This window comes from Pituophis catenifer, unplaced genomic scaffold (assembly GCF_029215685.1).
Source record: "Pituophis catenifer annectens isolate HBS135680 unplaced genomic scaffold, rPitCat1.0.hap2 SCAF_6, whole genome shotgun sequence".
Taxonomy (NCBI): Eukaryota; Metazoa; Chordata; class Lepidosauria; order Squamata; family Colubridae; genus Pituophis; species Pituophis catenifer.
This window is the reverse complement of record NW_027256886.1, coordinates 41,515,204-41,638,939: the sequence shown is the minus strand read 5'-3', so window position 1 is coordinate 41,638,939 and position 123,736 is coordinate 41,515,204. Positions and strand designations below refer to the sequence as shown.

Here is a 123,736-nt window from a genome sequence, read left to right as displayed (position 1 = left end):
TCTGCGGAGGGCGAAAACAGCCTTTCCCACTCCCTTGGAGGCCCTCCAAAGGTCTGAAACGGCCCATTTCCCAACTCCCGGTGGGACATGAAGTGACGTTTTTTGCTGTCCCCAGTCTCCAGAGACTCCTAGAGAGGCTGGGGAACAGCAAAAAATGTCACTTCCGGTCCCACCGTGAGTTGGGAAATGGGCCGTTTCAGGCCTTTGGAGGGCCTCCGAGGGAGTGAGAAAGGTTGTTTTCACCCTTCCCGGATAAATAGAGTGGATTTGGATAAGGTAAGGAAGAAAAACAGACCTACCAGGCCATCGCATGCCAGGAGCAGAGGGGGGGGAGGGGGGGTTGCACGCGCATGCGCAGGGCAGGGTGCATAGAATTATCGGTGTGGGCATGCACGCACGTGACCCTCCCCTGTCCCCTCTCTCCTGGCACGTGATGGCAAAAAGGTTAGCCATCACTGAACTATATTCTGAGATGTGAAAGTAAAAAGTGAAATTTGAGAATTATGTAAATTGATGGAAGAGCACCCAGAGTTTTGGTGTGCATTGTGGCTCAAGATTTAATCACCAAATTACATATTAGATAACATGGCAATGTAAGTTTTTTTAAACATTGTCTAATGAAAGCAATAAAATCTTTATTATAAAATTTTCAATATCTTCAAAAATTGTAAATTGGATTGGAATTTTAACCTGTATTTTACTAACTGTTTTAGATGTTAGAAATTGATGAAAATAATTTACTTGATCTGCACTTTTTGTAAGCATTTTAATTAAAGTATTATTTTTTTAAAAAACTATACTGTCTTTTTATCATAACCCTCAAAATTATTACTTTTGTGTGAAGTCATTCTTTTTTATGTTAAAATTTTAAATTACAAAATTTAAAATGGTGCATTTTGCTAACTTAATACCATAGCATTAATAGCATTAATGCTGGTGAGAGTATATCCTTCCAGATACACAGTTTATCCTTAGTACAGTATATTCCTTCCCATCAAAAGTTAGCATTTATAGTAGCCAGAGTCAATGTTCTCACATTTAGTAAAAGTGTAGGAAAGCCATATTGGAATAGTAAGAGGAAATGCTTACAGATTTTATCACTTTCATCTTCAATTCCGTCGTACATTTAATTCTGAGCTTTGGTGGCGTAGCAGACTAAAGCACTGTTAAGTAACACCAGCTGCCTGCAATTACTGCAAGTTCAAATCTCACCAGGCTCAAGGTTGACTCAGCCTTCCATCCTTTCGAGGTAGGTAAAATGAGGACCCGGTTTGTGGGGGCAATAAGCTGACTTTGTATAAAAAAGAACACCACTGGGGGGGGGGGGCAAAATCCCTACTAAGCAGGTATATACAAAAGTATGAAGGCTATTGCTTAACGCATTGTAAGCCGCCCTGAGTCTCCGGAAAAGGGCAGTATATAAATCGAACCAATAAATAAATAAATAAACTCATTTTATCTTTGTATTGCATGCTGAATTGTTTCCTGGAGCAGATTTTCAGGAACATTTATGCAGAAATCCCTAGTCATGTTTAATCAGAAATCTTGTTTCAAAAATTTACTTCTAAATCATTATCCTTAAGAATGCACCTTAGCTATATTGTTTGTATGTATGGTTCACATATCTGAGAATTAGCTATTAAAGTGCATGTGATTCCCAATTGTAGAATGGATTTCTCCGATTGGGCTTTATAACATATTTTTGCTTAGCTACATAACATCATACAACAAAGTCCACTTTTGTTGACATTAGTTGTTTAAGCAGGCGGCCAACTCCCAAATGGGTAACTACTGAGTACAGCGTGTTTCCTGACCTGCCCCATGCCTCAAAATAATCTTGAATGTTGACTTCCCTTTTTTGTCTACTTACTTTTGTCTAAAAGTAAACCAATATTCTGATGGAGCAATAAGATAACATATTAATATTTGGTTTAGACCCAAGTTGTCACTTTGTGTTCTTAGTTGTGAGGCAGCTGCTGACTATTAGGTAGTCATTGCATACAATATATTTCCAATCCAGATAGTTTATATTTAACAGGGACTACCCCTTCCATTTGTTTTGAAATAACAGATTCCAAATGTGAGCATAGTCTGTTTTTTCAAAAGTGATAAAGAGGCACTGAATATAGCTTTATATTCAGCTGCATGACTTATCTGTGCTGAGCAAAGTGGAACAACAGTGAGCAAAACAAAATTTTTAAGTACTGCAACATTCAGATTCAATCAAACATTTTTAAAAGGGGCTCATGGGAAACTATAGTATGTTAAGGTACAGTCTCTAAGACCACAGGGGTATATCTGGTCTCTGAGTTTATTCAAAAGTTGCTGCCAAATCTTAATTTTAATTCAATTATCCCCAACAGGGATAATTGAATTAACTAAGATTTATTTTTTATAAATCATATGTAACTTGGGAAATAAACAGTCCCTGGCTTAAAAAGGGTTGTATCCTACTATATGTACTATATCTACATTTTACATTGTAAAATGTAAAACACATAAATAATGGGAGCACTCTTGGATAGTGGATTATGTCTCATGTGTTAGAGTAACAAGAAAGTTTTTATCCAAGTATATATCCCAGTGCTGGAAAACATTTATATATAAGGTTTTTTGTTTTTTGTTTTTTGCTTTAATTTATATGTCGCCCTTCTCCGGAGACTCAGGGCAGCTTACAATGCGTTAAGCAATAGCCTTCATACTTTTGTATATTTATACAAAGTCAGCTTATTGCCCCCACAATCTGGGTCCTCATTTCACCTACCTTTGAAAGGATGGAATGCTGAGTCAACCTTGAGCCTGGTGAGTTTTGAACTTGCAGTAATTGCAAGCAGCAGATGTTAATAACAGTACTTTAGTCCACTGTACTACAGGCTCTTCCTATATGTATGTATGTAAGGTATGTATCTACGCATGTGTGTGTATATGTATATGTATATAATACACACACAGCAAGCATAAACACACATTTATTGAATTTTGTGCCACACTACAATTAAAAAATACTTATCAGTTTACACATACACACTTCTTTCCAAAAAATTACCTGAAACATCCATAGTACAAATAAAAGCTTTGTAAATCAATATAATTTATTAAAATTACATTCCGTTGTGTCCTGAGTCAGTTGCAGCTTGCAAAACAATATATGTATTAAATCAATATACATCAATAGCTAATTCTAAATTCTAAATATTCTATGACACAACTATTTTTAGCATTTCTTAAACATTCCTCACAAGGAGCCATTCTGATTTCCAATCGAAAATGCCATAGTACCAAAGCTGCTACTGAGAAACAGCAGCTTGTTTTCAGCCCTACTGAAAACAGCCTTCAGCAGCTATTTTTCCTGGGGTGATTTTATAGCTTAGTCCAATTCCAGTTGGAATAAACAATCCTGAAGGTAATTAGGTGCTAAGCCATAAAGGGCTTTATAGATCATAATAAAACCACAGGAATGATGGGTGCACAAAATAATGTATGATATTGAATATAGTAACATTGACTTGGAAATGGAATTGTTACAGATTTTGAACATGATTGTTAAAATGTATAAACTTTTATTAAAATTTGAGAGAGAACAAGTGAAAGAATGTATAATAAAGTAAGATAAAATTTGGTCATAATATACAGATTGAACAATGGGAAAATATGTGTTGATAAGACTGAAATTTACACTATATTACAGTCTTAAAGAGAACAATGATGTACCATTGATATAACATCAGAAAAATTATCTACATCTTATAAAGATATTAGAAATGTGAACCAGAAAGATCATTTTATCTTTCTTAGCATGCAAAAAGCTACATTTACATTTATAGGTAGTCCTCAAATTACAACAGTTCATTTAGTGACCGAAGTTACAATGAAACTGAACAGTCACTAACAATCGTTTTTCACACTCATGACCATTGTGATGTCCACATAATCCTGTGATCAAAATTCAGATGCTTGGCAACTGTTTATTTATGAGCGTTGCTGTGTCCCAAGGTCATGTGATCACCTTTTGCGATCTTCTGATGAGCAGTCAATGGGGAAGCCATATTCACTTAACAACTGTGATACTTATCAATTGCAGTGATTCACTTCACAACTGTGGCAAGAAAGGTCGTAAAAGGGGGCAAAACTCACTTAACAAATGTTTCACTTAACAGAAATTTTGGGCTCAATTGTGGTTGTAAGTTGAGGGTTATCTGTACTAACTTTAACAACTGTGGTACTTCACTTAACAACTGTGGCAAGAAAATGAAGCAAAACTCACTTAAGAAATGTCTCACTTAGCAACAGAAATTTGGGACTATTGTAGTCGGAAGTCGACTACCTGAACTGCTGATTGGAAATCCCTTGTGAACTTTTTGGATAAAACAAAAAAAAAAAAGAACTTGGGATCTATGGTTTTGAAGTTTCAATAGGATAGATTATAGGAAGAAGAGTAACAATGTAACTTTAGAGAGGAGTAAATTCATAGCTGTACTTGTACCTGCAGTAAAGACTGAAAACTGCTTTTTTCCTTTTCTATTTTTCCATACCGTTTGTTTTGCACATTTTAACTTGTTTTTAAAACTTTTGCATTTTTAAAACTTAAAATCAAATTATATTAAAAATGAAAGAAATATTTGCGCTGCTCTAATTCTCCAGATTAGAACAGAAGTTAAGTCTACCCACAATAAAAGAAATGAAACCACGGGGTCATATTATCACTGACTCCCCCCCCCCATAGTCGTTCCAGCCTGCTAAAAAAAGAGCCCTGGGTGATTTGAAAATATTTTTGCTTGTTTCTGCCTAGAGCAGTGTTTCTCAACCTTGGGAACTTTTAAGATGTGTGGACTTCAATTCCCAGAATTCCCCAGCCAGCATGGGGCTGGGGAATTCTGGGAGTTGAAGCCCACATATCTTAAAGTTCCCAAGGTTGAGAAACACTGGCCTAGAGGGAAGTCCTCCTTTGGAATGGACAGGCTGAGAAGCCTGAAAAATGGGACGAAGCACAGTTGAGTTTGTCCCAGAACTGGCGCGCTTCATCGAGAACCCTCACAACGGGGGCTAATTCAAACGAAAGTTAGCAACTACCACAGGCCAGTAATCAATAGATCCACTGAGCCCTGCAGCTCGCCTTTAAGCTCATAATTCACAAGGCCAAGGAGGAAGCAGAAGGCAGCGACCGACACCTCGGAAACAAGCAAGAGGGCAAAACACAGGAGGAGGAAAAGGGATGCCACGAAGCAATCATTGGAGGGGGTGGGGCCTGAGGGGGCGGGCCATCGGCCGGAAGTCCCTCGGCTGACAAGTCTCTGCTGTCCGGCGGATCCGCTGGGCGCGTCGCGTGGCTTCGGCTGCTGGTTCAGAGGTTGGTTGAGCTGGCTGAGCTCGGTCGGGGGCTATCGGGGTCCGGTCGCGTTGTCTTTACGCTGGGCGGTGCTGCTGCTGCTGCTGGGGCTGGGCTCTCGGCTTCTGCTTCGGAGTGGGCGAGGGTCGACATAGCCTCTCGGTCTAGCGAGGAGGAAGACGCGTTCTTTTGCAGAGTGTCTGAATGCTTCCATCAATCTCCCTTTCCCAGTCGGGAGCCATCCGTATCTCTGGAGACCAGAGTCCCCAAGCCTCTGTGGGCGACGGCTACCTGGTTAAAACTTGGAGATTGAACTCTCAACACTACAGATTACTGTACCCCCCACCTCTAAATTGCATGTGGAGGGGCACAAGCTTTGTTAGTGATTGTGGGATGTAATACAAGAGAGCCTTCTGTAGCATTTTAAAGAGAGTGAAAGCACCACTAAGCGTACTCATTTGCCAGCCTGAAACATGTCTTACAAGAATTTTAGTAACTATGGCTAGCATTTTTGTCCCCAAACCAGGTTTTTAGTAAAAGCTTCATCCAGTGCCCTTCTGATGTATTGAATAATTAGCAAGGTTGATTACAGGGGTTGAAAAAATTCAGGGCACCAGATTGGAGAAGGTTGGTTGCTTTGAGAATGTGCATTGTCCTTGTAGTAGGATAATGCAACGATGGTGTAAGTTTATGTTAACAATTCATTTGACATCCAGTGTTTCATGTCAAAGATCGTTTTGCGAAGCAATTTTAATATCAGAGAAAAGTTCATCGCAACATTTTCAATATGAGAAAGCTGTAGTATCCTATTATAATCTCACCTTAGTTGGCTGTTTGGTTTGATAAAAGTTTATGTTAGACTTTCAGGAACTTTGAGATAAGATCCTTGTGCGTAGGTAGATTTCAGAAGTGCTATTTAAAAAAAGCAAAGACGTTATTGCTTAAGAGATGGAGGGAAAATGTGTGTTTGTTTTATATGCTGGCTGTTTGAGAAAAAAAGATATATATTTCCAGATTTCATGACTCAACTATGGCATCTTACATACAGTAATGGGAGCAGACTGACAATTTGTTAACCTTGTGCTATAATATAGCAGCACAGTTATACACATTTGCTGCTTAATTCACTATTACAGTAGGAAACCTTTTTGAAGCAGGCCTTGCTTGAATATTTAAAAATACATAGTTGGCTCCCTCAATATATCTCCATAATGCTTCCTGCCCATCAGTGATCCCAGCTTACCTTTGCCCTATTTCCAGTCACCTGGCATACTTTCAAGTAAATGGCATGTAGAATAGAATAAGCTGGAAGGGACCTTGGAGGTCTTCTAGTCCAGCCCCCTGCTCAAACAGGAGACCCTATACCATTTCAGACAAGAGACTGTCCAGTCTCTTCTTAAAAACCCCCAGTGATGAAGCACCTACAACTTCTGAAGGCAAGCTGTTCCACTGGTTAATTGTCCTCACTGTTAGGAAGTTCCTTCTTAATTCCAGGTTGCTTTTCTTGTTGATTAGTTTCCATCCATTGTTTCTTGTCCTGCCCCCTGGTGCTTTGAAGAATAAATTGACCCCCTCTTCTTTGTGGCAGCCCCTCAAATACTGGAATGTTTACAGGTAGTCCTCAACTTATGACCACAATTGAGCCCAAAATGTATGTTGCTAAGCAAGTCAGTTAAGTGAGTTTTTCCCCATTTAATGACATTTTTGCCACAGTTGTTAAGTTAGTAACACGGTTGTTAAATGAACATTGACTTTGCTGGTCAGAAGATCACGAAAGTGATTGCATGAACCAGGAACCCTGCAACCATCATAAATATGAACCAGTTGCCAAGTGTCTGAATTTTGATCATGTGACCATGGGGATGCTGTAACAGTTGAAAATGTAAAAAATAGTCACAAGTCACTTTTTTCAGTGCCACTGTAACTTTGAAAAGTCACTAATGAATGGTTATAAGTAAGGATTACCTGTATTTTCTAAGAATGCATTTAGGGCTTACATAGGGAAGAGAGATATTTTTGTAAATAAAGAAGTTAGAAGGAAATATGCTTTGCTCATGTCAGTTTAACTTAATCAGAATTATCTGAAAGCATGGCAGTGTTACAGAGCCTTGCTGGTACAGTGGTCTAAGCACCCTGTTATTAACACAGCTGCCTGCAATTTACTGCTGGTTTGAATCTCTCCAAGGCTCAAGGTTGACTCAGCCTTCCATTCTTTCTAAGGTAGGTGAAATGAGGACCCAGTTTGTGGGGGCAATAAGCTGACTTTGTATAAATATACAAAAGTATGAAGGCTATTGCTTAACGCATTGTAAGCCTCCCTGAGTCTCCAGAGAAGGGCGGCATATAAATCAAATTAAAAAAAAAAAAGGGGAGAAAACCTATGGTTTTATCACCATTTTTTGAAATAACTAGGTATAGACTGTTTTTAAGCTCATATAAGTACACATCTGAATAAAAATAAAATCTCAGATTATTTCCTGCATCTGTAGTCAGGCTTGGACATGTTAAACAGAAGTCAATATATATTTGATAAATAAATTCTGCTATTTTCTTCAAATAAGAAATAGGGAGGTGGGAAATTCCGTATCATAACAGTTTGGTGAACTAGACAAGAGTTGTTTATCAGATGCATCAGTTTTAGGGTGAGATGAAAGTTCCAAAGTGAGGGATTTTCCAGTTGGAGCCAGCAGGCAGATGTTGAACAGATAATAATACAGGTGTGAACTGCTGCAATGTAACAATTTTTTGAAGAATACTAATCACATTTCCATCTTATACCAGAGATGGAAAATTTGTGAATCTTTCAAATGTTGCTGGAGTGGTACTTCCAGCAATCCCAGTGATCATGTTCTAATGGTGAGAAATTCTGAAAGTTTAGCCCCAACTGGACAGATACACATATCTGAACTCTATTATAAATATAGCCAATTTTTAAATGACAGCAATTACATCTTACTTTATTTCTCCTGTTTACTCCTGCCTTTGATCTGGAATTTTCCTGTTGCTTTATGCTACTTGATTGGATCCACGTGTAATTAGTGGGTGGGGGCAGCAGTATTTTTCCTTTGAAATGTGAGGCACAAGCTACCACAGATTGCCAGACTGGACGAGTTGGATTTGTTATAGCTTGCTAAGTCCTGCACTAGAATTTTTCCAAAGAGAAATAAACCAATGCCATACAGGTAAGTCCTGTTTTGACATCAGATTAATTTTTGTCTCCTATATTAAATGTATGTTTTCATTTCGTCATATGTGGTTTTCATATAATTTAGCTTGAAATTACATTTTAAATATGTAATTAGCATATTGTACAACAAATTTTGAAAAACATCTTTGTGAAATGATTATCAATTTACACACTTTACTTTTTATAATTTATTTGCTCTGATTAAAGAAACAGTGACCTCTGTCTTCCACTAAAATAATTTATATCTTTAAAGAAGGTGTAGTAACAGTGAAGGACTAGAATTTGCAAAATAGAAACTGACATTTTGGGGGTAGGAGGGAAACAAGTTTATCAGTTTTCTATTTACTTCTCATTGGCTGAGATATAAAACAAGATAGCAGAAATCAGTTGCAATATAATTGTAATGTTGAGAGTGGAAATTGTATGCACATTATAGAATACTATGTAATAATAGAATCTGTAGACATTCAAGTGTTGCAGAGGTTTCCCCGAAAATAAGACCCAACAGGAAAATAAGTCGTAGCATGATTTTTCAGGATGCTTGTAATATAAGCCCTACCCCCAAAATAAGCCCCAGTTAAGATTGTCAGCCAGATGGATGCATTTAGTACCATATTTCCCCAAAAACAAGACCTAACCAGAAAATAAGCCCTAATGCGTCTTTTGGAGCAAAAATTAATATAAGACCCGGTCTTATTTTCGGGGAAACACGGTATAATTAATAATTTGGGTGAATTTAAATATAAATTGTTGATTATGGGCGTAAACTAGGTAAGTTTGAGGCTTGTACATTTTCATTCTATTCTTTATAATGAGAGATTTTGATTCTTTTGTTTTCAAATTCACTTAACCATAGTTTAGGATTGTGACTGAATCTTCATATGTTTTGGGGAAGCCATTTATAGGAGCCACAATTTGTCAGTATTTTATTATAATGTTTAACTATTATTCATCCAAACAAAGCTTCTTGTTCTTTCTTACAAAAGAGTTGAAGCATGGAGATTGTAGTTATATTTCTGAATGGATGAGCCAAAGTTTGCTATTGCATTTGGAAACAGCTGTTGTACTGCTCTGAATAAATTATTGAATGCTGTAAAACTAGGTTTAGTGGAAGCGATTTTCCTGCCCCAATTTTTTATTTATTTAGTTACCATCTTTTATTCAGTAAAGCTACGATTGTGCTTTTTCCCTTTTTTTCCTTCCTTTACTGAGAACAGCACACCTCCTTGCATTAAAATAAGTGTCACTTGTTCTCAGCAAGAAAGCATGAAGTCCCAAATCTTGTCTCATTTATGCCAATCTCCTTGTGGATAAGGTATTTGTGAACCTACACAGGTCCCACACAATTGATACAAGTCCTCAATGGCAGTCATGCTTCATAAATGGACTGACTACAAAAATCTGACGCCACAGTCCAGAAAACATTCTACAGATAGGACAAATAATTGTGTCAATTTCATTACATTTAGATGAATGTGTGCAAAGACAAAGTTAAGTATCTGTCAAGTAGAATGATTATAGTAGGGTTCATATTGCTAATAAATGTAGATGCCCCATGTTTACACTCACTAGTGTAAATGTATCTTTCCTGGGTATGATTCCCAGGGTCAAGAGAGCTGGGGAATAATTGAATGCTGTATTGATGATGTATCTTGAGCCCCATCATCATGTATAGCCAAATTTCTGGTATATATTTCCAGATGGGAGCTTTGGAGGGATCTTCTGTAGTTTCATGAGGAGGCATCGTATGAGATTAGTTATAAGGGAAGGGGACATGTAGTGACATAGCCAGCAAATCAAAGCAAATGTTCTGATGGAAAATCTCCAATCAAGCTCAGTAAGTTGTTGACTTCATGGACATGACTATAATTATCTTGACGACACAAAAAGTGGTTTGCTATTAACCATCCAACTCCCCAATTGAGCCTACAGGGGATATTTCTTCATCTTCCCTCCAATTATTCACCAGGTCTGGCTCTGTGGAGTTTTCAGGTTAGTTAGGTTTTGCTTCCTAGCTAGCAAAAAGTTCTGGATTCGTCATTAAAAATTTGAGAAAATGCTAAAAATTTTAGTTAGCGCCAAAAGCAGTTTTGGATAAAAACACTTATTGCCATCTTCTATAAGAAATAGAGTCCCATAGCAAAGCTGTTGTATGGCTCAGAATGCGAGCTAGATATCAGTTAGCCTTGCAAGTCTAAGTAATCTCAGAAGCAGTACAAAACTCAGTTGGGAAACACTGATCTTAAAAGTACCAAGTTCTAAAGTCATGCATCTAAAGTGCCAGGGCAGCAGGATCTGTATATCAGGAAACACACTTCCGTTCAAACTATCAGAAGTATATCAAAATTCAAAGGGAGCAAACCATTTCCTTGGGATTTAGGGATGCTTTTGTGAGCATACTAGTACAGGCCTTCAAACATTCTCTTTTGTCGTCTTTGTTATCTTGCAGGATGCAGAGAAATTAGCTTCTCACAATACCTTACTTAATCACTAGAAAATATACTTTTAACCAATGAACTCTGTCTAAAATCTTGATTAACCCCACGCTGAGGAGCTTTGTGTATCTCTAAATAGCAAAGAGCTGAATGCCATATTTCCAACATGATATTGTTGCTGAAGAACATGAAGCGCAGAGACCCTGTGTTTCCAGTTTATTTCACAGCATTGTTGCACCTAAGATAAGTTTGTTATGCTATATAAAAATAATTTTTAAAGAAAAGTTCTCAAAGCTAGTGAGACAGGAAAAAAAATACAGTCAATAAAGACTCAACATTTAAAAAAAAATAACTAGACTTTTAAAAAAAAATAGTTAATGATTTTATATCAGCACCCTGCTTTTAGTAAATAAAAGGTACCTAGGATTGCTAGTAGGTAATTGAATTCTCCATGGAAAGGAAATTATCAGCCCAGAATATTTAAGTTTCATTTTCACATCTTTTTCTTCTTTACTTTTCACCTTCACAGTCTTTGAAAATTGATCAATTAGAGAAAGATGCTTATGAATTTCTTAATATGGGTTTTGTGATTTGCATTCTACCATTTCTCCTGGATAGATATTCCACTTAAAAATTAACTTAGCTAGTTTGGCACTGGGAAAATGGAGCAAAAATAAGAATGAGAATAAAAGAAGTTTCCACATGTTTAGAGAAATCCAGCTTTTCTGGAAGTACAACATCCTTATCTAAAGCAAAACAAGAAGTTTGCACTGTATATTTAAGAAGTCGGAAAATAAGGGTGGGCACAACATTGTGGCAGATGGCTTGCTAGCTAGAACCCTCAGCAAGTGTGTTGGTTCAGAAGATTGATTTTGGTACAGAATTTACTTGTCTAGTTTCTGCTTAGTTTTATTGCATTAAGGATAGTTTCACATATGGTAACTTGTTTTCATGTCAATGAAGGTTAAGAAATTGTGTATATTCTGATGAAGAGAGGAGAGGAAGAAGAAAACTGCTATTCCTACATAAAATTAGACAATTGTTGCTTAGCTCATACCTAGAATTGTTATGGCAATAAGTCCTTTTCTTTATCAAGTCTTATGCTTTGGATATTACAGAATGTACATTTTTCTACATTGAGATAATTTTCATATAGAGAAAAGTTGATGAGGTAGGATTACAGCCTTGGTTCTACATATTATGCATTTTACTAGCAATCATTCTTCTCATTTCAAACCAGCTACCCATTTTTTCCTGCAGGCTACATACAGCAATACCTATACTAGTAGTTTTCTCCACTAGACTAAGTCTTAGGATGTCACCATGACTTCTTTTAGTACAGAAATTCCAGCCAAGCTTGGTCCTGACAATATACTTGGAACTGAACTTATGGAGTCATCCAGGGCACCATGAACTCTGGCTGAGAGGGGTCATCTTTGGTTGATGGGGCATAAGGATACAGACAAGATGTTTTGAACAGTTTGTTGATCTGATTGTATGCTTGATTCCTGTTCAGTAGAATTATTTACATGTGGCCTAAGGGAAGCAACAAATTGTGTCTAAGAGGTGACTGATCAGTGCATGTAAGAAGTAGCCAAGTTGGCAGAAAATAGACCATGGCTTACTTTTGATATTTCACCAACATGATAATGAGGGCCTTTGAGAACAGCCTCCCACCTGTACAAGTTTTAAAGTTGTTTCTGTTAAACAATATATACTCCACTTATATTAATGCATGCAGGATGACCGTGTCTGTTTAAGGAAATTTATAAGATTGGAAACTTCGATACATGTTTAATTTTGGGGCTCTTCTTGTTCATCAAAGGAAAAAAATCATATTTAGTAACAGGTACAATATGCATTTATTTGGTATAGTATGCATGCACTTTATTTTTCGTGATCGTACAAGTGTAATAATTAAGAGAGGACAAATGGGAAGCTATTAAATTGAGAAGAGTGGGTGTTTGTAGGAGAGTATGACTAGTAAGTGGCTGAGAGATGCATCTTAGTGGTGGGGAATAGCATTTGTTGACACTTCAATCTTTAACTTGGATTTTGCGCTGCAACGTGGAACTTTTTCATCAGCCACTCTAGTGTATGAGAGGCAAAGCCTTGTTGGGAGTCGGGTTGCATCAGCTACCGGCAGCTCTTCCTGGTGGAACTGATGTGGCTCATCCCGGCAACTCTAGGATTGGTGGCTAATATGCTTTTTTGGGGATTTCAGGAATTCAATGCCTTTTGACATTTCTCCTGCTGTGCCTGACAGAAATCTCCCTCTCCTTTCTGTCTTTTCTTTATGAAAAGTAGGTAACAATGCTAAACATTAGAAGCAATATGTAATTCTTGGATCTATTGCAAAAATTCTGTTTTGGATTAATTCTGTCAAACCAGTGCCAGGAAACTGAAGTTTTATGTACTTCTTTCTTGCTCTTAATAAAATAGTGATGCTTGGCTGCAAGGAATTTCATGTAAGAAATTTGGATGAAATGATATGAAGGCAGCTATGAACACCTTACTAATTCATGTTTTAAATATCTTTCAGGGAAAAACTTGTTTATAATATATGGTAGTGTATGGTTACTTTTGTATCGGCCCTAAATTTAACATTTTAAAAAATATGACATGTCTTATAATAGCATAAAACTAAAGCACTTGGTATATTTATGTATTTGTTGTAAAAAGTTAATTATTTTGCTTTTTAGATAATCGTTTAAAATGTTCCAGGGCAATGGGGTGGCAAGCCACTGTAAATTAATTCCAATATAACTTAATTTTACTTTGGGTGGGAGAATGAATGGGAGAATATGAAAAGAAATAAAGTGGAAGCAGTCAGAAGTTGCCACAGAAGTAAACAGACACAACTTCCAGTTTCTGCCAGTAGCTAGCATATTTTTGGTTCCTAGAAGGCAATATATCCCACTTACTAAGAATGCTGAGGGCAAGAGACCTTGTGATTACTGTAGATGGAGTATTTAGGATCCCTGAACTGTCTTTCCCCCAAATGCCTGTTGACATGGATCTGCAAAGCAGTCTATCTCCATCCATTGGCCAAAGGAACAAGAACAGTTAGGGTAATTGTCCTTAGTGAGGAAAGATTTAACCCAAATGAGGTATAAAAATGTGTGATTAGTTTACCATTTTGCTCTAACCTTAAAATATTATTTTTCTACCCCTTCTTCCTTCCCTTCCCATTCTTCTTTGTGTATCTTTATAATTTGACTAACCTCTTTTTGTTGCTCTGAGGGAAACCACTACAAGAGAGTATTGAAAAGCAGGATAACGCTTTCAAAATGAGAAACTTCAGTTCTGCAATAAATAGAGATTTATGATCTTACCTTGGAAATGTGTATATTAGTGTTAATATACCATGTTTCCCCGAAAATAAGACCCTGTCTTATATTTTTTTGAACCCTGAAATAAGCGCTTGGCCTTATTGCCATGCGTTCAAAAGCCCGATTGGGCTTATTTTCAGGGGATGTCTTATTTTGGGGGAAACAGGGTATTGTAGAAAATATTTATTTTTAAGGAACAGTTAAATATGAGACCTTTATCATTAGTAGTGCTTTTAGTTAATTCTACATCTTTACTCTAAACTTTTGTGATGCATGCATATCAGATTGATACTTTAAAGACCTACTTTGGTTTTTATTGGGGATTTGGGTTTATTTCTGTGATAAGCGCCTAAAAATGTCACGGGTACTTTCACTTTTAATTTTATGTACATAAAAATAAAAGGGTGTACTTTTGGCTTGCTTGGTGAAAAGCATTGGGTCAATCTGTGTATTTGAGGATGATTTGGTTATCTTCAATTTCTGAAGGTATTTTTCCAATATTAAGTGTGTGTGTGTGTGTGTGTGTGTGTGTGTGTGTGTGTTTGTCTAAAACCTTAAATAGCATAGCAATAGCACTTATACCGCTTCACAGTGCTTTATAGCCTCTCCAAGCAGTTTACAGAGCCAGCATATTGCCCCCAAGAAGCTGGGTTCTCATCTTACCGACTTCAGAAGGATAATGGAAGGCTGAGTTAACAGAATTAGCTGAATTAGCCTGCAGTATTGCATTTTAACCATTGCGCCATCACGGCTCATAAAGAAAAGCACAAAGAACTCTGTAATTGTTAACCTTACTGGATTTAAGAGATTTTCAACGATTTCGTTAATGTTAACAATATTATTTTCCAATCTACTTTGAAAAGAATTCCCATTGTTCTGCAAAAAGAACAATTTTTTTCATCTTTCCTCCCCATTTCAGTTAGTGCAAGGAGAAACCCATGCTTTATTTTGAAAATGACATTTTCCCATAATTTTTTTCTAGTTAGCTGTAGAAGTTCTCTGATATGCAGTGGGAAAAATTGTACCACACAAAATCATTCCGGTTTTCCTCTTTTTTCTCCTTGTAGGTGTTCTTGGCATCATCAAGATTTTGACCATGCTGCGCCGAGTGGCTCTTCTCCCTTCCCTGCGTTCCTCGGGTCGATTCTGGCAGGTGTCTGATGTGGCTGGATCCCATCCTTGTATGTATGAGAGTGAGAGGACTGGGAATGGTGATCCTCCTGTTAATAGGATGCATTTGGGCAGAATTCTAGACCTGGTATCTTAATTTCCAATTAGGTCGCTACCGGTGGCCAACAACAAGACCATTGTTTCGCTTATAGCCAGGGACAACTCTGCCCTCTTATGTCCTGCTGAAGCTTTGATCCTGAAAGCAGAAATTTTACTGGTTGCAAATATTCCATCCACTTTGAAGTTTATTCTGGAGGAAAAGTTCAACATTTTGATGAAACCGGAAAATTACTATAGGTTTTAGTTTGACTCCCTTATTTTCTTATCAGTGTCTATTTTCAGGTTTCATAAATACAAATGGATGTAGGTCAGTGACATATAGGAAGGAATGGAGAGTCTTACTGGAGTTCCTGCTTTTGCAATTAAAAGAAGATGCAATTGATTATTCAACAAATATTGCTTATTAAATTTTTGTTTATTAACATTTTTTTAAGATGAGGCAGCTTTATATTTCAAAATGTTTTTAAAATAGAGGAAAAATGTAATTTATTAATCAAATTTATATGGCTACCCATCTTAAAAAAACACTCTGGGCAACATACAACAATCAAATGGCAACAAATATGAAAACAGGCAATATAAAACCCAATTGCAGTAATTCACTTAACTGTAGCAAAAAAGGTCATAGAATGCCCTTTTGGGCTCAATTGTGGTTATAAGTCAAGGACTACCTGTATACCAACCATAAGGAAAGGGCATCAAGCAATGGAGCCTTCTGGGAATATCTCTGGAATTTAATTTAGTGTAATTTAAGTATTTGTTTTAAAAAGTTATAATGTCCTGATATACATGGATAATGAACGGATAATGATAATGAAATCCATGGAATGTTTATCTTCCTTGATGAATATTCTGTTTGTGCCCGAGAGGTTACTTTGACAAATGTTTTCTTTGTCAACTTGAAGTCAAACAGGAAATATGGAGAGGCTTCCATCTCAGACTTGAGACAGGGAGGAGGAATTGGGATAGGTAAGTCCAGCTGATGCTTTTGCTATGTTTCAACTGCAGGCTTACTGGCTCCTAACCTCGTCTTGAGAAATAAGTCTGCCCGAGGCTGGAGCAACATACCTTTTATCACAGTACCCCTCAGTCGCACCCATGGCAAGTCTTTCGCACATCGCAGCGAGCTAAAGCATGCCAAAAGAATTGTGGTGAAATTGGGGAGTGCTGTTGTCACCCGAGGTGATGAATGTGGCCTAGCCCTGGGGCGATTGGCATCCATCGTTGAGCAGGTAACTTAGCTTAGGTCTTTCATACCTAGCTGATTTATTGATCTAAATTCTAAATCCATACACCTGCTAAAGTTGGCAGTGTTGGGGTATAAAGGAGGATGCTACATAATATGCACCAAGAGCCTTGGTGGCGCAGTGGACTAAAGTGCTATTAAAGTAGTACTTAGCTGCCTGCAATTACTGCGAGTTCAATTCTCACCAGGCTCAAGGTTGACTCAGCCTTCCATCCTTCCGAGGTAGGTAAAATGAGGACCCGGATTGTGGGGGCAATAAGCTGACTTTGTATTAAAAAAAAAAGAACACCTTAGGGGCTTGCGGGGGCCGAAAGCTCTACTAAGCAGGCATATACAAAAGTATGAAGGCTATTGCTTAAATGCATTGTAAATCACCCTGAGTCTCCGGAAAAGGGCGGCATATAAATCGAACTAATAAATAAATAAATAAATAATAGATTAAATCCATCTTCAGTCAATTGATCAGACCCTGCTTTAGAACCTTCCTCTTGTATTCTCCTTGTTCTAGTTCTTGATTTGTTAACTATTTCTCTTTGCCGATTAAATAATGAGGAGTGAGAAGTACACAGGAATATGAACATTAATAAGTGTTCAAATAAGAGAGGTGGTATCTTAGAATCTTTTCAGGTACTTATTAATGGATAAATTACACTGTTTTGGGATTATTTCAATCCTTTTAGAGGCCAACTGCTGTAGAGGGACACTGCACTGTTTTATATACTAGTACTATGCAACATAAGCTTGACCTTGCTCCTTTGAAGAGTGTTTGCAATTGTGTTTGAAAACCGAAGCAGCCTAAAAAGACAGAGGACTTCTTCTTTTGGACCCATAGGTGTCAATGCTGCAAAACCAGGGCCGGGAGATGATGATTGTCACCAGTGGTGCAGTAGCATTTGGAAAGCAACGTCTCCGTCATGAGATCTTGCTTTCACAGAGTGTGAGGCAGGCTCTCCACTCGGGGCAGAACCAGCTCAAAGATATGGTGAGTAACGGGGGAGAGATGCCAAAGCATTTCTTGGAAATGCTACAGGTGCTGCCATAGCTGACTGATGTGTTCTCTGATCTCTCTAGGCCATTCCTGTGCTGGAGGCTCGAGCCTGTGCTGCTGCTGGTCAGAGTGGGCTGATGGCACTGTATGAGGCTATGTTCACACAATATAGCATCTGTGCAGCTCAGGTAAAACACTGCATACTTTTCACGAAGGCTCTGTAGGGTTGCTAGTGCCAATCTTTTGAAGACAATGAAATTTTTGCAATGGGTTCTTTTGTACTCTGTTCTAGGAGCTCCAGTTCATTCAAGCAATAGCACTGTGGCAAATTGCAGGGGGTGGGGCTTGCACCTCCAACACCAAAGTAGAACAGGCTGCCAAACTCTCCTTAGTCTAACCTGCCATACTGAGATGTATAACTATTAGTAAATCCAGCCTAAAGGTTTGACAATCTGACAATCCGTAGGGTTGCATTTTTTGAGAATGGCAGGCCCCTTTTTAATGTTTTTTTTTTTCTTTTCTCTTGTGAAGACCCGAGTGGGTACCTATGTATACCCAATAGTTAAGCATACGGCTAAGATCATTTACCAGTTAGGCAGTATGCTCCAGTTTCTAAATTCAGTAAAATTTTTAAACAACCTGGCAGAAAGAAATTAGAATTATTTTACTGCACTTTAAAACAGACCAGCAAAGACTTTTTAAAGTAAACTTACCACCAACCTTCATCTGTGATTATATCTTGAAGTCAGCTCTATAGGATTCTAAAGCAGAGTTAGGACTTTGCTTCTAGAAAAAAAAACAGGTTCATTCAGTATAAAGTTTGGGGATATGGAAATAGATTACTTCCAATCAGTGCCTTGGATGAGGTGCTTTCTAGGTGATTCTTGAAGTCCCTTTTTGTTATTGTCTCATGGGAAATTTACATAGGCTTTGATTAGATTATATTCCTAGATATATCTGGAATATTCTTTAGAAAAATGGTCTAGCAATTGGATAAAGGAGTCTGGATTCTCTAATTCAGGGCCTGACAACATCTTACTTGCATCCCTATTTCATATTCTTCTCCTGGATTCAGGTGTTAATAATTTTTACAGCAAAATAATAGTAATTTTATAACCTACTTTGGATCGTAATATCACTTTTTAATTTGTTTTGAACATAAGAATAGCTCTACTAGGTCAGATCAAGGCCTCTCTTAGTCCAGCTTTTGCTTCTCAAAGTAGCCAACCAGATGGCTCTAGGATTGGAGACAGGCAACTTTCCACTGCCCAGATAACATTGAGTCTTTAACCCTAGCCCTTTTTCTCCATGAATTAATCTAATACCCTCTTAAAGCCACATAAATGAGTAACCGTCACGTCTTACAAATATGAATTCCATAGGTTCCAAGTCATCTTTTAGCCACAATTTTCCAAACTAAAAAGTACTAAATATTTAGTCCTTTTAACCTAAGGTTTTAGTTGTCCTCTTCTGCATTTGTTCCAGTTCTATTCTTTTTTAGATACAGCAACCAGAGCTGTACACTTCAAATGCAAACATACCATAGGTTTGCATAAGGGCATTACAATGTTGTTCTTAATCTCTTTGTCTAAAAAAACTAGGACCATAGAATTCTAAAAAAACTAGGACCATAGAACAGTTGCCACGCCATTTGTGCTGCTATGATCATATTTTCCTGGAAAAGATACAGTTATATCAACCACTAGGGAATAGTACTTTTCAGAAGTAAGATGATGTTTCAGATGTTATTCTATGTATTCTCTGAGTTCAATTCCTGATAGAAGAGCTGGACACTATAATATCTGGCTATGCATTTTTTACAAATCTCAACCAAGATGAAATCAGAAGTATATGCATTGTACAGTATATGCATTGTATAGAGTCTAAATGTGCTTCCCCCTTTCTCCTTTTATCTTCATAATCCCTTTTATGAGTATCTTCATGTCTGAGATAATCATAAAAGAACAAGTCCTCATTTCCAAGACTTCTAAGTTTATACACAGAGCCTTTAGTGAAAATCCTCTCTCCCACATGTCTGTTGACATTCTTACAAAACTATAAAAAGTTATTAAGCCAGGATTTGCTTTTGGAGTGATTTCCATAGTGATTTTCATTTAACAAAGGATGTACTTCTATAAGGCTAGTTACTTTTTCTTTCATGAGTACTTCTCAAGGCTCAAGGTTGACTCAGCCTTCTATCCTTCCGAGGTTGGTAAAATGAGGACCCAGATTGTTGGGGACAATAGGCTGATTCTGTAAACCACTCAGAGAGTGCTACAAAACACTGTGGAGTATATATAGGTCTAAGTGCTATTGCTATTGTACAAGTAACTGAAACAGACTTTGTTTTGTTTTGTTTTGTTTTGTTTTGTTTTGTTTTGTTTTGTTTTGTTTTGTTTTGTTTTGTTTTGTTTGTTTTGTTTTGTTTTGTTTTGTTTTGTTTTGTTTTGTTTTGTTTTGTTTTGTTTTGTTTTGTTTTGTGGCATGTATTCCTTCCTGCATTCGTTATGATTGCCTTACATTTTTTTCTGACAGTTTCTGCTTCTTTTATTTACCTTGTTAGAAACAGGCTTTCCATTTATTGAAGGAAGACACTTTAAATTTTACAGCTTCCTGAATGCTGCTTGAATGCCATGCTGGCCTCTTTCAGGACTTGTTGACTCTTTCTTACATGGTGGAATACTCTCTATTTGAGCAGCAATTATTGTAATATTTTAAAACCTCCAGGCACAATGATGAGGCTTGGCTCTTCAGATGTTTCCTTTGACCCTCTTTTTCACTAGTCTCCTAAATTTTTTAAAAAAAAAATACGGAATTTTACCCTCTTGTAGTAAAATAGGACTGGGTTGTAGTCTCCTGTATGTTTCCTGTATGTTTGTATGCTTTTGGCCTAAGTCCTTGTTAAGAATTTGGAAATGTTGGTAGTACCTGTCTAATCTTGCACATCATACTAAAACAGATAGAGGATCATTTTTATTAGAATAGTTTTTCTTTTCTTTTTTCAGATCTTGGTTACTAATCTGGATTTCCATGATGAGCAGAAACGTAGAAATTTAAATGGGACTTTGCATGAGCTGCTACGGATGAATATTGTTCCTATCATCAATACCAATGATGCCGTGGTTCCTCCCCCAGAGCCTAACAGTGACCTGCAGGGGGTAAACGTGGGTAACATCTTTTAGTGGGTGGTTGGCTTCTTTGTAGATACACCAACATGCTTATTGGCATGGCCATGTGTGTTTTTCAGAAATGCTTTGCATGTTGTGTAGTCCATCTCTGCTTTTCATTAAAGCCTATCTTCAGACCTCCATATGAGCTTGTAAAAAAGATGCAGCTGTTTTAAGAATTACATTAACTTATAAATTCTTTCTCCTACCAACCTAGTAGTTTGAAAACATGCAAATGCTAGTAGATAAATAGGTACCACTATGGTGGGAAGGTGCATTCCATACACCTCAGCGTATAATGCCAGCCACATGACCATGGAAGTGTCTTCGGACAATGCTGGTTCCCTAGGCTAAGAAATGAAGATGAGCATCACACCCTAGAATAGGACATGACTGGACAGGGGAAACCTTTACTTTTATAAATTCTTTCAACCAATGATAAGTCATTCAGAAGCCTGAAAAAAGTTAGGTTACTTTAATGAATAGCAGAGAGAGTTGTGCTCAGATGGTCCGGAACAATCTTTCCAAGTCGTTTTCAAAGTTGCAAAGTTCAAATTGAGCTGTAATGCATGCTAACATGGGCTTAGTGCATAGGGCAGGATGGAATACAGTAAGTAGGGCTGACATGTTTATCTCACTGCTTCTGAAGGTAGCAATTTATTCTTCTTGCTGTGACTTGCCAGACTGACTGTTGACATGATACTGATTGACTCCTAACTATGCAAAATGCAAATCGACCTCAGGGGCCACCTTTGTGCTTTGCATCTCTAGGAATCAATTAGACAGATAGTGGCTCACTTGGCTAGTTTTACTGACCTTTTTTAAAAAAATTTGGGTTCTAGGTAATTAGTGTGAAGGACAATGATAGTTTAGCAGCACGGCTAGCTGTGGAGATGAAGACAGATCTGCTAATTGTTCTTTCCGATGTTGAAGGTACAAGATATTTCATTGCCTAACTAAATTAATGATGTGTTTATGCAATTACTTGGTTCAGGAAGGGAGTGGGGGAGGTGGTTTTGGACTATACAATATTCAAATTGCCCCATATCACATAACCTTGGAAGGAAATAAGAGCGATAGTAGCCTCATGAGCTTTATTTTGGTTCTGCTATCGCTCTTGCAGTTGACTGGATCCTTGAAACTAATAATGCCACCAGGGAAGAATCAAAGATACTTTAATTCCATTTGATGCTATCAGATTCATTTCTATCCTTACATTTCAGGACTTTTTGATAGTCCTCCAGGGTCAGATGATGCAAAACTCATAGATATATTTTACCCTGGAGATCAGCAGTCTGTGACTTTTGGAAACAAATCTCGAGTGGGGATGGGAGGCATGGAAGCCAAGGTTGGTCAGATTTTCTTTATATTTCTCATACATTTCTGGTTCATTTTATTATCTTACTAGAGGAAGGAGGATGATACTTAAATAGCAGTTTGGAACATCTGTTGATGCTTTTGCATAAATCTCATAATTTCTTCAAATGGAAAGTTTACTTCTGCATTCTGTTTTTTTGTCCATGAAAGAGACTAAAACCACAAGCGGCCCGTAGATGTAGATGTATGTGTTTGTATAGAAATAAATATAAATATGTTTCTGGTTTCTGTATCTCACAGAAAAATAATCAGATGGATGACGCATCTTTGGCATATGCCAGAAGGTTAAAATAGTTGTTACTATGCATATCTAAAAAAAACCAAAACACTTTTTACAGGTTAAAGCTGCCCTATGGGCTCTCCAAGGAGGAACTTCAGTTGTGATTGCTAATGGAACACATCCCAAGATCTCTGGTCATGTCATCACAGATATTGTGGAGGGGAAAAAAGTTGGCACATTTTTTTCAGAGGTAAAACCTGCAGGTAAGTTGGGGCTGTCACAACTATCATCTGTAAAGAAAGAAGAATTGCACTTAAGAAGAATATAACTTTTAGAACACAATAACTAGAATTTCTCCCCTGGATTGGTATTTCGAAGTTCTAGTCCAAAAATGTTGGGAAAGGCAATTTTAAGCTTTTAAGCTATTTGTTCCTTTGACCATGAAAGCCATAAAGCCACAGAAGTTATATTGGCAATAAAAGCATTATAAATAGGTGTCTTGCAGGGGGGGAAAGGTTTCTTTTAGAATGTGAGCAGGGTACGTATGAATTGGGGAACATTTTGACACTTTCAGAATTTTGAATTTTATATGCACAAAAAAGGAAAGGGGGCAAAAACAAAAACGTATCTCTCATAAACTTACTAAAACATACATGGTGAGCCAAATAAATTAAAGTCATAGATAAAACCTGAAAAGGCTATATAACTAGACTTGGTAAATATTAGCTGAGTTCATGCCGGAATTTTATATACTCTGTTGTGAATAGTGGATACTGCAAAAAGAAAAGATTGTGTTGCTATTATCTACTTTGTTTATATGTACAAGAGTTGGATGTGTCAGGTGTAACATAAAAGGAGAATATTGTACAGTAGATACACAGTATGCATAAAAAACAATCATGGGGTCAAGAATAAACTGATGCTAAATTAATGTGAATAGAATACAAAGGTAAGTTCAAAATATAAAAGAAGTATCCTGAGGTGATTTGGTTATAGAATGAAAAAGAATGAGGATCAAATTTGAAAATAAATATATAAAGAAGAAGAAATCGGCTAAGGAAAAAGGGAGGGTTAAGAAATACATGATTGGAAAGAAGTGATCAGATCCTCAAAAAAAAAAAAAGAGACATTTAAAGAACAATATGCAATGTATGAATTGAATGTGATTGATTTGTCAGGACAAAAGGCTAGAGTGAACGTCTCCCACCCTTACGACATTCAGGAGACTATTAAATCTTGGCGGTTGACCCAGATCCTGGGATAGGCTGGTTGTGGAGCCCTCTTTAGATAGGGTTAGTTTAGGGCGGGGTGTTTTGTTTTGATAATTGGGTCTTTATGCTTTCCAATTTATAGGTAGGTAATAAATACAATTAGATTTTTAAAATTGTATCCTTGTAGTACATGGTGGAATTAAAGATCGGTGTTTACTATATAATGTTCTTTGTTTGGTTTTAAAAGGACCAACAGTAGAACAGCAGGCAGAAATGGCTCGAACAGGAGGCAGAAGTTTGGCAGCACTGCAACCTGAGCAGGTATTATTCCAGTTGTAATGCAAAACACTGTAACTTCCCAAATATACTGTAGGTGTTTATGGCTCAATAGCACTACAGTAGTCCTCAATTTACGATCACAGTTGGAGCCAGAATTTTCATTTTAAGCAAGGCAGTTATTAAGTGAGTCATGCCCGATTTTATTTTTTGCTATAGTTGTTAAGCAAATCACACAGATGTTAAGAGAATCCAGCTTCCCCCATTGATTTTGCTTATGGTAAACCAAGTGAGAAGGTTGCAAATGATGATCATGTGATTCTGGGATTCCACATCTGTCATAAATAACACGCCAGTTGCCACACACCTAAGTTTTAATCATGTGACCATGGGGATGCTGCGTTGGTTCTAAGCCCAAGGCCTGGTCGTAAGTCACTTTTTTCAGGACTGTTGTAAGTTTGGTCGCTGGAGGTTGCATGTTGAGGACTACCTGTGTACAAGAACAAATCTTGCATAAATGTTAATATGGATTTTTCTCTATACAAACGAAGGTACTTATATTCTTGTACTGTGGCTTTCCCTAATCTGGTAGTGCTCTCAGATGTGTTGGATAACACCATTTGCAATTCCCGTTCATCCATGCTTTGATGGACGGAAATGATAGAAAATATATCTGGAGGGCACACATTTGCAAAAAGTTGAAATTGGATGCTTTTTATGCACCTCCCATGGAGAATGCTGTTGATGGCACCTTAAAGTATCTGCACCTAAGGAAAAGCAAAGTAGTAGCAGAGCCCAGGAATCACGCTTTCAGGATATTTGCAACAGTTGCTCTTCACTGAGAAAGCAGAAGGTAGTGAAGTTGGCTGTGAAGAGGCTGACTTGAGTCCATGAACCTGGTGGGATGACATAACAGTTCAGATTTTATGTACAGACAGAGGCTGACCATTTGCAGCACTGGGTGTGGTCTGCACAATTAATGACCAGGGGAACTGTATTTGACTAAATTCAAGCTACAGAAAGATAAGTTATCAAAAACTACCTGCAATGACATGGCTGATGTCTCCTTGTTCTTCTTTCTACAGAGAGCTGACATCATCTATCATCTTGCTGATCTTCTGACAGACCAAAGAGAAGAGATTCTTCAGGCTAACAAAAAGGATTTGGAAGAGGCTGAAAATAAAGGTACTGTGGAAAGGGTTCAGGAAGCTTAACATTGTTTATGGAATAGGAATGATTTTTCACAAGGATAAGGCATTTTTGAGATTGATTAGTTTTTGCTTTCACATCCTGCGGAGATTGATAAAGCAATCTGCAAGCATTCAGAAATAGTTGACCAAATTTCCTTGAAACTTTGGAGTCCTAATTCTTTTTTGGAGGGGGAGGAAAGCTTTTCATAAATTAGGAATTGGCTGTTTTGATGTCTGCGGATGTGATCACTGTCATATTGGTATTGGTCACTTGTAAAATTTCAGACATGAACACTATCAGTGATACATGATTCTATGGCATAATTTAACCACTGTGTGGTTAACACCTTCTTGTCCTTTGCTCCTGACTATTTTTTGTTCTTTTGTACACTTCGTATTATCCACTGAAAGTAAGAAAAAGACATCTTCCACTTTGGAATGAGTAACTACATCCCCTGTTTCAGGAATAGGAACGATTGCTTCCCTGCTATTTATTTTACCTTTCCCATAGTTGCCTTACTGTGGATCCCATTAACTGTTGCAACTGATCTGTGACCTTTCATTTCTGATTCCATTTCAGGGAGATTGGCTCTGCCTTTGCTAAAAAGACTCAGTCTGTCAACCTCCAAGCTGAACAGTTTGGCCATTGGATTGCGTCAGATTGCTGCGTCTTCACAAGACAGTGTTGGCCGTGTCCTTAGAAAGACAAGAATAGCAAAGGACTTGGAACTTGAGCAAGTGACTGTGCCTATTGGGGTCTTGCTGGTGATTTTTGAATCCCGCCCTGATTGCCTTCCCCAGGTATGGTCTCATTTTTATCAGTAGTAATATTGTTTATTGTGAAATAGAAACTTACTTTCATTCGTGAAACATACTTTTTTAAACCACTTCTTTGATCATTCTTTTGCCTATTTAAAATAGAATTTCAGTCTCAAACTAATATGCTTGTGTAATATATATTTAATTTATGACTGAGATCTTCCCCTGGTGGATTCATAATACATTTAGTATTTATCCAATACCAGAAAAACTAGGAAATGTGTCTGGGAATTCTTAGAGATTTGGCACAATATATCTCAAAGTGCCAGATGGAAAGAGGCTGTTCTGATAGACTAAAAAGGTACTGTGATCTGTTCTTTACTGTTCTTACTATGTTGGTCTCTCTCATTTCCTGACAGGTGTCTGCTTTGGCTATTTCTAGTGGAAATGGTCTGTTGCTTAAAGGAGGCAAAGAGGCTTTACACAGCAATCAAATCCTTCACCATCTGACTCAGGAAGCACTTTCAATTCATGGGGTAAAGGATGCAGTGCAACTGGTGAGCACTTAGGAACACAATATAGGGTAATTCCAGTGGGAAAAGGTATTGTAAAATAAGGAAATCTCAGATTGATGTCAAAATCAGATGCATTTTTGAAAGAAGAGTACAAGCAACATAATACTACCCTTTTTCTGTTTTTAAGAAAAAGTTCGATACTTGGAAGTTAATATTTGGATGAGAAAATAAAGTGAGAATTTCTGGTTGTGAATGTTTTAACAAAGTTGTCCTTTGTTGGAAATTATGTCGCAGGTGATTGCATCTAAAGCAGATTTTTTGTTCTTTTAATTGCAGTTTGTTGGAATTCTGTATCAAAAAATTACATCTTAAGGATTTGTGTAGTGCAAGGGATTTTTTTGAAGCAGGAAAGGATTATGAAAATGTTCTTCATTTGAGGCTGTGCTTTTCCACTTGAGAATTTGTGACTGGTTGCACAGGCTATTTCAGACATTGTTCTCTAGAGCTGTCTTGTTTTAACAAGCTTGTTGTTCACAATTGTATACTTCAAGCTTTCAAAATCAAATAGAATGAATAGTATGAACAATGCTTATATACAACTTTTATTTTCAAAATTTCAAAGTGATTTCAGTCACTTATATGAGAGTTGAGCAGCTATATAAATTTGTTTAACAATAATAATTTACAATGCTAACCAAAGGATACATTTAAAGCATCATATAATAGGGTGAAATAAAAATTAAAATATCTCCTAAAGAAGAATTTAAATACTGTGATGGCTGATACAATAATTTTTAAAATAGCTAAATATATTTGCATAGGGTCCTAACAAAAATATTTTTGTTAATATGTTTTGTATTTAGCCTCATGATGAACATTTATTTGTTGCAGAATTCATTTATATTTATATTTATAATTAAATACATGTGTGTGCATGTATATGTACATATAGAGACATGCATACCCAAACATAAATGTATATACGCATGCACAGATTTGTCTGTATTTATATAAACTAATGTTTGTGACTTGACTGGTTTGGTTTTTACAGGTGAACACCAGAGAAGAAGTGGAAGATCTTTGCCGATTAGATAAACTAATAGATTTGATAATTCCCCGTGGCTCTTCTCAGCTGGTTCGGGATATCCAAAAAGCAGCCAAAGGAATCCCAGTGATGGGGCACAGTGAAGGGATTTGCCATATCTATGTGGACTTGGAAGCCAGTGTTGAGAAAGTTACTAGAATAGGTGAGAGATTTTGTTTCTTAAGGGTAAGCATGGAGGAGGTGAGCTATCATCAAGTCTCTACTTATCTATATATTTTGGATGTTAGCCTTGTGCTCCAAATGTACAGTAAAACTGGCAACATTCCCAAACATAGGAGCAATATGGGTAGTTCTCAACTTACAACCATAATTGAGCCTGGAATTATAGGTGTAGATTGTTGCAATCATAAGTAGAGGCACCCACATGACCAGAAGTAATTTTCTGTCCTTTTTTGGGGACATGGAATAGGCATTTTTTTTGCCAGAAATTGGCAAAAAATATTGTGAATTGCTGTCACATGACTGCAGAAGCTACAACCAGTTGTAATGCTGATCCATCCAAATGCAGTCACATGATTGTGGGGAAGTGGCATCACCATTTATGACATCGGAAGTTGTTTTACAGGCCATAAAGTAGCTGTTCCATGGCCATCATAACTTCAAACAGTTGTAAAACAACTGTTCGTTAAACAATGACACATGTAGTCCAACACTCTGTAGGAAGATTGCTTTCCAGCATCTTTAAACATGCCACTGAATTAAACCAATTATATATCCTTCTTCCAGTAAGAGACTCAAAATGTGAATATCCTGCAGCCTGCAATGCTTTGGAGACACTGCTAATACATCGGGATTTACTGAGAACTCCTGTATTTGATCAGATCATTGACATGTTGCGGGTGGAACAGGCAAGTGAAAATGGTTTCCAGTGTGGGTTAAGTGTAAAAAATTGGCTGTCAGTAATTTCAGTGCTGTGTGAGGTGCTATGTAAAAGATGATACTATTGATGCATACACTGAGAAATTTCTAAATGCACCAGTAAGGTGTATATATCATATTTAGCAAACTAGTAGTAGCATTTGTTTGCCCTGATAACACATATTGATTAAAACCAGGCTTTCTAATAGTGCATCTTAGCTTTGGGATTCTCAAAATGCTTGCAATCTTATTTAGATTGGAAAACAATTGAAGATATTTGAAAATGAGGTTCTTTTTGAGGGTCCTGAGCCCAAGTCCTTGGAAACGCAGAATTCCTCAATAAAAATTGGTTAATTATTGTGTAATATACTTGGAATCAGATTATAGTGCTGGATTGTGAAAGAATTTTATTTACAACTTCAGAGGCCGAGACTGGATTGAAAGAAACACCTATGAACTAGCCTCACAAATGAGATAGAAATTCCTCATCTAGATTCCTATGTAAAAGTTCATGACTGAAAATATTTGACCCAATGCTGAGAGATTTTTTTTCCAGAGACACATAGAGAAGAATATAAGGTGCTGCCCAAAGCCAAATTAATGTATGCAGCCTGGGAATTCTGAGAGGTGCAGTCCAAGTGCATCTGGAAGATCCCAGGTTAGAGAAGGCTGGTCTTCACTGATTGATGGGGCTCTAAAGTTTCAGACATTGACTTTTCTGGAAATGCCACTGATTGAATTGGGTACTCTGCATGCAAACACATAACACCTAGTACTCTAATCTACTTGGCTGGATTCATACTTCACTCTCTGGATAACTTTGTGCCAATCATCCTTTCAGACTGACTTACCTTACAAGGTCAATTGCGGGGGTAAAATAATCGCTCATGTAAGCCACCTCGAGCTCATAGAGAAAAGGCACAATATAAATTTAACAAATAATGTAATAATATTTGGTTGTATGAAAATACACTCAGCAACTTGCGACTTACAGTTTAATAAGATGTGCAAATCCAATTAAGGCTTACTTCAATCATGATTAGGCAAGTGATTGTGTTGTTCAATGTGTGAATTGGGTCATCTATGTAGCCAAACTGTTTTGTGCAAAAAATGATTAGGAAAAGAATGCATAGTAAAGTGTATTTGTCTTTCATTAGGTAAAGGTACATGCTGGCCCCAAATTTGCCTCCTATCTTACGTTTAGCCCTTCAGAGGTAAAATCACTACGCACAGAATATGGGGACCTGGAATGCTGCATTGAAGTGGTGGACAGTGTACAAGATGCTATTGAGCACATTCATAAATATGGGAGCTCCCACACAGATGTAATCATCACAGAGAATGGTTAGTGGCAAAATCAACTCCTCTAGTGCAGAAAAATGCACATGTCTGTGTGAGGGTTTCACACAGTTGGGACAAAGGCTGCTTCTGAAGTTCCTGTTTAAGAAGGTGACATTTCCCATGTTCCTGCCTCTCTTCCCTTGCATTTGAAGATATGGGCCACAACTCAATCCTAATCATACCAAAATGACAAAACTGCATCATGACATCACAAAATAAGCCCTGTCCTTTTGTATTTCCATCACAACATATATAGAAGTATGCAAGGGCAAAGTTTGCGTCATAATGCCACAATGCATACTCGCCTCCCCCCCTCCCCCTCTGCCATTGCCTCTAACTACAGCAGCTTCCTCACTAACATTTCCAGTCCCAGATCTTTGAACAAAGCTCCCAAGGAAAGATGCTCTTGTCACCTTCCTTGATATGACCGGCATTTCCTCAGGTTTCCAGAGAAATGCAGATGGAATATATTGTGGCATTCTTACTTCATAAGTAACATCTGAAAGAGGCATCCCTATGACTTGTTTTTAATTATTTGTCTCCAAGGCTGCTCTATGTTACTAGAGCTCTCAGGTGCCTGTTGTTCCATGCTTCTTCCACTGATCTATTTGGACAGAATGATCATTCTTTGGGATGCATCCCTCTATTGGCCAAAAAAGCTGGTACTTTGAGTACTTTTAATACTTTTGCTGAGACTGCCATCTCCAGTGAGAATTTAGTGTGGCCACAGATATTTGTGCTGCAGGTTCTATTTTCAGAAATATAATTTACAGAATTATCTATGACAAAATATCTGATCCTTAGTTGCAAGCATCGTGCAAACTATCTTAGCATCACATTAATGAAAAAAATAGTGCAACACATAGAACAGGTTCAAAGAGGTGATTTTTGCTGCATTAGAATTGCCCACAGCAACTTAATGCTATTATAAAACAGGTTATTCAATAAGAATGATTTTTCCCCTTTTGTCATCTTCAGAGAAAACAGCAGAGTTCTTCCTACAGCACCTGGATAGTGCCTGTGTGTTCTGGAATGCCAGCACTCGCTTCTCAGATGGCTATCGTTTTGGGCTGGGTAAGGGAATGTGCTACTTGCTCTCTGCATGCTTGAAGCTAAACACAAAACATTATCTTGAGGTTAAACCTATCTGCATTTCAAGTATGATTGACTTTCTTTCTGACATTTGATATTTTAAGGGGATTTGCTAAACTGCCTTGAAAAGCTTTGGGATATTTTAGTATTAGAATAATTTAAGCCAAAATGCAGGAAGAATCTTGATGAGGTGGAGGTTATACAAGGAGCAGAGTGTATAAAACCAGTGTAAGATGTTGCTAAAATGCCCTATTCAGGAAGTATTGTGGGAAAGATGTAATTGAACCAATCAAGAAGCAATTGTCAACAGCAGTCTGTAACAACCAGGGTATGACATGAATAATGAAGTAAGAGCTGTAGTTGAAAATATGTAGGCGTTTAGTATGAGGATGCAATTTAAATAGAAATATACCAGATATTGGCTGAACACATTTAACTGCTTTCCATTTAACACTGTGTCAGAAAAGGAACCTTGGTAATCTGAGTAAGGAGTAAGAATGAATAAATGCTGGCAAGATTTTGAAATGAAGGAAAACATGATCTGGATAACATGGCCTGTAACATTAGAAAGTATTTCCCCCTTTCTGTTTCTTTTTAAATTCATTTTTATTTTATCTTTCCTTTTCAGGTGCTGAGGTGGGCATCAGCACATCACGGATCCATGCCCGTGGGCCAGTGGGAATTGAGGGGCTCTTGACGACTAAGTGGTTGCTACGTGGGGAAAATCACATTGTTTCTGACTTTTCTGAGCAAGGGAGCATGAAATACCTTCATGAGAACCTTCCCATTCCACAAAGGAATACTAACTGAGAATCTGAGTGAAGAGCGTGGTACTTATAGGGCTGTTGTTATTTCAGAACCTAGCTTGGGAAGGAAATGAGCCTTCTCTAGTCATGCAGAATTTTTTGCACTTTTGGCTTTATGGGTGCTCAGGAGTGTGGAAAGTGGGGTTCTCTGCTTTAGTTTCCTCCCACACTCAACTGCATTATGTAGATGACATGTGCAGAGGCACACAGGATCTCTTGCAGTGCAGGAAAAAGAACTTTTGATATTTCATTAATGAAGATGATGGTGATGATGATGATGTACTATCAAGTCTTTTTCATAGTTCACTCCAGATCACTGGAAAGTGTTTGGCTAGTAGCAGAACTGAATGCCTTTTTTCCCCGATGCTTTTCTTGCTTTGGGAAAAACATTGGGGAAATTTTTTTCTTTCTCCTTCTCTAGAAATTTGTAGCAACTTATTTTAATTTTTAAAAGTGCTCCATCAGCTCATGTCTTATTTAATATATTGAATTACCTTAATAAATATTCCACAAAGTGAATGGTCTTTATCCTCCAAACATTATTTTTCATGCCTAATATCCTTTAATTACTGGCTTCCCTGTGGGATAGGAGGCTAGGACAGTAATAGTTATATCAGCCAGGGTTTTCACTATAACCCTTTTATGAATATTTGTATCAAATATTTTGTTCATGAATTTTATATAGAATTTTATTTCCCCTGAGACAAACATATTTTTCAAATTTCATGGTTTTGCAAATAAAACTCCCTTGCAATAAAATTATGGATTCAGCCATTTTGTTTGCAGTATATATTGTGTTGTACTAGCAATAGGTGACACATTTATATAGCTTGCAATACACATTGTGGAGTTGTACTTGATCACTTATTTTTGTTTGGCAAAATCTTTTTTATTCTTTCGAGCTCACAAATACCTTGTGAGTTGAGTGGTAATTATTTCTATTTTGAATACATCATTCAGAGCAAGATGCTGATTTGCCCATATTAGCAAGCTTTCAACTGAACCATGAAGCTTATGTTTTTGAGATCCAATACTGGCACTTGATCTTCTGAACTGGACTGCTTTCATTGCACCTCTCACAGGCTTAATTCATGGTAGATTTCAGTTTAATTTTCCACATGGCGAGTTGTGTGTCAATATGTGCATTCTTGGTTTCTTGATTAGGTAGTCCAGTGAAAACTCTTTCCGAGGAAGGTTTTTATCAGGAGCTATAAAAACCTCGAGAATGTTCTGGTAAACATCAACTCTAGCATTAAATTTTTATATTTCAGATATTTATAACCTATCATTCCTACACATTCCATACAAGAAAAGATAGTACTTAATCATAGTCTCCATTATGTAATGTCCAAACAGAAATTCAATATCATTTTGTATTTCCTAACTTAGAAAACTATACCTTTACGGGATTTGATATATTTGAGGTACATTCTTCCTATGGTAGAGAGCTATCAGAAAATTACAGTTGTGATGCATCAAGTATGGGAAGGATTCAGTTTTATTTTGAACATGGATGTACTGGGCTTTGTTGCCTGTTTGCCTTAATCCTCTTCTAACTCCTTGAACTCTCATTAGTTATGGGAAGGGGTCTTAGTACTTTCCCCAAACAGGGAAGACACTGGCAATTTTAGTAGATGTGTATATGTAGTTTTGTGCCATTTCTTTAAACTGAGACTCCATTAAAATGCCACGTGTTTTCCTAACCTATTGATTTTCTTTATGTTTGATAACATACTGCAAACTTGTTACATATACTGTCTGTTTTTCCATATACTCACATGCTTGGTATCTGATTTATGTTGTCGGCATAAAAACTGCCTTTGGAGAAATCATTGAAAGAATGTGCACAAATTACTATTCCAAAGAACCAACTCTGGAATGTTAGTTTATTCATGACAGAAGCATCACAATTAAAATAATTGTTGAAATATTGTTCAAATGCTGCCTTATTAATCGTATGCGTTTACAATTATTTTTGAACTTTATTTTTAATGTTGTAAAAATTGTGGGAATCTTGTGAGTTGATGTGAAATAGCTATCAATTTGTCCAGTCTAATTTAGATATCCACGTGTGTATTAATTGATCTCTTCGTTATGAACTTTCTGGACAAATGAAGGAGCTGAAGAAGGAATAACCACCATTCTGTAACATCAATGATACAAAAGGATTTCTTTTTACCTTGCACGAAATGTTACCTTTGTAGACTGGTAAATTTGATTATTGATTATGTGCCAAGTCATTTTTTATTCCAAGTGACCACATAGATTTTCTTCATGACAACCTCTCCCTAATCTGATATTTCAGATCTTCCAATATTGCACCTATTGCCACTGTAACTGAGCCCATTCACCTAGCTGCAGATCCTTTACTTGTCCTTCCTGGTAAATACTTATAGTTTAGCTCTGAGATTGCTGTGCCACTATCTAGCTGTTTCGGGTAAGTATAGGAATTTTATAGACCAGGGTTAGAATACATTATATAATCATTTCTCTACTGATTAAAGTTTTCAACACATTAGCTTGACTTTGATAAATATTGACACACTGATACCATGATTAAGATCACTCTTATCCAATACTGTACTAGGAAATCTAATCAGCTGCTTTGTTGTGTTATTGTGGTCTTGCAGCATGCTAAATGCTTTCAAACATAGCTTATGCTCCCCCTGTAGATTTGAAGGGCCTTATTGCTTTGGTTTATTGATCTGGAGCTAGACTACTGAACTGAATATATTTGCTGTATGATAAAACAGGCTCAAATCAAACTGCTGCAATTTTAGAGAAGGGTGGAACAGTCTGTAATATAATCCTTGAGGCTGCCAGCAGAATAAATATAGCACAGTGCACAGACGGCTAAAGAACAAGCGATCCAGACAATCTACCCTCACGCTACTTTTGGGCATCCCATATTTCCTGTTCTTCTCAGCCCCCCCACCCCCACCCCCGAAATCTTAAGCAGCACTTCTCTTGCTGTGATATTGTCATTCACCACCAAATGTTGTCCCTCTGCAAGGTCTCTGATTCCTTGTTCATTAGCAATTCTAGGTCAGCCTGCTGTGAGAGTCTCCTTAGTCAAGAGAGAATCACGTTCTGTATCAATGTCTCCAGACAGCAGCCCTTCCCAAGCTTTCAGCAAGACCAATTGCTGAGAATCCCTGTCTTTGATGATCCTTCGGAGGACCTGTATAAGTATTTTGAGCATTGCAGCGATGCCATGGAAGACACCATCCAAAGAGGCGGAAAGTGCTTAGTATACTGTAAAAATGGTCGCAGCAGATCTGCAACTATCTGCACTGCTTACTTGATGAAGCATCGGAAGCTCAGGCTGAAGGATGCCTTTGAGGTACTGTGAGCATGCTGAAAATAAAAATTACTTCTGTATCTGATTAAATGGACTTATACTTTGACGGTGTATGAAACAAATACTTAAATATTTAACTGGATGGAATACATTGACCATCTCAGTAACAATGATTCAGCATTTTGTTTTATAAAGGAATTTAATGAAAGTGCCAAAACACAATTGAATTATGATAATAGCTAATTTAAATCTCATCTGATTAACTCTAATGGGAACGTAAAAAAAGTGAACTCTGAAGACTAAATGTAAATTATTTTAATATATTTTTGAAAGCAAAAAAAATCCATAAACTGAAATTTGTCAACTTAATTGATGAAAGTTTATACTTCCAACAATTATATAATATTTTGTTAATGCCAGACATTTCAAAAATGAAATATCTATGCTACTTTTACTTGCAAGCTTTGAGAAGCATCACTTATTTCTCTATTTTCTTTTTTTTTCCTATGGAAAGCAAAATAATTCATGTTCTCCTACCCTGAGATTCAAAGTTAGATACTCATGCTATAATTTCTCATCTGCTATCAGTTTTTGTGTTGTTTCTTGACTGAGCAACAATGTTAAACAGGAAATGTGTGGATATGAGAGATGTTGCTGCTTGAGCCAAACTTCTGACTTTCTTAAACAATAATGTATTACTCCAGAATTAGTTTAGCCTTCAATCTTGACTCTAGAAAGAAATAATGTTGGGTGTGTGTGTGTTCCTTAGTATTTCTTGAAATCATTTCATTAACTTTAATTTATTCTATACAATCCAATTCATAAATGGTGGGCATCAATTCCTGCTTCTTTGCCTAACACAATTTAATATTTTTCTTTATTTGCAAATTGCACTTCAGCTATGTCACAGAAAGCTAAACCAGTCTTTAGATGCACACATCTAAATATTGAGTTTATCCAATTCAAATCATACCTTCTCCAAATTACGAGTATGCCTCTCTAATCCTTGGTCCATGATGGCGAACCTAGGCACAGGTGGCACGTGGAGCCATATTGGTGGGCATGCGAGCATTGCCCTAGCTCAGTTCCAGCGTGCATGTGCGTGCTGTCCAGCTGATTTTCAGGCTTTCTGGTACCACCGGAAGTCGGGAAATGGGCCATTTCCGGCCTCCAGAGGGCTTCCCGGGGACTTGGGGGGGGGAAGGCCGTTTTTGGCCTCCCCAGGCTCCTAGAAAGCCTTGGAAGCCTTGGAAGGGTGAAAAATGGGTCTTCTGGTCCCTCCGGAGGGCCTCCAGTGGGGTGGAGCCTGGGGAGGGTGAAAAACAGGCCTACTGAGTCCACTGTGCCATCACATGCCAAAAGTGGGGGGAGCGCAGGGGGGTTGTGCACGCATGCGCGGGGCACCTTGAATTATGAATGTGGGCATGTGCGCGCGCGACCTCCCCGCGCTGTCCCCACTTGGCACGTGACAGCAAAAAGGTTAGCCATCTCTGTCCTTGGTCATCGACTCCAATCGGAAAGAAAGTTTTAAAAAATGACAAAAGCAGGAAGTTAGGAGGGAAGTAACAACCTCCCAACAAGAATAAGTTGGTCTATCAAACTGCTTTCTAACTTCATAGCCCTGCCAGAGCTATTGGGAAAAGGCTACATTCAGGAAGTTGCCTTATTTCATATCAGACTTCTTTCTACCTTATCATCTTTTGCTCTGATTAGCAGTAGATCTTGGGTGTGGTGGCATCTTCCCTCTCACAGCTGTTTTATCCTTTTCACTGGAAATGATTGGGATGGGACCTTGGACCTGTTGCATACAAAATACTTGTTCTACCACTGAACTATAACATGTTCTTATAACAATTGCATTCTATATTTTTTATAATTTTAGGACAAAAGGCTTGGGAGAAAAAGTCCTTATAATAAATGCAATGTGCTTTCCCCCCTACCCTGTAGATTGTGAAGAATGCCAGGCCAACGGCAGAGCCTAATGCAGGATTTTGGTCTCAGCTGCAGAAATATGAAGACCATTTGCAAAGACAGCAGCAAAGAAGTCTTTCTTCAAATAGAATTTCACATAATAAATACATTGATTCAGATTACAAAGTTGGGAAATTCCTTTAAAGAGGAAGATTTAAGATGATTCTAGGTAACACCTGAATTTAATATACTAAAAAAAAAAAGCCCTGGGATCACCTACTTTATTATTGCAGTCTTAAGAAATTAGCTGAAAACTTCTGTTCAAATCTTTCAATAAGGCATAATTCAAATCTCTGAAATCTGCTCAATTTTAAGTATAATTAAATGCAGCTATAATGGATTGGCCAAATCTTTTGGAGGGAGAAGTGGCACTTCTGCTTTGAGGACAACTTTGACATAATCATTAATAATAATAATAATAATAATAATAATAATAATAATAATAATAATAATTAATAATAATAATAATTTTATTTCTATACCGCCCTTCTCCCGAAGGACTCAGGGCGGTGTACAGCCAATTTAAAAACACAAGACACAACAATAATTAAAAATTAAAATAATTAAATAGATTTGGCCGATTTAAAACCCCAAAAATTAAAATACCCCAATTTAAAATTATTATATTGACAGCCCTGCCTGGCGGAACAACAGGGTCTTCAGTGCGCAGCGGAACACCCGGAGGTCGGAGATCTTACGTATTAAATGCAATTTGGCTAGAAACAAGATCATGAGCGTGACTTTGTATGATTTGGGTTACTCAAGATCATAGGAAGAAGGCAGTAGCAATTTCCCAAAAATGATGCCAAGAAAACAAGATGGGTTTGTTCATGCAACACCCAGAAGTCAATAATGACTTGATAACTCTTATCTATCATCTATCTTTATTGAACAATACTTGAGAAATCAGAATTAGCTCCTTCCCAGATACTGTTTTTAATATACTCTCAATCCTCCAGAATTTTAAGTAGCTTTATTCTGCAAATTATCATATCTTTATAAAGTCCCAAAATAATGTGACATAGTACACTTAGCAAACTAAGAAAGATATGTCATTTTACATGATTATGTGATTTAAATAATTTTCATGATTTTTTTTATATACCATAATGTTTATTATAATATTCAGCACTAAAATGATAAACTACTTAAGGGCCTTTTCCCACTTTTGAGCTGAAATGCCATTCATCTATCTTGGGTGGGCAGAAAACCTTTTTGTGAGATTTTCTGTCTCACATGCAAGTCCCTTCCTGAGCCTTCCTCCAAGCTCATCAGTGTGGGTTACAAATCCCAACAGATTTTGCACATCTTGAGTTTGTTCTTAGTGTCAGAATAGAAGGAAAACACAACATTAACACCAATATAGCTAAGACAATTTAAACTTTTTGACTGATGATAAGATGATGGCAACACCAACTATTGCTATGGCATGGTGCTGTGAACAGACACAAATGGGAGAGCACACTAAGGTAAATGTTACAGAGGAAGAGATGTGTTGGGGCTGTGCCAAAGCATTAGACAAGATGCTTCACAAACTGTAAGCATAAATGAAGCCCCACTCCATGAAATATTAAAGCACTACATTATTTGGAACTCTTTGCAGCTGCTTAAAGAGCTATTTCTGATTGTTTCTGTGTTGAATGTGCACATACACAGTAACAGGCAACCAGGGAAGGTTTTTCATCAGCTGTTGCAAGCCTTCCAGAGGATGCAATGGATGCTTTAACACTTGAAGGAGATATGGGTTGTACGCATTAGCATACTTTGCAAAGTGCTCCTTTTGAAAAGTTCGCATAGCATTGTTTTGAATTGGTTTATCAAATGTAAATATGTTTTAAATAAAATGTTAAGCATAATTTTGACAGGTGTGACTGTCTTAGCCTGTTTGATGTAAATTTGTGGTTCATTAACTGTTCCTGAAGCTGCATAACGATATCCATATTCTCTGTAATTAAAAATAGAGATAAATATATTACATTTCCCACTTTCTTTGTTTATTATAATTGAGCTAGATAGTATCAAATCCATAGACACTCCATATTGTTAAACTGCAAACAAATGTGAAGCTAAAAAGCATACATTCTGTGCAAATAGTTTAATGAAATAGATATAGCTGAGTAAAATAAGCTGTTTTCAAGTTTTAAATGCAAATATAATGTAGTCGGCTTCCCCACCTTTCCATCCCTCATCATTCAAGGTGGCTAACAGAAAAAAACTACATATATAAAACTAAATATATAATCACACACATATACAGTAATTTAGGCCTGGTTTCGGGTCTAAGCAGCTTATATTTTTGGTGACGAAAATGAAAGATGTAACAGAATTTTAGTTTACAAAGTTTATAAGACTAGTATTGACCAAAACATTAAAATCTTTTTTGGATCATGGAACTTTTTGACAGTATCAAAAAGAAAATGCCTGTGATATATGGCATGCCCCTTCACAAAATGCCAAAGTGTGGCCAGAGCAAAACAGTTTATTTAAAGTACTGTGGCTAATCTCAGCATCTGTCTAGATCTGTAATGTTCTTATATTCTTATATTTGGATGGGGTGAGGTGGGCTGGAGAAGGAATTTAGAAATGACAAAAACACTGGGCTGAGTCACTATTTTCATTTTCTGAGAATATTTATGGAGCTTATGTGGAATCTAAAAGTATTCTTAGGAATCAGTGATTAGTATTTGAACATAGATCTTTTATGTACACATTTAGATTTTATTGTGTTTTACTAATCTAGGTGAAATGTTAACATATATTGCTAGTCCATGTATGATATACCACATGCTAAGTAAGTAAGTAAGTAAATGTGGATAAAAGGAAGGATACTAAGAATATACTGTGTGTATTATGTTGATTTGTGATATGTGAAATAGCTTGAACCTCCAGAAGAGAAGAAACAAATGGCTCCAAACATTCAAATGAAATATTAAGTCTGATCATCTAAAAGACTGCCTCCTCTTAGTACAGCATTGGGAAACTTCATGGGGGAATTTTTTGTGTTCTCGAGGAGTGTGCAATACACTCAAGGAGTGTATTTATATTCAGGGCTTAGCTGCTCCCACCAGCTTTACCCCATGAATATCAGCAGTCTTCATTTTCTCTTGTCTGATGCTCTGTTATTCTGAGATTACTACAGTAAGGGGAGAATTTTACCATGAGAATGGAAAAAACCCTGATAAAGTAAAGGATTTCTTCCTATGGACTGTTTGAAATGGCTTGTGATTCTAATGCTTAATTTCTCTTTTTAGTACACAGCTGGACCTTTAAAATGCACTCTAGACAAATCCTATTTAACCTGTGATTTTTTAAAGATGAATAATTCACCTTAAATACCTTTGATTTCATTTGCATGATGAACATGTCAACAGGATTCCCCCAACTATGGAAAGAAGGGAACCAGTCCAACCTAGATACAGTGCATATCCCATTTCATATCTAAAATAAAGATCATACGTATCATATTCAAACACCATATACAATCAAATGCTTTCCCCAACCTGGGCACTTTCCATTCCCAGAATTTTCAATAGTGGTAAAATTGAGAAAGATTGCAATAATGCATGACAGCATTATTGTTAATTGTGTTAATCTTTGTGCACAGACATAACAAGAAACCCAACACAATTTTAATGTCAAACGTATTACAATAGATGTGAATTAGCACCCACAATCCTCTGCTGTTTGGTAATGCTAAAAAAAATACCAAACAGAACTAAAATATACAGAAATATTGACTTACTTTGTTCCAGCATAGAAAGGATCAAAAACCTCAGTTATGATATTTACTGCATACCACGAAAGAGCAACCATTGATGAGAGACCTGGCCAAACAGTACAGATTAAATACAGATGAAAATTACCTGTATTAGGGTCATGCAAGTCATTTGATAAGACATTTCACCTGCAAACAAAGGACTTTTGGATCTATTCCTTGAAACTACAAAACTACCTCAGATGCTTAAAGATTGGAAGAAGGTTCTTCAAGGCTTACCCAAGGTCTTTTTGTCATGCTTAAAAGATATTTTGCTAGAAAGGACTTAGAAGACCATTTCATTTATAAGCACCTGTATGATTTGTACAGACTAGTATGCATATATAATCAAACTGACACATAGTTAACAAAATTAAAACATCTGAGGAAAGATCATATGAATTTAGTGGCATTTTTTAAAACTGAAATAAATACCCAGAGAAGCCCCATATAATTACTGTTCTGAAGTGTTTACACTAAATAATTATTTATAGTGTTATAGTGTTAATCTTCCAGTTGGTTGTGTTCCCTTTTTGTGGAAGTATGTTGTTTTCTTTCATTCTTCTTTAATTGTACCATGCCCAAAGTTGTAGAGTTGGGCAGCCTTGAAATTAAAATATTAAAATTAATTAAATTACTAGCAAAATCACCCAAAGAAAAAAAGAGAATATGTTTTCTATGACAAAATAGAAAGAAATAGGCTCTGTTGATGCTGAGTTCTGCAAGTTAGTGGCCTCCATTTATGGGGTTATAACTCCTGACATTGTTACACAAGACATCCAGCCTTAAGAAGCATATTTTGTTTTCATACAAATGGAGAAGAAAATACCAGTGAGTTCGGACTTGTATTCTTTTTTCATTTTGTGAAAATCACCTTTAAATGTACTGTGTATACCTCCTCTTCAATGCTATTTCAAAGAGCTAATGTGACCTATCCTAGAAATAAAAAATTAGCAAAACTGCAAATAAATTTAGTGCAGTCATTTTTTTAAAAAAAACTTAATATGTTTGGTCTGTTTCTCAGAGGGGGACAGTTAAAGTGTCATAAGCAATTAAGTAAACATAGTTAAACTGTGTCATAATAACTCAGATTCAGAACACATTCTAAGGGAATTATACTTTTATTGCTTTCCAAATCACTCTAAGGAAACTTTTCAATTAACCTATTTTCATATATTTTTTCCTTTAGCTCATCCCATCCCTTACTTAATACAAATGACAAGGTCTCCCAAGGAACCAGATAAGAATAAATCAAGATATTTCTACATAGCTTTAAGAAACTCCCTTCATAAATGTCCATTATAAGATTTCTCACCTGCCAAAGCAAATACCATTCCACTCATCATGGAAATCCTTCCTTTTTTTCTTTCATCACTGAAACCAAGCTGAGGGCATTTCAAACTGAGTAATGCCAGCAGAGTTCCGCATAGCCCCAACACCAGGGATATAATCATCAGAGCTCGACATATTTGAATAAAAGCTGCAGGAGAGAAAAAAAATTACCAGAGTTTTTGATTTTAGTGCAGAGCAAGTGATGGATGTTGCCTTTCCATCCATTAATCAAAACTTGACTGGAAGCAAAGTGGATAGCATTCAGACTGTCATTATGGCTTTCTAATATTCAAGTATCTCTTGTAGTCAGAACAATCTATTATGATGTTTCAAATTACTTTCTGTGTACTCAGCTACTCATGTTGCTATGTGAAAGATGCATAAATAAAATATTGAAAGAGAAAAACAATGTAGTTGGGGAATATACAACCTTTTCCTCAAGCAGATTCCCAGTCTGAGTTATTTAGGTAGGTATATAATATTTTTCTCTTGATTAAAGAAACAAAATTACTGAATTTATCGTGAGACTTTTCACTACCCCTACTTATATCTCTCAACTGTTTGCACATCTAGTAACCAGCACACTTCAATTGATGAAAATAGCAAAGCAGGAGCATTAAACTATCTGAAAGAAGAAAAGAACTAAGAGAGAACGTACTGTATAGCTTTGCTTCTAAAGAATCATTTGGAGAGATGAGAAGTAAACAACATTGAAGAAAAATAAACCAATAGTTGCTATAAATCTTATTCAATGTATGTAAGCAGATGATTTGTTTACATATATTACATACATAAATAAATAAATAACCAATTACCATTAATGCAGAGCATTGTATCACTAATACATCAGATAACTGCCCCATTTCATGGACACAAGATTAGTTTTTAGAAGCAGAATGTTCTTTTATTATACAAAGCTATACCCTTGTCACAAATCAATACCAACCATCATAAAATTATTGCTTTTCTTCCTTTTATTTCAAGCACTAGAATTTTTATACTCTCTCTCAAAATACAAATTTAAATTTCTTACACAGAAAAAGTTACATGGACTGTTCTTTATTTGTTTTATTTTTAATATTTATAATTCCTATCAAATGGCAAGAATCTGAAGGTAAATCAAATAATATGCCTCCACAAAAAGATCAACCACTTTGGAGTGAAGAAACTTTTATATTATTTTCTTTTCATAACATAATATAAATATAGACTTCAAATGTAGATATTTTTCAATTCAGCAAATTATTTCACTGAATAAATATGTGAACACATACATCAAAGAAAGACATACCAGGAAGGTTTGGAATCTGTCTCTGTCTCTCTCTCTGCAATTGCAGGTCTTTTAAATAAAAAATGGTACTTCACACTAGTCACCCCCAAAATCACAAAGGCACATGAACAATGTGGGGGTGTTTTGCCTGAGGAATGCTGTTGCTGTCTACCTACATTTGGCCACCTAGGTTATCATGTATGGTTAGGGTTTCAGATCTGAGGATATTCATATGAAACAGTATCTGGTAATTTTCTGAAAAGGATGCAATGGGAGAAATACAGCAAAATAGATGTGTTCTAACTTAAAAAAAAAACATTGGTTTTAAAGCTATCATCCTTGGCAATTGCTCTTCAGTAGAAGTAAAACATAAAATGGAATGTAATTAAATGTCCTAGCTAGCTATATTTTAGGAATCAGTAAAATATTTCCCAACATTTCAAGTGACCCTAGCAAAACATTTTATGACACCTAAGTGGTTCATGCTAAAGCTCATTGCCTGAGTCTCCCAGTCAATAACTGTTACTCTGCCTTTTATAAATAACTACATTCTATTCCAAGAACCATTAATTTCAGAGCTTCTAGCATATTTGAGGACCCCTTTGGCATAGTGGCCTTAATGTCTTCAAATAACAAGCTTCTGGCCTGAATTACAGTTACATTGTTACTCTAGCGGTGGCAGATGACACTACTCTACAAGCCATATTAAACTTAATATGACATCAATCAGAGCCAAGTCACCACTTACTTCCTGCTGCAAATGTATTACTGTCTTGCTGCCACCAGATCAGTCTGTCTAAAAGTGAAAGAAGTTGGCAGTATCGTTGGGGTATACAGCCATGCCAGCAGTGGTACTGTTGACAATGCAAGTGCTCTTTGCCCTTGCAGGTAGATATCAGGCACAGCTGAACCTGACATGATGTACAGTTCTAAGCAGTTGCTTGAGCATCCTAAATATATACAGCAGTATTCCACTAACTTAATAAGCTAAAACAGGTCTGCACAACTTGCAGAGATAAAAGGGCCACGTTGATAAATAAAAAATAACTGCTCTTTGGTGGATGCCAGTTTTGTAAGGCCTTGCCAGCTCGATAAGGTAGACAAAATTAAGCAGCAATACCATATAGGTTGGGACTACAGTATTGTTATTGTAATACTATGGTAACAAAATCTTGTAAGTCTGAACATGCTTCAGTCTTCCCTCATTTTATTGTTGTGTGAACTACGGAATGGTTGTCTGAGGTGTTTTCTCAAATTAGTTTTTTAGAACCAATTCAAGCCCTGCTTATATGACTGTTGCCTTAGTGGCAGGTCTTCCTGTTTGCTATAGCCTCCACATGCCTGAAAGCCCTTGGCAATGTATCTTCAAGGCAGCGATGGCTCCTTTCTGGAAGCAGCAACGTTTGGCTGCAGCACATTTGTTGAGTTTTCAAAAAACAACAACAACAAAAAACACCCCAAAAAACCCAGTAGCATGCTGTACATACAAGGCAGCTTGGTGGGCTGCATGTTGTGGTGGGCCTAAAGGTTGTTTATTATTTTTACATCAATATTGTAAAATGTCCAGAATGTCTTTGACCAAATTATTGACCTTCAAGCTGTAGCTGGTACACTACACCATGGGCAGGGAATTATGCTTCTATAAGTTAATGATAAACCTCGGCTCTGCAAACTGCATTGGTTGCCAGTATGTTCTGGGTTCAATTCAACTTGGTGGCAGTTACCTACAAAGCTCTTAATGGCACAGGACCCAATTATTTCATATTTATGGGATGTTTCAGATAATATTTATGCTGAAAATATAAAATGATGGAGAGGACACTTACACACATAATATGAGCTTGTCTCACAATTGTCCTATTCTGGTCAAATTTTCATAAGTTTGTTCATAGGATTTGGGGAAGAATCATATGATTGAAGATTATTTTTTTATTACGGAAAGACAATTTCATTTCAGATTTATGAAAATGGAGTTTAAAATGATATTTTTTCTATATTGTGATATCTTTTGGGATTTTTTTAAATTTATTTTTTCTTTCTTTTTTTAAATTTTTTTCTTCTTTTTCTAGAGTAAAGCAAATATATTTTAATAGCCTCAGTGGTTCCCATGAAGGATTCCAGTCTTAATGTTTATATAAATGTAAACTTTTTGAAATTCAAGTTCTAAAGTCTTTTACAGCATATTAAGGATAGAATAATTAAAGCCTTTTCTAGCATCTCATATTAAAAAATTCAATAAAACATGCAAAACAAAAAATATGCACATGGGACAGATATCAGAAAATAGGGAGACTGGTACAGACTTATGTTCAAACATCAAAGAAAAGGAAAGCCATAGAGAGTATATATAATTCTACACTCTTATCTACTGGCAGTGCTGACATGACTCAAATGCAGGCAAACTATATTATTTCTATATGTTGCTTTCAACACTGTCAATGTTTTGAGTAACAAATAAGTTCAACCCAGTATTAAATCAGAGAATTCTACGAATTCTATAAAGTGTATAGATTTGCAGAAATATTGTTTCATGTATTTTGATAACATATAATATTAAGTAAACATATTGCAATTTCATAGTGTTAAAAACACAATAGCAACCCATCATTTATATATAAAAACACAACTTACTGTCTGAACTTAAGAGCAAGTACGATGTATTGCACTGAATGAAACCCAATGAAGTAGCTTCGCAATTCATCCACAGACCTTCATACTTCCAATTTGTAGTATTGACTATACTTGATATTCTCCAATTGCTGGATGTAGTAGTAGCAAGTAAAAATATAAAACTCAGAAAAACAAGAAGCAATGCTGGTATTTGAAAAGCTCTCAAAGCCATTATTTAACAAAAAAAAAAATGAAGCAATTTCCTTCTCAAATTGTGCAAACAGAAGCAGATTTCTATCTGTTGATATTCTGTTGGTAGCAAGCAATAAAACAGTTATTTAATGTTTATATTAAGATGCAAAAATAAATGTTATTTATCAAAAGTTATTCTCAGATAAAATATTGATTCAATTAGCATTCAAGTTTCAGTTCAGTTAATAAAATAAATTAACTAAATTACAATATTTAGATTAATTAAACCGCTTGAAATACATAAACTTAATATATAACCCTATGCAGCACTTCTAGTCCTGAGTCGTATGAGCAAATTTTGACAGTCAATTTGCCAAAGTTAGGTAAATATTTAGTGATATTTAAGACCTTACATCACTTGTTCCAAAAATCAAGGCTTCCCAGCCAGTTCATTGACTTCATTGATCAAATGAAGGCTGCAATCCTGTACATAACTGCGGGCAAAGACTACTGAACTCCATTGTATTTCTGAATAAATATATGTGGAGTTGTATAGTGAAACTTAATAAACTTAATGAAATTTGTTCTATGATTTTTTTCTTTTCCAAGGGAAAAAGTGGTATTCTAAAAATATAGTATATGGGCTAATTTAATCTGAATGGTTACATAGCATAGGGAGTTGCCAGTTCTCAGATCATTACAATGCACCTAGACAATTTCAATTTGGTGGGACATGTTATATATACAGTAAATTATCATGCTATATAATTTTCTCTCAACTCTTGAAAAACTGGATAGGGCAGGTGGTATAAATATGATGAAATGGAGAGAACCATTTTGGATTTTATTGATTTTTCCCTGCCAATTCATTCTTTGTCCCAAATCTTCAATAAACCTGATCATGCAGGTAGGGTTACAAGATGTGCAGTGCAGAAATTCGGATGACTACAGGCAGTCCTTAATTTACAACCATTCATTTAGCACCAATTTCAAAGTTACAAAAACATTGAAAAAGTGACTTACAACAATTCTCACACTTACGACCACTGCAGCATCCCAAAATCAAAATTTGGGGGTTTAGCAACCAGCATTTATTTATGCAGTGTCCCAGGGTCACATGATCATCATTTTAACCTTCCCAGTCAGCTTCCAACAAGAAAAATTAATGAGGAAGCCAGATTTGTTTAACGACCAAGTGATTCACTTAGTAACAGTAGCAAAAAAAGGTAGTGTTTTGAGCAACTCATTCAACAACTGTTTTGCCTAGCAACAGAAATTCTGATCCCAATTGGAGTTGTAAATCAAAGGTTAGGTGTACTAAATAGCAGCAAAGACCTAGAGTTTTCTGTATTTCTTTGTAGCCATATCCAGTAGCTACAGTAGTCAGATTTTTGCAGCCTAGATACGGTAGTTCAAATGCAGGGCCCTGGTAGGAACTGAGCAGAAGAGCTTGAGAGAAGCAAGAAGGGAACGTGAATAGTGGACTGAGAGTGAGTGATTGGGCAGTCCCTTTGCTGAGTTTCATGCCTAAGGCAAAACTAGAACTCACAGTCTCCTGGTTTCTAGGCCGACACTTAACCATTAGACTAAACTGGCTCACCCCATCCCTCACCCCATCAATTGCTCCTGGCTGCACTCTTCTTCTCCTCACTCTCATATTCCTCCATCCTTGCAAAAGAAGGGGAGATAAAGCAGGCAAACTGTATCTGGACTGCATAAATGTCTCAGGCCAAAGGCTGCTGCAGTGAGAAGAAGCGGCTATGTGACCCTTCTCTTTTGTTTTCTTTCGTTTTTCCTTCCTACTTACCCTCAATTATTACAACTTGGGGAGGGGGGTTGGTGCCTTAAGTCTCTCACCACTAGGGGACCCTCAGAGATGCTTGCTTTGGGACTCAGAGTTCTACATACCATGCTAGGTGACACTTCATTCAGCAGTGGAAAAAAAACCCTTAAAATGTTTAGGAATTTTGCCCCATATATTCTTGCTAATAAATTTTCAGCCGAAAGATTAATTACATGATAACTTCCTAAATGAAGGGTACACCAAGTTTTGGCCTCTAATGACTACGGTATATGTGAGGATTACGTTATCCAAAATGGACAGGTCCACAACTAAAAAAAAAAAGTTTGGGTGCTGTTGGAAGAAATGTTCATCAGGGTTTAGTTCCAAGTGTGAAGAAAGACACTGGAAACATGGAGACTGCTTGGAAAGATGGTTTAATGGTGGACAGGACCACCATTAGTTTGAGGTCCTGGGCAAAAAAGAGCACATGAGTGAGAGGGAGAGAGATTTATACCCTCTCTTCGGCCCCGCCTTGGAGCTTTCTGTTCTTGTGTAAGAAATGTGTGTAAGAAATTGTCTGCTACAATGTCTTACCTGTCAACGACTTCTTCAGCTTCATCCTCAATAATACACGGGCAAACAATCGATACAAACTCAAGGTAAACAGCTCCAAACTCGATTGCAGAAAATATGACTTCAGCAACAGTCAACACCTGGAATGCTCTACCTGACTCCATTGTTACATCTTCAAACCCTCACAGCTTCAACCTTAAACTGTCTACTGTGGACCTCATGCCGCTCCTGAGGTCTGTAAAGGGGTGTGCATGAGCCCACCAGTGTGCCTACCGTCCTGTCCTCCTGTCCCCATTTATTTGTATTAATTTCCTTCATTCATGTCCATGTTCATATTCATACCTGCTATCATGTACATGTTTGACAAACAAACAAATAAAAATAAAATAAATGTACTCCGATTGGCTGTCAGACTCCCATGGGGCCACGCAGGGGTAACTTTGTAGGTTGTCTTGAATCCCAAGCTTGGTTGAATCTTGCTAGGTGATGATGTAATGAAGGGGCTTGGGCAATTCCTATTATGGCTTAATGGATTTGTTCTGGTTTGGATCTTGAGTGAGGGCTAATCCTATCATGTCCTGAAGGTGAAGGTCTTTTTTTGTAGATAAGATGGCCCAGCCTTTTGTCTTGTAGATAGGTTGGCACCAAAATCTGCTTGAGGGGGGCAGGGGGGGCAGGAAGCTGAGTTTATGTCTTTAGAAACATGTTTCTCCTTTAGGGAAAATACAATATTGTGCCTTTTAAATATTTCCTAGACTATTTCATTTTTCTAGGAGAGGGGTGGTGTTAACTTCCTACAGTGCCGAATATCACAAAAAGGTGACATTTACCAGAAGTACAAGAATTTATACTTTTATACACACTTAATTTGATCATTTTGCCCTAGTTCCTGGGATTAGCTATATAGTTAACTTAATGGCAAACTACTGTATACAAGCTGTATACAAACTATTGTATATTGCATACAAATAATACAATGGCAAGCTACTGTATATAACAGGAAGCAAGCTCCACATTTACTTGCATAGATGTTGCTATATAGTTGGGTAATGAAACATCTGCAAGCAAATAACCAAACTCAGAGAGCACCAAAGACTTCACAGTTAGTGAAAAGATGCTGAAATCCTAAATTCAGAAGCCCTGCTTCAAACATCCTCACAAGATTATCTGTAATCTTTTCTATATGGACAAAATTAAATGCTACAGATACTGAATAGCGGTATTTCCTCTGGAAATGTACTAGTCCAGAAATCCATTATATTGCAGGTGTTTTTCATGGCTGCTTCCAGAGCTCTGCTGGTCACAGCAATAACTCTTCAGAGCAGATGCCCCTGGCAGTGACTTCTGCTTCTTATTGCTCTTGCCCACATTAATAAACGCACTTTGTTTCTTCTTTCCGTATGTTATACTACTCAAACATCTCTTTTACAAGGGCAAAGTCACTGTTTGCGAGTCAGCTTTGAGATCCGCGGAAATAAACTTTTAAAAAAAGCGGAAGAATGACCTCAATTGTTTTAAAATGGCGCTTAAAGACTAGAACGGAACGCGTGGGGAGGGGGGCGAAAGCGGGAGGCAACAAGTCATTTGGCCTTTGAAGAGACCACGGAAACCAACCACTTCAGTGCGGAGGCGGGACTAAGGCTATTCCTTCTCAGCCATACGCTAGAGAAAAGCTATAGGACCCTTCTTGCTTCCTTTCGGCGACATGACGCCATCAGATGAGTAAGGGCAGCGGCTTCAGGATGGCGGATAATTGTGGCTGCTAACCCGGAACTATTACTTTGGGAAGGTGAAGAAAATGGGGTGGAAGTGCTATAGCCGTGTCTGGGTGAAGCAAGAGTTATGGGGTGGTGGACCATGGGCCCGCAGGTAAGACGATATAACATAACTTCAGGTAAAAATAGAGTTAACCGTGGGCGGAGAAGGGATTGCTAAACGTTCATTGCTAAGCCCTCTGTCTGACAAGTTAGCTATCCATATTTCCGCCTAGCGTGAATCTCGTGTTAAGCGCCTGCCATGCGAGCCCAAGTATTTGATTAATTTACAAACTGTAGTTAATGATGAAATAAGATGGGCGTGTGGACATAGCCATTGACGGGCTCCGACGGAGCGTAGGCGGATAGAGGGAGGAGTTGCAATACTACTGCAAACTTCAGCGTGGGCAGTATAGGGAAAAAAGCAACAAAACTTCGGATGGCTACTCTTGGAAATTGAAATGGTGGGAAAAGTGGCTTAAATTATTATAAGGACTATATCGGGGGAAAACACAGTGAAGTCCTTTTCTGTTCCCGGCTAAGAGCACTAGGAAGGGATGCTAAGAAAGCGAAAGGAGTTGACTCGCCATAAAAATCATATTTGGGTGTGATATTTGGAGTGTGGATGTTTTCGTCTTTGAACTGGTGACAGTAATAGGCAGCCTAACAGAACCTTTTAACTTTTGCAATATTTTCTTCTCCGTAAGGTATAGTGTCTTTGTTTTTTCTCCAGTTGTGGATAACTGCTAATATTTAAAACAAGCATAACTCAGTCTATATTTTACATCATTATTACGTTACAATTCATAACAATATTTGAATACGTAATGTTTGAAGAAACGGCTGTGTGAAACTCTTTTGATGTAATTATTGGATTAAAGTCTTTGCCACACATGATTTATTTTGATTTATATTTTTATCCCGCCTTTATTACTTAATTGCGTAAATTAAAGCAGTGAACATTATTCCTTCCATTTCCTCCAAAACAACAACCCTGTAAGGTGGTTGGGCTTAGAAAAAGTTATTTGGACCATTTCAATCAAGATTTAGGATTGGCTGTAGTACTGAGATGGCAATGATCACACTTGCCAATAACCTTTAGTGGGCTCAGAATGGTAGCATATCTGTCATGCTGTCCTTGATCTTTCACTGACTTTTAATACTATTAGTTGTGGTATCCTTCTGGGCTGATGTTATGGTGGTTCCTTTTTCTGGAGCTGGTTCCAGAGAGTGTTGGTACTTTGGGGTGCGATTGAGCCTGAAGCCAATACTTTGTTAGGTGCTCACATATAATATTGTCAATTGAGTATTTAAGCAATAAATCTGAAAATTGCTCAACCAGAAGAAATAGTTTTTGTTCTAAGTGAGTAGTGAAAAATTCTAGTTTCTGAAGGTTTCTTCTGAAAAGTACTGCTAAATAATAGATAGTAGAACTTGAATTTAGAGAAGTTACTTTTTTTTCCACACATGAATCATCCTTGAGTCTCCTTGCATCAAAGTATTCTAAATGTTGAATAGTAGATGGGTTGCAATTGTAACAAGCAATTTTTTATAAGTTTCATTTGTAATTCTTTGTGCACAAGGTTTCACTGAAAACCATTCTCCATGTATCAGTTTTATATTATTGGACCCCTGAGGTAGAATATAAGCAAAAATAATGTATTTACATAATAGGACAAGTAAGGTAGTTAATAGGATATGAGATTTTTTTATTCTGACAATGTTCTTGTACAACATTGCCTGTACATCTAGAATGTACATTATAGTAAAGTTACAGTAGAAATGGAAGTTTGCTTTTACATCTGATTGACAGAAACTAATATTTCTTTGCAAGTTGGAAACATTTCAAAATATTTTATGATTAAAGTTTTTTATTATTACTTATCATTTTATTGGTCCCCATTTTTCCACAGGTTAACTTAATTTATGATTAAAATGTATTCTTTCAACAGGTCTATTCTGTTTACACAACCAAAAAATGGATTCAGAAGACCAGCACTGAAAACTGGCACTAAGCTACACAAAAGCAGTTTGACTCCTCCAGTTAAAGACCTGGATTTTCATGAATCTTCCCGTTCATTAAAGAAGCTAGTGAAACCTTTCTTCTTTACAATTGGGGTAATAATTTGTTGATAATTCCATGTTGCTGCCAACTGCTGTAGTTGGCAGCAGTTCTGATGAATGAATATTTGCAAACCATTTAGAAATATCTGTAATCCTATAGTGCTGTCTGCTACAATGTCACCTAAGCTTCCTCGAGTTCTATTAATAGGTAAAGAGCTTATGGTTAAACAGAAACCTTAAAATGATATACTGTGTCATGTCTTTTTTCAACACCATGAACCAACTACCATTGTCCTTGTTGGAAGAAATTTATGAAGCTTTAGATTTAGTAACTTATCTCCTTTAGCAGAAATAACTTCACCAAACCTTTCCTGAATCATTGATAAATTGTGCACAAACTCATTGATATTTTTTGTGCTTTTGTAAATGAACTACTTGGTCATATCATGTAACATCATTTGAATTGGGTTAAAGTTAGAGCTTTGATTCATCCATTTTGAAATAAAAAAAATTCTTTTTGTAAAAGCATTCTGTTGATGTTTACGATTGTTGTCATGTGACATAATACATTTCATTGGCAACCATTGAATCTCTGATTGATTGGAACATCTCTCTTAGCATACCCCTTATCACACCCTTTTCCCAACATGACCAATGAACATTGGCTCAATATGTTCAATAAAAATATGAAATATACACCATTTGAAGTGTTATATTTTAACCAGAGTTTATTTATTTACATGAGATCTGAATATATTGTAGGTTACAGTAATACAGAATAGCAGATGGTACAAAGGGTTCACAAATTTTCTGTCACTACAGAATATTATTAGTATTAACAAAACTGAAGCAAATAATATGCTGCAAATTTTTATAGAAGATAATGCTTGTTTAGACAATCTACAGCAGCAGTATGGACAATGTAGGCACATTTTCAGAGTATTTAAATGTAAAAGTCATACTGTTGTACTTTCAGTCTGAAGACCCCATGAATTCAGAGTTCATGTATTCTCTTACTGTAATCACTGATGTTACAATGCAATTTCTTTTGTAGCTTAATTGGAACATTTCCATTGTATTAGTATGTCTGCTACTGTCTCCATCTTAATGAATCATGTTTTGTCTGAAATTTTGATTAAATCTATCTCTAACATTTTTTAGTTTTCAGGCTGTGCTTTTGGAACAGCTGCTATTTGGCAATATGAACATCTCAGAACCAAGTTCCAAAACTATTTTGAAAATGCTCAAGCAGACTGGCTGGATAGAATACAACCACAAAAAGGAGTCCATTTCAGAAAGCAGGTAGAAACATTTTACTCTGTGTTCTAATAGTTTCTTTCTGTTCTGTATTACGCATTATGATTCAATATATTTCATCAAGATAAATAATTCCCCAGCCAAAATAGCTATGGATTATCATAATTAGTCTAATGCATCTGAATGGTGTTGGTTTTGGAAAAGCTATAATAGAATATTGCTATTATTGTTATTAAGAATGTAGTCATTATTGCAGAGGCTCTTTTAATTTTTCCTGCAATAATATTCAGGAAGTGTTAACTGGATTAACATATTTCAAGAGTCAACATTAGGAAAATATATAAAATATTTAATATTAAGATTGCTGGACCTATTAGCTTGCTTGAATTGAGTGATGGAAAGAATTGTATTTTAAAGGACTAGAATTAGTTAAGTCAGCAGAATATCAGATATGACTGCAATATTTTTGTAAAGTAGTATGGTTGTTTTATTTTATACTAGTTCCAGTATCCATTACAATTTCTGTTGTAGTTTCTGTTGTAGTTAACAATCTCTAAAACAATTTCTATTGTAGTTAACAAATCAAAGTATGTGTGGATTGAGAAAAAAGCCTGTGGGAAGAAAGTAGGTTAAAGTGACTTGTGTTATGTCTGGTGACCTAAATATTTCCTCTATTATTTTTTCATATCTCATTTGGCTATTCTGTTGCATATTTTCTGTTGCTTTGTTTCTTATTTTATAGTTCATGTTTCATGCTCAGCCAACCATATTCCAAAAAAATGGTTATTTTGCAAACCATGATTCATTTGGATATATCTCTACATATGTGCAAGGGCACATACACACTGTTTTAAATTTGTTATATAACAAATTTTGTTATGAATTGTTACATAACAAAATTATATAGGTCATTACATTGGCATTCCATCATGTTTTAGTCCTTCTGGCTCTTCCAGGATTTCTCCTTCAGTTAGGGGATTTTTCTAGTTGAGGTAGTCTGGTGTCATGTGAAGCCGAGGAAGAAAGTTCCACTTACAAAATTCAGTGGAGAAACATTCTTTGAACAAAAGTATTTCCAAAAGATTGTTTAAAGAAGTGAATATTCCATCCTTTAATAAGATAGCATTATAAAAATTCAGTGCTAATTGTGGGGTCCATTCCCCTTTGTGTGGGCAAATCAGTATCTAAGAAGTAGTACATATTTTATTTATTTTTCACATTTCTGAACCACCCATTTCCCTCAAATAGATATCCTACAAGAGATCTTTAGAAGTATATAGTTAAGGTTTATTTTTTTTCTTTTAAAGTTCTGGTAAAAGAATGGTGTGGTGGTAAATAAGGAAGCAAGTTTCAGTGTTGATTCCTGATTCTCTTTTATCCCATTACAATAATATAGTTGATGAACTAATAATGTATCAGAATGTGAGAGTTTGAAGTTTACTTTGGATGGTTCCTTCAAGCAGATGTTATTTCTTTTTAAAATGGCCATATTAAGAAGAATTGGCATAGATTTGTTTGTTATTTTATACAATTTGCGAAAAATGATAGATTTTTAAAAATGAAATCATCCTGTATTTGGGTATGTACTGTAATAAGAGTTTATTTTGTTTAAAAGCTTAATTCCTAAATATTTCTTTATTTGAAAAACCTGCTTAATGAAAGAGATTAATTAAATTTAAACTGCTTTGAAATACTGTGTATATTACAACCTAATATCTTCCATAGTATCAGCTTCCTTATAATTGTCTGTTGTAATCCAGTTGATCAGGAGGTTATTAGATTGGGGAAGGCTGTTTTATTGACGTATCAGAATAATAATATTGCTGGTTCTTTTTCAGATTAATCTTTGGTGGAACAGTCTTAGCAACGGGCAACGGGCTGTGTCAGGTTTGTGTTAGCTTACAAGTATTAGACATTCTCAGGAAGAGAAATGAGGCAAACAGGTACAGTATGTTACTGGATGGCTTTCATACCATGCTTACAAATTAATACACATAAGGCAGTCATGTCCAGTAGATATTTTGATTCTCCATGTAATTTACTCTGTTTTAATGATACAGTAGTTAACTATTAGATTGGCAGTTTTTAATGGGATATAACATTTTGTTCAACTCAGATTATTCCATCTATAGAATTGATAATATTGGCCTGTTCCTCTTTCTTACTATAGAAACTAATGATTCGGGCTAGTTCACACAAGATGTCATTTTTTGTTATAATTATTTGACTTGCATAGAAAGTAGTATATATTAGGATGTTAGAAATTCATTTGATTTATTAACTGTATGTCAAAATAATATATATATCATATTTATTCATAGGAAGACATGTCTTTCTCCCAGTTAGTTACCTATGACTTGCATCATTCTCTTCCTTTACATAAACAGAAAAATGTTCAGAAAGATGAGAGATCAAATGGCTGCAAAAATCTGTTTACCTTTGAAAATTTCCCAAAAGATTAGTCATAATGGCTTAGTTTACATGGGTTGCTTGCTTAATTAATGTAACCCTCTTTGTAAGGCCTAATCAATACTTCTTCTTTCATCCAGTTCTATTTTCTTCTCAATGCAGTTTTTCTCCATCTTGTCTTACTTTTATTCTGTTTCTACTAGAGAAGAAGGAGTTGTTCTTAAGGATGTTTTTTTTATCTATAAGAAATTTTATATAAATCTATTTTCTATTTTTCAGTTAATGTTTTAATTACTTGCTATTAATTCAATACACTTTTTATTTTTCTGCCCCCTTTTCCAGTGTGATTTCTGCACACAATATATGTGCCATATCTGTATACAAGAGTATCAAATGCACAGATTTATTGGACAGGTGGGAAAAAATCTACATGATTGTTTTCAGTAGATTTGGCAATCCTAAAATGATAAATTGGAGAAGATGGGTATTGCACATTATTTTTTTTTTGCTTGTATTTCATTTCTGTTTATTCTTTGGATATTTTTAAAGAATTTTCCTTTTGGATAAATGGTATAAGTGAAATAAGCAACTGTTGTATATTTTAGGAAGGGGAATAGAACTCACTAGACAACCCGTGAGTTATTTCAGAGATATTTCTTTACCTAAACAGAAGCAAAGCAGTGGGAGCAAACATTGACTTTCCTTGTAGGAAGCACAGAATGTTGGAAATGGCAATCACATGACTATGGATGATTGCAGTGGTGCAACAGCACCAAGGCAGCCACACATTTGCCAAATTTTAATCCCATGGGAATCATAGGTCCTGGATTTTGGACGAATGAGTGAGCCCATTTGAATTAGTTGATTCAAAACTTCTTGCCCTGTGATGCACCCATTTCTAGATATGCAGTCTTTTAATTACCTCAGTGTTTCTTCAATTGGTACAAATAAAAGTAGGAATGTATGGAGCTACCTTAGTATTTTCTATATTATCTATTTATTCAAGTAGTTCTATAAAACAATTACCATATGGGTATATGAATAAGGATGATTTCATATTTAAAATGACTGCATTATGTAATTACTGCATAATATAATTATGTTCTAACTTGTATTTGTAATAACTTACTTTTGGCCTTGTAAACACTAAAAATTGAAGCATTTTCTTTTTTATCAGTAAATTTTTCTTTTATTCACAGGTATTATAGCTGCAAATGTATTTGTATTCTGCTTATGGCGAATACCTGCTTTGAGCCGGATAATGGTCACATATTTCACATCTAATCCAGCTTCTCGTGAGTATAATATAATGCATGAAAATTATACAGCTTCTTGCTGCCTTAGATTTTTAATGTGGAATCATATTTGGTTTGAGTCACATAAATAATCTGGTTTCCTTTTGTGTAAAGGAATACAATATGCTTACAATATGAGCTATACAGCTTACAATATGAGATACCGGTTACAGTTTTATCATAAATATCTTACATAATAGGTTTCTTTCTTGCCCAATGTTAACACTGTAACGTAGACAATATAAGATAAATGATTTCTTGAAATAATTTACTTTTGAATTAATTAAAGGTAATTATTTAAATTAAATATCAGATTAGTAAAATAAATTGCATGTGTTTGATGTACTCTTAACAAAATGTGAACACAAGCTTGATAGCAATCCCAATTGTTGAGCTAAAAAGTTCTTCACTTTTAAATGTTTTAGAATAGTTCCAATAAATTGTTATTTCCAACTTTCCTTCTGAGGTAAATATTAGTTGATTTGCTTCCTTTATTCATTTAAAAAAACCCACTAGAGTATGAATATTTTTAACAAGAAGTAAATCTTGTTTTGCAATCATTTGTCATCACAAATTCTTCATTCCATTTTTTTGCTATTATTTGTGCGTTTATGTTTCATTTTGTATTTTTGAATGAATATTCAAAGAAAACATGTTCTAAAAAGATCCAATCCCAGTTCACTTTCCCATAATAAAGGGTTTTATGACAGAAATTCAAAATGTTTAGGATGTAGATAGTTTTGGATTTATAGCAGAGATATAACGTGTTTCCCCGAAAATAAGACCCTGTCTTATATTTTTTTGAATCCCGAAATAAGTGCATGGCTTTATTTTCGGGGAGGTCTTATTATTTTGGGGCACGTGGAGTAAGATGGGGCTCTTCTTGCAGTCTTACCTGAGGTTAAATATTTTCAGGGAGGGCTTATTTTCGGGGGGAGACTTATTTTAGTGCATGCGCTCAAAGGCCCGATTCAGCTTATTATCAGGGGATGTCTTATTTTCAGGGAAACAGGGTAATCAGGCACCTTCTTTCCTATCTCTAAGCCATAGTCCCAAATATATTTTTATCTTTTTCAAGTAAAATAGGGATGTCCAACTTTTTTCAAATGAAAGTTACATTTTGTCTTTGAGTGCCATGTCATGTGGCACACACTCAAAAGTAATGACTGGAGCCAGGATATAACTTAATTTATATAATTTAATTGGAAAACGCTATATATTAAAGACAAGTGAAAAACTACTAATCAGAATGCTTGTGTCTCACATCACTCTGGAGTAGCACAGCTGATGATGATCAGAATTATGGAATCCAGCATAACAAGAGATGCTTGTTATATGCTGGATTCCATAATTCTGATCATCATCAGCTGTGCTACTCCAGAGTGATGTGAGACACAAGCATTCTGATTAGTAGTTTTTCACTTGTCTTTAATATATAGCGTTTTCCAATTAAATTATATAAATTAAGTTATATCCTGGCTCCAGTCATTACTTTTGAGTGTGTGCCACATGACATGGCACTCAAAGACAAAATGTAACTTTCATTTGAAAAAAGTTGGACATCCCAACTGTAAAATGTATGGGGACATCCTCTAGTCATAACTTTGTATTTTAGGATTTATTGAACACCTCTTAGGGCAGCACCAAGATTTCTGACAGCCATATTTGATGTTGGAGATTCAAGCTGAGAGCTTTTGATAAAGTACTAAATTGTCAAAAAAATTATTCAGCCTTTTCCTAACCTGGGTACCTCCCAGGTATTTGAAATCTCAAGATTACCTGTCTGCTTGGCTATTTCAAAAAACTCTGAGAATACATGTCCAAGCATCTAAAAAACATTAGGTTGCAGAAAGCTGTCTCATTTATCCTTATCTTTATCCTTAAGTGGACTTAATTCAGCTAGTAAATGATGGCATTTTTGCGCAGAGCCCTTCATAAGGAAGCACAATACAAGGCCAACTAAAAGTGCTTTGTATAGCTGCAAATTGAGGCAGCAGATGTAAACAACCTGACTCTGCCCTCTCAATCCCATCTTGCGGTTCTCTATTTTTGGAATTCTGTTGATGTTTTATTTGAGATTTTTTTTCTAAAATAAGTTACTAGGGACAATTTTTGTTGCAGCTGTGTGCCTCCTTTGAAATAACAAAAGCGGTATGAACCTATTAAGAATTTTCTAGGAAATGGAGGGGAATGTTGCCAATATCTTAGTAATATGTCATCTTGGAAATAGAGAAAAAGTATCATAGAATCTGTTCCAAATACAAGCTGATTGCATTATGATAAGATTCACTAGGCCGATGAGCAAGGGCTAAAGAGATAGCTGTTCTGAGATTCTGAAGCTCAAGGAAACTCACTCATAATTGAAGATGAGAAATCATGCTCCTATATTTCATTTTTTAGATCTGGCACTGTTTGAAGTTGAATAGCATATAGTTATTATTACCTTATCAGTTAATTGTAATTAATATGTTGCTCATTAAAATTCCACAAAACTTATAATTGATCTTTTACAGCTTCTGGGGATAAATATTAATGACCTGCATTCTGACAAATAGTAATATACCAAATTTAGAGTGCAGAGAAAATTCTATCAATGCATTGTAAGAAGTATATTGTAACCAAATGTGTGTGCTACCTTTTAATAGGAGAATTGTTCTCTTGATGATCCTGGAGTCTAGTTTTGATCATCAGCATCTGTGCTACTAATCTTTTCAAAACTTTCTATAGCTGAATATTGAAAACTAACTTATAGCAAGTCTGTTTTCTTTTGCCCACTTTCTTAACAGTTCAACTTATAAATATCCAGAAATAAAATGCTTAAAGTAAATATTTTTTTCCTTTCTTAATATAGGAGTCTTGTGTTTTCCCATGTTGCTATCCACCTTTAGTCATTTCTCATTTCTACATATGGTAGCCAACATGTATGTTTTATGGAGCTTCTCTACCAGCATAGTTTCTATTCTGGGACGTGAGCAATTCATGGCAGTATACCTTTCTGCAGGTAATAAATTTCAAATCTGACTCTGCCTTTGATGTGTTTTTTTTAATCGTTTGTGTATTTTTGTACTTGCCTTTGGGTTGAGTTTGGGCAGTGAAGCCCTTCTCCCAAAGGACTCTGGGTGGTGTACAGCCAATTAAAAACACAGAATACAAACAACAGTTTTAAAATAGTTAAAAGTATTAAACAATTTCGGCCCGAATTTAAAACCCACAATTTAAAACACCCAATTTAAAATCATTTACATAGATAGCCCTGCCTGGTGGAACAGCAGGGTCTTAAGGGCACAGCGAAACACACGGAGGTCGGAGATCTTGCGTATTTCCGGGGGCAGTTCGTTCCACAGGGCAGGAGCTCCCATAGAGAAGGCCCTTCCTCTGGGTGTTGCCAGCCAATATAACTTGGCCAATGGCACCCTGAGGAGTCCCTCTCTGTGAGAGTGAATTGGTCGGTGGGAGGCTACTGGTGGCAGAAGTCGGTCTTGAAGGTACCCGGGTCCTAAGTCATGGAGCGCTTTAAAGGTGGTAACCAACACCTTGAATCGTACCTGGAAGACCACTGGGAGCCAGTGCAGCTTGCGCAGGAAAGGTGTCACGTGGGCGCAATGAGTCACGCCCATAACCACCCCACGGCCGCATTCTGGACCAGTTGGAGCTTCCGAGTGCTCTTCAAGGTGAGCCCCATGTAGAGAGCATTGCAGTAGTCCAGCCGGGAGGTGACAAGGGCGTGAGTGACCGTGCGTAAGGCGTCCCGGTCCAAAAAGGGCCGCAACTGGCAGGTCAGGCGAACCTGATAAAAAGCCCCCCTGGCCACGGCCGTCATATGTTCTTCTAAAGACAGCCGTATATCCAGGAGGACATCCAGATTGTGAGCCTTCTCTGTGGGGGGTAAAGATTCACCCCCAATAGTCAGCGATGGTACCAGCTGACTATATCGGGACGCCAGAAGCCACAGCCACTCGGTCTTGGAAGAGTTGAGTCTGAGCCTATTTCTCCCCATCATTGGGGTGGTCTGGGGTGGAGATGTACAACTGAGTGTCATCAGTGTATTGATGGACTCTCAACCTACTTCAAGCTACTTTTGAAGAAGTAATAATAGACTTTGTTTACATAATATACTAAGCCAAACATAAGAGTCTACAAATTGCAATGGCTGACTTCAGAGAGTACACTAAATCAAAAACAGGCAAGTCCACTTGTGTGTGAACCAATAATTATTTACTTATCTATAGAAAGAAGATAAAAAAATCATTTTTGGTTAGCATATTGATACCATATGATGCTCATAGTGTTCTTTTTCATTGTTTATTTTGTTGTTCTATTATTCTGTTTTGTTTACACTCCTTTTGCTTTCTTCCTTTTTTATCATTCTAAGCCACCTAAAATAACCCCACAAACAGATAGGCAGCAAATAAATTTATCAGATAACAAATAAATGTCTTGTTGAACATTTGAGATGGGATAGTAAAGCAAACATATTTTTTATGGCTACGGTTTTCAGTGAATTTATATTTCTATTAAAAAAATCTTTCTAGGGGTTGTTTCGACATTTGTCAGTTATGTCTGCAAAATGGCCACTGGGAAGTTTGGACCATCACTTGGAGCTGTAAGTGTTATTAAATGTCTATAAAATAGATGGTTTTTAGATACATTTTGAAGCCTACTGTATTTTGCTTTAACAGAAGTTTTAAAATGTCTTTTTAAAAAGCTACAGTGAAGATTAGCATAATGTTCTAATATAATGTTGAGATTTTTCTATAAATTGCAGTCTACCAAGAAATAGGATTATTTTTAGGTTTAATATTTTGTGTTTTAGATGAACTACTTGATTTTTTAAAAAAGTACCCATTTCAGTTTTTGTGATAATTCAAACTTGCAATAATCTTGCTTCTTGAAAAGTTGATCACTTTGAATTTATTTGCAATTGTAACTATTTTTTTTTAAATATTACAGCTATCTGCTTGGTTCTCTCTATTAATTGTCTGGTTGGGGGAAGAGGGTAAATATCTTCAAATCAGTCCTGACTCCCGGGTGCTGCCTGGATGAGCCTATGTAGTTTTCTTGGAAAGACTTTGAAAGTCATTTGCCATTCTTGTCTTCCTCGGGCTGACCCCAATGACTTCATGACTAAGGCAGAACTGGAACTCACAGTCTTTCAGTGCCTTTAACTACCACATCAATCTCACTCATTGAGTTTAGTCCATCTGAATTAGCTGGACTAGTTCCAATAAAACAGCTAATTTTTAATTGTGGTTTTCTAGGGTTATCTAAAGAAAATCCTGATCCATAGGCAGAAAAAATGATATTCATAAGGAACATGTCACAGACAAAATTATTTTAAAGTAGCTGTTAGTGTGTGGGTTGTCTACTGTATAGCTAAAATCCTTAAGCATCTTTTCCCTGTATTTGGCTTTTGAAAAAAGTGAAAAAGAATTTTTATGCAATTGCATTTTGGGACAAAAAATAGTCCCAACTTTTAAGACTGAGCATGTTAATGTATGTCCTGTTTTCATGTGATTTTAGTCAGGGGCTATAATGGCTGTCCTTGGAGCTGTATGTACAAAGATACCAGAAGCCAAGCTAGCTATAATATTTCTTCCAATGTTCACATTTACTGCTGGAAATGTAAGTAGCTTTGAATAATTGTTTAGAATTTTTTTTTACCTGTTATGTATACCTGAGCAATTTTCTTTGTTATATTTCAAAATTGGGTACAACTTGAACATTTTATTTAAGTCTAGATGACTGATAATATGAAGCAGTGTGGCTTTTGTTTACACTGAATTGAATTTTTAAGGCAAAACTTTTGGATTCTTAAGACATTTCTAGTTTGCATATTAGGAACAGAGGCTAAGCTGTTAAAAAATGTATATTCAAATCAGAATTTAGTATAATTGTACATTTTATCATTATACTGTTGACTGCATAGCAGATGCTAATTTATGAGTATGGGATAAATGTTTCTGATACGTTTATAACTGTAGTAGCTTTGCTACTTATTGTATTTTACTAATAGATCATTTATTCATTTCTAGGCTTTAAAAGCTATTATTGCATTGGACAGTGTAGGACTTATCTTGGGTTGGAGGTTTTTTGATCATGCATCACATCTTGGAGGAGTTCTGTTTGGCATGTAAGTATTCATATTGTGTTATGATAAATGTGACATATCACTGTATTTTTCTTGTGTTCAAAAAGATCATGCAAATTGTCATTTTCTTGGGTCTGACTTTACTATTAAGAATTATTTTAGTCATGAATTACCTTTGTCTATAAGCAGTTTTTATCTCTCTTATGTATTTTGTGAAAAATTTCTTTTGTTTCTTTCTTTCAAGATGGTATGTAATGTATGGGAATAAGCTAATATGGAATAATAGAGAACCAGTGGTGAAAGCATGGCATACAGTGAAGACATGGAGGCCAAATAAATGAAGCGGACTCTCAGCTGCTGCATTTCAGAATATATTTGCACTGAAATGAGCCCACGTATTGGACACAAGATAGTGTATTGATTAGATCATAACTACATACTAATTACTAAGATTTCAACTTCTAGCCCCACAATGAAAATAAATACGCTTGGTAAATAAAATTGTATACCTGAAACAAAGATGTGTACCTTATTACTGAGTAAGGCTGTATCCCTTTTTGAAGTATCTTAGAGCTGAATTAAAATTGGATCATCTGATTAATTCATTTTTAAATGATGATAGAACAATAGTTCTTAAAGCAACAATCCCAATACCACTTTTAGAGGAAATTTTTCATTCTTCAGCTACCTGTATTTAATATGAATAGACACATACAGAAGGTATTCTCAGATATCATGATTTTGTATCTCCCTTGTAGCCATTGCTCAATGAACAGATAGCAACTGTGATCAGGAGGGCCTTGCACAGATTCATCCTGTGTACCAATTGTACACTTTCCCTGAAGCCCCTTTAAATAACCATTCATGACATGGTCACTTCATGACTGGAATGTTGTGATTTGCTCTACATGGGCCTGCTCTTGAAAACTATCCAGAAGCTACAAGTGTTTCAGAATGCAGTGGTGTAAGCCATAGTGGGCACTTCTCGTTACGCCCTTGTGTTGCAGCCAAGCAAGCTGCATGAGTTGTCACTTGGTTTCTGAGGTGCAGTTCAAGATGCCTGTTATCACTTCTAAAGCCCTTCATGGCACTGGATGTGTTATCTGTGTGCCATCTATTTCCATTTCTATCTGCCTAGCATATTCAAGCAAAGATAATGCACTCCAGGTCCTCTCAATTAAACTTTGTTATCTTGTGGGACCAAGGAAGTGTGCCTTCTTTGTCACTGCACTTGCCTTCTGCAATAAGGCGCATACACATACACACAATATGTATGGCACTCACTTTCCTGGGAATAGTATGTCTGTTCTAGATGATTGTGTGAGAACATTCTTGCCTGAAAAAAAGACCAAAGCATTTAGAGATAAAAGCCAGAAAGTATACCTTATTGGAATACACTTGCAATGTTCATTGGGCTCCCTGCCAGCAGATACCTGGATAAAGTTAGAACTTAAACACACATTTTGTCAATTATATTTGAAACAAAGATAAAGCGACTAATACAATTACATTGTGAGCCTTCTCCTGAAATGCTTTGATAAACAGTTGGCCCCATTGTTTTATATCATGTTTACAATATCAACTCTAATACCATCAACCTGTGCCATAAACAGCAATGTTTATATTATGTCTTGTTACACTATTACATTCCTCCACCCTAGAAGGACAGCTGTCTGATTTATATGAACTGACTCTTGTGCAGGGTTACAGTATTGGATACTAGGTAATACAAATACACTGCTATCTCTAAGCTAACTAAAGACATACCTAAAAATGGGTGCATATATTTCAACATATGTGGCAGACATCCAGTTATACTACTACATTCTCCCATTCCTTTCCTCCCTCTTGGGGTGGACAGCAAGAGGGTGGGTTTCGATATGATAATATACAAGCCACCCAAAGGATGACGATAAGGGAATGTAAACATCCTTTATGACAATAGTTGTTACAAATAACACAATAATTACTACAGCAGGAGGGCCTACAAGCAATGTAGATGCAGAGGACCAGTGTTAATAAGGCAACTAACAGACTCAAAGGTGAAATATCTTTTAATCCATTTCCATATATTATAGTGGAAAAGTTAGGAATTGACAATAATAATGCATGCTCTAAACTTGATTCTTGCATTGATTCTAAATTATGAACTTGCTCATGAATTACTGCTATATCAGTTTCCATTTGTTTTGTATTCATTAATCCAAACAGTAGAAGGAATTCACTAACTTACATGGTCCTTGTGAAGTAAATTAATCCAAAATCATTTTATTATACATACTACAAGTGGATAATTTCTTCTACTTTTTTTGTATAGTATGCAAAGGATTGGTTAATGCATGAAAGACCTACTCTACTTCAATGATACATTCAAAATACCTTTTTGTAATTCATAGACCCCGAAATTTGGTAGTAAAACTCTTAATGCATTAACAGAGTTGTCTTCCTATCAAAGGGGTCTCAATACTCTTAGGAAATCTTAAGTGCTGGGGACCACTAATTTATACTGATAATTTATACATGTAGTAGTATGTTGTCCTTAGAGCTTTCCTCAGAAATTCCCAGTTAACATTTTATTAGCATGTTTTCCATATATCGAACAGATACCAGGCTGCAAGAAAATATTTATGATGATATCCAAGACCTCAATGGATCACATACTTCCAGAAAAAAAGCTATTCTGTTTTCTGACCTTTCCCAGATCCCTCAAGTACAATCCTTGTCCAGAATAGTTTTTAATCTGTTTCAGTTGATAACAGTCTATAACTGCTGTATTGTCTGATCAACTTCCAGCTTGATTTGTATAATGTACATGCATAGGATTGCCACTCTGCATCACTCACAAACCAACTGGTACAAAATACTGCAGGTTAATCTTATAAAGGCCAGTTTCACCAGTTCTGAAATGTTTTACTTAAATACTGCTGGTAAAGGAAAAAGAATGCTGACCTCAGTGCATTAGGAGTGCTTGTATAATTCCTGCAATATCCAGCTGTTTTTGTGAACATTGGCACTTGCTTATTTTTCCTCCCCCCCCCCTTCATTCCAGATTAATAATCTAATACAGGAGTTTCTCTCTCCCCTATTTTAGATTGCAGGAGACATGTATAATAAATTCTTCATGGAATGCATGTAGATTGCAGGAGACATGCATAATAAATTCTTCATGGAACGCATGTATAAGAATGAACTAGTAGGCTGCAGTGATTACAGCTAAGTAGGGGTAGGATGCTCCCTAAAGAGGTAGAATGATAGGGCAGAAAGACTTGGTGACTGGTGCTGTGTGTCACCCCTTAGTCCCCCCTTCCCTCCCCTATTATCTCTATCCCTCACCAATGCTGCATTAAGCTCCTTCTGTCACCCCGGGTAGGGGGTGGGGATGGGAATGAATGACTGAGCTATCATCACGTGTTTGCTAGCCTCCTAAAGAAAACCGATTGACCAAAGTGTGGTATGAGGGGGGGAGCCTGATACCGAGAAGCGAGCTGGAAGTAACTCTCAGCCAGGGAAGCCACTTGGCGTGCTGCAGAACACCCCCTCCTCCGCTGAGGCACCCCCACCTCCCACCCGCGGGTCCCGGTATCTATCACTGCATCCTCGCGCGGTGCTGCCGCCATGGCTTGGCCCTGCATCAGCCGAGTGTGCTGCCTGGCGCGCTTCTGGAACCAGCTGGACAAGTCGGATCTGGCCGTGCCGCTCACCATCCACAATTACTCCGACATCGAAGAAGGGGCGGAAGCGGGCGGTGGGGGCAGCAGCCCTCAGCAGCCCCGGATCCCGTCCGGAGGCACCGCCAGCAGCCGACCCCAAGTCCCTCCGCGGCCAGCCTCTGCCCTGCCGGTCTCCGCGTCCGCCCCCTCGTTGCGGGACAGCCTGGTCGTTGTCAAGAGGCCGTCGAAAAAAAGCGGGGGCAGGCACCGGAAGGAGCCCTTCGCCGCAGAGACTCAGTACCAGCAGGATTTTCGAGCGTGGCCGCTGCAGAAGAGAGACACCCTGCCCTGGCTTGGGGAGTGTCGGAAAGCTGAACCCCCGCGGGCACCTCCGGCCGCCGGAGCCCCTGCCGCCTCTCCCCACGATGACATCTTGGCAGGGTCTCGCGTGTACGTGCTGCCGGCGGCGAGGCAGGAGGTGAGCAATAAGGACGTTGGCGCCAGACAGGTGTGGCCTTCCTCCTCGCCTCCAGGTATCGCCAGGACTTCTTACAGGTAACTTCTTGAATTTTTGTCTGTGGTCTATTTTCTCCCCAGCTGCAGGCTTGACTTCAAGGCACAACATTGCTCCATTTCTAGATTATGTATGTATGTATGTAGCAGTATGTGTGTGTGTATGTGTATGTATTTATGTATGTGTGTATGTGTGCATGTGTATGTATATATGTTTATGTGTAACCAACTGCTTGAATATGCTTAAGTCTTTCAAGACAGGCAAACCCAGGAAATAAGAACCACTAGAATTCTGGAGATAACTTTACTGATAGTAGGGTAATATAACAATCTTGAAAGCCTGCCAAGGCAATTATCCAGCTCTTCTGTAGCAGAATTATGGCAGAGTCACTTTCTCATGTTTTCCCTGTCCCCTCACTGGGGGATCTTTTCCCAATGGTTTTGCTCCTTCTGTGCCAGTTGTGCTTCATCCTTCATGTTCCCAAGTGAGTTAGACATTTCATCACAAATATATACTGAGCATGTTGTTGTTTAGATTAATGTCCTGTCCTTTCTCCAAGAGCTCAAGTGGGTTCGTTGTCATGGTGGAAGGTCAGTACATCATTTTTTGCTTTCTTTATACAGTACATATGTAACCAAATTGGCACTATGAAATATACTTTCAGTGGACTCTGCATTGTATTTAGTCTTCTATGTTATATGTAATTTACATTCTATGATATTTATATCTTGGTTTTTCTCAGAAAGCTTAAAGCAATGCATGGAATCCTCTCTCCTAAACATATTAGTTTTACTGTGAACATGGACAATATATTGGATTTAATATAGAAATGAATGGGCTGAAGTCACCCACCAACTTTTATAGCCAAGTTGGAACCTGAATTGCTCATGTCTTGGCCCAACTTCTTTAATACATCTATAGTATTTAACCATTCTTTGTTATGAAAATAGACCTGGTTAATATTTGGATCTGAGATTACTAGAAGAGCTCAGGCCTATGTAGGAAAAAACTGGGAAAAAATCCTGAGTAGAGGCAATGGCATGCTGCTTTCACACTATAATCAAGAAAACATGGCTCTATCTGTATTGTCACCTCAAGTTAAATTTGATTGCAGTGAACTTGTTGCCTTTGCTTGAAAAACAAGGCCCATTAGGCATCCAGTCTACCTTTACACAGCAACATTTGTGTCCAGGTAATTATCAACCAATCCTTTTTTACACACAAAAGCTTATTAAATAATAATATATGAAATAACCCAGGAATCAGGGACTGAGCATTCATCAAAATGATGAAATGTGAGTAATAGTATCAGGACACAAGGTCCACATCCTACATACTGCTATATGATGTTGCTATATGTAAATACAAAAGGGTCAGAATTTGAATTGTGCAGTCACAATGCACATATCAATATTTCCCCCCACTGTGAATGTCCATGAAAGTCATAATAATCTGATGGAATGTGATTTCCAGAGTTCAACCACTGATGCACATACAGGTTTCAGGCAAGGCAGTCTTACAGTGACTATGTGCTCTCCTAAGCACCCCTAGTCCTTTCAACATTTCCCTTCTAAAAACACCTTAAATGTTACTCACAAATCAACATTATATAAAAAACACATATGTATTCAATGTTAAATGGAATAATTTAGTGAAGTACTTTTGTAACTTTCTGTATATGATGGGAAAGCAGATTTAGTTTGCCTTTTCTTTTTTCAAAGCAGCAGCATCGACTTAACGTTCATTTTGCAAATTAATTTTAGACATGAATGTCACCCATGGTCTGCAGGAAAACGATCCAGGCCTACAAAGACAACACAAGGGTTCATTATTCCAGAAGATCACTTTGTGCAAGAATCTAGCTACAAGTCAGGCTTTAAGGTAATGTGCTTTACAAAGCTTTTGGAATGCAGAAATTTGCTAAAGTTTGATCAGTAGGAAACAGGCCCTTTAAAAAATGGTATGTTTTGAAAGAAGTGCTTCAAAGTAATACATATTAATAGATATTAATAATAATCTATTAATAAATAAATATTAATAGAAATTTGGAAATCAATAGAAATAGAAGTCAGGAAAGGTGTCTTGATTTAGCAGAAGCAGTCCTATGGACATGATCCATTTACGTTGAATTGAATCCCAATTTAACCAATACTAATCTTTGGGTCCTCTTGTTTTAAACATATCCTCGTTTGGAGCCACTTGTTGATTCATGGAATTACTACCAAAACAAGGTCAGGATATATACCTTGAACTTTAAGATTTAATTGTATGCAGCACAATCCTTTGCCATAATATCTATGCTTTAAATGAGATCACATTTAGCTCAGTGATCTCTTCTCTTGAAATCAGCCAAACACCTACCAAAATTAATATAACTTTCTTGTATTTGTTGCAATTTGTTTCCTCATTGTCTTATATCAATTATTATTCATTGCAAAGACTCAGTTCTTGAAAACATAACAGTGATGAAAAGTGTGCATGCATATTAATCTATAATGACTGAATTAGTTCATAATTCAGCATATTGTGCCTTATGTATCCATAAGTCATCATTTTGTGCCTTGGTATTACATGTGCACAAGACTATTTCTACTGGCATCAAAGTACTTAATTTGGATCTTAAAAGGTAAAGGTAAAGGTTCCCCTTGCACATACTCCCTGAGTCCCTAGGGAGAAGGGCGGTATATAAATTTAAAGTAAAATAAAATAAATAAAATATGTGCTAGTCATTCCTGACTCTAGGGGGCGGTGCTCATCTCTGTTTCAAAGCCGAAGAGCCAGCGCTGTCCAAAGATGTCTCCGTGGTCATGTGGCCGGCATGACTAAACGCCAAAGGCCCACTGAACATTGTTACCTTCCCACCAAAGGTGGTCCCTATTTTTTCTACTTTCATTTTTTACATGCTTTCGAACTGCTAGGTTGGCAGAAGCTGGGACAAGTAATGGGAGCTCACCCCATTACGCGGCACTAGGGATTCAAACTGCTGAACTGCCTACCTTTCTATCGACAAGCTCAGCGTCTTAGCCATTGAGCCACCGTGTCCCTCAATTTGGATTTTACGTCATACTAAAACTGTCAACCACAATATAAATACATGTTCATAAGCAATTACTTAAATGTCATGTGTATAAGGGCTTGAGATATTATGTATGTTTTTATGTGTGGATATCTGGGGGATTTTCGCTGGGATTGAAGAAGCTTACATTATAGCCTATTTTAACTCCATTAATTTAAAAAAAATATTTCAAGGGGGAATCTGAATAAAATCTGTAATTCGAAACATGATAACGGATTTTAAGGGATTATCTGTTCCCTCTAGCTCCCTGGTACTTGCATATGGAGCATCACAGACAAATCAAATTCCGTTTAAATGCATTACTTATCTGGTGGCCAGATAAATCATCCTCATGCTGGCAAGCCATGCGCAGGAAATAATATTTTTAATTCCTTTAGCAGGAGAAATGCTATCAAATAATGTAGGTCCGCTTTCCTCAAGCAATCATTCTGTAGGTATATTATTGGGCTACAATATCCATCATTTCCCAGTATTACAACCAGTCCCCCATACCTTTTCTTTTTCCTCTCTAGATTCCAGAAGCAAAGACAAAATTTTCTTCAAATCCTTCTGCTGTTTTCCAGGCACCATCTCGCATTCTCAGTATATGAATCTGGATCATGATCATTTTCTGTTCAACCAGCTTAAGGTTGTGAAAATGAACAGCTATGCAACTTTGTAAGTGCTGGTGAGATAAAAGTAAAGGATTATTAAAAGCAGACATAGTAATTATCAGAGTTCATGAATCTAATATGAATATGTAAATCATAAATACTTGAATTTGAATTGAAGATAGTCTAATTTACAGGAAAGAATGACCTAGATTCACAGATCCTCATTACCATTAGCTAGACTTGGTTCCCATTTGAAACACTGACTTTAGCAAGGAAAAAAGCAATATTTTAAGCAGTATGCTGATTCTTAAGTAAAAAAACACATTGTATAAAATGCATTATTAATTTTCCATCTCCATTAATTCATGGTCATTTTACCCTAAAACAATTTGGGTAGATTTTAAATTTTGTTACTTCTTTTCACTCATCTTTAAATGAGTCTACCCTTTTACAGACATTTTAATGCCATGTTATTGAGAATCATTACATTACAGAGAATCCATAAATGTGAGTTTTATTTTATTTTAATTACAATTATTTTGTAAAAGTAATTAAAGCATCATAGGAATGAAAGTACAGTTGGGCTGAGTAGCTTTAATCACTTATATCATGTCCTTCAGCCACCTCCCAAATTATTTAAACACAAACAGCTACAGGGATCAACTCTTCTTTTTTATTTTTTCATTTAATTTCATTATTTAATTTCATTTTTAAATTTTTTACACAGCCCAACTCCTGAAAACTCTGGGCAGTTCATAGGTTAAAAACATGAAGAACAATGAAATAATACATGATAAAAACAAAGAACAAAAGATAGAACAACAAAGTAAACCCACATGACCCAGAATAGGACTTCAATAACAAAGCCAGTTTTTCAGGGATCTCCAAAGCAGCAGGGTGGAGGCCATCCAGATCTCTGGGGAGAGGAATCTCATTCCAGAGGGCAGGTGGTACAGCAAAGAAGGTGCACCTCTAGAGTCCCAATAAATGGCATTGTTTACTCAAAGGAACTAGGCCACCCCAACCCTGTTGGATCAAATTCGGCTGAGCAGATACTAAGGGAGATAGGCACAAACCGTGCATATAGTATTCATTCTGAGTTACTTAATGTGGTTTCCATCTTCCCTTCCTTGTTACATAGCATGTAACTATTGGAATTTAGCTCAAAGGTCATCTAGTCCTAGACCATTTCTGATAAATGGTGACCCAGCCACTGTTTATAGATTTGAAGCAAAGGTGAACCCACCACTTTATGCATCAGCTAATTCCACTATCTGATAGATCACCCAGATCTGCATCTTTAAAATATATGAAGACTATGTTCCTGTCTCTTCTCAGTTGCCTCTTTTGTAAGCTAAACATATCTAGATCCTTTCACTGTACTTCAGTGTTCACTCAGCATTCACTATTTAGGGCTTGATTTCCAGAACCTGAACCATCTTTGTAACCTTCTTCTGATCTCACTCCAATTTGTCCTTCTCCTTTGTGCTGCCCAGAACTGGATGCAGTGCTCCAGGTGGGTTCTGACCAGGGAAGAGTAGAGGAAGCAACAATTGCTTCCAATCAAATGTTGGCTGACTTTTTTGTGGTTCTGGAAGAAAAGGAAAAACTAGAGGCTTGATACTATTAGAACAATTATATACTTTCTTCAGAAACTTTTAACATCATATTTTGCTTCAAGAGATTGTTTGTCAATATTGTTTTTTTTTCTTTTGGTGAAGGTGTTCCCTTTACTTATGGCTTTCTTATATCTTTGGTTCATTTTTTTCCTAGGCTGTTTTCCCGAGTCCTGTTGTTGGTCATGTGAGCCAAGGTGCAAGCTCCTTTATGGCTGTATGACCAATGTATAGCCCGTCTGTAACACCCACATCAATACATTCCCAAATGAAAGTCTAGTCTGTCAGGTTTCGGTTCTGTCTTAATTGAGTTCCATTATCAAGCGCATAGTCTCTAATAAATCACTTTTTATTAAGCACAGAAATAGCCGACATTCCTAACTCTAATTGCTGCCAAACTGGCTCCTCCTCCCAACCCCCTCCTCTTCCGCTCTCCAGCCCGATGTCCCATTGGCCATCATGCAAATCCATCTCTACGTCTCGGCACGTACTTCTCACAGGAATGTGGCCCCCACCCTCGTTCCCCAGGAAACCCTATCTGTTGCATGCAGAAAACTAGGTAAAAGTTCATCTCAGCAATAAATCAGCGCTTCTGGTCTTTGCTTCATGTCTTCATGTCAGAACTGGAAGAGAGCCTAATTTGGAATGCTGACATAGTCTTTACTGTGAAGTTTAAAAAGTGGGTATGATTAAGAAGTATTACAAACCATCCTGTTTCTTTTCTAAGTCAGAGAGACCCCTAATTCATGCTCTGAAATGAAAACTGGATTTTTAAAAGTGAGATTGCTTTATTTACTTATGCTCTGCCCATTATACAGAGCAGGTTGTTTATATCAATGTATGCCAAATAAGAAACACAGCTCAAAATGCAACACACAGCCAGAGGATCACAGCCTCATCAATATTCCATGATTTATGTACCTAGAATTAACTGATCTTTAGCAAGCACACTTTTTCCTGGAAGTTTTTTTCAGTCTTGATAATGTTTTCCTGAAGGCTTAATTTCACTGAGAATTCAGTTATTAAATTCTGGAAAGAAAACTCCTCTAAGACAGAACAGAGGCAATTCACATTTTCTTGGGGGCTAATAGCCCTTACTAGTTTGGATTAAGCATTGAATATTGCACTAGGCCACACATTAAAGCAATGGCCAAGATAATTTATTTAATGTGTATGTAAATGTTGTAAATAGGAAAAATTTTCCAAAAGAAAAAAGAGTGCATGCTTAATATGATTTTATTTAACATTCATAGTTTTTGAGTATGCAAACTAGAACATGATTTGCCTTGAAAAAGCAAAATTGCTGCTTGTTGCTAAGGAATTATGTGTTATATATGTTATAGTGTTATTTTTAGAGACAATTTTACTTCTCATTATTTTGGAAGAGCATTTTTGTACAGTATTGTAATTTTTGCTTAGATATTTTAAATACACTAGTTTTTAATTCTCATTCATTCCTAATATTTCATATATTTAAGACAAGGTTTGACATAATTATCACCCCACCTTAATGCATTGTTTCATTTACTTTTGCAGAAGTTACAATCATAGTTTGTTGCTGATTCCAGTATACTTTTGTAAGCTTTTGATGGGCACATCAAAATGGGAAATTTCTGATTCAGGTTGGCCTTCTCATCTAGCCCATTTCTGGGTATACAGTACACAAGACCCTTGCGAATTTTATACTGAAAAATTCATATTTAACATTCCCTAGTTTAAAATGTGGCAAATAACATGCAGCCAATTTTTCATATATAAAGAGAAGTGCAAGTACTGTATAATTCAGAGAAAATTGGCTGCAAGCAAGTTGTTTTTTCACGAAAATTTCCTTAATTGTAATCATTCAGCTAAGATCTAAAAAGTTATTTACATTATCAGAAAGAGTATGTGCCTGTTGTGGGTTTTTGTTCTTTAAATAAGAGGCTCTCTTGCCTTCCACTAGTGCCATATCATAAACTGCTTTTGACAATATTTTATGTAGCAATCGTTTTCCTTAACAGTAAAGGGCCTGCTGCTTGAGAATTGTAGTTTCAAAATCTCCTTGAGCATGTCCCCTCCCCCTCTTTTGGAACAATCACAATAATAAGATACTTGTCTACAAGGTAAATGACAACATTGTTCCTTCAATAGTCATGAGGCCAGTTTGCCAGATGAATCCAACACACTGAATGGATTAGGAGGAATGGGAAGGTACAATTTGTAGAAACATGTTCCAAATTGCAATCCTTGCATGTTTAATGTTTCTAGGTGAAATTAATATTAATTTTCCTTGACTGATCTAATTTCTTTGAACATTAACTGGTTTAATTATTTGTAAGCCTGACTTTTACTAAATGGAGAAAAGAAAATCACACTGCCTATTTGGTTACAGTTATTTTATTTCTTAAAAAAAAACATGGCAGAACATGATATTTGTATTTTATGGAATTAGATAATTTATTAAAATGTATTTTTGTCTACACATTCTTTCTGCTGTAGTTTTTGGACTAATGGAAATTATTTGAATACTGAAAGATTTTGATGATCTAAGTTTACACAGAAGGACAATAATGTAAAGTGTCATGTACTGTGCTTCCTGATCTTATCTATCCAGAGTGGGAAATTACATATTTTCCTACATTCTATACTTTCCTTTCTAACATGGAACTAGGAATGTATTTCCCCCCCTCACATTCTACATAATCTGGGCATGTTCTTAATCAGTTGCCCTTTCCATCTTAATGAAATAACTGAATTAGTTAGAATTCTGCTAACTTTGCTCATTATGAACTTCCTGGGCGCTGTCTAATTCTGGAACCCCCTTGTTTGAATTCAGAGAAGCAGGTAATAATTAGCTATATTAGGTCTTCTTTGTTTTTTATGCAGCGTTTAGAGACAAACTCTTGCTGAAAAAAGAGGGAACATTCTGTAAAATGCAATCTATACACTTTTTCAAAATAGGAAGCATAATAAAGTTCTGGCTCAGGATGATAAAATCAATTTAGGTGCAGAAAGGGACATACAGTAGAAGGATACAGGATATAAAGTACAAATGGATCAACCACTTATCGCCAGGTTTTGTGCCTTTGTCACTCATTATGGATAACTGGATATTCCAAGCAGGTAAAATACATGCAGTTTTTTTTATTTTGGGTTCTCTGGCTACATCCAATGACAATTTTTGAAATTTTAAAATGTAAGGAATAATACTGAAGGCAAACTCAACATATTCTTAGTATGGGGATACAGGTGCAAATTGGTTCATGATGAATATTAGTAAGCATTTGGTGCTTAGCTATAGCTGCTTAATATGTTTCCAGTATAAAAATAGCAACAAGTATGTTACCTATTACAATTTTGCTACAGAAAAATATTTTTTAAAGAACTATCAAAATGGTTGATAAAGACATGAAATGTTGTTTTGATAAAGGATATGTCTCATTCCCCCGAGTACCTTTTATAGAAAACAATATGATCAAGCAATAGCTGAAACTGTGTAAATAGATAACAGATATTAATTTAAAAAAGAAAAAACCAACCCAAGAACATCCTGAAAATATAGAAAATTCTTAATACATTCACTTTATGCATCATGTATTGTGATTGCATGATATGAGAGATGGGACGCAGTGGCTGAGTGGCTAAGACGCTGAGCTTGTCGATCAAAAGGTCGGCAGTTCAGCGGTTCGAATCCCTAGTGCCGTGTAACGGGGTGAACTCCTGTTACTTGTCCCAGCTTCTGCCAACCTAGCAGTTTGAAAGCACGTAAAAAATGCAAGTAGAAAAATAGGGACCATCTTTGGTGGGAAGGTAACAGCGTTCCGTGCGCCTTTGGTCATGCCGGCCACATGACCATGGAGATGTCTTCAGACATCACTGGCTCTTCGGCTTTGAAACGGAGATGAGCACCGTCCACTAGAGTCGGGAACAACTAGCACATATGTGCGAGGGGAATCTTTACCTATTTATTGTGATTGCATAGCTGCAAGAATCTTTTATTGTAACCACAAGTCATATGAAACACATAATATAGAAAATGGAAAACATTGATTAAAAGGAAATAAAATTATAGCCAATATTACAAAGTCTAACCAAAATTAGAATAGTAAATGTAACAAAACTTTATAAGGCCAACCATGAAATCACTGTCTACCTAGTAGCCTAGAAGGTTCATGGAAATACAGGGATATAGGGTGTATCAAAAGTCCATCCCCATAGACAATTTATTATATAAGTTACCTTAAATATTCAAATTGGTTGCCATTTTATTCTAAACATTTCATTAATTATTTGATGCATTGCTTTTGAACTTTCTAAGGTAATATTTCTCTGAAACAATATTAAAACATTTTGTGATTGGCCAGTAGGGCCTGACTTTTGGTACATGTAGCATGACTCCTGACTCTATGTGTATAAACAGTGATATTTAATTCAATGCATATATATTTTAAGTAAATGAAGCGCCCTGCCATTTTATTAAGCTAGAATGTAGTTGCTATGGCAATACTCATCCTGCAGCCATCACTGTGATTTGGTTGTATGAATTGTTAACATTGACAGGGGGGACTTGCTTTTAAATGGAAAAAAGCTCTTACAGTTCATTACTTATATACAAAATGCCTCTTAAGTTAAATAACTAAATATTGAATCTATGTAGGAGATTCAGAATTCTTGATTGAACTATGTACGCAAACCTCAATATTTATCATATATCCTTGCTGCCACCAGAATACTGTGGTGACTTCTGCTAAATATGGAGTTCTGTGTATAGTTCCTTCAAGGAATGTGTTCGGCATGTACCTAGTATGGAATATACTTCTGAGCATACATATTTGAGTGTGATATACAAATTACTTGAGCACAACAAATAATCAGCAAATTATAGAACTGTCCAGATTTAGAGGCCACAAATGCAACAGTGACCAGACAGGTTACAAGTAAAGTGAAGTCAGTAAGTATAGCTCTGGTGTAGCATTTCTTTTACTTTTCTCATGGCTCTAATGCTGAGCCATGCAAAATACCATGTAAACTTTATTAAAAGGGCTAATCATAGAGGCTAGTCCAGAGAATGCTGGCTCTGACACTGTGTTACTAATTCTGTTAATGTCTTTGCTCTTTTTGAATTACGATTAGGATGATAGTACTGTAGTATAGTACAACATACCATGTCAAATCCAGTTCCCATATTATATTTTAATCAGAGTTTTGAATATTATGGTGCAGCTTGGCTTGAGAAAGTGGAAATTGCAACCATCTCTTTTCATGTAAGAAACTTGGGAGTGAAAAATAGTACATGTCACTCCTTCGTTTTCCTTGTTCATTTTAAAAACTGAAAGTGAAGATAAAAATCTGAATATTGTTTCTTCACAGTATTTTTAGTGTTGTAGTATATTTTTCTACATAACTCAATAGGGTAAGTTGTTTACTGCAAACCAGCAATTTGTCTCAACAATGGGAACAGTATTGAGATTTAAAAAGATTAGTGCAGAAACAGGAATGGCAGAGCCTGAATTAACATGCAATGAAGATAAAGATGAAAACAGCGTAAACATGAAGTAGTAAATAAAACAAATCAAGTAGTCCCGCCTTACTGTACTTAATAAAGAAAATTTATTGTAAAGGTATATCACACAATTATACATTATAGTACATATGATGATAAGGGTTTAAGTTGGTAATCAACATGGACAAAAATAGTCCTCAAATATTTGAAGGAGCTATTCTAGGAAAAAGAATGTAGGGTGTAGAATTAGATTGTTTCATTCAATGAAGTTAAAATAGTATAATACATATCAGTCTAATATAATAGCAAATCTCTCACTTTCCAATGAAGATATGCCCAAACTACAAATCAAATCTGAAATACCACACATTTTAAAGGGTAAGATTTTATGAATACCTGCTTTGCTAACTCAGAACATCAGGTTATTTTTATTATATTATCACCGTTATATAGGGTTTTTTTTTGTTTAGATTTATTTTCAGCAAAGAAAGCTTCCAGACAATACAACTGAAAAGGAAGCCTATTAAATCCCCAAAGCTTCTCAATGAGGATATAACAATTTGAAGTCAATTTCAATTTAATCAACTTTGAGAATTATCTCACCCTATTCCCTAAAGTTTTGCTACTTTAACATGATTAATTCCAGTTAAGATGATATAGCAAACTGCAATAAAAGGCTCTAACGTCTCCTTGTGACCATGTCCATTTAAAGAAGAAATATATGAACCTAGGGAAAAGCAAGACTTGTTCCTTCATCAGAATACTATAGCTTAGTATTATATCTGAACTAGTCTATCATTATATTTATCCATTTAAACTCAATCCCAGAGGCTGCCAATCCATATCCACAGGTTATATTAAACTGCAAAATTATTACCAAAAACTTTCTGTGATAAGTAACTGACATGCTAAACCTGCAACTTAAATCATGGTATGCTATCTTTTAACTTTCACAGCATATTTAGAGCCAGCTGCCACTAATATCTGACAGGTGAACTTAAAACTGTTTTTTTAAAAAAGCGTTTTCTTAAAAAAATATTTAAAAATGCTTTATTTTTAAAAATAAAAAAACTTGGTTGAAACATTGATTTGTAGCACTCAAGTTAATTTAGTCTCTACAATGTAAACAGGCATCTGGACACAAGGAATTTGGGCCATTATCTTTATTCAAGCTTTATGTAGCTTTTTCAGTTCACATCACTGTTCATCATTCAGTATTCCCATATGCTTATTTGTAAGGAAGTCCAGAAAGGGAATGTTACAGATAGCTTGGTGAATGTTCATCATTGTGATCTCTCTTGGAATCCTGCAGGGAGAAAATGCAGATGGAATGTAACCTTTGAAGCATTTATATGCTACTTGATGAAGCAACAATAACAACATTTATAAGGAAGAAGTCCATCTTTCCCCAGCCTCATGTCCTCCAGATTTGTTGGATTGTACTTCCTGTTAGTCACAATGAGCAGCAGATAAAGGGATTTGTGTTCCAATATTTCTGGAATATTAGGCAAATAAAGACAGCTATACATGTGCTTTAAGCGCACTGTAGTTGTCATAATAAACAATTGCTTCAATTATCATTAAATAACTATTTCAGCTTCCTTACAATTATATAAGCCAGTGCTGACGAACCTTTTCAGCACCAAGTGCCGAAATACGACCGTGCGCACGTGTGCCAGAAACAGGAAGAGCAGCCGCCCAGTGTGCATACACATGTGCGTGTGAACACCAGCTGGCTGGCGCACCGGAACCCAGAAGAGCAACAGGCAATGGCTCGCGTGCCCAGAGAGATGGCTCTGCATGCCACTTCCGGATCCATCATGGATATAAGCAGTACTTTATTTAAAAAAATCCTACATAGACATAGTTTAAAAATTATCTACATATTTAAAACAGATCATATAGGAATATAAAAAGTTATTTTATATCAAGTAAAACTATTCTGTATATCAAATCCAGTTATATTTTACTTCGACTGATAACAGATTCTTGGAGTTTGTCTTTTCTTTCATTTGCCCCGATTCCTTATCAATTAAAAATGAGGGATGAACCTAGGAATTTCTACATGGCAAGCAAGTTATTTATACTGAGCAATAATCCTCTTCAAGCCATTTCTGAGGATGAAATCTGAAGATGTTGTTCAGCACTTCCATATTCCCCTGCTTTTTTTTCTCTCTCCTATGGCCAGTGAAACCATTGTTAAGAACCGCTCAGTTTCAAAAACAGCTTCTAACATAATATTGGGAGAGGGTAGGATAAAATCCCAAACACAAAACGATTGAGCCAAAACATGGAATAATACCTTGTCCTGCTCAGGAGTGTCTTGGAAATCTACTATATTTAATAGTGCTATTCAATTTTAATATATTTTCTCTAAAGCAGGGGAATGCAGAATCTGGATTTGTACCTCATTTGCAGTTCCCAGAACACAATTTGGCAATCAAAATGACAAAACAAGGGTGGGAATATTGGAAGATATGAACTTTGGAGAGAACTTTATAAAATGGATAAGATTGATTTATACTTCACAGAAAGTACAAATAATGGTATAAAAATGGTATAGGGTCCCCTGCTTTAGCTGGGGTTGGACTAGAAGACCTCTAAGATCCCTTCTAACTCTGTTATTGTCAGACTTCGATGCTATCTCAAAATAAATGAATTTCCAAACTGCCAATCTTTAAGGAAATCTTTTAATTGAGCACAGCCACCGGATCATGACTCGATGCGGACAAGACTGACCTTTTGCCCCCCAATCCCTCCCTTTCCGATCCCCAAATCTCTGCTTCTCATTGGCTATGTTCCAAGTCATTCTTCGGACTTCTTGTCTCGTCATTTCCCAGGAATGTCTCCCCCACTTCATTTCCACGACAACCTGACTTCAAAGGGATTTAGCAGGCAAAAGTTCAGAGCTTATCTTCCTTCTGCTCTCTATGCCAGCGTCGAAGCGCTGACAGTTATTCTGTTAATTGTCATTGAAGATTTAACAAAACTCAGTGAGATACAAAAAGGAATAAGCGAAGGATGCCAACTATATTTTGTTTATTTTAGTGCTATGGTGCTAGAATGCAGTATTGCAGGATAATTCTGCCGACTGCCAACAGTTTGATTCTCACTGGCTCAAGGTTGACTCAGCCTTCCATCCTTCCGAGGTCAGTAAAATGAGGACCAAGACTGTATTCATCCAATTTTTTCATTTTATCTTATATCTTTATTATTTCAAGTATAGCAATAACAATAGCACTTAGCCTGCACCTTCTACTCTTTCTTTTTATTCTTCCATCTTTTTATTAGTTTTCCTATTATAGCAATAGCAATAGGATTTAAACTTATATACCGCTTCACAGTGGTTTAGTCTTCTGTAAGCGGTTTACCGAGACAGCATATTGTCCCCAACAATATTGTCAACAATATTGACCTTGGAAGGATGGAAAGCTGAGTTAACCTTGAGCCAGTTAATATAGATATATTTAGAATGTAGATATGAAAGTTAAACAAGTATACCTGTTTCGAGGAGCTGCTTGGTAGCCAATCGCCAGTGCTTCTCTTAGAATGTCACTGACCAACTGTTCTGTAGCCTGTTGTAGAATGCATTTCAGAAATAATGTAAACATGGATGAATGTTTTTAAGTAACAGAGGACATATTTCAGAGTATTTCATACCTTGGAATCCTGTGTATAAACTAAAATGTATTTACCAAAGTAGCCTACGGTGCATTTCTTCAAATTTTTCTACAAATTCAGAAACATAACATTGAGAAAGCTCTGGATCCCATCAAGTAAAATGGCTTCTTCTCTGTTGCTGCTTCTACTCCTACCTGCTGGAATACCATCCCCTAGAAGTTTGTCTACTCTCAGTCATACTTTCCTCTAGAAAAGCTCTAGAAAACTGGTTTCTCCAATACCAGGTGCAAAAGTCCAGCAATTGTCTAACTCCCAACTGTCTAATTCCAACTGGTCAAGGTTGTGGAAATTTTTTATATTTCCTCCTCAGTATATTGTATCTCTGCATTTGGTTTTGTATTAGTACAGTATTGCTGTATGCTACTTTGAACCTTTTGATTTGACAGCTTAATACATTTAATAACCTATAAATTATTATTAAAATAAAGATACCACAAGACACTATTATCCTTGTTCTGCCTGCAGCCAATACGTCTCACAGCTTAAGTTAAACCTCTGTATTTAATTTGTCTATGATTAAGACTACTTTAACACTAAGAATTTTGTTAACAGCTTACCTTTAAAATCATATCTTCTATTATAAAAGCATATATATTTTTGTGAAGTTCCACAGGTGGAAAGGAAATTCCTACCTATAAAATAAGACAATATGTTCATAATTAACTTCACAGACATGTACCTTCTTCAGAAGTTAAAATGACTCTTAGAACCAAGGGTGAAATCCAAATTTTTTCTCTCCAGGTTCTGTGGGCGTGGCTTGATGGACTGGCAGGGGAAGGATATTGCAAAATCTCCATTCCTACCCTACTCTAGGGGAAGGATACTGCAAAATCTCCATTCCCTCCCCACTCAGGCAGAGGTGGTATTTGCCGGTTCTTTGAACTACTCAAAATTTCTGCTACCGATTCTCCAGAACCTGTTAGAACCTGCTGGATTTCACCCCTGTTTAGAACTAGTTACACTTAAAATTCAATAGGCATAGACTGCTATATGTTTATAGAATTGTAGTAGTTGGAAAATTAACATTTTGTTCTGAAACTTTCAAGCTGTATCCTTAATAAGATTGCTGTACAAAATGCAGCCATTCTAAACAGAATAGAATTGGATTATAAGGTGCAAAAATAACAAGTTTTTCTTCTGATGCCTAGGAAGAAATTACACTTCCTAAATATTTCTGATAGGATTCACAAATATTTGAAATAAGATTCTGAATTTGTAAACTGAAGAATCACTAAATACATATAGATTTTGTGTATGTTTGTGTGTATGCATGTATGCATGCATGAATGTGTGCCTGCAGATAAGATGAATCATATTCAGTTCTACTTTTATCTTCTGGAAGGAATCTCGCAACATTGGCACTTCAGGTGGACTAAAATTATTATAAAAAGGTAGGAGGATTATGGAATTTAAAATTCAACATTTGCTGTTTTTTAGTGCAACTGCAGACAGTCCCCCCTATCCCTCCCCCCGTCCCCCCGGTAAGATTTTGAACCAATTACTTTGGGGTCCAGATAATGCTGATTATAGAATAATGTTTGAGTGCTTAGCTGGAGTTTTAAGTCTGATGACTGACAGTTCTGCAGCACGTTTGTGATCCTTATTTCCTAGAACTGAACATTTTTATTAGCAATTGTGAAAGCAATTGGGGAACAAAACTATAAAACAGTATTTAAGATCTTCTAGCTTGTTGAATAGAAAGGTAAGTCAATTTGCAACCATTCTACATATTACATATATTACACTCTAAAAACCTCAAGATAATGAAAAAGTTATTTTTAAAAAATTATTTTATTTACCTGTTGAGCAGTCTCACGCACATACTCAGATGCAGACTGTGGGGCTAAGTAGAATTTGGCCTCTTCTTGTGTCTCTTCCTGTTCCTTTTTAATGTTTATTTTCAGAGGTTCAGTAATGTTAAGAATGTCTACTTCCTCATCATTGTCAGATTCTTGTTTAAGGAACTGCTCTAGTTCTATAAGCTTTCGACATAGCTCTTCCCCAGTAGTATAAGAAGATGAGCATTCTTTTCCATGTAAAGCAATTAGGCACAGAAGACAGGATTAGCAAATAATTTATATAAAGTGACATGCAGTTCATTGCAAATAAAACAAATTATAGTTGCTACGACCAGAAACCTAAACTCCCAATCTTCTACTATCCATATATCTTTCAAGTTTTAGTCATTATATCAAAAGAGAAACCATTAACAATATTAACAAAAATATTTGTAAATTCAGAATTGTTAGTTTTGGGGTTGAAGAAATGGAGCACACTCAATTCAATAAAGTATGAATGTGTATCTATATCTATTTATGTAACAGTCACTAATAAGAATATTAATATGTTTCTGACAACTATGATGAGCAGTCCATACCACTGGGTTTAAAAAAAAAATCTGCTTATCATATTTCCCTTGTTTCAGGACCAAAATAACTTTTATTTCATTTATTGATTCATTCACTGATTCATTCATTGATTCATTCATTCATTTCTCTTGAACGTCCCCAACCAGTCCCAAATAATCAGAAGGACAACCCCCCACTTTATAAGAAAACTGTTAAATATAGCATTTTTATACATGGTCCCAGAAACACACATTGAATCATCCAGGCAAAACTAAGGCTGGCTTCAGGAGACAAAGATGGAAACCTAATCCTATAATTTACTTTCATTCTACAAATTATGCCAAAATAAACCCTTTGAGGTTCTGAAATTTGATTCTTTACCTGGCTCATTGTCTATTTGTGTCAGCACATCCTCTATGGAATCTTCATTCCTAAAAGCTTCTGGATCAGGTGGTGTATAGCCATGGAAGCGACACCAATGTACAACCTCCTTTGTTTTCAGAGGCACAATGCTGTGAAATTTAGGATACTTTTCTATGATTTCTTGAAGGATTTTACGTATTGTCAAGGCTCTTTGCCACTGCAGATGAAAAAAAGGAAGAAGAAAAACAACTTAATTAGAATCAAATATGTATATCTTTCATTATAGTTGCATTACAATCTTCTACATCAATGGATCTGTATGCATTGTAAGAACTAAGTAAAAGGCTGTAGATAATTGTTATCTCCCAGATGGCAACCAGGTGATCCTCTACTGCTTAATTGCTGCTGGTCAAAGTCACATACAGCAACAATGGAACCTGTGTGCGTATGTCTATGTGTGCACATGTGCACATGTGAAATTGTTCCAAACAGATGACTTCTGTTAATAGATGATTTAACAGTTCTAGCCATTCTATGTTTTGTCTTTGTGGCTCTAAATAGGGTACATCTAATAAATAAGAACAAAAATAACATCAAAGAAAGAGTTATACTCCTATGCTTCTAAAAGCTCAGAAATTGAAAACTTTTAGGGCAAATTCAATTTTTTGTTTTCAGTTTGTTACATCAGAGGACAGTACAATCTATCCTGGAATGCTTCCTCATTTTTCATCACAGTGCTCGCAACAGAAGGGTCATTTCGTCAAGCAGAAAAGAGACATTAAAAGCAAATTAAAAAAGCCTTGGAAGTAGGACAACATAAAAGCAACATTGGAAAAAGTTGCTATTTTGTCACACAAAAGATCTGGATTGTACAATGTTAAGACAGAACATGGAACTTTAAGTTCAGTTACATTTTATTTAGTCAAGTATTAGTAAATCTCTGCAAAAATGGCTATGTATTAAATGCAAGAGATAATTTTTAAATAATTTCTAGGGATTTTAAAAATCACCAGATTTCTGAGGGACAGCTTTCAGTCATACATTTCCCTGAGGCTGAAATTCAGCTTTATAGAATATATTAAAATTACCTCAGCAGCTCTTCGTTTTCCAATATTCCAGGTATAATATTGTTCCACAGAACTGGCACAGAAAGGATTGGCATCCTCAGCTAAAAAAACAAAGAAAGGAACATCAAAAGCTTTAGATTTTTAATAACAATGGAAATTAATATATTATAAGGCAAGCTATTTCTGAACATCTTCTCAGAACATATCATAGTTTAAATCAAAATATGCTGCTTATCAGGAAGTACCTTATGGAAAAAATTGAAAAGCCTTTTACTCTTGATTTAAAACAAATACTAAATTAGAAAGAACATTAAGAGATATTACCATAGCTATTTGAACAACAGGTAAATATCAGGGGTGGTATTTGTGACATAAGATAATTTTTTAGCCTTTTGGAACTACTCAGAAAGATGGAAGCCTCTGAACATAAAAAACATCTGAGAAACAAATTACTAGAAATGATTTGGAGAAAGGAAAAGCAGGAGCCTGAATGAACCCCAGTATGAAAACTAGGCACATTAATTGGTTTGTTTATTTCAGGAATACCAAGTCTCAGCATGTAAATGCCAATTGCTATTAAACCCACCTATTTTATGTATTTTCGTGTGGATGAAAATAAAGCCAGCCATAGCTGAATAACTCAGCAGCTATTTCCTCATCATTAAGATACAGCTCACCTACTGCAAAAATCAGGAGTTGGATTTGGGCTAGGAGCCCAATTCAACTCTCTCATGATGTATTTTTTTTTTACAGAGAATATATAATTATGTAGTGCTTCATATGTGATTTCAAAAAAGTGCTTGGAACACTTAATGCTGCAAATGTAATAATACATGTCTGTAATCTTTAATTTGTAATCTCTTTGAAGCTACATTATTTCTTGAGCTGACCTGGCAGCTACAGAGGACAGCTATCTATTCCCAAGGAAAAAGAAATGATTGCATCAAACAGATAGGGTTGGGTGCTAGGTTTGTGCTCCTGCATATTCTAAACCACCTTCTCGAAATCACTTAGAAAGCACTGCATAGCCCACTAGACTACAGAAAACTATTGTCCTTTTAGTTGTCCTATATGTTAAAAAGCAGATCAAAGTGGGAGAGGAATCTCTTTTAAATCCTTTGAGTCAGAGGGACTGGTCTCATGGATCAGATTAAACCTGAGTGTGCAATTGCAACAGCATTTAGGCTTATACTGTGCCCCATAGTACTTTACAACACTCTCTGGGTGCCTTGCATTATAGAAGCATTATTTGCATATAGCCCTCAACAACCTGGGTCCTCTTTTTACGGACTTCAGAAGGATGAAAGGCTGAGTCAACCTTGAGCCCGATCCAGATCAAACTCCAGGCTGGGGGCAGATTTTGCCTGTAATGCTGCACTGGAAGTTTTGATTTCAGAAATACTAGTTTCCCATTCCCATTCCCATTCCTCATAAAGAGGAGAGTTAAAAATGCTAGACTGTCTCTGGTGTCTTTCAGAATATCAGCACAAATGGGAACACTTTATGAATGCTTGTTATCCTTCAGAATTTAAAAAAAACACAATACAAGCTTTGTTAAGTGGAACAAGAAAATGGAAATTAGTGTTCTGATGGTTGAAATGGAAATCAATCAGCATTATTGTAATCCATTGCCCTCATGTACACTAGCCAGAATATGACATTTAGCCAAACATTTCTTAAAAATGCTGAAGGAAAATATATGGAACTCAGCTAGCAGAAATAATCTTGAAATGAAAAAATGGATATATAAAAACAGGAAATTGTAAGAGATTTTCCCATGGTTAACATTTTCCCATGGTTAACATGTGGTCAAAGCCACATTATATTTCAAGCATTCTAAAGTTTGATATATTTAAAATTATCAAATTTAATGTTTACAGTTTTACACACTTAATAAAGTTTGTTGGGTAAATTCTGAGTAATCCTATGATTGCAATCCTAATTGCTTCTTATGCCATCCCCTTAGGGTGCAAAATATTCCTGTTGCCCCCTTAGTGTCTAACATCCCTCTTGATAATGCAAACACCTTTCATTAGGGGGCAGTTTCTCCCATTTTGAGAAACACTGCTCTATAGCAATTGCAGGCAGATGGACCAATGGCCATACTTGGTATGAATTGAGCATATTACACCAAAAAATGACTGTTAAACAATGTTTTCATTACTTGTCTCAGCAATTAATGGAACGTTCTTCACAATTGCTGTCAAAAGTTGCGGGAGATTGTCTAAGTATTCTTCCCTGTAGAAAATAAAGAGGTGGCATTTAATATAGAATTTATTTATAGCATAGTACAGTGCTTTTTACACTGCTTCTACTGTACAAAGAACATGCATGTACAGATACTGCCTATACAGCACAAACGGAAGTCTCTGTGTACATAAAGACAGTGATGTTTGGACAAACATTTTCAAACCTTTCTCAGCTTTTACATTTTGGAAGTTTATATTTTACATTTTTTTCCAAGGGGAGGGCAGTGTTAAGCTTACACAAACTTGATATGAAATAAAGAAAAAAGTTGTATTATAAGCTTCTACTAAGCTTTTTTTTTAAATAGGAAATTATGCTGTCGTAATTTGGTTTGCAATAAAGGGAGGAGTCTGTGAAGATCATAATAGAAGTTTCTCACCTCAGGTCTATAGCTGGATATAACTATTTATAAAGCTTGATATGGCTCTTAAAGTTTGAGATAAAGATAAATCCAAACAAACAAGGTAACTAGTTTCTATGGAGCCAGTGCTGCATCTAAAATGCAGTATATCCACTGCAACTAATGTGCAAACAGAGCAGTGTAATTTTAATGTGCATCTATAAAGTATTTCATACCTAGGCGTTAATATACTGTGATCTATCCAATATCCACTATAAAATCTCAACTGCTTGTATTGAACAAAATTAAAATAATTCTCTTGAAGAAAGTTCATTTCAACATTAATGGGGTGAACTCCCAACAAATTCAAGTGGCTTATAAAAATATAACCCATATTGTTTACAACAGCCATTGCTCCCTGTAGTAAGTTATTTTAACTTCACAAAAATAATTACCCAATGGAATAATTTCCAAGTTCTGAACTTTCCTCTGTTTTTATTGTCGCCTGAGCATCCTGAGAGACTGGAATACTGCAGCTCTGCCCTGTTGCATCAGGCTCCAGCTTCACTTTAAAAGATAATAGAATATCTTTAAAAAACATTTGTTAGGCAAATGAAAGGCAATCCTAGTCTTCTGTTTCAGACAAGCAGGAAGAAAAACTATAGGTAGTCCTTGAATTACAATAGTTCATTTAGTGACAGTTTGAAGCTACAACTGAAAAGTGCACTGAAAAAAGTGACTTATGACCATTTTTCACACTTACAACTGTTGCAGCATCCCCATGATCAAAATTCAGATGCTTGGCAACTGATTCACATTTATAACAATTGCAGTGTCCTGGGGTCATGTGATTACCCTTTGTGACCTTCTAACAAAGTCAATGGGAAATCCAGATGCACTTAACAACCATGTTACTAAGTTAAAAACTGCAGTGATTCACTTAACAACTGTCTCACTTAGCAACAGAAATTTTGGGCTCAATTGTGATCATAAGTTGAGGACTACCTGTAATTTTTCTGAAGGAGGAAAGCAGAGATTTTAAAGAGGAATCCTGGCACCACAATAAAGTATTATTTATTGACTTATTTATCAATCAATCAAATTTTGGAACCATCTATCTCCCTCACAGAGTAGTAACTGTAAGTGTAAGTGGATGGCAGGAAAAAAAAAGTAAAAGTCTACATTTCAAAACCTATTTTTGGGGGGTTGCTGCTTTTTGTGTAGTAAAACTGCCTTAGTAATATCTTTGGTGTCCAAGTGAAAATACTGTTATACTTTTACAGATGTCCAAAAAGATTTAATGATGTCAATACCTTCATCAAGCTGAATGCTTTATCACCTGAATCCTGCTTCACTTGCATAATCATACTGTGGAACAGCTGATAGCTAATAAAAAGCATTTGAAAGGGACACTTCCATTAAATGCAAAGGTGCAAGTGAAGTAACTTTTTTAGCTTAGATAACCCTGGCTATCTGAGCAAGTAGTATGCAGGCATATTCAGTTCATTGGTGGTACCAATGAAAATATTTGCAGAGGTATATGCACACACAACCAGAGAAATCCTCTGAAGCAGCCACTTCAAACCCTTTAATGCTGTAATGTTTCAAGAAGTGGGACTCTGCTGATATCTCAAAGGTGCTTTTTTTCTTCAAAAGGCTACTGGACTGTTTTTTCTTTGCAAAAAACCTTTGAGACAACTATGATCTAGATAATTGAGAATCTCCACAGGCATTTATACTCTGCTGATACCAATGCACTTTGCAAAGTATGCCTTCTGAATGCTTTGCACAATCCCACTGACTAATTTCCCAAAATATAACTATTACTGTACTTTTCGGAGTACAAGACACACTTTTTCCCCCCTAAAAGAGGGTGGAAATGTTGGTGCATCTTATACACTGAATACAGCAATTTTTGGCCTCCCGAAACCCCGCCCCACACGTCCTGTTTCCGCCAAAAACAAGCCCATTTTTCGCAAAAACGGATTTTGCAGAGGGTTTGGGAGGCCTGCAGAGTGCTCCTGGGGCTGGGGAGGGCAAAAACGCGACGCATGGTGGGTTTGGGAGGCCAAAAACGGGCCTGTTTTTCGCAAAAATGGGCCCCACAGAGGTTTGGGAGATCTGCTGAGTGCTCCTGGGGGCCGGGGAGGACAAAAGCTTTTTTTTTCTTGTTTATCTCTTCAAAATTTTGGTGCATCTTATACTCCGGTGCATCTTATAGTCTGAAAAATATGGTATAAATTTCTTATATATGTCATGAATAGTGGCTAATCATATAGTCATTTCCAAGGCTTCATTATGACAATGGGCAATTCTACCTTTTGTAACAGTCACTTCAGGAGTGCTTGGGGCAACTACATTAGTTGTAGTCATGGGTGTAACAGCACTTGATTTGCTGGAAGAAACCGACTGTATCACTGAAAGAGAAAAGGAATATTGGTAATGTAGACAAATATGCTTCACTTTTAACACTTTTTCATTTTTGTTGCTAAATTACTTCAATAATTTTAGCAGAAAATGATGTAACAATGGCTTTTTGCAACAGCTCTATACATATTATCTGAAAATTTTTTAAATTTGTTCTTTGTAAAACATTTTTTCTGATTTTATCTGGATCTCACAAACCAGGTTCTCACTATTATGCATAATCTGGTGTTGGTTTTAATGATAATGCTGGACATTAAAATTGTAAGTGTGTATTAGTTATCAGCGTCAATAGAATATGATATGTACGGCATCAAATATTGTGCTCCAGACAATTTAAAGTCTGCTCGCCACTAGAGCCAAAGGTTTCCAATTCTTTGCAGTGCAATAGATCCAGAAAGCTTAGAAGAGAGAAGCTTGCAATATTGAAAAAGAGATTTAGGCAATGTCTTGTCAACTACACCCTACCTTTGTTCACAGGCATCAGTATAGTTTGGACTCCTCCAGAAGCATTGCTGACACCAAGTTGTTTGAGTTGGCTGGGTACTGTCAAAACAGCCTGTTGTGGGCTGTTCTGGTTGGAGTGGATCTTTAGCAACCCTACATTAGAAATGTGTTAAAATGAATCATTTCTTCCTTTCACATAGAACAAAGAAAATAAAAAGGAAGCTCTCCTATCTATGTATCAATATGGAGAACTGTCTAGTCTAGTGCTAGATCTCTCCCCTCCTATCAAGACCAACTGGAAATGGCCCTAGTGGAGAATTACAATATCATACCTTCCACGAGCCCCCAGCCCCCAAAATATGTCCAAAACTGGTATTAAGGGCTACTGAGAGATCCAAGAGAATCACCAGGGATGCCTTATGTATGGCATCCTTATATCCTTATATATGGATGACCATTTCGCACAAGGTAAGATCTGATTATTTGACAAAATGAGATTGAGGTTTTGCTTCTCATCCAAGAAGCTAAAGAACCTGAAACATCTTCAAGGAAACACAAAATCCAGTTGCCTTTTGAAAGAGTACCTTTTGGACAACCCTGACCTGGAGGTCTGAGAATCTCCCTACACATTTGACTCAATTGATTTGACTCTGTTTCCTAAGTAGAGCTTGTACTGCTTAAACTCCAAGACTTTCTCAGAAAACCAATGGGCTTTCCAGGATCCACATTCAAGAGAAAATCAATTTTAGTATTTAAAAGATTGCAGAATCTGGTGGAACTGCATGAGCTGATATTTGGGGAACAACATGTCCAATTAACAAAATGTTATATGTAGTATTCAACTAGGCATCAATCTTGTTCAAGAATTGATGCTTGGGCTTCTACAATATTTTTTGAATCAGTTAACCCAAGTAAAGCTTGCACCCGTATATATTTCATATATACGTCATGCACCAGTGGGTTTTGTGTTTAGTTTGGATAAAAGCATCCCATTGACTAATTTCAATCTTTTAGTCCTAGATTACCTGATACTGCAGTTTTCGTGGATGCTGGTGCTGGGGTGGTGACCCAAGAAGCAATGCTTACAACTGTGGAGGAACTTGTTTTATTAGGTGCAACTGATGCTGCTTGCCCAGGATTGGCAACAACCTGCTGTTGCTGCCCAGATGCCTTCACAATGGGGCCTGCAGATGAAGGGGAGCTAGAGCTTGCACTGTCTGCTTGCTGTGTTAAAAAAAAACAGGAAGAGTGGAAAACACATTTTTCAGATTAATGATCCAATAAAGAAAATAAAAGAAAAAAATATTCTAAATTATGAATTAATTATTCATTTTTTCAATATTTTTCAATGAGTCAATATTTTCTAACTCTCAATAGTTGAGAGTTAGAAAAGCAAGGGGATCCAGTTCTATTGCATATAACATTTACAGTATTTTTGTAGTGCACTGTCAGTTTCAAGATTTCATACACTTCTCTACTTTTTACTAATAGCACCCCTGCATTTCCACCACAAGCCCATTTTACAAGAGTGAAAGGGGAATATTTTTTTCTTCTTTCTGATAACATTTTTTGCATAAGTTTAGTGCCAGGACATAATCTGAAGTCTTCTGATGCAATCATCTCAATTAAGCTATGCAGGACTACAGCAAATTACAGCCTGCATGGGAGCTTGTCTGGGAACCCCAACAGACAGTTTCTGGAGTACCATGAACAACAACAAAAAAAGGATGAAACCCAAATAATAAAATACAAAAACATTTTCTATAAACATAGTACGAGGGAAAATACTGCAAAGGTCTCTTGTAAATGCTAACATTTTTTTTCACACAGCAGGATGGAGCCTTAACACTGAAGTCATTTTGATTTCCAAGGAGTAAGAAGCTGATTCTTCCCTTGCATAATAACTCTGCAATGCATTTGAAGCCTGATGTGCAAATCAGCCAATACTGGACCTCACCTGGGGAACACCATTTGATGCAAGTGTCACAGCTGAAGTTGTTGCTGCAGTGATCACCCCGCCTGATACTCTTAGCACAGTGGTGCCGGGTTTTGAGAGCTGTGATGATGCCGGTAATGATTTCAGTGTATTGTCTGATATTTTCATGAGTGAAGCTTGCCCGCTGGAAGCTGCCTTTAAATTTGTAAACAAGTTAAAACAGAAACAATATTTTTATAAAGCAATTAGTACAACTAGTAGGAAAATAGAAAAGATACAAACATTGATGATGTTTTAAACAAAGCCTCAGTATATATGCAGGTGTTCAAGTTTGCTACATCTTCTAGATTATAAAGATATTGTTAGGAACAGTTTGTGAAGAATCAGTGAAAATTGTTATGGAGGGTTAAAAGTGCTGGTTTGTATCTCAGGGTACTTTTTTTGAATGCCACGTGATATTAAAGCAGGGATAAAAGAAACATTCTAGGGCTGTGTTAAAATTGAATCCTTTCCTTTTCAGTCAAAATAGAAATCACGTAACAAACGTATGTTATGAACTGTTTATTTCAAATGAAATACAGATTTGGAAGATTAAGAATAAGATCCAAGAGTCAGAAAGGACATTAGTCGTAAATTCCCTACATCGTGATGGATCTGTGAGCCTTTCTGATAATGATCCTCCATTCTGTGTTTGAAGATTTCCAGTGAAGAATTACCTGTTCACTTTTCAGTGTGTTCCACTGCCTAACAGTTCATATAGCTAGGAGGTTTCTCCTAAAATCTAAATTGAACATGTTTCTTTGCACTTTTAACCCATTTGTTCTGGTCCTACACTCTCAGTAGAGAAGAAATGTACTTCCTTTTTACGTGCCAGCTCTTTAGATATTTGAAGGTAATAAGGTTTCTTAGCCCAGTTTCTTCCAACCTGGGGTTCTTTAAATGTGTTGAACTATAACTCCCAAAAGTTCTAGTCACCAGATTGGAAAAGCCTGAACTAATCTTTTGCCCATCTGTCTTTCTACTACAAATTTCCTTCCTCATATTCTTCTTCCATTAAGGGGCAATTTGGAAGGAACATTTTTTACTATTGAAAAACTTCATGAGAGGAAAAGGCTCAGCACGGCTTTCTCCTTCTCTATTGTCCATTGTTCAAACCATTGGCCTGTCTTAATTCTTTTTCAAGCATTTTCATTTGAAAATAGAAATGGGAGAGTTCAACCCAAATATACTACATAAATATCTCACGGAGAACATAAATATTTTATGGATATATGGTTTTTAATATTGGTAACAGCAAAAATAAAATAAACAAAACCAAAACAACTTTTCAGAGTTTTTCATTCTGTTTCTTAAGATCTGTCTGTCTTGCCCAACCAAAGAATGTATTAAAATTAACCGTTCAGGCATACAGATTAGTATTTACACATTATTGATGATGTACATGTATATATTAAAATAAATCATTCAGACATTTATTTTATTAACCAGGCTTCTAAAAGATACATTAATATATTACCATAAAATACAGAAGTGACTTGCTACTGAATGCAAAACAGCTACACTTTGCATTAAGTCCTTCAAGAGTATCTAGAACAACCAGCATCTAAATCGAAGCACCACAGTTACCTGTGCAAATAAGGTGGCAGTTTTGTGTCCAGTTATAACTTTCAGAGCTTGCTGTCCTTGGGAAGATGATGTTCCAGCACTTGTATTACCTTGGATAACAGTCCCCGATGTCACCTGTTTTGCTGTAGTCTGGTGAGGTGGCTGGCCAACTAAAAAAGTGCCCTGCACAAAAAAATTAATATCTGTATTGAAGACATAGTAAGAAAGAGCCATTGTCCCTTAAATTCTGAAACCCTAAACCAGTGACGGCGAAGCTTTTTGGCACCGAGTACTGAAACTGGAACGTGCATGTATGCGCCAGCCAGCTGGTCTTCCTATTTCCGGGGCGTGCATGTCAGCTGGTCTTTGGATTTCCAGCGTTCCAGCACAAGCGAAGACCAGCTGGCCAGCGTGCATGTACGCACCGGAAACCGAAAGAGCAGCTGGCGACGGCCCGCGTGCCCACAGAGAGGTGTCTGCGTGCCACCACTGGCCCGCATGCCATAGGTTTGCCAACACAGCCCTAAACTGTTTTTCTTTTTTAGTTCCACTTAATATTAGTGAGGGTCATATCACAATACCTACATTTAAGTAGTGTCTATCAGATTCTATTTTTAAAAACTTAAAAAATTATGCCAGTTAACATAGCAAAAAGTAGCAGCCTCAAATCACTTAGACAAATGATCGCTACCATATATTAAACAAAAGAGCACTGCGGCACCTTACTGTGATTTATGGCTTCCATGGTAACTGATAGACCCCTTGCATCCCTTTCTTAAAATATTCAGATTCTTTCAATTTTAAATTGAAAGCCAGCATGCTATCAGCCCCCTAGCCTCAACTTCACTTCCATGAATGCTTCTGTGCTCTCTTGTAAAGAAAAACAGTCAGTGGTTGAAGCACGTAGGTAGTATCTGCTTGCCTGGTAATCATAAAATGGGGAACTGGTAGGAAGCATCTTTGTAGGAAGCATCCTCTTCCTTTGATAGAGGATGCCTGCTGTAAGTCATCATTATGGAAATGAGGACAATGTGAATAATAGAAGTGTTATTTGTAGAGACAAGGACCAGGAAAGCAAATTCCTACCAGTGTTTTTTAAACTTTAATTAGAGTATATTCTAGCCCAGCTTTCTCTGTCCAGATACATTGCAGTACTTCCACCATCTTCTCCAGTCAACCTACCTACCTACCTACCTACCTACCTACCTACCTCTATCTCTGTTCAGCACATCAGTTTAGTTTAGTTTAGTTTATTTGATTTATATACCGCCCTACTCCCGAAGGACTCAGGGCGGTGAACAGCCAAACAATAAAATACATAGATATAAAAAATTTAAAAACCAGATAAAATCGAATTAAACCATTTTGGCCCAGACAAATTAAAACACCCCAATAATTTAAAAGCAGATTAAAATTTACATATTAAAAAGAGGGAAAAGATTAGACCAACCCCGCCTGGTGGAATAAAAAGGTCTTCACAGCGCGGCGGAAGGTGCGCAGATCCGGGATCCTCCGTATCTCCGGGGGGAGCTCATTCCAGACAGTAGGTGCCCCCACAGAGAAGGCTCTCCCCCTAGGGGCCGCCAGTCAACATTGTTTGGCTGACGGCACCCGGAGGAGTCCCTCTCTATGAGAGCGTACTGGCCGGTGGGAGGCTATTGGTGGTAGTAGGCGGTCCCGTAGGTAACCAGGTCCTAAGCCATGGAGCGCTCTAAAGATGGTAACCAAAACCTTGAAGCGCACCCGGAAGACCACCGGGAGCCAGTGCAGCTCACACAGGAGAGGTGTTACATGGGAGCGCCATGTCGCTCCCATTACCACCCGCGTGGCCGCACTCTGCGCCAGTTGGAGCCTCTGGGTGCTCCTCAAGGGGAGTCCCATGTAGAGAGCATTACAATAGTCCAGGCGGGAGGTGACGAGGGCATGAGTGACCGTGCGTAAGGAGTCCCGATCCAGAAAGGGACGCAACTGGCGAATCAGGCAGACCTGATGAAAAATCCTCCTGGTCACGGCCATCAAATTCTCTTCTAAAGACAGCCGTGAGTCCAGGAGGACGCCCAAGTTGCGAGCCCTCTCCGTGGGGGCCAATGATTCGCCCCCAATAGTCAGTGATCGCGCTAACTGACTATATCGGGACGTCGGAAACCACAGCCACTCGGTCTTGGATGGATTGAGCCTGAGCCTGTTCCTCCCCATCCAGATCCGTACGGCCTCTAGGCACCGGGACATCACTTCAAGGGCATCGTTGGGGAGAAGAATATTGATCCACTTGTGGTTATCTAATGTTTATGTTAACAACATTTCTGTATATATTTGTATTGTGGACTAACCTGTGGGGTTTGTTTGAGGATATAGGATGTATAGGTGAGATGCTGAGACACACCACTGCTTGCACCCTGCGTTCCGCTACTTCCTGAAGAACCTAACTGCTGATCTGGAACATCCGACAAGTTAGACAGTTATAAATATGGCAAAACCAAATCCTATTTATTTTAGCTGTACTATCAGATTACCCGCTAGGTACAGAAAGGTATCTACTCTCCAGAAACTCAATCCCAAATTCAGTAATTAGCTAATAGCAGAAGCTATACAGACTCAATATGGATTGCTATAAAATTTAATTGAACAGAAGAAGGAAGTTTATACATCCATTCATCCCTCCGACTCATAGCAATCTGGTCTATGTTTATATAACATTTCTATCTGACCTGAGAATGATTGATTTCCACCTTGCTAGCAGAAGCCTTTCCTTTCATAAAGCATTTTTAATATATCTCTGTTTCAGAGAACGCAATCTGCCTAAAAAAACCTGGAAATTCCTGTAATATCCAGTTGCACTGTGATGTTATAGGCTAATGAAACATTTGCAAGAAAACCACCAAGCTCAGAGAGCACCAAGGACTCCACCCATTATTTGTCACCACATTTAATATGCTACTTTTCTTTTGTGTAATACTAACTGGCATTATTTGTGGCTCGCAAAATAGCTCCTTGAGGTATAAGTAGCAATTTTCCTTTCCCAGATGGGTTCTTGCTATTTGTAGTAAGGTACAATTTTGTGCCAGGAGGTAGGTTCGCCAAATTGGCTAAATTAGTGGCTGGTAATTGCAATGTTGCCATAACTAGAAGGAAAAGAAAAAAAAATTATCAAGATTTTCAGAGACCACTCTCTTGCAACAAAACATTAAGTCCCACAGTAGTATTCTTCTAAAAATGTTTCAACTTCTTTCATTTTAGCTACAGTTATGTAATATTTATGTTTGGGTTCTTACTTTTTTATTATTGGATTTTATCCTATTTTGTATTTATTTGACTGAAAATTATGTTTTGGTAAAAATGAAACGTGATATATACTCATTAGGGATATGAGAGCCATACCCTTTTTGAGAAGAGAATTCAGTCCCTAATTAGCTACAGAAAAATAAGAATCTAGCTGCTGTTATTCAATATAGTGCATACAGAGGGAAGGCTTTAAGATGGGTTGTAGTTAATAAGGAAAGAATGTACTTCATGGAATTTCCTTGTGCAAACAGAACACTTAGGAAAGTGGAATGAAAATCAGCAGAATTTCTGAAGATGAAGGAAGTTACAAAAAGAAAGACTACATGATATTGTACAAGAAAGTGCAATATGGTTGTACTGGATGAAAAAGAGGCCGACAATTGAACAGTTTACTGTATTACAGCATTATATGGTAAAACAAATGAAAGCAAAATCTGGATACACATTCAGCTAACAACTTTTCAGTATCAGCAGAACACACATCATTGGAGAAATAGATTCTCTTCTCTATTCTACTTGCCAGGACATTCTGCCCTGAAATTTGTCTGTGAGTTGACAAATTTTCTGGAGAGGATTTACTGTACAAGGATAAGAGCAAGGAATATGAATGCAAGTCAGCTTATAAACCTTTAAATGTAGTCCACAGCTTTTATTTATTGGGTTTTCGACAGTAATCTATAGCATGGTAGAACTACATGGTGATGATTCATTTGATGCATCCTATCCAGACCAGCTTATCAACCTAGTATCCCCTAGTGGTGTTGAAATTATAGGCAACTCTGGAAGTTAGTATTCAATATATCTAAAAAAACCTAAATCGGACATGGGGTGCAATTTTATGATGCAAATCTCACCAGAATATTCAATAACTTATTTTATTGTTGTAATTAATTAATTAGGTTCATGATCCAGTTAGCTGGGCTATCTTGGCTGATTTCAAGAAACGAGGGCCACTACTTGATTAATACTTAGGAGAAAGATAAACAGAACATGCAGGTTATCGACTAGCTTTGGAAGCTGAAAAAGCATCCTGGAAGAACGCAGCAGCCAATCACATGGATTTATCTTTAAAATTCCCAGGAATAGAGCTTAACATGAAGCAGATATTTTTAAACTCATTCCTTAGCTCCATACCATCATGTTTGACATTTAAAAAAGTAAGCCCACTTTACCTGAACCTTGGGATCCAGTTTTTGGAGTTCCTGTTGATGGAACCTGAGCTTTTGTTAAAGTCTGCACAGGCTGAGCAACGATGGTTCCTCCTCCACTACTCACAATAGCTTTGGCGACTCCTTGAGTTACAATCTGTTTTCCACCAGCTGTCTTTGTGACTGAAGGGCCGGATTTTGCCACAAGTATTTGTCCTCCACCAAGGGCCACAGCTTGTTTGACCGACGATGGTAAAGCAGACCCAACTGGAACACTAACAATCTAGAGAGGGAAAAATAAAAATACACACAACATAAACATACACACAAAGCTAATGTTATTTAACATCAAGCTAAATATTGATGTTAAAAGCGATATTCTGTCAAAGGTTGGATCAGAAGTGGAAATTGTGTGGAACTGAGGCAAAACTCAGGATGATTATGCCTGTTTAGAAAAAAAAAAAACCCTTCTCTGGTGCTAGTTATGTACTAATTCTACTGCTCAAATAACTAGCAGCCCCAAGCAGTTAACAACTTCTAAAATACTAAATAGAAGGATCTTTACAGATGATTTAGATAAAGAAAAAGACTGTTCATTTCCATGAACTCCTTTTTATCCTAGAGCAGTGCATTTTAATTGTTTTATTACAAATGCTGAGAAAAAGAACATAAAACAATTAAAATAACCCAATATTTAACTGTGTAGCAAGATACTCAATGATTCCTTTCAATATTTCAAATCCATGTAATTTTTCGTATTAGAATGAGCTTAGTAAAAATGCTGTGAGATCAGAAATAGCTTAAGCCAGCATGTAAGAGATAAAAGGGAAACCAGTAAGCATCTTTGGGAACTAAGCTCTGTAATTGCTGAAAAAGCCAACTCCTTTCCTCCTCAACTTGATCTTGCTGATATTCCAAGAAACATCTTACTGGAAAATCTCAATTCTAGGAAGGTGAGTTTGTGAAAATATAGCCTTTGAGATAACTGGCTGTCAAGTTATTTTGATAAAAAGATGACAAGGCTAGAGAACTATCCAGAAACCAGTGCATATTTCTCAAAACCAGTGTTAACCAGTTTTCTAAGAGGCAGCTTCTCTAATGAAATTCTAACAATTACATGATACACATGAAAGCACACAAGCAAGGAAAGGGGGGGGAAAGAAAATGTTACCCAAAGAAAAACAATTTGGAATTAAAGTTGGGCCTAGTATATCAAATAGTTGAAGGCCATGATAACGAATGAAATACAATGATTTTTTCCTCAAATTAATAATGTTATAATTTAAAGAACAAAATAGGTATTTGAAGGGTATTCCTATCCATTTAAAGCTTCTGGTATTACCTAGTTGCGTCAAAAGAACAAGAGCATGGAGTAAAGCAATGGAACTGTAGTCACTACAAAACTGCTAGAGTGAAAAAGAAGAAAAAAAAATCTGGCACCTTTGATGAAGTAGACCCCTCTCCTGTGCTCACAATCTGTTTCTGGGGTGATAAAGCAATCACATGGCTCCCTTTCACAGTCATGTACTGTGGCAGTGAGGCCTGAGAGGCTGCTCCGGTTGCTGCCACTGGAGAATGTTGCGGTAGTTCTCCAGGCTCTTGCTTTATTATCACCTTCAAATAAAATTAAATGGAAACTAAGACTTTGTGGAGAAGACCTTACCTTTCAAATGAAGGGTTAAGGAGCTGGCTGGTGCTCCTTACAACAATGCCCATAGAAAATGCTACAGATCTATTTCCCACCAGCAAGAGAAACTGAGAGGCCCCCAAATGGGAGCAGCTTTGGATCCACTAGATCCTTGGTTTCTTGATTTATTGTGAGATTTGAGGATCAGTTCATCTTCTATGCTGGCTTAGAGGTGATAAAACTAATCCCCACTCCCAACCGGAACATGAAGAAATAATAGTAAGAAAAGGGGAAATCTGTTCAAATATCAGAAAGATGCACACACTTCTTTATTTTGCTTATATTACTCAATTTCCCATTTAAAACTGCATTCTTTTCTTTAGTAAGAAATTGAGTGTCTGCCTGATTCAGCACAAATTCAGGATCAACACAACTGTGCCTTTAAAATCCATATTTAACAGTTACAAAAAAATAAAAGATAAAACAACAACAGCAACAATAAAAACACTATAAAGCAACTTTTGAGAAGTTATAATAACTAATGTATTGGTTCAAAAAAGATTCAGAGTATCCTTTTACAAAGAAATGAATGTCACACTGAAGCAAAATAGCAATAAAAGAAAAAAAAATCACTTAGAAAAGCTGGTAGAAAATATGAAACACCGCCTAAATTGCTAGAATACACACTAAAGTATTAACATTTTTTCCTGACAATTGGTTCATCACCTACAAGCATAAAAGAATAAAAAAGAATTTCTCAAATTATTTTTACATTACAAAAGTTGTGATTCTAGGCTCACTTTATGCATGAAAGCCAGCTGGGTGATTTTGGGCTAGTCCCTCTTTTACAGCCAATCTACCTCACAGGGGTGTTGTTATAGAGAAAATGGTAGAAGGAAGGAGCATTAGATATACTTGCCACCTTGAGTTATTTATAAAAATAATAAAGGCACTGAGACTCCAGTAAATGTGGGAGAGTCTCTTTTTTGTGTTATTGTTTTCTTTGCAAATTTCACTTAGACCTTTGGTTGGCTTTAGGAAGAGTCCTGCTTCCTATAATAAGATTATTGGTATAATAATGTTTTTATATTTCTGGCTCTTGGAATACATTCACTGACCTAATAAATGAATGTACCAGTGGTCTATACCAAATGTAGAATTTACTTTGATAAATTCTTCAAAACAATATTCACATATGCAGTTACGTTTACAAATGCTTCAGCCTATGTAGCTGAAGATATCCTATGAGAGAGCAAAATGAGAAAGCAATGAAGGAAAACCCCCACCATTGTCTGGGTAGAAAAGCACAGGAAATAATGTATGTTTGTATGTAATGCCAGAAATCTAAGAAATGAGTAACAACAAAGCCTGTCAAGGATCAAACTCAGAAGCTCCACGGTAACTCTCTTTGTAAAACAAAACTGCACCATGCATAGTAGAGAGAATAATACCTTTGTAAATGTTCCGGGTGCTCCTGTCACAGATTTAGGGCTTTGTACCTTGGAGTGACTCCCAATTGGACAAAGAGGTGGCATGGCTGCGAACAGAGAGTCCTCTTGCTAGAATGAATATACACAGCATGTGGTTAAGCCTAACTATGCAGCCATTTTTTCTTTTTAAGCATCGGATTTCATTTCAAACAATAGACTTATCTATGGTAAAAATATACTATCTAATTTTCCTTTACTGTTCCAGAGAACAGGAAAACAGGAGATTGCAGTAATTTTCAGGCTGGTGGACGTTCTTGGCTATTAAACAGCCTTGTTTTGGTTAGGTTAGAAAAAATTTAAAAAGAAACTGTTAAGTTGATGACACATAATTGACATGATTTGTTTATATTTAATTAATATTTTTATCTCCAAGGAAAGTGAAAATTACAATTTGAAAGGCACCAGGACTTTACCGAAAACTTTTATAGTTATGTGAGTGACTTTTGGACTTCAAATTGTATGCTTTTGTAATAAAGAAATATAATGAACTACATTAGTTTTAACTATTTTAATTTTCTGTTAAATACAGGTAATCCTTTTGTTTTCACTTATGGTACAACACCCACTGCACAAAAGTGATCTAGTTTCAATTGATTAATTGTTGGAAGTCAATAGTACAGTTGTCCTCAATGTAAGACCATAGTTGAGTCCAAAATTTCTGTTGTTAAGACAGTTGTGAAGTCAGTTTTGCCCCATTTTATGACTTTTCTTGCCACAGTTGTTAAGTGAATCACTGCAGTTGTTAAGTTAGTAACATGGTTGTTAAGTGAATCTGGCTTCCAGATCTGGCTTTCTTTGCTTGTCAGGAGGTCACAAAAGGGGATCACATGACCCTGGGACACTGTGACCGTCATAAACACATGCCAGTTGCTAAGTGGCCGAATTTTGATCACATGATCGTGGGGATGCTGGGAAGGTCGTGTCATAGGTCATAAGACATTTTTTTCAGTGTTGTAACTTCGAACACTCCCTAAATGTATGGTTGTAAGTCGAGGACTACCTGTAAACAGAAACCTGAATGTTTTGGCCAAGTACTAGAAACCATCCATTATGTACAGAGTTTGAGTTTGGGAGAACTCATGGCACACTTTGAGAAAAGTGGTGGAAATTTAATAAGAGCCAACATGATATAATAAGAGAGGATATAGTATTTAACTAGCATTCTGAATGAAAAACATTACATGTCCATGGTTGTAGGAGCATGCCTCCTGTTAAAAAGACATAAGAAAGTAAAAGTGGAGCACGTTGCATCCAGATTTATAGGAAACTATTAAAAGACTAGAAAGAAAAAAAAAAGGTTATTCAAATGTCTGTACCTTTACTGTAGAAGTTACAAAACTGGTTCCATGAATTTTTGAGACTGGAGAACCTGTCCCATGAGAGGACTGAGAAGCACTTGTAACTTTACTTGCAGGACTACCTATATTTATGAGAAATACTTTAGTATATAATATACATATATATATAAGTATATAATATTTTAGTATATAATACACATTCGGCTATTCTGATACAAGATACATTCGTGTTAATGAGGATCGCAGTACAGTTCTCACAATTGGGTATCCTCTGCCAATGTTGGTACCACGGCTCCCAGAACTATTCTAGCTATGCCAACTTGGAAATTCTGGAAATTGCAGAAAATCTAGCATGGCACAGGCTGGCAGGCATTATCAATAATTTGAATATAGTTTATTGGCAGAAAGTCATTTATTGCCCTCCATATAATAGAGAGAGAAGACGCTCATTCATCACTCAACTTCTTTAACTCAATATCGGAAAACTTGGGAGAAGGCCAGCAACTTCTTCCACATGTACACTGCTTTGCTAGATGCAGCACTAGTGAAAGTCCAATCAGAACAATAAGTGGCAGTCCAATCAGAACCAAGCAAAATGTAGGTGAGAGGGACAGGAAACTCTCAATTACTTCCTCTTTAAAACTAGCATTAATCAACTGCTAGGTAAGAAGGGTCATCACTCTGTTCTGGAGGCTCCTTTATGTAATTTGCTAGGAAACTACACAGTACAAATAGGAACACAAAGGAATGACCTTTACTGAAAAAAGGATCAGAACTGAATTGAACATTGTAGCAACATGAAAATAGCCTATGATGATTATCAAAGGAAGTTTTCAATCAATGTATTGTATAACAACCAAAGCATGAACATTCAAACATTCGCATGATGCCAAAAGCACTGGCAGTGGCCACAGTTATGGAGTAGGAGGAAGAGGAAAATGCTGGAAAGATTGCAAGGGGCAAAGGGAGGGGAGAACAGGCAGGTCAGTTGGGTATTTTAAACTTTATGCTAAGGCCAACAGGAATCCAATAGCTCACCCACCTACTATTCTCCCATTCTCTCAAACCCAGAAACATTTCTTTCTGGATTGAAACATGGGTTTTTCCTGAAGGTACAGAAAACATTGTTTCAGTTCGTCGTTGGCTCTGGAGGAAAGGGAGGAGCAGGACAAGGCAGCCGCAGGTCCCTCGGGCCTAGGACGGCTTGCCAGCAGGGAAGAACAGGGGCAGGACGACCGAGAGAGGGGGGAAGAGAGAGCAGGCAGTGGAGATGAGGAGTGACAGAGCTCAGGCAATGAGCAAGGACCGCCCCCTCCTGATCCCCGAGCATAGAGAATGGAGAGAAGGCGGGAGCAGCGAGGCTGACCCAACGACTCGGGAGGAGAGCGCCCCGCCCCTGGGCACACCTGGGGATTGAGACTTAAGGAGATGCTATGGGAAGGGGCGCTTGTCAGGACCAAGCACTGAATTTGTGGAGTTTTGTGTGCTGTTGCTGATATCTGGAGTTCGCTGGACTTCTTGCCTTCTTGCTGCCTTGTTCCTTTGCCTCACTGGACTTCTTGCCTTGCCTCGTGCTAACAGTGTTTTGCTGGACTACTTGCAGCCAGAGGCTGCCGGAGGTGTGTGTGAGTGCTTTGCTCCAGGACTTGCTATAAACATGGGAGCGTTTGGGGGAAAGTTGGAGCAATAAAGGGGAGTTTGAACTATCAGTTGGCTGTGTTGCCTCTCTGCCTTGCCCCGGATCATCACAGATACAGTCATGTAAGTTTTTATGAAAAAGTACATAAGAAAACAAAATACATTAAAATAGATGTATAACTTTCCTTTCACTATATCAAAAACAAGGAGTGAAACACATGCATCTTTGTCCAACCTGTTGGAAAAGAAATTCATCTAGTATTTTGCCTTCTAAACAAGATGACTGACATTAGCAAGAAGGAATAGAAAATGAAACTATGCTAACACACCTGCATTTGTGACTGATACTCCAACTGACTGGCCAGGCTTGTCCACAATAACATAAGGGTTGCTAACTACAGAGGTCCCAGCTCCTTGTTTCATATGCACTGGAGTGGATGTTGGGGTACGAGGTAGTGGAGAAGGACTTGGGGTTGATATCGGAGAACCTAAATAAAGGCATTCCAATTAAATGTAAGACAGATATGCCTAAATTACAAGACACATAAATTGCAAATATAACAGTTCAAATATAGAACTCATTCAATTATTAAAAGGATAGAAAACTAGTCCACAATTTACCACATTACTTCCTGAAACATGCTCCTCTAATGACAGGGAGATGTAGCATCTAAAAATGTCATGTTTTATTCATTACAACAGATATAGTAAATATTGTGAGGCTTCTTCCAAGCTAAGACTTTTTGTATTCTTTACATTAAGCTCATGGCTATTCATTATATCTTACCACTTTGTCCTTTACAATAAATAAGAATACTTTCCATTTATCAGACCTCATTTTAGTAAAGTAAAAGTAACCCTCCCTCAGATGGACAGTTTTTGTGTGAGTCAGTCAGATGGAAAGGAAGAGGGAGAGCAGTGTCCACTAAGTAGTACCACAAACCAGGGTTTATTCCAGCGGCATATTTGCCACGGTTGCCCCTCCTCACCCCTTCCCCAAATAAATATAACATTTTCAATACAAAGTAAACTAGCTTATTTTCATTAGATGTAAACATAATATGCCCAAGCAAAACAACTGAAAAAGGCACTTCAGAAAGTGCATCGTCATGAATAAAGTGCATCTACTTGAAGAAGCCATATCCTCTAAAAGAATTAGTCCTGCCTGTATGAAGACTGTCCCTTTCTGCCCATGCATGTATGAATCATCTGGGACTCCAAGCAAAGCAAAGGTGCTGGGTATGCATACATATGCTCAGAATCCTGAGGAAGAGAAGCTGTACAATCTTTCTAAAAGAAGCCACTGCTTGAAAGAGTTATGCATGCAAAAAACATGCTTTGTGGAACACCTACTTCAAATGTTTTCCAGTCTTGTTAAAGGATGTTAAAATATCCTTCAAATTATCCATACCTGACACAATCTTGCAGCTCATGGTGATGGGCTGGAAAGACTTGCCTGGAGACTCAGCAGGGCTTGGGATTTGACCCTGAGGCACTATTTTGCAACTGGCTGCAATTGGCTGAAAAGCTGAGTTGCTGTGGGAGCCAAAAGCGACTTTCTGACTTGGGAGCTTAGTGGGAGTCCGTTCTAAAGATGATGGCAGAGCATAAAAGGTTGTATGCCTTTCAGCTTCAGCACTGAGTCCTGGTGTGGAAATGTAAAGGGAGAAGACAAGAAAGGTGCAAAGTTTTCTTGATAAATATATCAATTTAAACAGAAATATGTGGGGCAAAAATGCTTCATTCTGCTGAAAACCTCTTGAAATTGATTCATTTATTAAAAAAAAAACTGAAGAATTTTCCTACTTAGAAGGACATGATTTGAGTTTCTATCATGTCTTTGACATTGAAATTACTTATAATTAGGGACAAATTTTCCCTGAAAGAAATCTCCAATCAAACTGAGATTCCCAGTTGTTCAACAATGCATGACTATAATCTCGATTCAGACAGAAGGACACATATCATTTACCTTTTTCAAGAGAAACTTCTGTGATGGATTCATTTACTTGTTTTATTGGTGAAGATGCTTTCATAGGTGCTGGCATATTTAATGGCAAATGCAATGAGTTAGGAGCGTCAGAAAGATCAGAATCTGACGACTGGTATTCTTCTTTAAGAGAATGCCGATGCAACTCAACATCCACAACCTTTTCAAAAGAGAAGGAAAACTACTGTTGGGCAACTGACAATTTTATTTGTAGTTTTTTTAGTCAAGTATATTCAAAGAGCTTCATAACACCTTGGTATTAAAATATATACAACGCTGGGCCCTCTGCATTCAAAATGAAGAGTTCAGTGCCTGGAGAATTGTGACTTACTGCTGAACTCTGGTGTGAACCTGTAATAGTATGTGGGAATAAACTTGGGAGACAGGAGGAAGACTCACAGACTAGACTATTGTCATGCAAAACTCCACAGAAGCAGAGATGGCAAGGGATGTATTTCGGAAGGGACTTCCCTAATTTTCCAGAGAGCAAAAGAAGAGGAGAGAAGGAATACTTTCAAACTTGCAAGATTCTGTTAATGTAATCTTTCAATAAAAATATAGCTACCTTTCACTGTGCTTGTTTTCTGGACTGCCTCAAAAGGTTAACAGAACCAGACAATGCAGTATATGTAGAACAACATGGCGAAAAGCACACGTTCTCTCAGATTTTCAGGTTTATTTCTCAGAACCACCTTCAAAGATATGGGTGGTGTGTTTTATATATTCCACCCACAAGAAAAAATCCACCAGGATTCTGCAACATTAGCTCAGGTTACAAAGTTTCCATTTGTTAAAGCTTCTAGATTAGGTGTTAGACAGCATGTGGAGCTCCAGATGTTGCAATTTTCAACAATTGTCACCATTGGTTTTGCTGGCCAGTACAATGGATTTGTTGTCCAATGACACACAGAGGCCACATTACCCAGATTACAAAAACTTTATATTCAAGCAAAATGTTTATAATTTATCAATGTGAGGTACCATTCATATTTGTTTGTGCCCTATCCAAGCTTCTGTCGCTAATAATACACAAATTCAATAGACTTTGTATTTTGGCATTATGGCTGCTTGAAAGATATTTATTGTGGACACTTTTTTAAAAAAACAAGGAAGTCTCTCATTTTTCTTACCAACATTTTAAAAAGTTAAGCAAAGTAAAAACAAACCATACCGTTTCAGCCCCTAGTGTCTGTAGACCAGTGTATGTTCTATCCAACTGTAAGAAATAGAAAATAAGATTTTTTTTTTAAAAAAACCCTATTTCTGACACACATTATCTGTTAAACCATTTCAATACATACAAACCTTGATGCTTCTTCACGAAATTCAGATATTAAAAAAGCTGTGTTGTTTTAACTATTTTTAAACAATCATTTATCAGGAATAATTAAAAAATCTAGCATTTTTTTTTTTAAAAAAATCAGCATCCTGATACCACATATTCTATCTCTTAATTTCTCAGTCACTGAGTGACCTGGATGTCCTCAGCATTTTAGTATTCCTCAAACGTTGGCTGGTTTTAATCCACTTTGAATTTATGCATTTGTTCTCTCCAAGTATTTTGTATTTGTTCTGTTTTCACTGGATATGGAAAAAAAAGAAAAAAAAAGGATGCACTGTATTCTGACTTGAGTCAATGTCTTTCAAGATAATGGAATCTTACAATGCAGTATAAAAGATGAATTCAAACTACATGAAATGAAGCATTAAAAAAACTGCAATGAATCAGGGTCACAATGAGAGACAGCTAAGGGAGAAAGGCTTCATAGCAGCCCATGGAGCTGCTCAGCATCTCCATTATGTGCCTCTGATTTGCAGGTGATACAACACCAGGAATAGCTCCAATTCACTACAGGAAGGCAGGATTAATATGCACAATGGATTCGCCATAATTTCAAGATGTGGGAAGCAAGAGAGATGGCGACATTTAGTAAACAGCTTTATGGATGGCAATAAATCTTAAATTTCCAAAGAGAGCAAAAGAAATGCAAATGAGTTTTTAACCAAGGACATTTTCTCCCCCAGAAGACTCCCCCAAGAGAAAATAGTATTATGTAAAAGTAAATTAGTTTAACTACTAAGTTACAAGGAGCTATGCATGTGTTTTAAAATCATCCATAGATAACTTTTTTTCAATAGTAAAGAGTATTTATTAATGGTCTAATTCTTGTTCATTTGCCCCAATGTTGGGTTGATATTTGTACATTTAAAATGTTTGCATGCTGTTTTATTAAAAGCTTTAACAATATTTAAGCAGTTTACAGCCAAATCTAAAACTCAAAATAAAGCAACAGCGTTAAAACAGAAAATGCATACTCATTAATGGATATAAGATGAGAAATAGTTGTCTCAAGGCTTGGATAGCAAAATATGTTTTCAACAGGTGCCAAAGCAATGCAGTAGGTTCTTACACAGCCATGTATAAGCAGCTTCATAGCAAACCTGTCTGTTACTAAACCAGGAGGCAGATAGCGAATAGGCCTCCTGTTCAAACATGTATCGTCTAGTGGCTAGATCTACTTCCAAATACTTGGAAAGAACAAATATATGAATTAAAAGTGGATTAAAACTACCCAATGTTTGAGGAATACTAAAATGCTGAAGGCAGTCTAAGTCACTCACTGATTGAGAAATTAAGAGAGGGAATATTTGATATCAGGCTAATTCTAGCCCATCTAGCTTCTGCCCAGACAGCAAAAGAGGTACAAGAATGCGAATCCTAATTTCACTAAGTAGGGCTTGTGTTTGATACACTGCAGTTGCTTGAATTCTTCTGTAATGGCTTCAAAGCTTTTCTACAATAAACCTACCTCTCTGACCTTTTATAACTTTGGAAATTTATTCTTGAAAGGGTTATCTTGGCAGCTAAAGGAAGCCTGAAAAATAGTAGCCACCTCCTGAGCGTTGAGAGGAGAAAATGCCAAAAAGTAAATATCACCAGACAGCCTATCCTCAAATGATTGCAAGATGACAGTCTATAATTTGTGACAGTCACAAAAGGATCTTCCTGGATGGTTTCCTTTTTATCTGGGGAGAAGGGAAATTCTTGAATCTGACAGAAACAATTCTTGGTTATGTTTTGATTTATGCACTGAGAATCATTATAGGTACGGATGTTTTAAAAACCTGAATATTTTAAAATTTTTGTATTTTCCCAGTATTTCTGCTTGAAATTCCAAGCAATCTGTATTTTTTTTAAAAAAAGCATATTCAATTAAAAAATAATGTAATTTAAATAATTTTGGATGTCCCATAGATGATATCTGGTGTTATTTTTTTTATTATTAAGTACTGCGTTGCTGACTTCTGCACATACATCTTAGTAAAAAAAAAACCTTACATTTAACATTATTTGAAGCTCCATATGTGCACACATATAGTACACATATGACCATAGGCACTTTATTATAGTTCTTTATTTCAGAAAGGAATCCTTTAGAATTATTTATTTTCTTGGTTCTGGCTCTTGAATTTTCCTTTGTAAAACAGAGTTATAAACAAAATTTCTTTACCCTTATGGACCTCTTTTAGATTTCCCCATTTTTAGGTTTGCCCTTTATTTTTTACAAGAATATATGGTTGCTATACTTTGCATGTGTAATAGATCAACATGGGAACCCCCCCCCCACAATCGTGTTAAAATTTCAGATATCTTTCATAAACATTATTTGTTATGTTCATTTTACTTTATAAAACCCAAAACCAGACTGACTATTTCCTTGAGAAAAAGTAAACAAAAAAAAAAGATGTAGGACAAAACTAGGCACTGTATCATGGAACACTACAGTATTACCTTGAGATGGTGTATAATGTCAATCCTTTTGTTTCGGTTATCCTTAAAGTGAATCTGAACCCGCACTGGAAACTCTCCCCAGCCCCGCCTCGTCAGATGGAAAGGAGGTTCTCTACAAATATGGACATTGGAGGCTTTAGTTATTTCTTCTAACAAATATTTTAAAAAAAACAAAATGAAAAAAATACCAAGAAATATTTGAGTCTTAAAACGGGGATAATGAAAATGTCATGCCAATTTAAAATAACTAAATACATGAAATGAAATCCTTATATCCAGGAAATGCTGTATCTGAGAAACCAGAAGAGCCGACAGAAGGATATTCCGAGTTACTGAGCCTGCTTGGGGATGCTATGCCACTGATAATGTTGGATCCAAGGAGTATCATTAAGTGATGCATTTTCTACTTCAAGGACCAATTCTATCCAGAATGTTACCAACAGATACAAGAGATGAGGAAGTTGCAGAAAACATATGGAGCATTGAGGTGATTTCAATGAAATCTGTGTTACCTGACTTCAACAAGATCATTAGGTTTATAGCTGGGATGAAGGAAAAACCAGACTTTCTTAACAAAATGATCAATGCTTGGCTCTCGTCGGGAACCTCTTACGTACACCATCCATTTATGAGTGGATTGGTCGTTTTCTTCTCTCTTATCAGGAGGAATGTATCTGGAAGACAGAAAAAAAATAAATCCACCAAAGTTAATTCTACTGCATCACTAATTAAGCAATCCTAAATAGTGGAAAGGCTGTTATGGTTCTCTTTGTAACAGAGAAGAATGTTTCTTCAGGAAAACTCTTCATTGACAAAATGCTTGGTCATTCCTTTAATCATGGTAATGAAAAAAAGCTATATATTGAGGAGATGCTTGCTTTTACACTAGGAAATGCCCTCCTTTTCTTTTCACCTATAGGAAAAAATAAAAACATGCTACTGTTGGATTTTTTCCAGTGGAAGAAAAAATAAAGAATGACATCAGAAGGAGAGAGATTATACTGTCCTTTTTAGATGACTAGCAAACAGATGTATAAAAACATCATGTAGCAAAACAAATAGACTTCCTCCACCATCCTTTCTTTTGGAGTCCTGGGAAGTGCTGGTTAGAGCGATCTACTGTGGCTTCAAGCACCATTACCCAGTCAATTCTCTGATACAGGTTGGAGGGGGAAATATGCCTAGTGCAACTCTGAGCATAATCATTTAACTATATTGTCCCATTGAGTCCCATTGCCAGGTGTGTCATATGAAGCTATGGTGAGGCACTCCAGTAAGTTACTTGACGTAGTAGATGCCTCCTGAAATGTCAGAATGGAGTATATACAGGGGCTGGAGGAGGAGCTAAGAATAGCAGGAACTCTTTAAGTACTCAGAGCACTTCCAATCAACATTATCCAACCCATTAGTTGCCTTCTGCCTTCAAAACTACTATAAAGAAAGAATGATATGGATTGTCTTTCCCTGAAACAACAGGTTTGTCTAATAATAATGGTTACGATATATTATTGGAACAGAATGGAAATCAGTTTGTTTACTGATTCCATATTAACACTGATGACATTATCTACTTGGATAATGAAAAGTCTGCAAGCAAACCGAGGGCACCAAGGACTTTACTAATTCCATAGTTTGATCATCCCTCTTCTAATTTCAATCCATATTTGGAGTGGATAGGAAGAGACAAAAACCCCCCACTTTGAATACTTACTTGGAAACATTACCGACAACTATTGTTTTCTTCACATATAATCGTGAATGCTCTTCATTTGAAAAATCAGCCTTTCTCAGCTCTGCTTCATATTCTCTTGAAACACCAGAAATGCCCTAAAGATGGAATGTTTAGAAATCTATATAAGGATGTTCAGGGAGAAAGATTTCTGATGGAAGTTGCAAGCATTTTAAAAAAATGTGTAAACCTTTCTACTGCTGAAATTACACCTAGCTTTACATAATCTCTAAATGTTAAAAATGGCATCCAGCTCTTACAAATCATCAGATTTGGTTTTGAGCATGTTACAATGTAAATAGATAATATTTAAATACATGAATCTGGATAAAGTTGACATGTTCCTATTACTCTTATCTAAAACAAAAAAGATTGTTTGAAGATTCCTTATACTATATGACAAAGCAATGATGCAATTTTTAAGATCTCTCACTGAGTTTATACTAAACTTGGTGAGTGTTAACTATATATGCTATCAAAATAATATAAAAGAGAACTCCAGAAGTTTTCAAATTTTTAAATCTTTACTTTAAAAAATTTCCTGGAACCTCATGAGCACAGATTACCTGGGTGCTAGGTTTTTTTTCCCCCTCTGTTTTTTTTTTTTGTCCTGTGTTCCACAAGAGCTTGATGGCATTCTATGAGAAATTAAGTTTGAAAAACCCTGCTCCAGAAATATGGCCTAGGAACTTGCAAGGAAAATATCTTAAAATGCTGCAATCTTTGGATAGAAAGTGATCCGAGCAGTGGAAAATTAAAGAGAAATGTACTTTCATCCAGGCTAAAGCTTTTACTTCTTTAAATGCAAGCAGAGTTGAAGAGGCAATAGGTGGAGATTAGAGATACAGGGATAAATTCTTGAAATTCTGGGGTATATTATATGATCCTATCCAAAACAACATTAGCAACAACATATTAAGGGAATATCAACATGCAAAACTATTGAAGAGTCTGAAGTGACAATTTCAGGCCAGGCTATTTCTGGGAGAGCTTTATCTATTAATCAAATTCCCAATTACGTTGGGAAATGAGAACTGGCTTCTTCTTCTAAAGAAAATGGACCATGCTCACAGTTTAAAATCGTAATCTCTTTCTCCTTCAGATATTTTAAAAACTGCATAAACACTGTTATTCATATGTCATAAACTGGAAGCCAAAACTATGAACACTTCAGAAGTGTCATTTAACATAATACCTTTATATTGCTGGAAATCCCGTATTTCCTTTTGACCATACCAGTTGGAAATTATGAAAATTAAAGTCCTACATATTGAGACGGCACCAGATAGGGAAAAGTTCACATACATATGATTACACCAACAGGAAATACCGGTAGGTAGAAAATTGTTTTGTTCTTTACAGTGGTATTTATAGAGCTTCCAATAAAGGAAACAGGTTTCCTTTTGCCATGCTATTACAAAAGAACTTTTGTTTCTGAAAATTATTTTAACACATTGGTATTGTATCACCTGTCCAGCATTCTTGCGCAGAGTCAAGTCAAGTTTGCTTGGCACTCTTTCTTCCACATCCAGACTACCATTGTCTTTTCCCAACATATATTCCATGTGCTGAGAAGATTCACTCTCTGAATGATTGACAGACAGGGTTTCTGAGCCCTGATTAGCAGGAGAGGATGATCGGGATGGAGATTCTAAAAATTTCTTGATGGTTGGATGGTTAAAAACCATAGAATCACAAGTCTTCATTCCCTGAAATAGAACAACATTTGTTTGTTTGTTTTAGTATAAATGAGGAGGGCAGATGTTAGTCTTGCAGATTTTTAAAACTAATCCCCTAAATTCATCCATCTACAACCTGGTACATAAGACACATCTATGGATCTTACAGACAATTCCACTACTGATTATACCTAAAGGCATGCAGGACTTGAAGAAGCAGGTCTATTTATTAAAAACCTGGAAGTTAAAATTGTTGCTGATTTACTGCAAATCCTTCAGACATTGGGAGATATTTTCAGCCCAGTTCTATTTTAAAGACAGCTGCAATCAGAATCTCTGTAGCTTTTCATAGTAAATGTTTCTTGATCCTCTTAAAAAGGAGACAGCAGGATAAAGATACATGGAACATGTATGTCTACCACTGAACTAGGGGCTGAATAGCAAAATAAAAACATCAGATGGCAATACTACAACCCCATCAGAGCTGCTCTTATAAGTAGTTCATTCATATAATTTTTGGAGGTTGACACAGAATACTAAAACTTGTTTAACAGTGTGTTCACAGGAAAGGTAGCTATCTAATTCACTCTCTACCTTCTTTGCAACTAGATAAATCTGCTTCTGATTTGCAGCAGTAGATTACCAACAGGCATTATTTCGCAATACCTGAAATTTTTTGAAAAGAGACAGACAAGAAAAAGAACTTTTAACTTTCAATTTTGGTCATTTTTTAAAGAGTTGCTTTGTTCATGATATAAACGTTTTCCATCATAGTCTTTTTAATTGTTTTTCTCAATGTTATTAATCGTAGTTTGGTGTTTTATTATTTTAAAAAATCTGTCTCAAACTAAAAACAGGTTGTTGTTTTTTAAAATTCAAGTTTGCTCCTACTGAAGTTTAGTTCTGTTTCTTTAATGGAAGCTTTCAAGTAGTTACACTAATATATGATCTACAACCTTCCATACCATAATACCTAGTGTGCTTAGCCAGAATAAAGTTTAAAAATATCTAAAACGCAATCCTGGTTTATGACTAGTACTCTTTTCCAACAACTTCTTTGCAACCTGTATTTTTAAATACATGATTGTCAACAATTGGAACAGGAGTTCCCTGACACTTCAGTTCAGTGACCCCTTCATGAAGTTTCAGGTTGTTAATGTTGACTCCCAAGCATTATATGAATATTATTTAATGAATACTACTTTAAGCAATAGCTCTATAAATAACAACGTCAATGGATTATCCCATCAAATCAAAGGTTCAACACTGACCACTTTGGGAAATCCTGATATAGATTAAGGCAAGGTAACTTGCCACTACTCACATGTGCACTACTTATCTCCCCAACTTTAAAGAGTCCAGCAGAAGCATAGTAGTTCGCCACAATGCAGGCTCGCAGTTTATCCATCATTCTTCTTGCTTCGATCAGTCGCTGTCAAAAGGAAAATCCATTTAAGAAATGGCTGAACAAATCCCTGCTTCTATTTCTCAATTTATAATAAACATGATATCTATATACCTGATCAATCACTTGAATCTCATGTTCTTTATTTTTCATTTCTATAGAAAACTGTTCTTTAATAATTGCTTCAATCTTCTGTATTGCAGCATCTCGAGCTATGTAAAAAGAGTTCATACAATTAAGATTTTTATGTTCAAGATATTTAAGACTGTTTGCAATGTTTCTGAAAAAAATGTTCCACATGTAAGCTAAAAATGTTTGTGATGTCAGATTGAGCAGGTTGTTGAAAGAAAACCACATCATCAGATTATACACAAATAATGTAAAGATAATGTATCTATTTCAAGGAATCACTGTAACTTGTAACTTACACTGTAACACTGTAATTTTTGAAATCTAAATATTGCTGAAAGAAAATTTAGAAACAGGAGGACTTGATTGTCACTCATAACTGGGAATCTTTAATTAAGATCTACATAAACATAAAATGCTGGAGTCTCACATTGTACTAAATTTTGAATTGTAATAAGCCATAAAAATGACTTATAAATCACTATTATTGGATTCCCAAGTTATATTATGTTTAGTGTAATATATATATATATTAGCCAAAGTTTTAGTAATCAATAAGGTCTCATTATACTTATGATCAATTCCCATATTGTCTTAAATGCTACTTTTATTTTTTACCCCAAAATGAAATTGGAAAAGGTGTTTCTTGGACTATGAGTTGAACCAAGATCAACATCACAGAAAAACACAATGAAACATGTCTATACAGTTGTGAAAGAAAAAGTGGAAAAACTGAGATTTAAGATTGGTTTTAATCTTAGTTTTTAATCACATACTGTTCGTTTTTTTAAAGAAATTTTACCAGATTGTTCTGATGCTTTATGATGTTTGTTTGTAGGTGCAATTGAGATCTCTTCATAGTCTGGGTCCATCTCCTCTACAGTCCTCTTGATACCTGACATTGTTATCTTCTTCACTAGAGAAAGAGAAGAAAGAAACAGATACATAGCATTTGTAAGTTCTAGGTTCTAAGCTACATTACAGAATTAGCCAGTTCTCTTATTGAGAACAAAAGACCAGCATGTCTGAACAAGAGGTAAAGAATTCTAAAATAAATCAATATTTTATAGCCAAATTGCTCTTTGCTATGGTCACTGAAAAGTTATTTGGAAAAGTTATACGGACTCATTTTTTAAAAAAATTGGGAAAAAAGACTGCCACTAAATGACATTTTAAGGTGTAAGAATACTTGTATATGTTTATGAAAACCGCAACCTGTTTTAGTTCTACAACTAAGCTTTATTTTCCTCTTTCTTTTCTATTGAAAAGTAAATGTACATGCAGTGTGTAGACATATCACATAGACCCAGTATTCCATTATAAATGAATACAAATCTTCCCGAAGTATTTTTACCTTAAACATATAAATCAAAATCTGATTTTCTTTTAATGCTCTGCACTTTGGCTGAAGGCTTCTTAGATTCCTCCCAAAGTTTTATTTTTCAGTTAGTCCTGTCAAATAAAAATGGTTTTTATTAATGAAAACAGATTTTACTTTCTTCTCAGTCTTTCAGCATGTTTTACTGCTATCCACTCAGTTTTTGAACACTTAAGTTTATAATTTCACATTTACAAATATTTAAACTTTTACAATCATGGAGATTAGATACTGACAATTCAACTTTTATTACCATTTGTTTTCTTGGCTGAATATAGAAAACATCATCGGTATATATTATTGCAGAACAGTTTTATTAAGATATGTTATCATGCAACACCAAAGACAGAAGCGCATTTAATAAATATAAGCATCAATAGGGTATCAAAAACTGCACTCATTTGCTACTGTCACTGAATGGAACTCCTTAATGATAATTAGGTACCGCCTTGTAAGGATCCTCAGAACAAACATTACTGAAGGAAAATGGATATCAAGACAGAATACTGACTATATTTTGTATATTTTTGTAATTAGCATGCTATCAATATTCAAAACTGTGCCAGATAGTGTCTGGGGTCAAGCCCCATCCAAAATCATAGTTTTAATATGAGTTGCATTTAAAAACAAGTACCCAGACAGGACTCGTAGAGTATGTCAAATAGTAAACGCAGAGCTGTTCTCATAACAGCACAATCAGGTGCAATCAAGTTATGCTTAAACCAGTTAAAATGAATAGAAACAGGTAAACATAACTCTACAATGGCATGGGCAACCCATGTGTTTAACAGGAAGTCCTACTGAATTCAATGGGAACTTTCAAGGAACGTAGTTAGTCTGCAAGGTTGCAGATTTAAAGCATGCTCCAAACAAGAGTTCACCAAAACTCAGCGTTTCTCCTTCCAAGTAAACGTGGGTTAGGATCTGACTGCAAGATGGGCGTAAAGGGGGTACTTCGCTTTTCCAGTCCCGAAGCCCAACGAAGTTAAGACACCGAGCAAACTTGGTCGGCTCTTTCAAAGGTAGTTGCCTCCGGCTTCTTGCAAGAGCCCCCCAGCCTTTTGCCAGAGTCGAGCCCGAGCCGGAGGGGGCGCTCGCCAAACTCACGCACCAGCCTGCCCCTTCTCAGCTCGGGAGGGATAAAGCGGGGCTTCGGCTGCAACTGCACAACTCACCGGCTTGCTTTAAAAAAACAAACAAACCCCGGAAGGCCGCCGCTGGCAGTCCCTTATAGCATTAACCAACCCAACGCTCAGCGAGGCCACCACCTGCAGCGCGCAGCCGCCATCAGCTCCGTCCTCTCTCAGGGCGACGGAGGGGCGCGGCTGCGCAGGCGGAGAGCGGAGAAGGGGCGGGCATTGGGAGAAGCCCATGCCTGAAAGAGGCGGCGGTGGCGGCGGCAGTGGCGGTGCTGCGCTGGTCGGTGTATTCTTCACCTACAGCATCCGCTGTAATTTAAACGACTTGGACTAGTGGCCAAGAAGACTGATGTGTGCCGCTTTTAATTTTTCTTCTTCCGGGAGTTGGGATTTTGTTTAAGGAGTATTTTAAAATCTCCAAAAGTTTGTATCACTAGACTTCTTTATAGTATCTTTTTTGCTGGCACTATTACTCTGATTGTGATTATTAACCGTACTCGTTGTTAGCTGCGTGGGAATTCTGTGTTGAACTATTAAAGTGGTAACGTATGTTGAGCAGGGAGACTTTTCTGCTCTCCCAAGTTTTCAGCATGCCAGAAACACAACATCTGAAGCTTTCCAGCAGCAGATACATAGGAATGAGATGAAGACGGCGACCCGCAATTTACACACCTTGTAAATTTTATTGTTGCCTTGTCCTTCGTTGGCCATCGTTTTCCTCCTAAGATATGTCCTTTAAAAATTCCAGGGACCATTTTTCTCAATTCATAATGAACTTCTATGGCAATGAGCATTTGAAAATAATATGAAAGTGCTGGGGAACTGCCACCCAAGAGAATTGGGCTCATGCTGGGAATTAGTCTTCAGTTGTGTAGCTACAAAACACTTAGGGCTGACACACACCCCGCCTCTTCCATGGGATCTTATCTGTTATCCCAAGAGAAGTCGGGGGAGATTCTTGTATTATAGGCAGAATACAATAAAGTAGTCATCTTGAACGCTACATATGTGAATCTGGTTGCTTGTGCCTGACAGAAATAAACTACATCAGTAAATTCATCCAAAATTCTACTGATGTTCTCATGTATACTTAGGTCAACTGCAAGCAAAGAAATGCAGATTGTAATTATTTATACACACATATATAAATGAAATACATCAATTAGTGTAAGTTAATATAAATAATAAAAAAATGTGCTGTTTATATTCTAATCATTTTTGCCAATTGTTCTAAAAATATAAGCCAAAGTAGAAATGTGTAACGTTTTTAAAAATTTAGTTGTCAAAATACTCTAACTGAAACTCTGTTTTTCAGACCATTAACTTTTCCACTATTTTTAAAATTTAACTAAGCTAATGCACCTCATTGAAACTATTTATGTACATAACCTAAGATTTTATAGATTTGGGTAATGAAACAGCTGCTAATTGGGGCTAATTGTATCCTCCATATTGACTGACAATAGCTATTTGGGGCCAGCTATTTCTGACAGCCAATATCTAGGAAATTACAGCAGTTATTTGAGGTTGTGATGATTTTTGACATGTGTTTGAGATAGCAATAGCACTTAGACTAATATATTGCATCATAGTGCTTTACAGCATTTTCTAAGTGATTTACAGTCAGCATGTTGCCCCAAAAATCTAGGTCCTCATTTTACTGACATATTACAGAATTTAAATGGAAATCTAGCATTCATTATTATAAATCTTCTACTTATGAATAACATCGCTATTTGGCCTAGTTGGAAATTGAAAGCTACAGTAAAATAACATTTATCTTTCAAACTAATATAATATTCTGGCAATGATATTGATTGCTATGGAAAATGTAATTTTCCCAGTTGAATTAAGATCTTTTAAACATTAGGAACATAAATGTTTCCCTCTACAAGAATTGAGAAACTTGTGACCATTGTTGTTTATATGGTAGCATGCTCTTTAAAAAAAACTTTAAATATAGACAAAATGGCTGTCCCGTTGATTAGTAGGATTGAAGTACTGTATATCCTTTTGGAGATAAAGTTGTACTGTTCCTGAAATCTCAAGTTCTTTCAGTCTTAGCTGTTTTTTGATATTCAGGTGGCAGCCTTGCCAAGGAATAGCTTTCTGTAGCTACTGAAACAATGAAACAATTTCTGCCATATGCTTTTTTTTAGAAGTGAAAAATGTGTTGGCTGGAATACTGAGTACTGCAGCTACTGGGAACATATTTTCATGTTGAAAATCCTGCACTGGCTACTAACAGTTTTCTGAATATGCTTCAAAGTGCAAGTGTGTTTTTTGTACTGTCTTAGTGGTTAAATCCTAAATATCTGAAAGACCATCTGTTTTATTTTACGTTGCTTTTTACTTTTAGGATCCTGTGTAATTATAAGAAAAGTGGGATCTAAATCAAGTAAGTAATAGACATTTACATAATAAAGGTCTAAATTTTTTAATAAAACAGAAAATCAGAATGATGCAAATTAGCAATATTTATTCTGAATTTGGCTTTGGGGCAAAGATTACACTAAAATGGATTTATTTACAACATTCAGTTCTTTGGATTAAGTATACAAAATAAACTACAACCAAATGCTTTTCACCCTCACATATCGCTACAACCCATACATAGTAGCTTTCAAAAGCATCATTTATAAGCAATCATCAAAAAAAATCACACATACTTATAAATACATACACATAACATTGAAATATCTACTGATACACTCCAGTATTATAATACAAGCTAAAAAAAACAAATTCAATTGAAGATTATTATAAAGCATATTGGTAAGTACAATAAAAATGATCAAACTATTAGAATTACTGTTCCTAGTTCAGTGTTTTGTGGTATAACTGAAGACTTCACTCAGTAAGTTTCACGAGGTTAGCTGCCATCTAACCTGTATATTTCTTTAAATATTCACAAAACAATTAGTTGAGAAAAGTGTGGGTATTTTTAGTGTGTTATTGTTCAGCTAAATCCTTCTATAACACAGGAAATTTATAAAGGATAAATTTTGTATCAGAAAAGGTGAAAGGTAGCTTGGTCTATCTTCATGTAACTCAAGATGGCTAACTCCGTTGTAAATTTTCCATGAGTTTTAAACATGATAGGATACATGACGATGCAGTGAAATAGAATATGCTAGAATAAAGATGGGTAGCTTTCCAAGAATTGGAGTTTGCTGCACCTTTCCTTGATCAGCTACAAGATTGCCTGGGGATCTCACAGGAAGTGATAGATTTCTGGTTATTTGGGCAGATTAAAGGTATAAATAGAGTTTAACTCCTAGAGGCCTTCTGCTTCCACTTGGTATTTATTTCGAAATGGTATTTTGAGATAAAACAAAAATCATTCTATTAACATAGTCAGGTTTGTTGGGCTTTTGAAAATGGGATGATGGGTCATGTGAGGCATGTATGTTGTCCAGCCCTGTGCTAAATTTTCCAGGAGGTGCTCATCTCAAATATAGGTGGCCTCTTTTAAGAACTAGGTAACAGTGTATTTAAAAGTATTTCCAGGACTGCATAAAAACCAAATAGTGCAGCCACATAATTCAGTGACCAATACGTATTCTGAGTTAATATTCATCTACTTTTAAAATATTGCATGCAAATAAAGTTTTGTTTAGTATTATCATGCTGCTGCCTGGATTCCAACTATTTTGGAATCCTTCACAAATGAAAGAACTTCCTTAACAAAGATCAAGCAATCTGTGAAAGATGGAGGTTCAATTGGAGGGTCAGTCTCTACAGTGAGTAATTCTTTCTCTGCATTTGACACAGTCATTTCTTTCAATTTTAATGTAAACAGAAAAAAGCCTGTAAAAATCAAAAGCACAAGCAGGTTGCTTGTTCCAAAAAGCCAAGTATAGAATATTACAGAATAGTACAGTTTTAAATACATATTAAATATGTGTGTTGGAAAAAGTAACACAAAACATTTTTACTTACAGTATAAAGCAAATACACAAAAAAATGCAGTCATGATTAGTTGCTGAATGCTTTGAAGGGGCCTAATGCCCCTTTGAAGGGGCTATGCCTTCCAGAGAGGTTGCATGCTGTATCCCAGCTGCCTGAGTGTGCATGTTGCATATCCAAATACTTCAGCTGGGACTTAACTAACAAAACAAAGCAGCTGTGCATGCACACAAGTGGAAATGGCTTTTGAAGCAATAACTTACAAAAAGATTCTTTAAGGTTATGAGGTGTTTCCCTTGAGCTACTGAGTTTTTAGAGAAGGCCCTTATAAATGCTGTGCTACAAAAATACAGCTATATATGGCCTTTATAGATATGAATCTATGGTGTAAGACAACTGTTATTAAACAATGGGCAACTGTTTCTATATTCATAACTGAACTTTAATCACATTAAGATTCAAATGTAATACACAAGGCTGCAGAGAGATCCAGATTAGAAGGATTAGATGTGATTTGAAATGCACATCTTTTTCTGAAGACTGATACCAGCTTAATGCAGTTATTCTGAGAGGTGCTATATGTACACACTTGTGTGTGCTCCATATTTTGCTCTTTGAATTCATCTCTCTATACATTTCTGTAATACAGGTAGTCCTCGACTTATGACCACCATTAAACCCCAAATTTCTATTACTAAGCAAGACAAGTGAATTTTGCCCCATTTTACAACATTTGCCACAACTGTAAAGTGAATCATTGCAGTTATATTAGTAACACGGTTGTTAAGTAAGTCTGACTTCCCCATTGACTTTGTCACATTGCAAAAGTTGATTACATGAACCTGGGACACAACAAACATAATAAATACAAATCAGTTGCCAAGCATCTGAATTTTGATCACGTGACCATAGGAATGTTGCAACAGATATAAGCGTGAAAAACTGTCAAACCACTTTTTTCAGTGCTGTTGTAACATTGAATAGCGTCTGTATCAGGGGTGTCAAACTCCCGGATGTATTATATGCTTGCCATGCCCAGTTTAGCAAAGGGGGAAAAAGTCGTATGGCACATGACACGAGTTTGACACCCCTGCTCTAGATGAACTATTTTAAGTCGAGGGCTACCTGTACACTGCAGATCAGGAGAGAAGTTGTTAGATTAAGGTAATTCCTAAAAGTTTATTAAGAATCCTGACTTTATTCAGTGGAATTTTTTTCAATAAGAAAATCTATGGTAATATTGGATATATTTGATTTAAGCAATGTAACAGCATCAAAGTGCAGGCCAGTGACTGTAGTTTTAGGAAAAAAATCAAGTATATTGCAATAAAACCAAGTAAACTGTAGATTATATACCTGTAGTGATTCTTACTTAAATATATAAATATCTAGTAGGTGA

The 123,736-nt window shown here is 36.5% G+C and overlaps 6 protein-coding genes across 8 annotated transcripts; 4 read left to right on the top strand and 2 right to left on the bottom strand.

Annotated features, from left to right (window-relative positions):
* The first annotated feature begins 5,295 nt into the window (after positions 1-5,295).
* ALDH18A1 (aldehyde dehydrogenase 18 family member A1) lies at positions 5,296-33,561 on the top strand. 2 transcript variants are annotated; one of them, XM_070946463.1, is made up of 18 exons: positions 5,296-5,351; positions 15,348-15,461; positions 16,519-16,742; positions 17,589-17,738; positions 17,828-17,932; positions 20,750-20,908; positions 21,754-21,844; positions 22,135-22,259; positions 22,627-22,771; positions 23,967-24,040; positions 25,081-25,180; positions 25,766-25,986; positions 26,364-26,501; positions 27,511-27,706; positions 28,291-28,412; positions 29,580-29,766; positions 30,742-30,837; positions 31,484-33,561. In XM_070946463.1, the coding sequence occupies exons 2-18, from the start codon at positions 15,377-15,379 to the stop codon at positions 31,663-31,665; spliced, it is 2,400 nt and encodes a 799-aa protein (XP_070802564.1). In that variant the 5' UTR covers positions 5,296-5,351; positions 15,348-15,376; the 3' UTR covers positions 31,666-33,561. The 2 variants fall into 2 exon arrangements, with proteins under 2 accessions (XP_070802564.1, XP_070802565.1); XM_070946464.1 differs by lacking the exon at positions 5,296-5,351 and adding an exon at positions 8,478-8,508.
* Positions 33,562-34,656: 1,095 nt separating this feature from the next.
* On the top strand, positions 34,657-37,077 carry DUSP28 (dual specificity phosphatase 28). The gene is made up of 2 exons (XM_070946125.1): positions 34,657-35,004; positions 36,910-37,077. The coding sequence occupies exons 1-2, from the start codon at positions 34,657-34,659 to the stop codon at positions 37,075-37,077; spliced, it is 516 nt and encodes a 171-aa protein (XP_070802226.1).
* Positions 37,078-37,428: 351 nt separating this feature from the next.
* LOC139318191 (claudin-15-like) lies at positions 37,429-46,162 on the bottom strand. The gene is made up of 5 exons (XM_070945508.1): positions 45,921-46,162; positions 42,003-42,167; positions 40,676-40,757; positions 40,270-40,371; positions 37,429-38,878 (listed from the first exon to the last, which is right to left on the bottom strand). Exons 1-4 carry the CDS (start codon positions 46,129-46,131, stop codon positions 40,278-40,280), a joined length of 552 nt encoding a protein of 183 aa, XP_070801609.1. The 5' UTR covers positions 46,132-46,162; the 3' UTR covers positions 37,429-38,878; positions 40,270-40,277.
* Positions 46,163-50,157: 3,995 nt separating this feature from the next.
* Positions 50,158-63,833, top strand: PARL (presenilin associated rhomboid like). 2 transcript variants are annotated; one of them, XM_070945182.1, is made up of 10 exons: positions 50,158-50,316; positions 52,154-52,319; positions 53,427-53,567; positions 55,361-55,409; positions 57,131-57,226; positions 60,078-60,227; positions 61,759-61,829; positions 62,747-62,848; positions 63,259-63,356; positions 63,559-63,833. In XM_070945182.1, the coding sequence occupies exons 1-10, from the start codon at positions 50,246-50,248 to the stop codon at positions 63,653-63,655; spliced, it is 1,041 nt and encodes a 346-aa protein (XP_070801283.1). In that variant the 5' UTR covers positions 50,158-50,245; the 3' UTR covers positions 63,656-63,833. The 2 variants fall into 2 exon arrangements, with proteins under 2 accessions (XP_070801283.1, XP_070801285.1); XM_070945184.1 differs by lacking the exon at positions 57,131-57,226.
* A 3,096-nt stretch (positions 63,834-66,929) lies between these two features.
* MAP6D1 (MAP6 domain containing 1) lies at positions 66,930-71,144 on the top strand. Its single transcript, XM_070946184.1, has 3 exons — positions 66,930-67,519; positions 69,242-69,359; positions 71,067-71,144. The coding sequence occupies exons 1-3, from the start codon at positions 66,930-66,932 to the stop codon at positions 71,142-71,144; spliced, it is 786 nt and encodes a 261-aa protein (XP_070802285.1).
* An 8,135-nt stretch (positions 71,145-79,279) lies between these two features.
* YEATS2 (YEATS domain containing 2) lies at positions 79,280-117,336 on the bottom strand. Its single transcript, XM_070945818.1, has 31 exons — positions 117,266-117,336; positions 116,714-116,827; positions 115,897-115,994; positions 115,702-115,809; positions 114,168-114,407; positions 112,681-112,796; positions 111,482-111,643; positions 110,970-111,081; positions 108,348-108,392; positions 107,159-107,336; positions 106,598-106,831; positions 105,516-105,674; positions 103,567-103,670; positions 102,212-102,319; positions 100,574-100,747; positions 99,158-99,416; positions 97,664-97,825; positions 97,034-97,137; positions 94,725-94,886; positions 93,120-93,293; positions 92,188-92,386; positions 91,184-91,315; positions 90,610-90,708; positions 88,747-88,858; positions 87,869-87,942; positions 85,726-85,805; positions 84,656-84,854; positions 83,726-83,952; positions 82,484-82,558; positions 81,747-81,820; positions 79,280-79,551 (listed from the first exon to the last, which is right to left on the bottom strand). The coding sequence occupies exons 2-31, from the start codon at positions 116,811-116,813 to the stop codon at positions 79,443-79,445; spliced, it is 4,179 nt and encodes a 1,392-aa protein (XP_070801919.1). The 5' UTR covers positions 116,814-116,827; positions 117,266-117,336; the 3' UTR covers positions 79,280-79,442.
* Positions 117,337-123,736: the final 6,400 nt, after the last annotated feature.

Coding starts and splice junctions, on each gene's coding strand:
- ALDH18A1 (XM_070946463.1), top strand. CDS start 15,377: ATGCTGCGCCGAGTGGCTCTTCTCCCTTCCCTGCGTTCCTCGGGTCGA. Junction 21,845..22,134: donor TGTTCTTTCCGATGTTGAAG/GTACAAGATATT, acceptor CTTACATTTCAG/GACTTTTTGATAGTCCTCCA. Junction 29,767..30,741: donor TGTAATCATCACAGAGAATG/GTTAGTGGCAAA, acceptor TGTCATCTTCAG/AGAAAACAGCAGAGTTCTTC.
- DUSP28 (XM_070946125.1), top strand. CDS start 34,657: ATGTTGTCCCTCTGCAAGGTCTCTGATTCCTTGTTCATTAGCAATTCT. Junction 35,005..36,909: donor GGCTGAAGGATGCCTTTGAG/GTACTGTGAGCA, acceptor CCTACCCTGTAG/ATTGTGAAGAATGCCAGGCC.
- LOC139318191 (XM_070945508.1), bottom strand. CDS start 46,131: ATGGCTTTGAGAGCTTTTCAAATACCAGCATTGCTTCTTGTTTTTCTG. Junction 42,168..45,920: donor CTTGCTCTTAAGTTCAGACA/GTAAGTTGTGTT, acceptor TCTCTCCTGCAG/CTTTTATTCAAATATGTCGA. Junction 40,372..40,675: donor CCTTTCTATGCTGGAACAAA/GTAAGTCAATAT, acceptor TCTTTATTTTAG/ATATGAAATGGGATATGCAC.
- PARL (XM_070945182.1), top strand. CDS start 50,246: ATGGGGTGGAAGTGCTATAGCCGTGTCTGGGTGAAGCAAGAGTTATGG. Junction 53,568..55,360: donor GAGTCCATTTCAGAAAGCAG/GTAGAAACATTT, acceptor GTTCTTTTTCAG/ATTAATCTTTGGTGGAACAG. Junction 62,849..63,258: donor TCACATTTACTGCTGGAAAT/GTAAGTAGCTTT, acceptor ATTCATTTCTAG/GCTTTAAAAGCTATTATTGC.
- MAP6D1 (XM_070946184.1), top strand. CDS start 66,930: ATGGCTTGGCCCTGCATCAGCCGAGTGTGCTGCCTGGCGCGCTTCTGG. Junction 67,520..69,241: donor ATCGCCAGGACTTCTTACAG/GTAACTTCTTGA, acceptor AATTAATTTTAG/ACATGAATGTCACCCATGGT. Junction 69,360..71,066: donor GCTACAAGTCAGGCTTTAAG/GTAATGTGCTTT, acceptor TTTCCTCTCTAG/ATTCCAGAAGCAAAGACAAA.
- YEATS2 (XM_070945818.1), bottom strand. CDS start 116,813: ATGTCAGGTATCAAGAGGACTGTAGAGGAGATGGACCCAGACTATGAA. Junction 94,887..97,033: donor TCCTCAAACAAACCCCACAG/GTTAGTCCACAA, acceptor TTTTTTGTGCAG/GGCACTTTTTTAGTTGGCCA. Junction 82,559..83,725: donor TGCGTGAGACTGCTCAACAG/GTAAATAAAATA, acceptor CTTATTTTATAG/GTAGGAATTTCCTTTCCACC.